General features: G+C 39.7%; 1 protein-coding gene across 4 annotated transcripts; it reads left to right on the top strand.

Annotated features, from left to right (window-relative positions):
* The first annotated feature begins 23,559 nt into the window (after nt 1-23,559).
* Nucleotides 23,560-86,988, top strand: LOC135263015 (protocadherin-19-like). 4 transcript variants are annotated; one of them, XM_064350545.1, is made up of 5 exons: nt 23,560-26,856; nt 31,208-31,322; nt 58,728-58,786; nt 60,236-60,408; nt 84,415-86,988. In XM_064350545.1, exons 1-5 carry the CDS (start codon nt 24,635-24,637, stop codon nt 84,963-84,965), a joined length of 3,120 nt encoding a protein of 1,039 aa, XP_064206615.1. In that variant the 5' UTR covers nt 23,560-24,634; the 3' UTR covers nt 84,966-86,988. The 4 variants fall into 4 exon arrangements, with proteins under 4 accessions (XP_064206615.1, XP_064206613.1, XP_064206614.1 ...); XM_064350543.1 differs by having other exon boundaries at nt 31,208-31,535; XM_064350544.1 differs by having other exon boundaries at nt 31,190-31,322.
* The last annotated feature ends 57,191 nt before the right edge of the window (nt 86,989-144,179 follow it).

Genomic DNA, 144,179 nt, shown 5'->3' with positions numbered 1-144,179 from the left:
GCATAATTTAAAATTAATAATCCAACAGACAACTGTGATTTAATGTTTGTGTTGCCTGCAGCTCCTTCAGTCTCACTGAAGGCAGGTCACTGGAAAAGCCACATGTGTAATTTTATATTGTGATCCTGACTCACAGCGATCAACCTGTAAGAATATACCAGAAAAGGGATATCACATTAAATAAAGAGATCTTTTTTTCCCTCTCTTCTGCACAATGCTTCCCCAGTCTTGTTCAATTTACAATTTCAGAAGAGGGTGATGGACAATTTCTGTGGCAAAGGAATTCAATTTCATTGCCTTAATAGAGATTAAAAAAGGAAGATGAGATACTGGTAGTTTATAAGGAGGGGGATGTGAGATACAGTATAATCATACAGTATGCATTCATAAATCTGTGGATAAAAAGGAAGGACGATGTTATCAATTCTAAGACCTACATTTCCCAAAGAAACCTTCATAGCTGATAATGAAATGAGAATGTGGTGGGGTGTGAAAAAGATAACACATACTGTGTATGGAGGTTTTGCTGAGGTCGGTCATCTGCGATGTTCCTGTATCACAGGTATTGGCATGGGAAGTGCAGCTCTTGTGCAACCTGAACTATGTGTTAAAAGGCACAGATGGACGTTAGGCCGGGGTGAGTTGTTTTCTCTCAGGTTATATTGGTCATTGCAATTTCACACTTAATGAGCTAGGCAGGGGCAAGAGCAGGAGCAGTAATTTTTGTTAGGTTTGACAACACACACACTAGTGTTATTTCTGCTAAACTGAAGGCATGCCAAAGTGGCACCATATAAAATCTAGCTGCTGAAAGCCAAGTGAAAATGTTTTGGTGTTGGTCTACACTCTCAGAAAAAAAGATACAAAAGCTTGTCACTGGGGTGGTACCCTATAGGCATGGGCAGAGTTTGGGGGGGGGGGGGGAATCTATGTAAATTCAACAGTCAGTTAAGTAGCAGGGCTATGGTTAAGTTCTGTCATTGTTTTTAAGACAATGCAATACCTGGCTAAATAGCTGTAAATGCCTGGTTACATTATCACTGAGTTCGCTTAAGCAGTTTGGAGTTTATATGTACAATACTTAAAATTTAAAAAGTATTTTTGGGGTCACTATACCTGTAACTCTGGGAGCAGCCCTTACTGATCCTAGAAATGTTTTCCCAGCAAGGAAAAACTTCCATAAGTACACTTTGCTCTGCCCCTTTGTTCTAACAAGACATTTTACAATATCCTCCATTGGATACGTAGCCATCACCCAGCTTATTTGGCGAACTCCCTGAAGCAATGAATGAATGTCCTCCCCATCATCCTCAGTCCCAGCTTGCTCCTCCAGGGCCTCACCCCCACCACTACAACACTGTCCTCTGCTACGGAAAAACCACCCTCACTCACCTCACCACTCGCCAGAACAGCACCTGCATATGCTGGTTTCACTCCTTTTCCCTTCTTTATATTTGCTTTCTTCTATGTCATTAGCCCTTCATACCGCCTAGACCTCTTAACCGTTTTCTTTTCACCAACCTTGCTAGATCCCGACATTTCCGGAAACTCGTCCATACGCAGCGGCTCTACACGAGCATCAGGTTGAGATGCCGCAACTTAGTGTGATGCCCCCGCCTCTCCCCCCCGATCGGTCCTTGCCTCTGTGGAAGCACTGGGCCCACTTACCTGCTCCTCACCTGAACGAGACAGCTCGGTAGCACCTGCACTATTATCAGCACCCTTCTCCTTTGCTCTTTCATGTCGACAACTTTTTGCGTCCAATATCTCCACATTTGAAAGACCGCAAACTATCTGTGCTTACAAACATTACGTTCAAATTTTCTCCGTGCTTGCCAGAGTCTGTCCGGAGTCTGATTGGTAGAATTAGGAAACATAAATACTTGTCTCCTAAATAAGAACACATGTTTTAGTGTCTTGCTTTTACAACCTATGGGGATCATTTTAATCAAGCTGGCAAATCTCCAAAACTGGGCGAGTTCCCTCTCCAACACTTCATTCTTAATGAACGGTGGTATATTTGAAATCACAACTGTCGTGGCTGGTGCAGAAAGCGGAGCTATCTGCGCTAGATTTCCTTTTATTTACCATTTAACCTTTTCTATCAAACGATTAACCAAAGTCTACTTCTTCAAAAACACAAAATTTGATCATTTCCTACCTCCACCCCAACGACAAGTAGCACCGCTTCCGCTGTCATGTCTCCCTCAGGCACACACCTGAACCCATGATGGAGTGACTATGCTTCCCCGTCGGACTGAGACGCCATTCTGGCCTCAGGGGAGGCCAGAAAGCTCTAGCTAGCCACCCAAAAACTCAAACAATTGCACTAAACGTTTGAAATACTAAATGAACAATTAAATACACAAGTGTGAAAAAAGGGGGGGAAACAAGAAAAGAGAAATAAAGAAAAAAGGAGAAAACTTCACCACCAGCACCCTCACCAGTGCCCTCACCTCAGTGAGAGAGAGAGAAAGAGAGAGAGGAGTAAAAACATGCAATCTGATGAAAAATACTGTATGTGTGGTGTAACGTCCATAGTACTGTTTTTTTCCCCACTACATCCCTTGGATATGCTCTAGGAATGTACATGTTTTCCTTTCCTAGTCTGTGTGAAAAATGCCTTCTGACAATCTTAGTCAGGTTTGGGAATTTGCTGAAGAGCCGGTCTTTTTGCTTCATGCACATCAAAGTCTGGCAAACATTCAACCTCAGAGAAGGTGCACTTGTGCAGGACAAATTAACCCGCTTCTGAAAGAAATAAATGTGAAACAAAGTCTGCCCAACACAAGCCTTTGCCGAATGTGCAATTAGCCCACACTAAACAGCAAGCCATGCCTTTCACATGCCATTTCCTTAATCCTTGCAGGGAGGGAAATTGGTCTCTGAAGGAAAGCCATCTCTCTATATCCCATAGTTTTACACCCTTAGATATCTGCAAAGGGAAATGGCACCTCCGTCCCGCTTCTTAAACCACCTTTAATTGCCAGAGGCACTATAGAAGGCTCATTTCCATTTCTATTCCTTTATTCTCTCCCGTTTACATGACATCCAACATGGTGCATGTTTTAGAAAGTGGCAGTAGGGGAAATACACCTACTTTATCCAATGGTGGAAGCCAAAATTGTATTCTGGGATACGTTGAGGGAATTAAGAGTCAGAGCAGGATGTGGATGTAGACAGCACACCCAGCAGAGACAAATTAATAACTGCCCTTCAGGAAAGAGAAAATTGGACTGTCCACCTTAGCGAAAGGCTGATCACTTGCATTTATTGAAGCAGCGATTGGGTTTCAGCGAAGATGCCAGGGTTTGCCGTTATCGCAAAGACCACACTGGGAATTTAAGACCAAGTTAAGCGCCCTGTGCCAGGATTCCTTATAAATAGTTTTCATGTGTTACATGCCAAGCCAGTTCTACACACACACACACACACACACACAGAGAATAGCACTACTGAAACAGTACAGTTCAGTGTGTGTATATAGTACACTATAGACCCACTCAAAATCACAAGAAGTGGAAATTTGTTGCACAGGGCAATGTGTGTAAGTATCATACACCAATATGATTATGATGGGCATGTATCTTATACAACAGTTATTATGAAACAAATGTACTGTAATGACAGATGATAAATAACTTTACAGATCACACAGCCAAGTTTCAAAGGACAAAAGAAAAAAAAAACATAGGTTCATTACCATAATTGAAGCTTTTTTTTTTTGTTCTTCAGTAACACAAACAAAATGTAAACACATGATGCTAGCAGATATGACAGATGGTATGTTTACTTGTTGCTCTCTTTTGTATGATCATGTCACCATTTCAATGAGGTATTCACTTTCTTGCAGTTTCATGCAGACAACAATGACAAACTCAGGAATGATGCAAATCAACATGCGTTTACACTCCCGCACCTCCCATAAGGAGTCTCTTCACCCACATTAAGAACTAAGACACAATCACGCGTTACATAAATCATGGTGTTCCATACAGTGGCCCTTCTACTAAAAATAAGACATTAAATAGATCCATGTTATCAAATGAAATAAAGATTTATGCAAAGCAAGTTATCCCCCCCCCCCCCCGAAAACACCAAATGGCCAGTGTATACACATTTATAGTATGTGACGGCTGTCTACCTCTCACCGTGAACATGAGTGGTGAGAAAGATGTCACTATGCATTGTCAGCCATCAGAGGCTTCATAATATAGCAGCAATATTCACCTGTCTTATGCTTCCTGTTTATGAAGTAAAAAAATACATCCAAATGAAATTGTTACATTAGACATGAAAGCACACAGTGCACATATTTGATAGTAGGCCTATGAATGGAACACTGAGGCACGTTGATCACGTTGATCACAGCTTGGAACAGCACAGTAATTTCCCTGGAGAATAAGGGCAAATTATCAATGATTGGCTAATTTGTTTTTACAACATGGAGTCTATTCTAGAGCTGAGACAATGATGTGTTGAAGTGTCATTTAGAAAACAAAAAATCCCAGAGATTTCTATCAGAGGGATATGACTAAATATGACTTTTTTCAAAATTAACATACATATGAGAAAATTAGAGGACAAATCGTTCATGATCTTTAATTTCATTTAATTTAAAATGAGTATGAAGTACTCTTTTTGTGAAGTTATTCTTCATTCAGGCTCACTCCAAGTAGGGGGGGAAAGTGTAACCAAGTGTGCTCAGTCAAGAGCTGCCATTTATTCATGTTCAGCTGGCATCTGCTCTACCGCAGTCATTTTATCATTTCACTGAGAAGGGCTCTCTCTCTCTATCTCTCTCTCTCTCTCTCTCTCTCTCTATGTCTTTGTCTCTCTCAATAGGTGGTCTGAATGCAAACACAATTGTTCAGAAGAGATCTGAATAATTACAGGGGATAAAGCATCACTAGCAGCGCATAAAAATATAGACATATTTAGATATTAGATGAGACAAATGAAATCTAACGAAAGAGAAATGAGAGCAATATGTTTCTGTGCTTTAAGTCGCAGCTCTAAATACACATTAGCTCATGAACGCTCACACAATTAATCATGCGGCTAAATATGGATTTATGGCCTTTTCTTCATCAGAGCCTTCTGTTGCTGCTGCTCTCGTTCCCTGTGGTGTTCAGTGTGTGTGGTCTTTGCTTGAATAGTGCTCGAACCCAGCGATCCCGCGTATGTCCTCGACGATGATTTTGGGAGAGGGGAAGAAACAGTCAGGTGTGCAGGTGCGATCTGTCACGGTCTGCTAAAAAAAATGAATGAATAAATAATCTGTATAGTCCTATGCAGGCAAAGCATGCAGGACCTCCATTTCCAGGTTCCTATCTGATTGTGCGACACCCCGCCCTGTCTCCAACATTGTCGCTGTCTCATTCTGCCTGATAACCAATTATGCAGGCGCAGCTCTGAGTAAACACGAGAGCAGAGAGCTAATTAGCCGTACTGCAGGTGAGGCTGTGCTCCAAGCGCATAAGTCTATTAAGTTCCCCCCTTTTTTTGAGGCTAATCAAGCCTTGCATTTTCCTGCTTGATTTTTTTTTTTGCATTTCAGGGAGGCAGGAAGGACCAGATTGCATTACAAAGGCTACTGATTTTGTGTATAGGGGTAATCATATCTAATTCAAATCGGGTGCTCTGCAGTGATTGGGGACATTGTTTAGGTGCAGAGGGAAGGGATGGACTAATCGGAAGCATTAAAGAGGCTTTCAGACAGGCATTCTAGCAATAACTACTGTAAGAGATGTAACAGCGTTTATGTCCTCTTTATTCAGAGTGATGCAAGACCAGGCTTGCACTGCTCGGGAAGCCAGTCTGATATCGCACTGACCCATTCCAATGGATGGATGTGGCTGAGAGCCTAGTATTGCACTGACTTGCTCCAGTGGATTTGGCAGGGCCTGATATCACTCTGACCCATTCAAATCCATGTGGCTGAGACCCTGATATCATACTGACCCATTCCAATAGATGGATGTGGCTGAGAGCCTAGTATCACACTGACTTGCTCCAGTGGATGTGGCAGAGCCTGATATCACTCTGACCCATTCAAATCTATGTGGCTGAGACCCTGATATCACACTGACCCCTTCCAATGGATGTGGCTGAGAGCCTGATGTCAGAATGACCGATTTCAATGTGATGAGTTTGTTCAGAGGCAACGGTGACATTAATATAGTGAGAAAAGGGCATTCTCATTATAATAGTATTTGAAAGGGGCTTATTTAAAAAATATATATATATACTATCAGTAATTTGAAATAACGTATACAAGACAAATGTTCATTAATATTATCCCTTTCTATAATAAATACTACACAAAGAAATATGTTCAAGATGATTATAAAATTTCCATCAGATACATTGACCAATTATGTAGCTCAATTTTGTAGATATGAACTAATTCACATATGAAGGTGTCATGATTATTACTTGTTTAACACAAATGATAGTTAATTCTTCTTTTTTGTCTAATGTTGACGTTTCATTATTCCAAAAAGAGAAGTTTTTAAAAATATTGCATTAGTCGGCAAACTCGTCAAATAGTTTCTAAATGCTGTGTTTTCACACACACACACACACACACACATATATATATATATATATATATACACACACACACACACACAGCCTGTGAGAACTCTTGTCATTAGATGGTGAGATTAATGGCCAGGCTCATAGACAGTGAGCCTCTAAAGAGCTGAAAGAAACTTGTTACAGTCAAATGAATAAGTAATGACTCTTCCATTTCACTCAGTAAACTTTAAATTGCAGGTAATTGCTGAGAAGCTTATTTACTGTTCAGGGGGAGATTTAACAGCCGTTAATTACAGAGAAATGCACATGGAATGAGAAGTACTGGTAGTTAGTAGGAAATTGGCCTGAGGAACATAAAGGACAACATGTGCTAATTGAAATCTATGTGCATGAATACTCAAATTAATCATCCCCAAATAGCTTATGCACACTTTGGAGATACATAGGTTAATAGGTTAAACAGTATTAATTTGCTTCAAGAGATTCCAAAAACTTGAATAATAATTTATTTATTAACAAATACTCAACACTATGCTTTCTGGATCTTAAATAATAACTTCATTGTTTTTTAGACTTTGACCCATTTTTTTTCCACCACGGTGATTGGTAACAATACTTCTGTCACATCTTTCTTTGCAGAGCTTTGGTCACCCCAACAACCGCTCCGCTCTGGTCTGCAATGCAGTTTAACGAGCCTCCAACTGCCCATAAAATAGCCTCCATCAAAATAATAATTACATAGCCAGCTGCATTCATTAATGTAATTTTCCATCAGTTCATTACCCAAGCTTTTGATGTTTCAGTTGACAAACTACCTTTTTTAGCAGAAGCATACATTGTTCTCAATGAGAACTATGGCAAGCAGAGAAGTTTGTGACATGCCGCCAAGGAAGTTTCTGTACTGAACTCTCCCGATACACCCACCTGTGCGCATAAATACAGCCTCACGCAGTGTTGCAGCCATATTGCCATCTGCAATGGACTCAAAAGAGACAGAAATAATAATTCAAGCTACTGCTTTCCGAAGCAACTTTAGTGGTCTGCAACAAACATCCTCTGTATTTAGGCCTGTACGGACTCTTCACCCCACAGGCTTAAAAGGCATGTGACCAGTACACGTCCACTGGCCTGGACCTTCGTCCTCTATTTTGCTTCTAACATTTAATGTGACCATGCGTGGTTGTTCACGTATTGCTTTACATGTCATTCAAATGTGTTGAAGTATAGGAATGTTCCATTTTGAAAGATGTGCAAATCGCAATGTTCAGGTAATTTTGATTGCGTTTACGTAACAGTCGCATTGGCAGGTATCAGACTCATAGGATTTTCTTTCCACATGTGAACGTGGCCCAAAATGGATCTGAAAATATCTGATTCCATGTGAATATTTCCTGTTTACATGTTCATACATATTTCTGATCTGTGCCACGTGTGAGCAAACAAACTGGAATAGAGTCACTTTTCCAGGTGAAGAAAGGTAGCTTTCATGCATGCCTTGGTTCGGTAAAGTACCATTTGTATATATATTTTTATTCATACTAGTAGAAAAAAGTGTTATGTACTATCTTACTGTGTCCATGAAAATTCCCCTGTACTTAACAAAATAATCACATGCCATAGTTTTGCGCTTCATGCCGTACCATTGTGTCAGCACATTCCAGCGCACAGCACATGCGATGCAGGCAAGCTAGAAGCATTCAGACCACTTTTTGTTTCACAGCTGGGTAGCTGTGTTCACGCATGTTAGTTTCACTTTTTTTGGTTTGTTCTCACACTTTGAAATATCTGGAAAGCGTAATTCATAAAAGAAGACTCTGGAGCTCTGTGGTTTCATTTCAGGGTTTTATTGGATGGAAGAGTGCCAGGCTTTGTCATCCTGGCAGAACCTTGATATTCAAACTGCCTCAAAGTGCTGCTGCACAGAATCCCAAGTTTACCAATTTCTCACACAGACTAGTTTGCCCTCCTGTCTGCAAATGCGTTTTTCATTCCAAACTGTTATTCACACTGTCTCTCAGCGAAGCAACAAGAGCAATCTCTTCTTTGATACCCATAATAGTGCCATTAAAAGGGAATGATCTGAACTATAAATTAAAGCCATTCACCTACGCATCACTTTATTTTGTTGGACCAAATGTCTCGTTTTCTAGAGGGAAATAACAGGGTGAGACTATAAGAAAAGTATGACACTTTTTCTCTGGCAACTATTACAGCTTTAAAAAAAAAAAGTAACCCACTGGATAACAAATTCTGATAATATTGTATGCATGCTACATACAGCAGGCCCTCTCATCCTTGGTCCTGGGAACCCACTGTATACTGTTATAGCCAATATCTTAATCAGCTAAAGTTGTTGGAACCTTGGGCACTATTTTCCAGCAGGCACATGACGTGCTGTGAGCCGTCTCACTGGCAAAATGGTACGTTTGTTGTAGATTTTTAAGCATCTGAGTCATTTGGTAATTTTGTGACTCACCACCAAAATGGGAGGGGAGTCACTGATGGGGGCGAGTCAGTCAATATCCCATAGGGCAGTGCAATTTTGATGCAGGTCATCACAATTGTGGGACAGTCAAGTCTACTATTTGCGCCTCTCGGCACCCGCCTTCTCAGAACGCGTCTATGAAATGAAGTGCAAGCCTTTGTAGTAGATCGGGTTGCTACTTTTGGGAATTTCCCATGCAATGCATACTTGATCACAGCCTATTCAACAGCCAATCAATAGTATTCTTGGAGCATATTCTGTACAATTTCACTTTGATATGAACTCCAGTAGTAGGGAAATGGCATGCTTTGGATTTATTGTTCTTTGACTTCTCTTTTTTCATCATTTTAATTCCTATATTTATTTTTATTTTCAATTGTTTATGGCTGCCCTCATCCTGAATTGTGGTCCCTGGGGTACTGTATTTCATTATTATTTTTTTTAACAACCCCTGTAATGAGAAGAATAACAATAAACAAAACTTGAACAATCTTTTCACTTTAATTGACTGTAGTTAAAATGATAGTTACGGTACTGGCACAAGTTACTGGCCTTTATAAACAGAGTTTGATGATTAATGCAATATTTTGCAACAATCTATTTTTGGCATAATAAATGTAATATGTAATATCAATGTAAAATGTAGAAATAATTAATATTTCAATTGAACATGTAATAATCTGTTTTTTAATCCTATATATTAGTTCATACACTGTTTCCCTTAAAATTCTATTTGTGGGTGGTCAGGTCCGGGTATGTATTGGGGGGGAGGTGGATTGTTTGTACTGTTTATTAAATTGTATTGCAGATTATTACATTTTTGCTGCACAGCAGAGTTCACATTTTTGGTTTGGGCACTTTATTTATATTTAACGTTAGGGCAATTTTATTTATTTATTTCTTTTTACTTTGACTATGTTTCCATATAAAAATGAAATATGTACAGCACTTTTCGTGTGAAGTTGTACTGGCGACAGAAAGAATGAATAGAATGCAAAAGTAACTCAAACGAAAACAATTTTTGCAGTAATGGTCTCAGTTACAGACAAATCTTTATTCTATCAGAATAATATGATAATATAATCACATACACATTCTGAACATAAGTTAAGGGCTTTAAAGTCATTGGTGCCTCATATCAAAAATTCCCTTATTTCTAAACACAATGATTTCCTCAATTTCAATTGAAGTAGGGAGAAATGTCAACCGTAACTGTTACTATAACAGTAATGTTATGGCAACCTATCTGTGGCACAGTTTCTCCCTCTTTCTCCTCTAGCCTTTTTTTAAAGAAGAATTTTTCTATACTCATCTCTGTCAAAAGTGAAACGTTACCATTTTCATTAGCTATTGAAGCTAATGTTAGCTGGTAGCTAAAATTAATCCAAATGATGTTGATAACTGCAGTTTTGGTTAGGGAAGAGGGCACATTCTTTTGAAGAAACTACGCATAACAATGGATAGATTTTACCGATTTTGAAAAATGTTAAATATTTTGTTGACTGGCACAGATACGATCACACGACTGTCCTTGTAATTATGCTCTCGTCCAGGCACTGTCCTCCCGGCTCTGCTCTACATGTGCCAGCTACAAGAGGGAGGGAGGAGGGCCAGCTCACGTAACAAGAGTCGGCTGCATGTCACTTTGACATTTTAAAGAAAAAATAACAAATACTTGGGGAGATGCCACTATTTGTATTTGTATCTGTATTTGTTCAACCAACGTAATTATTTGTAATTGTATTTGGATTCAAACCAGAAGCAGGAGTGGTGTAAACCGGACGTGGGCATGGTGTAAACCAGATTTTTACCATTCTAATCACTATCCCTGCGATTGTTGAGATATTGAAGAATTAAAGTTGTGGTTTTACAATTACATACAAAAAACTGGACCATAATAAATGTTTAGGCAATATTTTAATTCTGATGGAAGAAAATTAGAACAAATGCAAACAAATTTCTTATTTATGAGATGCATTCCCACTCAATTTCTTGAAAAAAGTGACAGCCCAACTCCTGCAAAATAATGTCTTGTAAGAAACATCTGATTAGTATATCATTATCCTCATGTTCCATTGCAGCCGCAGACTACCAAAATTGGCAGTACGCTTTGCGCAATGAGCACGGCTCTTCATGGGAATAAAAAAAAGCAAACAAAACATAAATTTCAATTATAGAAATATTTTATTACACTCAGATCAATTTTGGAAAGATTCATTATTGGCACTTCTTAAAAGAACTGATTTTATTTTCATTAAATATAACCCAATAACATAATAAATTACTTTATTATCTCAAAGATATGTGGCCACTAGAAGGCGCTGCCACTGCTGGCCTAAATCCACCGACCGGTGGAGGACCCTGGTGTCAATAGTGCCGAGGGGTGACGTAAAAAAAAAATATTCCTTGACACAATCTCACGTGAAAGTGATCTCTGATGCGCCACAACACCCACCTGGTGAAAATGACAGCGTACTTACGCAGTGCGCAAGTCACGTCAAAAACAACGACTTGGATTAAAGCAACCGTGTATTACAGCAGTGATGATTAAATGGTTCCCTCCCTGCACAGTGGATGCCCAGGAATAAATTCCTTCATCGGTGGGAATGGTAGGCCGACTACAAATATAACATTACAGAGATTAAAAAACAAACATAAAAGAATACGAGTGTAATGAGCAATGCATCGCTTACAAATTGCCTAGCTAGTGCCGTACTTTCAGTCGAGGTCCATAAAACACTAAGCAACCGTCGATATATACAAGCAGGACAATAAATTTAAATGAAAGGAAAGAAAAAACAGCAGCTGTCAATTAATATGCTTCCTTTTCATTTGACAATAGGCCCACCATCAGTTGATCCAGTCAAATGTACAGCTAAAAATATACCATCTCAAACCCTATTGATTGTTTCCTTATGGAATGCAATCCTCTCTGATTGTGAATAAAAATTTGCACCAACCAGCAGCTCTTAACCCTTCCACTCTACCAGCGTACCAGCATGCTATTCAGAGAACAGAGGAAGTTGCCGCTGCTTACAACTTACTGTTTTATATTCATGTCACTTACTGGTGCACCGGACTGCTATGCCAATCATTCAGTCATCTATTAGCAAGTCCTACAGACACACACACACACACACACACATTTCCATCATCTAAATCCATCCATCAATTCTTGAACCGGGTCACAGGGAGGCTGGAGCCTATCCCGATATGCAATGGAAAAGAGGCTGGAACACACCCTGAATGGATCACCAATCCATCGCAGGGTATATGTACCTATGCACGTGTGTATATAGCCTGTCCAGGGTGTATTCCATGACCGCCGTAATATTATCCATAACAGCACATTTTATACATATCCCTCATTTCAGGGTGTCATAATGTTTAAGATCTTATATGCTGTAAATATGAGAGATTTCAGTATCTAGTCTTGATTATCAGCTTTTGATCTCCTTTGAAGTCTGTTATTGCCGTTTGCCAACATAAGGACTAGAGTTGTGCCAATGACGGTCAAGCAAGGCAATATAAAAAAATAAATAAATAAAATAAGTAAGAGACGTTGGCTAAACCTTAGGCTTACCAAAGTCTACCTTTTGGAAGCCAGAAATAGAACACCCCCTAATTGGGTGAGGAATGGCCAGATTTGGCTTCTTCACAAACAGGTTAACAGTTTAAAGTACTATATTTAGTGCTTGGTTGTAAATACTTAGTATTTGATGACTGCCTTAAGTCTGTGACCCATAGACATGCTGGGTATCTTGCCTTGTCATGCTCTGCCAGGCCTGTATTGCAGTCATCTTCAGTTCCTGTTTGTTTCAGGGGCTTTTGTATGCAGTCTTCAGGAAGTTAAATGCTTGTTCAACTGGATTCAGGTCAGGTGATTGGCTTGACCACTCAAAAAAAACAAAAAAAAAAAAAAAACTATTTGGCCCTGAAAAACTAATATGTTTGGATCATTGTTCTGCTGCAAGGTAAAGTGCAGTTCAGTTGAGGCATTTGGTTGGATCTGACCAGATGTTTCTGTAAACTTCAGAATTCATCCTGCTGCTGACATCACCAGTTAAACCATCAATAAAGTCAAGTGAACCAGTTCCAGTGGCAGCAATACATGCCCAAGCCGTAACACTACCTACTGAACACCAAGTTTCACAAATGAGGTGCTATGCTTTGGGCCATGAGCTATTCCCTTCTTTGTCCACACAAAGAGAGAGAGAGTGAGAGAGCGCACCCAAACAAACATGAAATAAAATAATCACCATCTTCACCCTTCCCCCTCATGGGTTCCAGGCAAAAACAATTAACTAAAATAACAAAGATAAAAGAAAGTAAAACAGAGCGACAACTATTTCAGTTCCCCGCTCTGTAGCTGGACTGCTTAACAGCAGACCAGCTTCTCCAACTTTTCAGTGGCGGTTACATTTCTCCGTCTTATTAAAAGAAACAAAACTGAAATTAAACAAAACTCAAATAAAGAAACTCCCTGGTGTTAGCTCCCGGTCTTGGCCCTGAACTGCGGAGAGCAGCACACCTTTAAGCACGTGGGCTGATTAGCTAATGCAGCCCAGGTGCGTGCGCTCTCTCCACCAGTCAGCACAGCTGAAACCAATCCGCCTCTCCGGCGGGCCGAATACCACACAGGGGTTTGCATCTTGTGGTGAACACTCTAAGGTTATGCTGGTGTAGTCTTCTCCTTAGGGTTGTTTTTCACACATCTATGCTTACATTCTTGGAGAATGCGCTTGATCTGTTTGACAGTTGAACCTTTTTCTTCACAATTGAAAGTATTATTTGGTCATCCACTACAGTGGTCTTCTATGGTCTACCAAGTCATTTGCTATTGCTGATATCACCAGTGCATTATATTAAACCAGTGCTTCTTATCGATGTAAAAACAAAATTGATTTTGCACTCTCAAAGTTTTGGCAATTTCTCTTATCGATTTATTTAGATTTTACAACCTCATGATGGCCTACTTTACTGGCGTTAATACTTATTTGGTCCTTGAATTAAGAAACAACAGCAACAGACTCCAAATGCAAATGCCACAACTTTTTAACTTTCTTGTGCCTTAGTTAATGATGCATAGACAAACAGTTGGCCAAGAAAGAGCTGAGCAGCCAATTGATCCCCTTATAATGGGCAAACTATGTATAAAAAGGGCTGCAATTGCAACACGGTTCACCCCAAATGGATGTAAATACTCTCAAATTAAAGCTGACAGTCTGCACTTTCACCCCATTGTTTCATTTCAAATCCAATGTGCTGGAGTCAAAACAACAAAGATTGTCTCACTATCAAAATACTTACAGTATGGGCTGCATTGCATATACTGCTGGAGATTTACCATACCACTTCATCCAAAGCGGACACTTTTCATTCATACTATGATCTCCTAATTCATCAACACTCTGTATTGGGGGTATATTCTAACTGCAGTTTCATAAACATTTCTTCCTCAAGTTGACCAATGATATTTGAACAGATATTTGGAAATTGTGAATAGAATAAGGGCATTAAAGAAAAATGAAACTGTAGCAATACGCCATGATAAAGGAAACAGAAATTTAATGCATTTCTCAACACACTGACAGATGCATTTATGAAATAAGAAATAACCATGCAAGATGAACAGATACAGACCAACACAATGTTCCCACCCCCCACCCCCCACCCCCCTTCAACGGATCATCAGTTCCCCCTCCAAGACAACGTCTCCAGGTTTATTTTTATATCGAGCTCCACTGGCTTGTGGGAACTCACCTACTACTGGGGGCAGTATGCCAGGGAGGTGCAAGTGTGTTCACATATATTTACTAATATCAAGTGTCATACAAATGCATTCAAGATTAACAGGTTAACAGGTTGGTATATTGTATATAGAAGGTCTCAGTAGAATGCTCCTGCACACAGTCTCTTGTCAAATCTCAAATATTATTGCAGACGTTTTTGTCCAAGACCTTCACCTGCTGTTACACTATATTTCTCTCTAAGCATCTGTGCTGCAAATTCGAGACCATACGAGTTATAACATTACGTTTTTACTATGTGCAGTGCCACCAAAAGTATGCAGGCCATTACACAATTTTCACATTGTGTTGCTTTCAAGCTTTCATTCATGACACCTTCATTTAGAAGCTAATATTTGTTATAAATACTATTTACTCCACACGTTAAAAAAAACAAAAAAAAAACAAGTGAAATAAATATTTTCAGTAGGCACTTAAAGTGAAAGGAAAACTGATATATTTTGATTTCATGAGTGTTAATCCCTCTGCTCTGGCAGCTCTAAATGACAGCAGATAATAAAAATCCCTTAACATCTAAAACACTTTTTTAAGAGAGGATCATTGTTCAGCCAGTGGATTTGAAGGAAAGACACAAAAAAGAGTGCTTTTTCAGCAAGTCAGTCAGGAAAAGGTTTGAAAACGGATAAAAAATTAAAAATAAATAAATAAATTTAGATTTTGCCAGTGATTACTGTTTGTTCAATAATCAAGAAGTGGAAGCTGCATAGTATTAAACTGAAATTGCAGTGAAGGTGCACTCGTCAACAATATCAAGAGCCCTGCATAATACTGCTCTACTGTTTGGAAGAGTGGGAAGAAAGAAGCCATTACTGAAAAGAGCATGACAGTGATTAAAATGTGGGAAGTTATAATGTGGGGAAAGTTTTTTTTTTTTTTCCCAGATGAGACCGAAATAAAGCTTTTTGTTCGAATGCGAGAGGCATTATTGCAAAACTAATGCTGCACACATCCTACTTAAGGCCATCCCAGCGATGAAGCATTGTGGTGGCAGCATCATGCTATGGGAATGCCTCACTTCGGAAAGGGAACATTTCAGTCAGTAGGAAAATGCTCCAAAGCACAGAGCCAAACTTACCCTGGAGTGATTCAAGAATAAAAAGTCCAAACCTCAACCCCATGGAAAATCGGTGATTTAAAATTGCAGCCCAGAAGCAATGTACAATTAAGCTGAGAGAGCAGGAGCAAATCTGACAACAAGAACACTGGATGAAAATCACCACCGATATATGAATGTGAGGGTCTTAATATTTGTTTCAGCAACATAATTTGTCTTCATATACACACACACATACACTTTTTAAAAATATGTGTTGATATAAAATTATTTTTTTGTTACATTTTCAGTCTGAGCATGCGAGTTGCGTAAAAAAATAAAAATAAATAATGGATAAAAATGTGAATGTATCATTTGTAATCCAGCAAAATGGGAAAACTGTCCATGCACACATACATGTGAGTGATAACATTTGTCTTTCTGGGTGATGTTGCTAGGAAGAGCATTGTGTCCGGATATTCTACCTCATCATTAGTAAACTCACTCCAGCAAAGGCTGTGAGATCAGAATTCACTTCCCACATCCAGCTCCTCAGAAATCCCCTCCTCACCACCTCTGAGTGACTTCACTTGGTAGAGCTCTGTAGCTCAATGTTCCCTTCATTAAGGGGCCCCTATATCATTTTTTACCTAAAAGCCAAATGAACTACATGATTTTAAACATTATCATTCATCAAATGCATTTTCCAGTCATGTACCTATTATGTGTGATGAGAATATAGTTCAGTGATTGTATAGGTCCATTCCATTTGGATCATCTTCAACTTTTGCTTCAACAAGAAACATGGCTCTCCCATGTGGAATACACTCAAACAAGGAATTTCCAACAAAAGACACTAGGTGTCACCCTTGTAACTTTTAAGTCAGTTTACACTCAGAGAAGCCTGTTCCGCATCCCTTCTTTAAGAAAGCATTTCTGTACTTAATCTGTTCAGTGCCCACAGTGTTTTACTGTGGAGAAAAATGACATCACGTTAACCTGAGGCTTCAGCTGAGTATTTGAGAGAGGAACAGTCCATAGTCGGAACTTGTTGCACTCCATGCAATGAACCCACCATATTCTGTGGACACACCGTGTTTGTTCATCTGAGTCATCATTGGATGATTTACTTGTCATTGACGAGAATTTGTTGAGGTGCACATATGAAATTCAGAATGCATTCATCTGGCTGCTCATAGCATCAAAACTATTGTGGCCACAAATATAAATTTCAATATAGTCAAAGAATGGAACACGTAAAGCTATTGATGCCTAAGCTTTTTTATGATTATGTAGGCAATTTTTATTTATTCATTCATTTTTTGATAATTCTTATATATGATTAAAATAGAATGGCGATCCTTGTGACGCAGAACAGGTCCTGTCTTTTTCTGAAGAAGCTTGTGAGCAGCTAATTTTCATTTCAACTGAGCAAACCTTCTGGTAGTGATAACGGCTCGCTCCGAGCACAATGCACCCCGAGAGCACCAGCGCTGCATGGAGCCTTGCAGAACAGTGTGGCATTGCTGCAAAAAACCTCTGCTGTGCAAACGCAGCAGGACATGGCAGCACAAGGTCAAGCAGATTGTTCTGTCTCACGGCTGCACAGCAAGACATCGCTCTCAAAGCTGTGGCTTTTCAGACTGAACTGAATCACCCGCCCCTCCAGAACTAATGGAGCACGGTAACTGACAGAGACAAGCAGTTACCCTTAAAGCAAATGGTGGAGTCACATCGCAGTCATCTGCCAGTAGACATTGCGTAACAAGGTTGCCAGTGTCATCACCTGTGTGATGCTAGCTTCGGCATGTTCCACAATTATAACAGCCATTTGGGTCCATAATTTTCTTTGATTAATTAAATCATAGAGGCATTTTACTGGCTGTGGAGTCTAATTGTGTGTTTAATTCAATGCGGTGGGCATTTATTACAGATATGCACTGACACAAGTTCATAAATGAAGCTTAAGAGAGTTAAAATAACTAACCACTAATCACTCCATTCATAACAAATGAATCCAGTATTTTTATTTAAACATTAAAAAGGGAGCTTAGAGAGACTTTCCTGAATGGATTGTACATTGATTGTAATTCCATGATGCACAATACCGTTTTATAGTTTGTTGTTTATTGCCTGTGGCCTTTAGTTTGGTAATCATTATAGAGGACAGAAAAAGACTGGCTTTAGCATCAACCAGGGAATCGGGGGGGTGGGGGGGGGGTGGGGGGTGGGATGGCAGTCAGTCAGGGTAATGGCATTCATCAGGCTCCAGTGACCTTCACTGGTTGAGTTGGCACCTGTAAGTTAGCCTGTTAGCCTGCTCATGAAGCGCCTTCAACCAAATTCATGTCTGTGTGAGCCCTACGGGCAAACTTCAGTGGGATAAAAAGTGGTAGCTGACATCACCTGGCTTCATCTATCTCCCAAATTTGGTTGCAGCAATGGATCCTGATATACAGTACTCTCAGGAACCATGGAAACACTACATTTATAAACAGAACTTGACGATGAATGCAGTATTCTTCTCTTTTTGACATAGATTAATGTGTATTTATATGTGTCTATATTTATATGTAATAAATGTAATATCAACAAAACAAAAATGAAGAAAAAATTATAATTTGTGTTAAACAAGTAACAATCATTACACCTTCCTGTATGTATTAGTTCTTACCTACATAATTGAACAGTCAAATGTATCTTTCTGTTGGAAATTTTATAATCAACTTGAACATGTCTCTCGTGGTTAAGAGGACAGCTGTTTCGAATACATTTTTTACAGACAAAAAGTGCTCTAAAAACAACAACATAAGACAGGGCACAGACAAGTTTTACGAGTACTAAACTTCTTTAAGCACAGTGATTCCATTATTTGTGACAGTATGTGTGTGTGTGTGTGTTTGTGTGTGTGCATACAGTTCCATGAAAGAGTGTTTGCCCTGATTTCCTCTATTATTGCATATTTGTCACACTGAGTGGATTCAGATCTTTAGAAAAAATATAATATCAGACACAAAAGCAAAGCACATTTTAAAAATGATTTAACATTCATATCACGGATGTAAAAAAGTAATTGCTCCCGTAAACTTAAACCCCTGAGGTCTACCTCATCATCGGTGATGAAAAAGGGGCGGGGGCACGGTATTTAATGTTTAATAACTTTGCTCTTATATCATGTGGAAACTTATTTTAAATTGCCTGGTGAAACTAAGTTCTGTGGCTACACAAACAGTCCCCTGCTTTGTTGCTAAACCAGTCTGAGATTTCTCTATCGACGAGCCAATTGGAGAGCAGTGTTTCTTGGTTTGTTGCAAGCTATCTTGGTACGAATCATTTACAACACAAAGGATCCGGCTATGTTTGTCTCACACTTTTCATTTTTGCTGGTGGCGGACCTGCTGAGGGACTAGGAAATGCAAGGAATGCCACACAGACACCCAGCTGCATTTTCTCAGTCACCCGCTTAGCCAGGAAATGTGAGATACAGACACACACAAGCAAGCCATTTTGTTTGCTATTCTTTTAGTATTTTATACAAGAAAAAGAAAAAAGTGTCAAGCACACTAAAATTATCGGACCATATTCACTATGAAAAAGTATACTTAGTGTAATAATCACGTTGTAAAAAAAGAAAAAGTGCACATGGGAACGTTTCACACAAAATACTTCCGCTTTTTCTGTTTGCTCAGGAATGACGAAATAAGCATTTGTGTCGTGTTTATATTTTGTTTCAGTGATAATGAGACATCAGGTTGTATTTGAAACATTTTGAGACAGAGTATGTGGGTTGTTCTTGTGCTGCACTTGCTAGTTCAATTGATGGAACAGAAAATAGGCTCTCAATGTTAATTATTTGGTACATCACCTTTAGCAACAAAACAAATTCTTCTTATAATTTGGTATTAGTCTTTCACGATGCTGTGGAGAAATTTTTTTTCCCACTCTTCTTGGCGCAACTGCTTTAATTCAGACAAATTGGTTCGTTTTCTAGCATGAATCGGTCATTTCAGGTTCTGCACAACATCTCTACTGGGATTAAGTCAGGATTTTGACTAGGCCACTGCAAAACTTGTTTCTTTTTAGCCATTCAGATGTAGATTTCCTTTTGTGTTTTGGATCACTGTCTTGTTGCCTAACCCAACTGCAGGACAGATGATCGGACATTCTCCTTAAGAATGTTCTGGTACAGAGCAGAAATCATGGCTCCTTCAATAATTACAGTTGGCAGCAAAGCATCCTGACACCATCATAGTAGCACCGCCACCATTTGATTGCTGGTATGATGCTCTCACTGTGAAATGGTGTATTTGCTTTATGCCAGATCTGTGTCGTCCAAAAAGTTCCACTTTTGACTCTGTCCATTGAACATTATCCTAACAGGCTTGGGGATCGTCCAGCTGCTTTTTGGCAAATGTGAGACAGGCATTGATATTTCTCTTGGTTAGCAGTGGTTTCCGCCTTGCTACTCTGTTTTTCTCGAATCTTTTGTGACTTCCTGGATGTTTTCACTCAGCCTTTGGAGAAATATAGGCAAGCTGGTACATTTTGTCTAAGGATATGTGACAAATATGCAGTAATTGTGGCAATAGGGAAGAGGGCACTATATAATATATATATATATATAAATTACTGCACTTCTTAGGCATAGCCACTCCATTTCAGAAAATCATAATATTTGGGAGAAATTACTTCTCAGGTGTTTCTGATTCTTCAGGTGGGTTTATCTGCTTCCACAGTGCAGGTATAAGAGGGCTTTCAGTATCTAGTCTTGATTTGGTCTTTTCATTGCCTTTGGAGTGTGTTTTTTGCATTTATCAGCATGAGGACCAGAGTTGTGCCAATGGAAGTCAAGGAAGCAATTACGAGGCTGCTAAATAAAACAGTCAGAGACTTAGGCCAAACCCTAGGCTTACTAAAATCAACTGTTTGGTACATCCTTTAGAAGAAACAGAGCACTGTTGAGCTCTGTAATCGCAAAGGGTATGGTAGGCCAAGGAAGACCTCAACAGTTGATGACCAAATAATTCTCACTATGATGAAGAAATACCCCCATTCACCTGTCTGACAAATTTGAAGCACTCTTCAGGAGGCATGGCCTGGATGTGTCCATTACTAATGTCCGCAGAAGAATTCACAAGGGGACAGAGGGGACACTGCAAGATGCAAACCACTGCACCCCTCAAAAAGTACACAAATGAATATTATAGGAAGAATAGGAAATAGTTGCAAAAACAGGATGGCCAGGTTACAGTTTGCAAAGAAGTACCTAAGTGAGCCTGCACAATTCTGGAAAAAGGTCTTGTGGATAGATGAGAACAAGATTCATTTGCATCAGAGTGATGGCAAGAGCAAAGGATGGATGCTTAAAGGAACTGTCGAAGAACTAAAGCGCACCGCCCCCCGCCCCCCCCCACCACCACCACCTCACCACCTCACCACTACCTGTAAAATATGGTGGTGGGCATGTTATGGTTTAGGCATGTGTGGCTGCCACAGGTCCTGGCTCAGTCTTCATTGATTCCATAACTGCTTATAGCAGCAGCAAAATTAATTCTGAACTGTACAAAATCATCATATCTGCTTACGTTCAAGCAAATGCCTCCAAAATCATTCGGCGGCTCACATCATCCTACAGCAAGACATGGTCCCCAACATACTGATAAAGGAACAAAACAGTTTTTCAAAACCAAAAAATGGGAAAATTCTTGACTGGCCAAGTCACTCGATCTGAATCCAATTAAACGTGCATTCCATTTGCTAAAGAGAAAACTTATGGCAACTAGTCCCCAAAATCAGCAGTAGCTGAAGAAGGATGCAGTGCATGCCTGGCAGAGCATCACTAGAGAACATACTCAGCGCCTGTCTATGGATCGCAGACTTCAGGCAGTCATTGTATGCAAAGGACGGTCTGTCAAAGTGAAAAAGATTTCTGCATTTGGCATTAACTCCAGGTGTTTGGTCAATATGCATCTACAAACTCAAAGAAACCTCTTCTGCATGGCTATACTAACATACTAACACCCCTTAAAAAGTACACAAATGAATATTATAAGAAGAATACCTTAATAAATAAACAAACAAATAAATAAATAAAATTGCCTATTGCTGAGTAACGTATTGTGTGTATGATACTTTCACTTGGAGAAGCCCATATGCCATCTGGAAGCTGGTTTAGTCAATTCTGAGATGCCTACATAGTGCGGGGTAGGATTTACTTGAGTGCTTTTTTCACAGTTACACGGCATCACTTCCTTAGCCAAGAGCTCCCACTATGTGATTGGATATACAGTATTAGTACAACAACACCTGTGTGGTCGCATATTTAGGAATGGGGTGTACGATTCTGCCAAATTGTTTATAACAGTGAAAACACAGCAAAGAGAAGAGTCCTAAAAATTCACAATTGGACCATGTCCTTTTCACACCATCTACACCATAGAGGGAGTGAGAAAAAAGTGCTTGGGTTGTGAGATGAAGGCAAACAGATTTAGTCATCTTCAAGATATTATTTTTACATTATGCAGCTTTAATTTTAAACAAGACCAGGTCAAAACGTAGTACATGGCTGGACCTAACACGCGTGATCCGGTCGACCAATGGTGTAACTTCATCACTCACTTAGTCACAGACATTCACGTTTGTAGGGCTGGCCCCGCTGTTGCGATCCAGCCAAAAAAATTTAAATGACTTCTCTGCACTTCAGTTTTTATTTTGAATAACACATAAACAGATTCATTCATTTCTATTTAGCATCTTGTCCTTGTGCTCCATGGAAATGCATTCATGCGCATCTGGGCTGCTACCTTGGTTTTCACAACTTAATTAAAGCATCTGATCTCTCCAGTTAATAATCTTTGGTTCCTGTGAAAAATAAACCAGAAGAACGGCACACAAAAGAAAATAAAATTCTTGTTTGCAGTGCATTATTAACAACAGTCTTTTATTTCTGGAGAATCTTTACGAACAATGAGGATGTGGCTCCAAAACTGTGGGTCAGGACCCAGAGGGGGGCCATGAAAGGGGGCGAAGCAGGTAATGAAAAGTGAATATTGATGCAAAGAACGTTCACCTGACAGTCGGCATATTTTCAATCGTGAACAGCTCCCCAGGAAACAGATTTTCATATGTCAGTGTACATTGTAGTGGTCTAGCAATTGCTCGTGGAAGGCATACATAAGCTTCCTATTTTAAAGCAATAAACGACGGGTATTTGTAAAATATGTATTCAGATTACCAGCTGACTGTCTTATGATGTATTTATTGAGCCCACCCGCTGTTTTTTTACATCACCATTTGAATTTTTTGTGTATGCGCGCATATTGCCTGCAACGCAATCTGGAAATACAAAACCTTGTTTAGTTCAATGGATAAACAAAAGTCCACGCATAAGAACGTTAAAGTGTATCTACGGACGAATGTTTTGTTTGTAACAGACTAAGTGAAATACACAGAGTTGATATTCTATTTTCTGTTCCGTCTCCGACGCCTGTAATGGAGTGAAAATCATCTAGAAATGACTCAAAGGAAGTTGGTTGTTCCGAGTTTCATCTGCAGCAGCAGGTGACCCCGCCCACTAGCCCATTTGTCCCTCGGGTGTAGCCTCCGATTGGCTGAGGGGGCTGCGGGTCCTGAGACGGCGCGGCAGCCGCTGAGCCAGCGCAAAGCTGTATACAGTTCGCGCTGGAAATGCGAGCTGAGTGCACGGTGGAGTCAGCTGCATTGAAGACAAGGGTTTATTTTGCACCTCATCCACAGACTGGATATTTTTTAATGATTTGTTTTTACCCTCTGTTATAAAGGACTGTTTATACTATAGCTTCACAACTAAATTAACGTGCTTACTACAAATGGCCATCAGTCGGAATTGGATTTATTGAAAGTGCACTGGAACGCAAAGGTTCAAATATTTTGATTTTCAACATATGTGAAACAATTAAGAGAAGGGCGTTTTAAAGAATTCTGGAGTCAGAAAAAGAAGCTTACATTCGGGAAATACTGGATAACCGTGGGCAGTAAGCTTTAAGAAACATGTTCCTTCAGCAAGGTCTTGTATGTCTTGTAAGATTTCTGGTTGGATTTTTTTTTCTGGCTTGATACGGTAGTTTCCCCCCTTACTTTTAATGCGGCTTCATCATAGGCTGCCAAATTAAAATTATCTTTTCAAATTGAGAAAATTAATCAATTAAACACCAGTGTGAAACTGGTATAACGGTTGCTTAAAAACTCAGTTGTCGTAGGCTATTTGGTTTATAATGGAATATTGTAATGCAACTAGTAACAACGGAAATATCTAATCGACCGATCGTGTTTAATGTATTTTACAGACTATAGCTTACACTAGATGTAGCGTTCGCCTGCAGTTCACCTGTAATTATTTCAAATTTTTTTTTATTGAACAGCTTTTTTCGCCTTCGTAATGGTCAATGTCTGTCTCCACTGTTTTGCCAATAGGAATTATCTGCGGCTGTTGCACGGGGGATATCGTCTTCGGATTCACACCATGTTTCATCAGCGTTATTTTTGAATTCTAATTTAATCGGTGGAATTTAATTTATAATAATCCCGATGAATTAAATGAATCGGAATTCGACTGTAGCCTAGCCTACAGCAGCCTAAGTGCACCAGTTTACTGTGCGCGCCACTGTTCACTGAAGCTGTATATCAGGCATTTTTGTCTAACGGCACGTTTTGAGCATGTACTCTGTAACTTTTTACATGCTGAATACCCTAGTGCGATTTCCACTGTAATTATGAAAGACATCTATGTGCACACATGTAAACTGTACGCAAAAGTACTGTTGTAAATCAATAAGAGAAGAAAACAAATCAACAAGTATGTCCTCCAAGGAAATGTATTTTATACAACTAAGTCTAATAGCTCTTCTGTTCTGGACTGGGGCGGATGCTGTAATCAATCTGAAATATTCGGTGGACGAGGATCAAATGGCAGGGACAGAAATTGCAAACATAGCGAAGGACGCAAAAGAAGCAGGATTTGTGATTGATCCTCGGCAGCCTGCCTTACGAGTTATCTCCAACACAGCACCGCAGTTAGTGGACATCAACTCAGCGGGGTTTCTCATCAACAAACAAAAAATAGACCGGGATACGTTTTGCCGACAGACACCAAAATGTTTTATTTCGTTGGAAGTGATGTCCAACTCGATGGAAATATGCATGATAAAACTAGAAATCAAGGACCTGAACGACAATGCACCCATTTTCACAAAAGATCACATTGACCTTAACATTTCGGAGACTGCCACTCCCGGCACCAGGATACCCCTAGAGGGGGCAAACGATCCGGATTCTGGAATTTTTGGTGTACAAAAATACGAAATCACCCCAAAAGACATGTTTGGGTTGGACATTAAGACAAGGGGAGACGGATCTAGATTTGCCGAACTCGTTTTGGAAAAGCCACTGGACAGGGAAACACAATCTCACTACAGTTATGTGATCACTGCTTTGGACGGAGGAGACCCACCAAAGTTTGACACAGTAACACTTAATATTAAAGTGATAGATTCAAACGACAACAACCCAGTTTTCGATCAGGCTGTGTACAATGTTAAGGTGTTGGAAAACTCTCCGAATAACACCATGGTCATTGACCTGAATGCCACAGATCCAGATGAAGGCACGAACGGTGAAATATTGTATTCATTTAACAGTTACGTCTCTGAAAAAACACGAGAACTCTTCAAAATTGACCCTCGAACTGGTGTAATATCAGTCAGTGGGGAACTGGATTTTGAGTCGACTAACGTTTATGAAATTGATGTACAAGCTAAAGATCTAGGTCCAAATTCTATCCCGGCTCACTGCAAAATAACAATAAATGTTATGGACGCAAACGATAATGTCCCGGTAATTAAGATGTTGTCTGCAAACAGCGAGATGGTCGAAGTGAGTGAAAACGCGCAGCTGGGATATGTCATAGCCCTCGTGAGGGTTTCAGACAGGGACTCGGGGGCTAATGGGAGGGTGCAACTGCGACTGCAGGGCAACGTACCTTTCCGACTCCAGGAGTATGAGAGCTTTTCCACAATACTCGTCGATGGGAGACTGGATAGAGAACAGAGGGACACGTACAATTTAACAATTCAAGCTGTGGACAGTGGCATTCCACCCTTAAAAACCACAAAATCACTTACTGTTAAAGTGACAGATGAGAATGATAACCCTCCACACTTTACTAAACCACATTATCAAGAAATGATCCTCGAAAACAACACGCCTGGGGCTTACTTGCTTTCTGTGTCGGCGAGGGACCCTGACCTGGGGCTAAATGGCACGGTGACCTACCAAATTGTCCCGTCTCAAGTTAGAGATATGCCGGTGTTCACATATGTGTCGATAAACCCAACTTCTGGTGATATTTATTCACAGCGATCGTTCAACCACGAGCTTACAAGGACTTTCGAATTCAAAGTTTTGGCTAAAGATGGAGGCAACCCATCTCTGACAAGTAATGCAACTGTACGGATTGTTGTTTTAGACGTGAACGACAATACGCCTGTCATGACCACACCGCCTTTAATAAATGGCACGGCTAAAGTGTCTATTCCAAGCAATGCTGGAGTGGGTTATTTAGTAACCCAGGTACAAGCCGACGACTACGATGAGGGTGAAAACGGAAGATTGACTTACTCCATATCAGAGGGAGATAGAGCTTACTTTGAAATAGACCAAGTGAATGGCGAAATTCGTACCACCAGGACGTTTGGAGAGAGCACGAAGTCTGTTTACGAGATAACTGTAGTAGCACACGACCACGGGAAAACGTCTTTAACAGCCTCCGCATTTATTGTGATCTACCTCTCAAAAGACATGAACGAGCAGGAGTCTATTGGACCGGTGAACTTATCTCTCATCTTCATCATTGCCCTGGGCTCTATCGCTGCTATCCTGTTTGTCACAATGATATTTGTGGCAGTCAAATGTAAAAGGGACAACAAAGAAATCCGAACATACAACTGCAGGTAAACAACACTTTGTTTCGCATTATTTACCAGTAGTCTACAATAGCTATATCACAAGGAGTGACTTTTTTATTGGCACGCTTCCATTAAATGGAAATATCTATACAATGCACAGTGCCTGAATTGCTGAAGTAAACTGTCGCAAATTCAAATGTTTTTTTTCCCTTCTCATTTGCCAATTTGGGTATATTACCTTGGGACATAAGACATGTAGCCTGTCATTATATGGAGAAAGTAAATGTTGTTTATTGCGTATTTTAAACGTTGCCCCCTGGTCTCTTCTATAGATATACACTTTGCCAACAGTTGTTCTCGTTTTATGATTATGCTAAGCGACAGAATTGAAATCACTCAACAGTCAATTCCTGAAGACAGCCCTTTTATGAACGATTGTTCAGTTGATCATTTGTTCGTGCAACGGACATCCACGGAGCTAGCTGTTCAGTCTGTTGCAGCTGTTGAATGAATCCGGACTGCACCCACAAGGCGAATGCTCTGACTTTTTAAAACCTCAATTGAATCGCGGACCCCCCTCCCCGTCCCCCTTAAAAAAAAAAAAAAAAAAAAAAACTACCTACATCAGCTTTATTCTGTGGGCCTTGTATAGTTTTTGCATTGAAGGCGTGGTATTTATTAATATGTATGTGCCCTTTTATTGTCTTTACGTAGAACTGAAATATTTTTCTGTAGAATGCGTATATCTGAAATACTCCACAGTAAAATTTCCAGTTTAATTAAATTCTTAACAGATACCATTTGGTCCCACATTCCAGAGTGGGACCAAATGTTATCTGTTAAAAGTTGAATTAACGCCGTTGGAGTTGAATTACACTGGACATTTTACTGCGTACATCGTATAACCTAGCCTATTTTATACGCTCGTTAGGCTATATCTCGACATGACTGAATGGCAGCAGCAGTGTATTGCATGGGCGTCAACTGAGTGTAAAGTCGAAATTTGTAATTATAGATATACTATGTATTTCGGATTAGGAAATTTGATGTGTTTATTTTTACTATATGTCTTAAGTAGAAGAAAGTTCAGCAATCAGTACGACTTAGAGTCAGAATAGCGTTATGATCTGCAGACAGCTGAGCGGGTCGCATGTTAGGAGACCGTGCTTAATTGATATGAATCCGTAGGGCATAAGAGGACTAATTTATTGTTAAATCACCACTAAGACTTGACATACATTAAACCTGGGCACGACATTATTGGACATTACCTCTACCAATACAAAATATTTGTTTCATATTTTTAGTGTAGCTACTGTATTAACACCCCTCTAAAAGTCGGACAGATGCCATTGGATTAAGTCCAGCAACACTTGCACATGGTCACATTTTTAGGCTAGTCATTAATTATAATAGCCGTATGTTATATTTACAGCGGGTTATGTGTTGTGTTTTTTTTTTTTTTTTTTGGGGGGGGGGGGGGGGGGGGGGGTAGGTGGGCCAAGTTGTAGGAAATTATTTAATACCTTGTCATTTCATCTCCAATGCAGTAACATGGTTAAATAATATTTCATCAAAACGTGCTGGAATACAATAAACAAAATGTCCAGTGTTAATTCAACTCATGTTACAGAGTGCATATGAGTCCAATAGGGATCTTATATACTCTGTAACAGTTGATTTAACACTGACCATTTTACTATGTATGTCACAGATGATGGAAGCAGACTAAATATGTCAAATGGGCAGTAGTGTATAATATAATATTGAAGGTAGGTGTGTAAAATAAGTAATGACATTTATGCTCTGCAAATATAAATAACCGTGGCAGCCAAGTGAGGCAGAATATTGTTTTCTTAATCTGTCATCTCCCCACCCCCAAAGGAAAATAAAAATAAAAAAATTCTTCATTAATCTGTAACATAGGCTTCTGGGATGAGTTTCCTCAGCTACATTAACACTCACCATTTCCATATAAATTGCATTTGTGACTTTAACTTGAAACCATTTCCATATTTCAGTCCAGACATAACTTTTGTTGACATTCCTGGGATATGACATTATAATTGAACGCTTAAGCTGTGCAGAGGGCACACATTTGTCAACCTCTATGCGGGGCTGTGTGTGGGGGAGGAGGGGGGGGGGTGGTTGGGTGAATACCTTAAACACTAAAATACAATAGATTTGACATTAAGGTTTACGTTCATTCATTTTTTTTTCACACAAGTTGTGTGTATTTGGGAAAGCTGAGGAGACATATGAAGTGGGTGGAATTCACGTCGCCATTTCCTGTTGTATATCTTCGTTATGATCACTGCTCTTTGAGCCAGTGGGCATACCTACTACATTTTATATTGAAACTTATGCTGCCCAGAAACAGTGCTACAGTAATAAGAGATGTTACACTGGCATTTGGGTTATGTTGGTATTCAGTCCTCATATGCTTTTACATTAGCATACAGTATGTCTCATGTCACATGGCCTTTGAATAGGGAAGCCAGAATTGATGAACCTTGAATTAACGTGCTGCACAGCGACTGTATTAAAATCTTAACAATTTGACTACGAAACCAAAAGCACAATCAACAGCTACTGCAAATGAGTTTCCTTAAAAAAAAAAAAAATCAATAAAAAAAAAAGAATATCAGCAAAGGTGTGAATAGAATCTAGACAGATATAACATTAGCACACCCCCACTCGTAAATGCAAACCCTCATTTATGATGAGTATTTTGGCTGGTGGTTTGAATCGACTGTCCAGTCAGCATGACGAGAGCTTGCTCTGCCGTGCCATTTTTCTGCAGCTTCTGCCTAACAGGCCGTGTGGGTTAACGCGTTCTAGTGCCTCTTTGCTGTAAGCTGCCTTGAGGCATTCAATGAACGATACTCTGAGCCCACTATTATTTGCCTGCCAGTTCCGAAACCTGGCTCTCCGACCGAGGAGGTATTCCCACAGTTCCCTGGGGGGAATGAAACGGGCTTTGTGGGTCACCTCGGTAGTCTATTGTCTTTGCGGGGAGTGCCATTTTGCCCTTCGGTAGAGGCCCACCTAATGTGCAACAGAGAGGGCATTCCCAGATGTGCAGTGTATGTTTCTCTGAGACATGCAGCTAGGTACACTGACGTGCAGTGATCCCACTAAATCATCTTCATTGAGGTGAGAAATCACACTCACCAGTTGTTTAATCGCAGTTATTTAAGCAGATATCGGGCGCCGCGTCCATCAGCCGGAAAAGACGACAGATGAAGCAAACAAAACGAAGCCAGATTCTTTAGCTCCCTAATCCTTTTTCAAACAAACACGTTTGTTCCTTATAAAAAGCTTTACCTGCTGAGTGCTTTAATCTATATTGATGTACAGAGCACTTTCAGGTAGTAACCTCCTCAAACCCGCTTTACAATTTACTGTTTGCTGTCGGTTCCACTTAGGATTTTCCATGCCTGCTTTTGACTCAATCACCAAAGTAGGGAGAACAGAGCAGTAGCGGGTGTCTTCCCCTTTTGAACAAGGAAAGCAAAACTATTTAGGGATATGCTTAAAAAAGGTCTGAACTGTTATTAGCAAGCACCTTTTTCTATTCCTTCACTGGAAAAAAGGGGGAGAAACAGCACACGCAGGCAGCATCCGGATGAACAGTGTTGTCTGGAGTGAGAGGAATGGATACTTCTGGGATTAAGGGTGTTACTTCTGCAGGGCACGAGTTTTTTTAGATGCATATATTAATTCAAGCGGGTAGGATTGCTTCTTTACTCTGGGGCAGAAAAGAAAACAAGCAGACCTTAACTGCACGTTGTGTATGGCTATGTAAATAGATGGCACTTAAAAAACTGGGGTCAGTTCAGATCGGAAAAAATGGTCCTTGCTTCCATTTGCAGCTCGTAGACCATTTTGGAAAGCACGGCTTCATTTCTCTCGCGCTCAAGTAGAAGCATCCGCCCATAAAGAACCAAGATGTTTTTCATTTACAGGAACGAGAGCCAAAATGCAAAGTGCAAGTCGGAAGAAGCCACTGGGGGTGGTGAAATGAATTTGAATTTGTACTCTCCTTGCACTCACCCGAAGCCGGTGGTCTCTCATGCAGTGGGAGTAGAGGAAGGAGCAAATTTTGTGTGGGCCGCACTTTAAATATGATTGGATGTGTTGCTGACAGTTGCTTCGCATTGTTTGTGAACGTCTCGTGTTTCTTCATGGCATGGCTTGTTTGCATTGTGCTGGCTTGTACGTGGCGTGCAGAGTGAGGGGCATGCGGGGTGGGGGAGGGAAGCATAGGATGGAGTGTCGTCATTGGCGGCTGGAGGTCACCTGACCGCAGCGACCCTCCAATGCCCCCAATGACCAGTGGGAGCTGGCAGAGTGCTGCTATATTGAGTCTGTTCAGTTTCTTCTACTTGCGTAGGGTGGCAGAGTATTCCTATGGCAACCAGAAGAAATCCAGCAAGAAGAAGAAACTGAACAAGAATGACATCCGACTGGTGCCACGCGACACAGAGGAGACGCACAAGATGAACGTGGTGAGTTGCTCGTCGCTCACCTCCTCGCTCAACTACTTCGACTACCACCAGCAGAGCCTGCCGCTGGGCTGTCGGCGCTCCGAGAGCACCTTCCTCAACGTGGAGAACCAGAACGCCCGCAACGCCGCCCCTAACCATGGCTACCATCACACTTTCACCGGCCAGGGCCCGCAACAGCCCGACCTCATCATCAACGGCATGCCCCTTCCAGAGGTAAGCACCGACTCTGTTCGACCACAAGGGGGCATGGGTGGACGGGTTAGTGTGTGAGCGAGTTAGTTAGCAGGAATTTACCAAGCCTGTCATTGCTTACTACACAGTGTTGCATCAGCACGTCCAACATAAATATGATGGGTCCTTCCATGTTGCTGTGGCATCTGGGACACTCCCAGTCACTGTGAAAAGCATTGAGTTCTGACACCTCATGTCCCTGTGCTAGGTAGTACTGTGTCATGAGCAGCTTCAGTGATGTCGGCTTTCCGCTGACAAATATTGAAATTATTTGAGCCCCCTGTTGGAAACATTTCTTGTGAGTTTCTTTCTTCACTTTTTGAGATTCAGTGTCTTCAAGATATCACATCTTTTTAGCTGTGGAGGTTTGATGCAGGATCTGTGGTTACAGCTTAAAAAAAGCACTGGCAGGTTTATGGTGGAGGTATGACAAAATATATCATTTTGATTGCACTGTCTCACCCATTTTTGCATGTCAAGTGTCAGCAAGCGTGCTGGCGACACCTGCCAGATACCTCAACCCAGCCACAGCTGGCTCCACGTCAGATCAGGAGCGTACATTAAAAATAATCATCACTCAAACACCCAACGTGCAAACAAGCTAAAATAAGGTCTATTTTAGGCAGGCAAGAATTTTCCCTCATAGAGCGGTAGCCAACTGTTATGCGTGTCAGGTATATTTTTGAACGTAGGCCTCGAGGGCTGGTGAGAAGATGCTTCAGTTAAACGGCTATCAGAGCTGCTGCACTGTTCCATCAGAGTCCCTGGTCAGCCCGCTTCCCACTTCCTCAGTCCGATGTGGGTGGGTGCTTTTAGTGCCAAATGCACCATTTAGCAGGAACCACACAGATCCGATGCAATTGCATAAATCACAGAGCCAAGACAACGGAAATGTGAGCTGCCTATCAATCCATTGATTGGCTAATCCAGTAGTTCTCCTGCCCTTTTCGATCAGGTTGATCAATGAGATGCACTTTAAGCAGTGTTGATTTATTTTAGCTGGATGGGGACGTGTGTGTGTGTGTGTGTGTGTATTTGCAAGCACATTTCCTGTGTTTGTGTGTCTGTCTGTGAAACTGTCTCTCTGAATGTGTATATGTGTGTGTGCACGTGTGTGTGTCATTTCTCTATTGGCTGACACTAGACTGACCAGTTGTGATGTCAGTGTGTGCCATATCCTTTGCTTATTTTGTCTTCAGGTAGAACACAGGTTGAGCTATGCACTTTGAGGTGAACAGAAGGATACTCTGTGGACAGGGAGACAAAGCAATTACAGCATATGTTGTTAAACTGAAAAACTGAACGTTGCAGCCAGGCATGCCGGCCTAAACATCCAATAAAGAGGCCTTTGTTGTGGGATTAGAGGGCGTTTATTTGCCTCAGTTAATGAAAAAAATGGAAGAAAAAAAACAAATAAGGTAGCAGATTGATTTTGATTATCTCATATGTGAAGCTTAAGCTGTGGAATGGAGCACTGTGCCTTGAGTCCTCATATCTGGGTCCTGGCTTATGTTTGCGTGCCTAATCGTGGCTGTCGGAAATGTGAGGGGCTGCTTTGCATGCTGGCGCTGTCTCTCCACTCGCTGCGTGACGATGACAAACGCCCCTTTGACCACGGTCCCTGGGCCCAGGCAGCAGGCGGGCTGAGAGTGAGCGAGTGGGTGAGGGACATGTTCGAACGTCCCCCTAACAAAGGCTGAGCCTAGCCTGTGTCCATGGAGACAACAATGGGACTAGCTAAAGGAAGTCAGCAGTCAGTGCTGCTTCGGTAACATTTTGCCAGTTTTTTTTTTTTTTTTACCCTTCCCCCTCTTCTTTCTGAACATTTATTTTCAAACAAAACGTTGCCCTGGTAATTGCACAGCTATTTATGTTTAGCAAAAACAACAGATAATTGTGCAGCCACACAGAGCATGCACAGGCTTGAAACAGTGGACTCCAAAGCTCCTCTGCTGATTGGTTATTAGAACTACTGGTATATCTCCCATACCAAGGGCACTTTCACAATTATACCCATGTTTAAATAAGGCTTTTAAGATCGGAGCAAAGTACTCAAAACATTAATATTCATAGATCTGAATTTCATGTTTTACATGGTAATTGTTACAGTGGATTAAACAAAGTAAGATTTATGCACTCTAGGTGAGCATATGGCATTGACTAAGATGCTGCCATTTATTATTAGAATTCTTTTAAAGAGATGTATTATTGTTTTAAGAAGGCAGGATTCACCATTCAGACATTTTTTAAACAATTCTTTCCCCAAAAGTATATGAAGAAAATGTGTGTTGTACAAATAGATATCCCTGGCAGTGGTTCTGGAGCAGAGACTTTTCCCTGGCAATGTCTAGGCAGTAGTGTTTAGCTCACTCTAATTATAGCACTGTTAAATTATCAGTTGGGGAGGCACTCAATTAAACAGTTAAGGAGACCTCTGGTTATATTGTTTTCTGTGTTTTTCATGTAAGCTTTTTAGACTACAAACTGATTCAAGGAATATATTTCTAGATAGAAATAACACATTTAGCTTTTCTGAATAGCATATTGTGCTACATATGTATTGTTCTATGCTCAATCATATATGTAAAAAGTCTTTTTTCTCTTGAGATACAGATTCTGAGGAGTTTTCAGTGTTAATTGGTGTCCACCTGTTCCAGATGCTTCCATGATGCAACACAAAAAAGGCGGAAACTCCACTGTAAACATATGGCACTTGTTTAATCCTGTTTAATTTGCATTTTCACTGCAGAATGAGAAGGTGTAGTTTGGTCTCTATTGCAAAAATAATAATAATAAAAATTTCTGCCATCATTTACTGAATAACTGCATAGGCGAACATACTGTTGCTTGAGCTTGTCTTTAAATAACCGAGCTTGTCTGTAAATAAAAGACTTCAGAAATCCTGAAGCCTATTCAAATCCATAGTTGCACCATATCAGAAATTATTTGTTAATGAGTGCACATTTCAAATGGGAAATTTTGTATGTGGGTGTAATGGCGTAAAAATGTGCAGATCCCAAACTGTATTTGTACCAGGATGTGAGAAACAAATTCTTCAGTGTTTCCAATGCAGCCTAGATTTGGCTGTACAAATTACACTGATAGATGCAGGTGCAATAATGCCTTGTACCTCTGCATGCTGTGTTAAGAGACATCGATTGTGGCTGTCAAAACTTTGGCGCCATGCTAAGAAAAGCTTTTCTGTCCTGCCACACAGTGTCCCATGGACTCAATTAAAAGTCATCTCAAGGGAAAAACAAAGAGCAATACATAAAAACATGTGCTTGGAAAAACATTAGGACAGATTAACTTATCTTTTTTATTATGAATGCAATTTTGATTGAATCTAGGTATGTTCTGAAAGAGTCAGATCATACCTGGCTAAGCTGTATCGTATGAACTTCTGTGGAAGGGAAATTCCAAATGATGTTGACACCTGTGGTAATTTTATAACAAGGGCAGAATCTTCTACTGATGTGACCTGCATGCTGTAAACATGCCACGACTTAATCAGTGTGCTAATTGTGCTCAGAGCTTTGTCTCTGATTAGACAAATTATTCGTCTGTGTCTTAAGAGTTTTTTTTCTTTCTTGACCTTCTGACAGCACATAACAAAGACAAGTCTAAACTGTGGCAGTGCTTTTCATCTTTAGAAAATTTGTTTGATGACATGCGTGTCTGTTCTGTCCTTTATAACCACTTACGTACTGTATAGCACATAATGCAGAAAATGTAAATAAGTATGTGACTTGAGTTGCCTTCACAAGTTTATCTTTATTTAATATACTTGGCTTTACCTTTTTCTTGTTTAAACTTTCACCAACAAATTGCATGGTATTCAATGTAGACAGAGGAATCTGTGGCTCACCCATTTGTGTGAAAAGTGCTTTTTCGGAGTCACATATATTTGTTGGACTGAATGTTGATATTTTTTTTAGTAATGAATCAATAAAAGTGGTATTTTTTTAGAGAGGTGTCATAGGCATTTGTTCACTGTTGTAATGTATTCTGCAAGGAGTATGTCACCAAAATACGTCCAAATTTGAAAATGATTAGACATCTTTTTTTCCATGGAGAGCACAGCTTACTATGTCCTTATTCTGTTGATATATGCAGGGCAAGCTGAAGTGTCGTAACCTAAAGTTCTGACACAAACTGACGAAAGGATGTCACCCACATCCCATCTGTAACGAGCTGCGATATCTGCCAACCCTGTGCAAGACCAAGGCAGGCAGAGAGAGAGAGAGAGAGAGAGAGAGAGATATTGTTTAGATTTACTGCTGTTTAAAGCCAATTTTCACTTTATTTACCATCTATTTACTATGGAGGGTGGAAAAGCAAGAAATATTAACAGCATTCCTAAGCATAGGTACGCATTCAATACAGATGCTGAACAGGAACAGCAGATTTTAGCATTCTTTTTTAAAAATATTTTTGAGCATTAAAATGATTTTAGACTTCAGATTTTTAATGATAGCATCACAGCTATGGCTAATTATACCCATTGATAACTTAAATGCATGTTTATATCCAGATACGAATCAGATATGTTGCACTTTGGAATAATAGGAGTGCAATAAAAGGAATTGTGCAATGCATGGTTCGCTCACCATGGCAACAACTGCAACAATATTATTTTCTTGCAGTACATTCCCTGCTTTTACTTGAGATAATGTAGCACATGAATAATTCATCCTCTGCCTGCCGCCCATGCCATACTAGGTTTTCAAGGTTTCAAGTAATGCACTTGTTAATAAAATAGGCATTTATAAGGTTAGCTCTGTAACAATGACAAGTAACTGCAAAATCATAATAAGTGCAATAACGTGTGTGTAAAATGACTAATATGATTATATTTGTAATAATGAGGATGATTGTAATGATGTTGGCAATCCAACTCCGGTCCTAGACTGCCGCAGGGCTGCTGACTTTTATTTTCACCGTAGAACCATTTCAGACCTAGGAAATCAGGTGAGGTGAGTTAATTGTGTAATCAGTTGTGTCATTAATTGATTAACAATGCTGAGTTTAACCCGTGCAAATCCAGGGCTTTTCGTACTGTGTTTAGTGTTGATTTCTAATCTGGTGCCACTATGAGGCGACTGACTTTTTTGTCTGTATCATAGGGCTGTGGTTGCTTTTGCTGCTATGGTTCATTTGCTGTCTGAGCAGAGCCTGGGGGTTGGGGGGGGGGGGGGGGGGCGTCAAGGGGAAGATTATATTGTGGGCTGGGATGTAGTAATAAAAAAGGTGGAAAAGTAACCATGTATGAAACACTGTAAGAAAATCTTTAAAATGACATCTTCAATATATTCCATTATTTTTGGCAAAATGCGATACAAGATGTCAATTGGATGTTTTTATTTGCATTAATATACATTTTGGGAATTCAAATAAGCCAGTAATGTCGTATGCCATGCTCCAGAGCTGACCTATACAGCTGAAACTACACCACTGTATGTCACATACGCACAGGTTGGGTATTTGAACTGTGTCTGAGGGGTGTGGTGGTGTCATATATGAAAGAAGGTCACATAAAACTGTACTCTCAGGAAACCTGATGCCGGAGGCTGTAAGAGAGAGAAAATAACTTGATTAAATGTTATTTTTTTCCCTCTCTTAGCCTCATCTCTCATTAGCACAGATTTAGCTGTCAGCTTTCAAAAACGCCCGCAGTTAAATTAATAGGATAGGAAAGGTCGGCCTAGATTCTTAAACAGAAGCTGGACCAGTTACCACTGCCACGGGGTATGAGAATTAAGGGTTCAGCTGCACTTGTCTTTTTCATCAATATTTAAGAAATTTCTTCTAGAGTGGCCACAGAGACACTGTGGATGGGACAGTCAATGTCACTCAGGTTGTCCGGCAGTGATGGAACCAATACTTGAGGGACATGCAATGCTTAACCTCACCATAATGTGCTTTGCGCTCAGCTCTGAGTCAAAATATAGGCTATTATCATGTCACCTTTTGCCCAAAATCTGTGTTCATTTCACCTACCAGCAGACTGCAAACAGAAAATGGACACCCTGAAAAAATAGAATAAGCTTTAATTTTGTGACTGTATGGACAGTACATTTCAGTTCTAATATATTGGGCCTCAAGTGTTTTCTAGAAGCAATAATGTGCTTTTCACTTTTCCCCCAAGGTGCTGTGTGCATCGGATATCATAATCTAATTTTCATTAAAACATTTTTTCCTTTTAAATTCTAGAGAGTGTCTGCTTAATGCACACACACACACGCACACACACACCATTCTATGGGCTTCATAGTACTGGACATGCCGTTCCTAGGTGCTTTGGCTTGGGTTGTGCAGGCAGGAGGTTGCCTTTTGGGAAATTAACAATAAGAAAGACATTTTATATCCAACATGTGAAGGGAAAAAAAAAAAAACTAAAAAAAAAAAGCCTCACCATCCCTTGAAACTGGTAGAAAAAAAAAAATCTAATTATAGCTTTGAATTAGCATCATTATTTGAACGCACTTGGTAATAAAGCAGCAGAATTTAATTTTGCCCAAACGTAAGAGTAGAAGAGTTATTAATTAAAATTCATGAACAAAAACCGCGGGGAGGGCGGAGAACACACACAGTCCGTGATTAATTCTGCAGTCGCTCCACTTATGTTCACGATAAAGGAAAGAGCATGCCTTTGGCCACTCTGAAAATGCCCTTTGGCCTTTGCAAAGAAACCAGTGGCCATCGGATTAGGCAGCTGTGGATTAGTGAGAGACAACAGTGACGCCCATCATCTTGAAATTTCAGCGGTTTATGGGATATGGATGCGTGGCAGGAATATATATTTAATATTGAAATGCTAAACGAAGCATAAATTGGTGTGAAGCAAAGTAATATAAAGACATTTATCTGAATAATTCAATTTAATTAATGTGTCTCGTAAAACATAGCGGAAAATCTGTTTTCATAGTAACGTGTGCTTGTTTATATGGGAATTTGTAGCATAAACATTAGCTTGGAGAGCTCTGAATATGATTGTGAGTTTCAAAAGCAAGACCGAGCTGGTTTGGGGAGGAGGAGGAGGCTCCACCACCCCCCATCCCCCATCCCCCTTGAATACATGTGTTTTGGAAATTGTTTTCAGCATTCGGGGGCTGTCACAAATAAGCACGCTGACTATTATCTTTCTCCATTCAACGGCGTGCAGCTGGCAGTGTCACGCAGATAGTTGAGGATGCAGCACAGAATACTGTGTACCTTTCAGATTTGCTTGTTTCATCGGGATAGTGGTGAACTGGAACCCCTCTTTTCATTTTATTTGTGCTCTTCCTGCAAGCCCGAATGGCTTTGCTTTATAAGACAGGCAGCCAGTATTTATGGTGTGAGGGCCTGCTGAGGTAAACAAGGCTGTATCACAATTTATGCCTCCTGTGATCACACATGCTCCAAAGCTGAAAAATGTCATCACATTGTTTTCTTTTACTGCTAAAACATTTTCTTTCCCTGCGCTCAAAATTCCTATTTGAAGCGAATGGGAAATAATTTATACGCAGACAGTTTTTTGATTGCCCATTGTTTGTAAATCTCAAAGAAAAGAATGAGGAACATTCATTTTGAACAGCTGTTGAGGTCAGAAGTTCCCTGTCAGTTATTAAAACAGTCTGTTATTAAAACATGCTGAAACCTCTTGCACATGCTCATTTTAACAAAAAACTGCTATGGCCAGACAGCAGCTTTGTTATTGCTTAAAAGTGTCAACACAGCCCATCCAGTCTGAATGTGTATGCCATGGCAAGCACATGCGTGCAGTATGTTGAACGGCAACACTTTAACTCCAGCCTTTTACTTCATTGTATCCTGGAGAAGTTCAAAAGGTTCATGCACTCCGGGGGGAATGTGAACATTAGTCTTGCCCAGTATATTTCCAGCTGGAGTATAGTTCAGCCCTTGTATTTTCCGCTGCTTTACATACCACACCACAGTGAGTATCATTATGCCTTGCGTATTGCAGGTTGTCACATACAAATAATACCAGTCCACAATCTACCTGTTTTTCTTGTGGTTGGACACAATGGGCCCCATTTTCCTCCCTGCGCATGGCGTGTTACAAGCTGTTGCATTTGCAAAATGATATTTTCATCTTGGTTTGAGCCGCACCTGGGCCGTTTCATTTCCTGACTCGCCGTGCACTAAAGTGGGAGTGAGAGTCACATGACTAATCTTTTCATTTTAATTGACTGTAGTTAAAATGGTAGCTACAGTGCTGGTACAACTCATGGATATACTGCATTTAAAAACGAGTTTGATGATTAATGCAGTGTTTTGCACCAATCTCTCTTTTTGGCATAATAAATGTTTAAATAATTAAATAATTAAATAATAATAATAATAAATGATAATTAAATACATATTGCAATAATTAGCATTCAAGTTAAACAAGTAATAATCATTACAAGTTCCTGTATGTATTAGTTCATACCAACATAATTCAGGAGTCTAATATATCTTAATGGTGGAAATTTCATAATCAGCTTGAACATGTATTGCTTTGGGCAATATTGTTCTTCAGAAAATGATAATATTTCTGCAAAGAAAAAATAATGATTTGTTGACTTGGATGAGTTGTGGCTTAATCGTGTTTTAAATACACTTATTTTGTCTATGTAGTCATGTCAATGAGTTGTACTCTTCTATATGCATGTTGTTTTTGCATTCTATATGTAAAAGTCACAACCATGCTGGGAATAGTCTGGCTGTTTTGTTGCTCAGCAATGTTTATGTAGAGCAATACAAGTCAAACCTATTCCTATTGGGAACCGGGAGATAAATGACCAAAACAAGTGCATTTAAAACATGACGAAACCACAACCCACCCAGTCCAGTTCAGTTAAGCCATGGCATTGTCGTGAATTAATGATGGACTCGTGCGTTATAATTTTTCTTTCTTTCGTTTGAGCAACACCAAGTCATTTTACTGCTGTGAACAGGATCACTGGCATTGTATAATCTTCCCTGGTTTTATTTTATTTAATAAAACTTCAAGAGACTGCTGACATTATTTCTTAGTTATAGTAAAGTGTGTTTAAGCTATTTAGCTTCAAGCTTAATTAAAACTGGCCCATAATAAACATTTAGGCAATGTTTTGTTTAATTTCTGATGGAAGAAAATTTGAACAGATTTGCATGAATTTCTCTTACAAGATTCATGCAAATGCAATTTTTTAAAAAGGTGACAGCCCAACTCTACACCTCCCACGAACAGACATCTTGTGAGAAACATATGATGAGTATATCCTTATTCTCGTCTTCCATGGCAGTCATAGACGTGCAGGAATTTGCAGTATGCCATGCACAATGCGCACGGCTTTTAAAGGGAACGAAAGAGGTCATTTGATTGCCTATTAATGAATGTGGTTGCGCCGCACCCACTGATAATATATTCAGTATAATCCAGCCCATGTTCCAGGTGTGGCGTGTGCTTTGATCTGTCCGCTTCTCGCCTGTGATCACAAAAATACACTATATGACCAAAAAGTATCTGGACATCCCTTGTTTTTCATGGTTTGCGTTAGGCCTCTTAGTTCCAGCGAAGGCAAATCTTAATGCATACAATTACATTCTATACAATTTTGTGCTTCCCCAACAGTTTGGGGAAGGTCTTTTCCTGTTTCAGCATGACAATGCCCCCGAGGTCCACATAGAAATGATTACACACAGCGAGGTCCACATAGAAATGGTTTTGTCGAGAACGGTGTGGAATAACTTGAATGGCCTGCACAGAGCACTGATCTCAACCCCCTCCAGCACCTTTGAGATCAATTGGAAAGCCAACTGCAAGTCAGGCCTAATCACCCAATTGGCGCCAAACCTCACAACCACACTAATGCTGGCTGAGTGGAAATAAATCTCATTTTTAGTATAAAGACTTCCCAGAAGAGTGGAGGTTGTTATAGCAGCAGTGGGTGGACCAGCTCCATATTAGTGCCCAAAATATTGGATGAGATGTTGGATGTCAGGTGTCCACATACTTTTGGCCATGTAGTGTACTAACATTAACTGGCCTTTCATGCCCACGTGACACCATTGACTGCGCCCATGCACCAGTATTGATTTCCGGATAATAGTGCCCAGTGACTTTATTTCTTCTTTTGATTAAGTAGGTTCTGTTTAATTCATAAAATTGTTAATCAACTGCTGTTGAGGTCAAAGGGAACATGAAAAAGCAATAATTGGGAATGTCTGTACATTCCCCAACTAGTGAGCAGTGCTGGCGAATAGCTTAACTGCATGCACTTTGCTGGTAGTTTAACTACATTCAAATGTGTGTAATGGTTGTAGTTAATTACTTTTTTGTTTTGCGGTGTAGTTACCTACAAGAACTACAAACTACTTTTGGCCCTATTTTTAAATTTTTTTTTTCAAACCCCTTTGATCAAGTACCATCTCTCTCTTTACACTCTTATCCTGGTTGGTGACAAGTACTCTGCTCCACTGTAATTGCCAACTGCCAATCGCCACAGGTTGCTGGTTCTCCCCACTGAGCTGTATAGTGGCTCTCCTCGCATGCAAAATGAAGGCATTTCTCACACGCACGTAATGTCTGGGGAACACGGTAATGACCATTTTTTTTATTATTGTTTTACAAAGTAGTTTGAAATACATTTTCTGAGTAATTAAATTAGTAGTTTTGCAAGCTACATTTCTCTTTAAGGTAGCTTTGCTGTAGTTGTGAGCTGCTTTCAGTGTGAAGTAATTGGTAATTTGTATACAGTAGCTACGCTTTCAGAGTTGATTCCCCAACACAGCTAAGTTTATACAGAAGCAAAATCAATATATATATATTTTTAATGCCAATGTTTGTCAAGGGATTTCTGTTAGGAGCTCGGCTTTTGTCTTGTTTTTAATCCTGTTTTGCATTTTGATTGTTTCAGCCTTAAACAAAAAAAGAAAATAAAACATTTGGTATTTCACTCCAATTTGTTTAGGATTAATGGTTTGAAAGTGGACCCAGGCATCTGTTTTGGACTTGCGTCTGATTTCCTGGAAGGTCACAACACTGACAATATTAGGAGCAGCATCATGAGTACATATCTTGTTTTGCCAGACAGGAGCAACTGCCCTTACAAATACTGGCTGAGGGAAGTGGTAACAATAATATGTGCCACTACTTTCAAAACACAGGCCGTTTCCATACTGACACCTTTGCTTCATAAACAAGTGGCATATCTGAAAATCTGTTTGGAGAGCCTGTCTGTTTTGGGTCCTTCAGCAGTCAGGCAGCCTTGCCTTGATCCAGGCGATGTCTGGTGGTGAAAATAGCTGGTGAGCACAGAAAGATGGAGAAGACAAGAGCGATCTTTCTGTGAGAAGGCAGCCATTTGCTATGTGGTCTCAAGCGACAAGAGAGCTGAGCAGTTTGATGCATTCTGTGGAGATCTCTGCATGCTCTTGGCCTGTACTGATGTAGATTTGACGCTTCCTTCAGTCGGGCAGGGATTAAGCATTGGCAGAGTCTGCACTCTGGTGTTTTAACGACACAGAAGTGCTGGGAGATGATTAACCCTGTACTCAGCTGACAGCACCATTAATAATAATGATACAGGATCATATCCAGCCCCCTGCCTCCGACCATATTCACACGTGCACCCCCGGTGACGTGAGGCCTTGCACAACGGCTTTGCACTTCCTGGTATTTTCGTAAGAGTGTATGAGGTAGTAAAATGAGAGCTGTCTCAAGAGGGAGTCCTCGCTGGCTTCGCTACCAGGTTTCCTTTTTAGAAAACTTCACCAAGGGAGATGAGTAATTTAAATTGCTTTCTGCTTCCTTTTTGACAGTTCACCCTGATACAGGCTGAAACATAGCAGGAAACCTGGACGACATTCATGAGTCTCAACGTAATGCGTCTGATTTTTCTCTTTGTTCTTCTCTTCATCTCTCTCCCCTCTGCAGCTAACATCACGACAGCCAGAACAAACTCTGGTACTGGCACAGTCCCCCTGCCCTCATGTTCGGGAGGAGCTCTTTGCGGCTATTCGTATGTTTGCTGTGGAATGAAAATTGTGATTTTGCGACGTAACCCCGGCCTTTGGCCTGGAAAATCGTGGAACTAGGGACCAGAGCGGCGCCACAGTCTCTGGCTGGAAACCCTGTGCGGGGGGGAGAGGGTGCCAGCTGCTGACTGTCCAAGTCAACAGACTGACAGCTGGATGAGGCCAGATTTAGAGGGGGTCGGGCAGGGTGAGCAGGGTTGGGTTTGGTTTGCCTTTTACCTGAACGTCTCAGGCCTGAACTATAGGGCTAGGGACTGGGATCGTTTCCAAAAATAGCTACCCATCGCCTTTTTCATGACGATCTGTGCAAAGCCCCAGCTTGCATGAACAACAACACGAAGATGATTTTTGGTTTAATTTGGAGGCCTAGCAATAATCCAAACTAAGTCTCTTAAAGCTGCAGCCTTCCTCTCCACCAGATTATGAGAGCATCTTTAAAAATATCATCTTTAAAAATGTCCTGCTTATCAGCTCTCTGTCCACACACCTCAGCGGATTATGCCCATTGGACATGGCAGGTTATTACATTCATTATCACAACATGATCTTGTATTATTATGTTAATCTGTGTGTGTGTGTGTGTGGGTCTGTGTGTGTGTGTGTGTGCATGCATGTTTGTTTTTTTAAAAAAAACAAACAAGCATATGTTTTTTTATTGAAATAATCTGTTTTTGTGGATTCGAGAATTAAGCACTTAAAATTTTGCGCAATCAGGTATAGAATCAGGGCCAGATCTTGGGGAGATTTGCTGCCCCCTTTAACCTTTGACTTTGAATTATCAATTCTTTTAATAAAGATTTAAGTTAATATTTTTTACCTTTTCTAATTTCCCACAATTTGTCTGCTCAGGAGGTTTAGCCAATCATAAAAATGCTCTGTTCAAAATAACAAATAAATAGTTTTACTAGATTCAAAACATACTAGGGAAAACATTAAAAAAAGAAAACCTTTTAGATATTACCTTGGTTTGTAAAGTGCTTGTTGCTTACTTTCTTGCTGAAGACCTGAGGTTCAGTGTGGTAGCTTTCAATGATTAACCGCGTTTCCACCGCAGGAACTAGGAATCTTTTGAGGAACTCAGTGCATTTCCACCGCAGGGACCAGGTTCTGAATTAAGTTCCGGGGACATTATTTTACCCCCCAAAATGTCCCTGCTCGGGGGGTAGTACTTTCCAAAAGTACAGGAACTTTGGGGGTGCGGCTTGCAGCGCTGAACATTTCTGATTGGTCGAGCACTCGCAGCATTTTATTTCAACCGCCATTTTTAAAAATCTGTAGCCGCAAACCAGCGGAAGAACTTAATTAATTTCTCAGTTATTTGGAGTCGGCATTACTACGGTGTGTCACTGTGTACACGATTTCTGCTCCTCTGTTGAGAAGGTACTCATGGCAGAAGTTATTCAGTGCCCAAACAGTGAAAAGTTAAAGGAAATGGCGACATATTTTGAGCGCAGATAGGGGTTGCAACAGTGTGTAGGTGCAATTGATGGATCACACATCCCCAGTCTTGAACCAGAGGAATACCACACAGAGTATTTCAACTGCAAGGGCTGGCATTCGATCATCCTGCAGGCTGTTGTGGATGGAAAGGGTCTCTTTTGGAATGTTTTTATTGTTCTTTGTGAGCGGAGGCGCAAGTCCGTCTCAGTCATCTCACGGTCTCCACAATAGGTCGTTAAGGCTAGCATTTCGGGCGTTTTGAATCTTTGCTACTACTGCTCGTCTGTTTTCCAGTGTTGACTCTGTGACCCCATTTGCAAAGCAGTAAATCACAATCAACAGCAGCACGACTTGAACCTCCTCCATGTTCACTGTTGTTGCAGTGTCGCACAAAAAATTATGCCTGTCCGTCGCTTTATATGGCGTCGTCGTTGTTGGATAGTCACGCGCAAAAATGACGTGTAAAACAGCCGTCAGGTCAGCGTACTAATTTACCTAATCTTTACGGGTCTTTAGACCACGGTGAAAACTCAGACAACAATGGGCTGAAGGAACCTTTTAGTTCCTTGAAAAGTAGTTCCTGGGACAAAAAGTTCCGGGTACTTTGGGTGGAAACGCAGCTATTGATAGTGATGTACATCCAGTCCCTTTTATAGACAGCCATTCCACTGTGCTGCCATCTTGCACACACTCAGCCATACTTGAAAGTTTGAACATGTGGAGAAATACTTGCAAATATTGATTTTTGTTGTTATTTACCTGCAATAGGAAGTTGTGTTCCATGGTTCTTGTTATCTTTTTGAGAGGATAGGGTGGCGTTATAAATACTGTTACTTTATTATACATTCAGCAGCAAGAGAGTGTCCTGCACCTGCCTCCAAATACTTGGAATTGTCTACTTTTGCTAGTATTTACCAATAATATAAATTGTTTTCTATAGTTTCATGCTATCATTTGTGCTTTTGAGAGTAGATAATTGCTGGAAATTAGTCATGTTACAAGTGTATAATAAAGATGATACCATTGTTTAGCTAAGATGTGCTGTAGTGACTGTACATTGCTGCAGGAAACCCTGTATGCGGTTGCATTCTGTATATAGTTAGTTCATAATTAGGATATGATATAGTTATTGATGTGCATATAATGTAGCTCATCATTAACAGTAATAACCAAAGAGAGGAGGAGGTGGTAGGGTAAATCTCACTGAAAAAATGGAGCAAAATACAGTAGTGGCAGCAGTGTGATATTAACCTCTTGACCACAAGCATATAACTAGGCATGTACATAAATGGGAAAAGATTGAGTCAATAAACTTGAGTTAAAAAATAAAAATAAAAATCAATAAGCAATGCTGGCCTATACAGTTAGTTCAACATTGAGATAAAGTTGAGAAAAGAGAAAAATGAAAATGTGGGACTAAAAGGCTGTAATTCCTGCATGGATCACCAAAGATGGATGTTAATACCCTCACATTAGAGCTGACAGTGCACTTTAACACCATATTCATAGTTTCATTTCAGATCTAGTTTGTTGGTGTTCAGAGCCATAACAAGAAAATGTGTCACTGCCCAGATATTTATGGACCACATATAATATATATGTATATAATAGTATGTAATATCCTGAATATCCTTATTCAGAATATCCTATATCCTGAATGAAATCTTGTCCCCCAAAAAATCTGTGAACCGGGACTGTATAGAATTTAGATTTGGATAGGAGAAGAAGATTTCAGAGCTCATTTTTTATATACATGCATGTTCACATTGCTCAAAAACATGCATGTCAGCCCTTCAGCTAGAGTCATGAATAATGCAGCCAGGTTCTTGCCATACAGTTAAATGTCAAAGGAGACATTATAAAATGCATGAACTCGAATTAGTGCATCAGCATTATTTCATTTGAAAAATATGTATGTTTTGAACCCGCATTCAAATTCAGTAATCATCGCTTTAGCCTTCCTACTTTTAAAGGAATAATGCATATCAGTATGATTATTCTTGGAAATAACGTGCCTTGAGAGTTTCTCTCAAATGGCTTACATTTGAAATAGGCGCAGTGAATATTATTTAGTGAGCATCCTTGCAGTAATCTGTATTTCTGGAGGATATGAGAAATCCGATGTACAGTAAGCAAAGGCATTTTAGCAATATATGCATAGAAGAAACAATTTTAAGGCTCATTTTAGTCACTGCTTACTAACTGTTCTGCAGGCAGGTTCTTAGGGGGTTTTTAGGGTTGCCATCTCTTTCTAATGATTGTTTTAAACAGTGAGAAAGCAAGAGAAAGCCCCTTGTTTCTTTGAGACAGAGAGAGAGAGAGAGAGAGAGAGAGAGAGAGAGAGACCTCGGTGAAATTTTAAAATTCAGATCAGTCCATATTTTATTGCACTCGCATGCTTTTCCCTCTTGATTCATCCGTGGATTTACTTTGGTTCTCTCTTGTTGGATCAAACTACATTTTCTTAATTTAGGACTCATTCATAGCAATCAATGTAATTTTGGAATTAAGCCCAACTCTTAACAGGATGAAAGAAACAGAAATCAATAATCATCATAACAGTTGTGAGCCAGATGTCCTCTGCATAAAGAGTATTTGAAGTGTACAAGAGCTAAATGTAGCTCTTTCACAATGTGGCCCCAGTGTTATATTGGAATTCTCATTACATTACATTAGGAGCCACCAAAGCATGTTTGCAGTCTGGAAGCGGCGCATTAAATCTCTGGGGACCAAGCGACTACTTGAGTGTGTTATACAAGAGAGAATGAATATGATCTTGAACTTGTGGGAATAAGCGTCTCGTAGGACAATGCACTGCATTGCAGTGCTCTCCACAGTTCCACTCGTGCCTGTGGTTTATGAATGTCATTAATAATGGATACAGCCACACGTATCCATTCATGAGCTCATTGCCTCCTTCAGGAAAACATGTCACACGGCAATTTGTCGATCCCAGCGGGGTTTGCCACCCCGTCCATTATAAACATGTGACTTTAATTGCATTTCTGTTTTTTTTTTTTTTTTCCTGACAAAAAAAGGAGGAAATGAAAAGAAAGGGCATACGTAGTGCGAGGTTCACCGTTCCCTGGCTGGTCTGAGCATCTCGTTCTCTTCCCCTCCTCTAGAATTTCTGATGCAGCCTGCATCCTCTCGTAATTGTTTAGCCCGACCTTTGCTACTGTACCACTAATTATCAGTCGTGGAGGCGCTGTAAACCAGGCTGGTAATTATCTCTGACTTATTTGAAGAGACTGTTGCGGCATTCCTGGCAGGCTGGTCAAAGCAGCCATCAGCACGGGCGATCTGAAGCTATTTTCACGGAGGCCAGGTTAATTATGGTGATCAGTGACTTTTCTTCCCGGCCTCATTTCGCGAGGAGAGCAACAGGTGGCAGTCAAATGCATGACCCCTGGCGAGCCCTATCAATGCCACTAATGCCACATAAAAGAGTCTCTGACTCATATACCAGTCAACCGGCACCGTCGACTTGAACGATATGTGTTTCTCCTGTGACTAGATGAGGTCTGGGGCTGTGTGGTAGCAGATTTTCTGATGCTGGTTATCGTGAACAACAATGCTGTCATCTCTGGCGCAGTTTCACATGTGTAACCCGATGTTTCATGCATCAGGATGCAGCGAAGATTGTTTGCACATCACATTTAGCATAACGTTGAAGACGAAGTGAAAAGGCGTGTGTACAAAAAGCTGTCTGTCACAGTACAATTGCTGTAATTTTTGTTTTGTCAATACATGGACATTTACCCTGAAACAATATAAAATATTGCATAATAAGTGCATGTTTGTTTAGTGTCTGATGTCTTACATTTGACATTGCCTTAAAGTTATAATAGGAAAGGATGTTTTTCAAAGCCCACACATGAATTACTACAGTGGCAACCAACCCTGTTCCCAGAGAACTACCTTGTCGGTTTTCATTTCAACCCTAATTTGGCACACCTGACTCTAATTAGAAGCACAACAAAATCGCTATCTGTTGAATGAGGTGTGCTTTGTTAGTTTTGGAATGAAAACCTGCAGGACGGTAGATCTTGAGGAACGGGTTGGTTACCATTGAATTAGTAGGTAGGGGTGGATGTCGAAGAACTGTTTTGGCAGCCATGTTATACAAATACAGCCTCTTTTTTGCTTTTGACCGGCATATCTTCAGAAAGGTTTGTAGAAGTAGATCGTATTAAGTAAGTTTTAGCAATTTGATACCGTATGTTATTGTGTGGTTTGTAATAGGTGGTGCAATTACAGCTCTAAGATCTTCTTCTTTTTTTTAGGGCTTATGATGAAGAGCTTTTATTTGGGCAAAAGTATTACGAGAAGATTAAGTAAACAGACTCCCAACACCACCATCATCCATGCTTTATTACTGAAATAGTCTGATGCACTGAATTCAGTTAGGTCAGTGCCCACGCTGGACATGCATCAGTGTTACTGCCTGCAAGAAAAACCCAGATGACTTTGTTGAGCAACATATTTCAGGGTCTGATTTCAAGAGCAACAAGGTGGGCGGACTGCTGCGCCACAAGTGATTTTAGTATTATTATTATTTTTATTTTGTGAATGCGAATGCCTCAACTGAATACCGTAGGAAACACAGCTTGTGACAACATCATTAGTGTCTGTTGGGGTTTGACTTGACTTTGCCCCACATCTTTCATTGCTTCAGAGGCCTAGGTTTCCCTTTAGCAAAAAAATAAAATAAATAAATACCTGTTTGCCCCTAAAGATGCACTAATGCAAATTAAATGAAGGTTGGGCGGATAATCCCTGTGTATTTCAGCTGCTCTAGTCCCAGATGAAAGGGAGGGTCAAGCCTATTGCATCTGGCTCAGCTCATCTCAAGCTGCTTCTGTTTCCCTGTGCAGTGGAGCATACATTATGTGTGTGTGTGTGTGTGCGCGTGTGTGTGGGTCTGTGTGTCCAGGTTTTCGGAACAGTTTGTGCGCATACTTGTGTGTGTGTGACTAACTAGCTTTAGTGTAAGTATCACTTCACTAAAGTTGAGGGTGTTTTGATTTGGTTGATGAAAACAATAATTACTGGTCTTTTTGATCCTGCGGATGTGCCCATGATTTACTAGGCAGTAATCCGCTAAAGCCAATCCTGGTTTTGACAGCTGCTTAAAAAGACTGTCTAGTATTTATTGAGGACAGATGTGCCTCGCATTTTTAAATCAGCATGTTCATAGCTAACTAGATCGACTTTACTGGATCATGATTTACACCGACTGGCTAACCTCATTGAGGTCATAAGGAGGTTAGAGTCACCATCTGTTCATTACGTTGTATGTAATTTTACAGGACGCCTAAATAACACATACATAATGATTATCCTCAATTTGTGCTACTTGTACTACCTTTAACAGTATTTATCTTTAAGAACAAAGTCCATAGTAGGTCTTGAAGACAGAAGGCAGCTGCTTCTTGATTCAGATGTAGGGCTCAAACCGTGCTACTGTAGCTGTGGTTTCCAGCCATGGAGTGTAATAAACACTGTTCAGATCAGTGGTGCTGGTGTCTGATGAGACACGATGAGGTTCTACCGCAATCCTCCTTGTTCTGGCATTGTGCTGCTAAAGTGGAGCCTCATCTGTTGCCAGTTGTCAGAAGCAGGGGATGTCAGTAACAAGGCAGACTTAATCCATCTCCCCCCTGGTGAGACCATTTTGATCCGGTTTGGGAAGCTGGTAGGGACATCCGCACAGAATCTGCAATCAAGTGCCTACAGCCTGGTAAGGTGGCGCAGCACCATGATGGGTTGGTCTGGATGGGGTCCAGGCCACACTCGCAACTATTTTGACAGATTGCCATTCAGTAGAAGACTGAACCTATTAGCACTCAACCCTCTGAAGGTGATGAATGAGTGACGTGGCTGTTTGTTTTTAGAATTTTTAACAATTTATGTATAATAAATACTGTGATGTTTAACACTTTCTTCTAGATTCAATCTGCCTTTGTTCTTAACTCTTAAAGTAGAAACCAGTACTGCTTTGTCAATGCAAAGGCTTGTATTTTTTAGTGATTCATTTCAAATACTGAGTTGAACCCAGACCTTTATCTGATTCTTTTGGGCTTGACGCTGCACATTTAATGGAATCTGAAATGAATCTGGACTTAATGGATTTTATCACATTTGTTTTCATTTATTAACAGCTTCTGGTTCTTGCTACAAGATCAGTGAAAAAGATCAGCCTGTACTGAAGCCTAATGTTCTTGCTGTTAATTCACTCAGAAGGAGGTCTCTGATTATAGCTCTGCTTTGTAAAGCTTATTTGTGGGAGACTCATCTGCATGCTAATCTGCCTGTATTGATAAATCCGACTGCTTTTCCACCAGCCTTGGGCCATGTGGACTATTGGCAGTTGCTGTCCAACCACCTCAGGTGATACCATGGGGATGTCAATGATTTTGGGTGAATACTGAATAATGGAATGGTATTTTTTCTGATGGCTGAATTAGGATGAAACCCTTTGGGAATGCCCAGGAAAGTAACTGCTCTTTGTTTTTTTTTGTTTTTTTTTTTTCAGAGGCTTCTAGGCAATAATATGATTGATCTTCTGGAAATTCTATACATGTGTGGCCTCTCTCTCTCTCTCCCTCTAAATGTAAATTAACTGAAATGTAATGCCATTGCATTATTTGGAATTTCTCTGAAACAGGGAAGCAGATACTGTAAGCTGTAAAATGTAAAATTTTAAAGTACAAACTATGTGTAGCCAATTTGTCTGTGGTTGTTGGCATTCGACCTCTCCCTGTTTGATTGATGTCTGAGTTCTTTACCGAGCCGCAGCAGCCATATGTAGATAACCTGTGGTTCTCAGTGGATACAAGTGATTTCCATGCACCACAAAGACCAGTGGACAAAAAGGTGTTAGTTTTGTACATTCTTGGCTGACACAGAATTATTAGGTGGCTCAGTGATAATCCAGAAGCAAACACAGCAAGGACTAGCTGGAAGTGCTGGACTTAATATACACACTCTGACTCCTTTGATTAAAAGCCCACCCTTCATCTTGAAAGTAGCAGGTATCCCTTGCATTGATAACCTAATTTAATACCTATTTAATTTGCATTATCATATGCATAATTAATTACATCCTTGCCGAATGCTTGGTCGCAGGGGTGGATGATGTGCTGGAAGAAAACATATCCCAGTGTTTCTGGACCTTTTGTTGGAAAGCACAATATGTGCACGACAATGTTTTCTATTTAACAGCTTTAATTGTACTTATGTATGCAATAAAATGGTCTGTGTTAATCAGCTCTTACAGGCTACATATGGTCCCTGTTGGACTTATATGTACTCTGTTTGAGCTGAATTAACATTGGACATTTTATTGCGTTAGTACAATTATAGCAGTGTACGTGCCTTAAATGAAAGTGGGTAGATCTTACGTGGCATTTCTTATAATCTATGGCCAAAATCCTATTGATGTTCAGTGGAAGTGGGAATTGAATTGATTTTGTGGTTCCCCACAGGATGTGAGACATTAAAAAACAAAAGAGGAATCATAGCTATAAAAGCGTAATTTATGCTTTTTACCAGGTTGTGCATTTTTGACCTCAGGATAATTCAATCCAAGGCCTGGCAAGCCATCCCAGCTGTTGAAATAATTCACTGCAGTTCTACAATTGATTCACATTTCATCAAATTGTGTTTGCGGGGGCCTGCCAGGTGATGCAGTGTTAGAATGTGGAGAATGCGGCGTGCTATTTGTCATTTAGAACCCACCGTGATTGATCGCTTGTAATTTGTGTTTGTTTGCAACCAGTTGACATAAAATGTTAACACTGTTACCATTTCCACCGTCATTTTCCTAGTGGGACAGAAATAGAAACCTCAACCTTTTGCACAACTGAGGGCAGGCCTGAGGGACTCTTACCCATTTCATTCTTCGGGCCACTTCAGACCATATTTCTCGAAAGTAAAGTGAATCTATTACTTGGAAGGATCCATGCATATTCAGTAATCTACCGACCTTACTAGAATGAAAAAACTGTTTTCAGTCTTCTGAAGTGGTATTTATGCAGTGCCACAGAGGAACTTTCAGTGGTCTGTGTCGTTGCTTGAATATCCAGCACTAGAATGGAAAACATAAAGTAACAGCCCGAAAAAGGAGACATGCGTGGGGATGCAGACAGCACAGGAAGCGCATGGACAAGTGCATTTCCCCCAGATGCAGGTCAAGCAGAGCGGCTTATCCACCACATACGGGAGTGGCACACACAGGAGCTCTCCCACATCCTGACTGCCCGATTTATTAGCCTTTCACTTTGCAAGGGAAATCCTGAGATTCGAGTGACAGCGCTCCCTGTCCTGGCTGGAACCATGCACGAATTCTGATTTGAAAGATTCACATGGGAAAGGCTTGGCTCTTCAATTCCCCTCATCTCAAAATATTTTCCCCTATTCTCATACTGTACTGGCTTCTAACTGGCTTTGGATTGAAAGAGCATGATTTGTCCTTATTATTTTTTACATTGCCTTCTGAACTCAAGGGACCCCATGAATAAGACTTAAGATGACAATAACCAGACTGAAATGATGACATGACCAGAAACAATCTCTCATATGCAAAGGACTGTAATTCAAAATACATCCTCTATTTCATAAATCTACATCTCTCTTCAAACTTACCGTGTGATGAGAGTTCTTCCCACACTTAATGAATGTCACTGTGACAGCTGTTGCGCATAAGTGGCTTGCCAATGGCTGAATTAGGAAGAGCAAAATAGCTTGAAGTGCTCCTTTCAAAATGCATTTTTATGGCAAACACGCTATTCCAAGCCAACGTGAATTGCTCGATTTGCCTTTGTTGTCAAATTAACTTTTAGGCTGTTTAAAATAAATGAAGAGGAGAATTAAAAGGCCCTTTATCTCTGGTGCAGAAAAAATAAGAATACTTCAGTTTTGTAATTAATAATTCACTATTGTAGCGTGCTGATTAAATTATTTTTTTAATTTAATGCGTCCCACCATGTGTAATTGTATCGGTTTAATTGTATCAGTTGGTACATCTCTCTCTGCATAGCTTCTCCACAAATCACCACAGCGTTGGCACCTTCAGCTTGTGATTCACACTTGAGCAGACTGCTGCCTTCCTGCTCACATTACCTGCGCAATGAATACACTTGCGACTGGGACTGCAGAACCAATTTTCGTGCTGGGAGGAAGGCAATTCAAATCACTCGGGCAAGTACAGTAAATGAGGCAACAGCTCTTCCTCCTTCAGCCACTGTGCTTTTGAGAGTACAACTGCACAGGGGCCCTCGTCAGCCCCCACACCCGTGTTCGTTGCAAACCCATCGTGTGTACAATGTGAGGATCTGCGTGTGTGCTCAAGGGAGGTAGGTTGGAGGCAAGGTGCCACTTAATGAGTTTATGCCGTTTTTGTGGCTCACTCCTTACAATGCAGCCCTGCATACATTTAAATTTTGTGACTCACTCCTTACAATGCAGGCCCAGTGTCAAAACACAATGGCGTGCAGTGAAGAGCAATTATTTTTATGTAAAATATATGATGTCATGTCTGTCTTATGATCCGCCTTTCACAAGCCACACTTTAGGAAACGCTGCCTTAAAAATTCTTCTCCTTCCTTCCTTTCACAATGAAATGCCAAAGCAATCACTGGGAGTGCGGGGCCCGATTAAGCCACCGTATATGGTAATTCAAGCAATGGCCACACCTAGTCTTGAAATGGCATGCATGCGTACTCTGATTGGGGAACAGAATGGGGGACTGTGATACTTTTTCCAGAGTCCGCTGCCCTTTTGAGGCAAAATCCTTAAATGGTAGCAGTCCTACTGTGCATGTGCAAAGGGTCCTATCTTCTTTCTACTTGAAATCAGCTGTTCCTGTTTCTTTGAATATTGACTGGGGGCAAATGCATGTAGAGATCGGCCTTTGATCGAGCAGGGAAATGGAGTCTCGCGGCCAGTTGTGCTCTGAGAAGTCTTGCTGCGCGCCCCAGCCCCTACACACTATGGTAATGAAGCCTTTTCCCTCTAAACTAAGTACAGCTGGATTCAGAGTGGAATTCAGGGCGCATTTGTTCCCTGTCTCTTTAATCAAGTTTTTCCCTCCTGTTCCCTCGCTATGCCCATTCATTAAGCTCTTTCTGGCCGCCAGTGTGTAGCAAAGGAAGCGCCATAATGAGTCCTCATAGGGACCAAATTGAGGCGCAGGTGTCATGTTCAATGAAAAAAGGACATATATATTTCTATTTATATATCCTGTAGGAGTGCAGAAATAATTGCCAACACCAGTTACTTTTGATATTTACGGAGTCAGGTCGGTGGAGAACAAAGGAATGGGCTGCTACATCGAGAGGCACGGGCAGAAGAAGCATTGCCATGGAAAGGGTGCTACGTGTTAATTAGAAGTGATTTCCTTGAGCTTTCTACCTTCACAACAAGTGAGTTACGGCTTAATTAGTGCGGGGTGAAACCTTTGGCATTAACCTGCAGCATGCTCGGACTGCACCATTGCACTGGAAAAGGGTGGCCCTCCCTGCTTTCACACTTAATGAACGGAAATAGCAAGTAATTTTGACATGATGATAATTAATGAATGGTTTAGGGTAAATGCTAAAAGTTGCCTTCTAAGCGTAATAGAAAAATTGTTTTTTTGTCCATGTACCGAACAGGATATTTTGACAAGAGTATGTCAGATATGCCTTATTTCCTTTGTATTAACAGGCCAGACCCTGGGACATGAAACAACTGTTGTCTGAAAAAAAGGGGGTGGGGGAACATTGTGTAATACTGTGGAATTATCTTCTAAGAGGCCTAAAACAAATTGCAGAGTGGGAAACGGAATGCTGGTGTTCATTTTCAAAGCATTAGCTACATTTTTTTTTTCCACAGTGGGTTGTTGGTAATAATTTTCAAGTGATAAAGATCAATCCACCACTGTCACATAAATGGTAAATGCACTTATTGCCCTGGCTTTAAGGGAGATGAGAGTACACAGGAAGTCATATCCCAGAGCACTTAAACGACCACAGGTTTTCCTGCCAGTGTAGAGGTTGTTGTTACATTCAAGGTCATGTGGACAGGTTGTCCGTTGGTGGAATACAGAGTGATCTCACTTGAAGTTAAATGAAGGAACATATGAAATATATTTAGTGAGCTCCATTATATTATATATTTGGCTCTGCCCTCCACAAGATTTGTAATCAAACTATTTGCATGCGATTAAAGTGCAGATTCTCAGCTTGTGCAGTATTCCTACACATTTTGGTATGGAAATCGTCGTACATCACTAGTCGTCTGTCTGAACGACTGTCACTAGCGCAAACATAATGACATCAAACGGGGTTAGATGAAACAGAATAGGTGACCTGGGGATGTTCTAATCACTACACGTCAAAATTTGATTGGCTGATGCATTTTCACTCGTTTTTTTAAATCCAGTATGAAATTGAGTGTAGCAGGCAAATCGTTGCTAGCCCTCAAGGGGCTGGAACAGCAAGAATCACTCAGAGTGGAAATTCCTTGCCAGGCATCTTTGGAAATCGCACAGTTATGAAATATGCTCCAATAACATGACAAGGAATCAATTCAAAATTTCCTAATAAACTGGCTATTTATGAACTCAAAGGTAGATAATTATTTCATTTATAAACACAGATTTAATCCTAGAAATTATATTTCTGCTATTTTTGTTGGGTTAACACAGCCCTGACGATCTGCCAGTGCGTATACTGTATATGTGTATGTATAAACCTATATACACACTCTGTACTCCAGCACATTATATTTGAAATTAAACAATGGCTAGGAGGTTAAAACGCTGTGACTGTCAGCTTAAATTTGGGCATTTACATCCATACCGGGTGATCCGTGTAGGAATTGCAGGCTTTTTATACATAGTTCCTCCCATTGTTAGTTTGCATACCTGAAGCCACAGTCATATCACTCGGCAGAATAGCTGGTTATATATGTGAAGTTGAAGTTGTAGCATTTTCGAGACTTTTTGGATCAAAAAAAAAAAAAAATAGATGGCCTATGGGAGAAATGAATGGCATTTTCCTAATTCCTTCAAAACTATGTATAACATTTGGATGTTTGTATGTTAAAAAGGAATTCTTTTCACCAGTTTTTACTATATAAAACTTTATGGCCGATACAATAATTGCAATAATTTCTGCAAATCACCTAACTTCTGCGTGCAATGGTAGAGCTAAAACAGGTGTATCATGACTTTGAACTAACTTACATTTCTGCAGTAGGCTTTGGTAGTATATGCATACCTATATGGTATGTGTACTTGATAAAGTGGGGCATAAACATCACTAATTAAATATGCCTTGAAGTGCGTGCTTGATGCTAGTCAGTTATCGGTGTGTTTAATAGCACGATTAATAGAACACAACCATGCTCTCATCCTGTCTGGACTTTCCTTCTCAGACGGGATTCTCCTGTTAATGCATCCGAGAGCACAACAACAGTCTGGCATTTTGTAAGAAGATATGGTGTGATAACGATATGGTACGTTGTCATTAGCCAGCAATAGTAATAAGCTTCGTTTTGCCTGCCAGGTGGGCGTTCCCATGACTGAGTGATGTCGTGTGGAGACTATGAATAGGAAGACAGAGCTCTTTTTGGCTGGCAGCTGATTGGACAACCCTTATGTATAACATTAGCTTTAAAGTATTTCCCCAGCAATGAGAATCCACATCAGTCCGCATTCATTTTAAATTACTTTTTATATGAACTCTGGCTAATAGGGATGCCTTCTGTGCAATACTCTGACAATTCATTTTGATGCATTTATACTTGATAAAACTTATTGGTGGTTTTGTCGTTTGCGTTTTTGATCATTGCAAGTGTCCCTTCAGTAATGTGTACAGTAAGTCCCTGCAGCAAGTGTCTCTACATTGTTTATTGCCTCTACAGCAATGGAGAAAGAGAAGTTGTTTGGAATAAAATTATTTTCTTTCTTTTCCTGGCCTTCCTGGCCAGCAGTATGGCAGAAGAGAATCAGACAGTTGCATGGGACAATAGGCAGGGGTTTCCCTGACCACATATTACCTTTCTTATCATTTGTAGAACTCTTTTGTCAATGATAGGATGATGTAAACCCCACATCGGCCAATTTACTCCGTTTCGGAAAAGACAAATATGCAGTGAGCAAAAAGGGTCATCTAAGTTTTCACTTATGAATCTGACAAGGTACTGCCGCCTACTTTCTCCCCTGTTTAATTTTGTTCTATACTTTTCTTTCCACTCCCACATCCTTTATCAGTGTTGTAAAAGAGACAGTTTAAAAGTTGACTGCGGTATGCCTTTGAACAGATCAGACGGATCTGTGGTATGCAGATCGCTTTTTTTTATCTGAAATTGTGAAGTTAAAAATTCCCTGCCGTGTCAGCCCTTTTTGGCTCACCATCGTTCAGTTTCTCTTATGCATATTAAAACATCCTGAAATTAATAAATCGGTATATTTTTACACAATTTCAACCTTACACTGTGTATGATTTTCTGACCTCCCTGATTTTGAAGGCTTAGGTCTGACGGCGTTGTTTATTTCTGGGTGGTGGTGGGGTCGGGGGGTTGAATTGAAGGTTAAAATCAGTGCTGTGCATGTGCTTTAATGCAAATTCTTCTTTTGTGCCTTTTGTGTAGAATGATATTTCCATTGCAAAAGCAACATGATTTTCCTTTCCGCCTAATTAAATGCCACTCTCTCTCTCTTTCTCTCCCACTCAGACGGAAAATTATTCCATTGACTCCAGCTACATGAACAGTAGAGCACACCTCATTAAAAGGTATGTCTTGATTAGAAAATCTGAATTGTTCATTTGTTGCAGCACAAAAATCTCCTCTATGCCGGCAGGCAGGTGAACCCACGCATTATGTAAAATAACTGCTTGGGACGTATTTGTCATACAATATGTGCACGACTAATCAGTTCTTTTTTGCACAACATAAACATTTTATTATATATCAAATACAATCAATTACGTTTAGTTTTTTACGACATCCTATTAAAAGATCAATCGGGACGGAATGAACATTTCAATACCAGTATGCCAGAGTGCACCTGGAGCCTTTGCAAGGACAAACGCATTAATGTCCGCCTTCATCGGTGCAGATATGGTATCTGGGCTGTGTTTGCAAAGCTGGAGGACTAGTCCAGATTCCTCTGTTTGAGCTGGAGATGGGGAGCGGTGGAGGAGCCGGCCTGAACGTGCTCGCCGGGCCACCCGCAGTTTTCCGCTGCTGATGAGACCTGCTGGAGGGCTGTAATTTGTGGCACAGCTGCAGCGAAACGTGCCGGCCTTCCTTTGCGCCAGGCAGACGTGTGCTTTTTAAAAGCCCGTTCCTGCAATTTTCCTTCCGAAAAAAACAAGATTGCCCGTGTTTATGTAAACAGCCCTGAGCCGCCTCTGAAAACAGCTTTCCCCCGCCGAGGCCCGGGCCCGGGCCCGTGTTTTGGGACAGGTGCAATTTTATTGATAACATCAGAAAGCTGGCATTGCCTCTGCCTCGGTCCTAGCCATCGTATGGCCAAATAAAGGCAAGGCAGTGAAATCTGTTCTTGTTCGGCATGTGGTCTGCAAAGCAACATGCTCGTGCTCACATTTATATTGTATTGTATTTCTCCACTCCTTTGAGAAAGAGGTTGTATTTGGGTAGGCGGCGGTGGTGGCAGGGGTTTGGGTTGAGGGAGTTGCATTCAAATTAAAGGAACGGCTTTTTTATTGCCTGTTGGTGCTGAGCAAGACATTAGTGCAGTCCAACGCTTTGCTCCCCAGATTTACTTCTGTAGCTGTCAGCACATGCAGAGCATTACACTGGAATGGCGACTGTGGCCGTCCCTGTACAGAATGCACCCAATCGCAAGCTGTCCTTCTTACACGGTTAACATGTTCCTCCTCCAATCACAGATGGTGGCATTTTGGTCCAGACTGTAAAACGAGCTACATAGCTGAATCTCCAAGTCAGGAGTCGCTCATGTTCCCCGGGTTTGATCAAGGGGTGGTGGAGAGCATGCAGTCAGTCAGGGCGTTGCTTTAGCTGCATTACTCCAACCTGTAATCAATCAGACGGCCGTGGCAACCCTGGCTGGGCAGGGGAGGAGTTAAAGTAAAGGGTCCAGGGATGGGAGGGAAAAGGACAGGGAAAGACAGAAGCAGCGGACATTATCTGATAGAACCTGATGTGACAGTAAATCAGCGTTTCTCCCCTTCCTTCCCCTCTCCCGAACGCTCCAGCACGTCGACGTTCAAGGACTTGGAGGGGAACAGCCTCAAGGACAGCGGCCACGAGGAGAGCGACCAGACCGACAGCGAGCACGACGTCCAGCGAGCCCTGTACGCTGACACCGCTGTCAACGACGTGCTGAATATGAGCGTGCAGCCCAACGCCAGCCAGGTGCCAGATCAAGGTAAGATGACCTTTCCTGTTCACGCACACAATAAGAAAATCGCAGCTGCCTGTTCAGCCATCTTACGCCACCCCCCGATTCTGCATCTGCGCCCTGTGAGATATTAATCATAACAGGGCCAACAGGTCTGTCCAAATAACTTCCAAATATGATTGGACAACTTCAGGAAGGAAAAGAAAAATGACAATGTATAATCATTATCTGTGATTTCCAAATATGGTACTCGCGTTTGGATACAGCCCTGCTTTATGCTGTTTCAGCTAAACAGAGATTGCTGTATGCTTGTTTGTGTCAGCAAACACAAACAATATGGAATTTTTTGGCATTTTGCAAATGCTTTTATCCAGAGCAACTTAGACTGTTTTACATTATATCCATTTATACAGTTGGATATGTGCTGAAGCAATTCAGGTTAAGTACCTTGCTCAAGGGAACAATGGCACTGCCTGAGGATCAAACCTTTATTTTCCAGTTTAGTTGGTACCAAACTGCTGCCATAATAGCAAGTATTTTAAGCAGATGCAGTAGGACACTGCTTTATTCTGTTAAAGAAGCACATTATGGGTCCAAACACTGACTTCTAGTTTCAGCTCATTTTATTGGGATTCTGCTTACACAAGCTTTTGAATTCTATGGGAAATCTATATTCCATACTGCTTCCCCTTACCTTTTTTTTTCACTGTCTACATTTTAATCCTCCGGCTCCTAAGAAAGAGAAGCTTAATGAGCGCAGGTAAAGAAGAAAATTAATTTTCACTTTTTTCCCTTCTAACTCTGCCCCCCGGCTAAGAAACACTTTATCAAATTCATTTCTAAAATAATTTATGAAAACAAATGCCACACTCTTGAAAGTGTGTATTGGCTTGAAAACCAATTAGGCACTTGGATCATGTGCCCCTGTGGCAAATCTAGCTGTCTAATTACCTGGTCATTTTTTTTCTCCAAGACATATCACTACAAAGTGGGAAAAAGTTTCTAAAAGAGCATTTGGCTCCCTTCTCACAGCTACTGTTCAAAACTTCAAGCACATGAATTACCATGCATTGCTGAAGAGCGATACAATCTTTATTTGAACTACTGTTTTGAAGTTATGTTTAATGCGTAAACCTGCAAGGCTCAGGCAAGGAGGTTTTCTGTGAGATACAAGCATGATTTCATACTGGGGTTTCCCAAATGTTGAATTTCAGAATCTGTCAGAAATTATTTAAACAGCTGCATTTTTAAAAATCTGACAATGAGACCCAGGCAAATATACACAACACAAGAAACAAAATTCTATCGAAGTAAAATACAGTAAATAAAAAAAAAAACATTTAAAAATTTCATAACAAAGACTTTTGGGTCTGGTAGGTTTATGCAATGTCTGTGGACAGCCCCACTCCCATTCCAGCCTCTACTTTTTACCTACTGCTGTATCAAAGGGAGGAGCAATTTATTTTCAAAGGGAGGAGCAATTTTATTTTTGAATGGAAGAGATTGGCTTTTGGCCATAGCTGTAGTGAGAGTTGTTTGTATATATGAAACTAATTTGTAAAAGACAAATTAGTTTCATAGCCATTACAGAGTGACCAGACTGATTATGTGTGAGAAGTGCAAGATGAAATGATCAGAGTTGGATGGAAATGACCTCCCGCCCTGGGCTCAGTGATTGCTTTAGTCTTTAGAAGTAACACACTAATAAAACACTTGCAATGCCTTTAACTCCAATGCATCCATCCATCCATCATTTTTCTAAACCACTCGTTGCTGGTCAGGGTCATGGGGGCGTGCTAGAGTCTATCCCAGCATGCAGTGGGCGAGAGGCAGGAATACACCCTGGAGAGGTTGCATATCCATAGCAGTGCCCACACACCATTCACTCTCACATTCATTACTACCAAGAATTTTTCGAGTCTCCAGTTAGCCCACTGCATGTCTTTTGACTGTGGGAGGAAGCCAGAATAGCCGATGGAAACCCACACAGACACAGGGAGAACATGCATACTCTATACAAACTCCTATTCCCTGCACCACCGTGCTGGCCCCTTCAACTCAATTTGAAAATACGTTTCAGGCAGCAGATGTTGAATACTAACAATGAAAAAAATGGTGCGTGATGTGAATTACTGTGTGTGTGTGTGTGTGTGTGTGTGTATTTTCAGAGGCGTGCACATCTGATACATCGGGGCATATGATATGGCATATGATGATTGTAGGGTCTGCTGTCAGAATTACTGTCCATTCAAAAACGGAAAATGAGACAATGCAGCTGATGTGCATTAATTATTATAAATCAGCAGGCATTCATCATTAGCATCATTCGCTGTCTGCTGGGGATACTTCAGAACCGAGGTTTGCTTCTCTGGAAACAGCAGCAGATTTTTAAACGGAGCAGTTGCCAAAGGACATGAAAACAAGCTGCTGTTATAAGGTCTTCCTTCTGCTGCTATTTGCAGTTTTTGTGCGTGTAAGGAAACAAACAATCAGGAGAAGCAGGTAATACCCCCTCTCATCCGTGCCCCAGGGCCTCTTTACAATGTAAATGTTGTTCTGACAGAGTCATGCAGAAGTGCTGTGTGCACAGAGGACATTTTGTTGCCTCTACTTGTAGAAGCCTCCTCCCATCATTAAACCCATCATTAAACATTCAGAGCAGTTCACATCTCGGAAGCCCTCTCATGTTTTGTTCCTTCGTAAGAAGCAGACATGTTTGCTTGCTATTTTCTCCATGCTTCCCTTTTTATTTTGACCATGTCCTGTACATTTTTTTCCCCACTCTGTCTTCAATATCACAAATCTAGCTCTGCAGCATAGCGTGAGTCATACCACCTGCCCATTAGATATGTCAAATCACAGTCCTTGTGGATGATTGTCGAGAAGCCTGTGACTTTCTGGCCTTGGAGTGCTTTGCTGTGAAGATGTGACACTAATGCAAGGGGTGGGAGAGGCTGACAGAATGAATCACATATCCATTGTATGTTAGTGCCCTGACAGATTTTTGACGGTGGACTGTAGAAAGGGGTACCAATAGCATTTCTCATTTCCACTGATTGCCCCACATCCTCCCATGTCCAGAAGATTAGTTGTGCTCATAGCCTCTTCAGAAATGGGAAGAAACAAGTTATTGAGGATGAGTTGAATTACATAAGATAGATATATAAGACATAATGTTTCAACAGCAGTGAAGTGATTCATAAAATTAAGTAAAGTTTTTTTCTTCTTTTTTGTAGTGAAGTGATATTCCATTTGTGAGAATGTGAAATCAGATTAATTTCACAAAAGCCGAAAGGATAAGTTACTCACTGTATCTCATCTTCCTGTTATGGGATTCATGCCAATAAAAGCTTGTTAGCTAAATCCTTGAGATAATGGTTAGAATGTTCAACACACTAGCTTAAGCACTGTGAAAGCCCATTACTGCTGTTGGAGACCATGGTGTCAGGAGCCATGGGGTGTTTTAACAAATGGGCTCCCATCTGTTGAGCAGCGTAGCTAGCTCAGGGTCGGGTTCTAGTACAGTATGTGCGGTTTGCCAAATCTCAAGTCTCAAGACGCATGTGCTCGGATGTCTCTCCTATGCCTTATTTGCATTTGATTTGCTGTACTTTTTTTGGGTTCAGCTTCGGGGGGCCCATTCTAAGTGGTGATTTTTTTTGGAGATGGGTCGTCAGTAGAGCACAAGAGTCGAAAGCCATCGTAGAGGACACAGAGAAGCTCGATTAACATCAGCTGGGTAGGAGCTTTGCTAGACCCTCCCCAACCACCATCCCCCCCCCCCTCCACCCCCACCGTTCCCTCGCTGCCTCTTTAATCAGCGGCCCCAGTCCTTCCCTTATTCCCTGCGCATATCGGGCTGCGTCTCCCGCGCTTCTGCCGCCCGGCGCACCGCGCCCCATTACAGCTCATAATCGCTGGGGCCTCGCTGCCCTTAATTGATTCCGAGTGCCTTCCATTTCCTCTCCCATGGCTGAATATCTAATCCATAAATACACACTTCTGAACGCCGCGCGATTCGCGCCGCCACTTCTCATCTGGAATTAGGGAGCCGATAAGGCGGCTTGGCGCGTCGGCGCCACAAACGCGCCCCAGATTCCACGTGGCGGCGTCTTCGGTCTGAAGCCCTTGTGATCTGCTAATGAAAATGCTGACAGGTGTCAACAGCAGGAGAGCGAGAGGAAGGAGGCTGCAATGACAGTCCTTCAGACAGCGCGGTTGAAGTCTCATAAACAAATCGAAAGGTCAAAAAGAAAAAAAAAGTACAGGAAATGAAATGATCGTCTTTCTGACAGATGTCTTGTTTATATACTTATTTATTTTTTTATGCTCTCTCCAGCTTTTAAAGGTGTCCCTGGCAGCTCTTGGTGCTCATGCTTGGCTGCGGTTGAGGCTGAAATAAATGTGAAAATGTTAATCACTGAACTTGGTCACAGCATTGCCGCATAAATAAACCTCTCTCCTCTGATCTGCTAGAAATGACACTTTCCCCAGTATCATTTTTGTGTATTGATTTGCTGTGTGTGATCTGATACCTGATCTAAAAGTGGAACACAATATGCATCCTGCATTTAAGTTATAGATTAAAATTAATATGCTTATTCCCTGATAATGAAGTGAAGGCAACTTACTATATCCTTGCGAATGCAATAATGCCATCACTCACTTATTAAAGAGGTCAATAGGAGACCTCTGTTGGTGCACTTCTTGATTAAATCTAATTCTTGTCTGAGGATATTTTTCCAGGCTCACGGCTCTGTAAAAATGCTGATATACGGTATTTGATTGGCACTCTTTGAGATGGGGTCAGCATGAAAATGACGTGTGCAGTAGGGAATTTCATTAAAAATGATTTATTTAACTCAGACATTTTCCCACGTCTGCACAAGTGTCGTCAGCTTGATAGTTTATCTTCAGTTTATGTGCGGCTATTTATCCATTATTAGAAGTGTTTGATTTAGGGTGGGTGTATGGTTCTGTCGTCAAAATCCACACACTTAAAATCTGCCTTTCCATTTTTGTTGAAAAACTCAGGGTTATCAATCTTTTATTACCTTTCACTTTATTTCTCATGGCTCATGCCTATATATTGTTTCATTTTCCAACCCTTCTAATTCATAATGCTTTAGTATCAGATAAAATTACTTTAGATATTTAGTGGTACTGATGGAAGGAATATAGGGACCCTCCTTTCTTTTATTTTTTTAGATAGATACTCTGCCCCCTTTATATATTTTCCCTGTTGTATTCAGACAGGGAAAGCAGAGAGGGTTACTGACAGGGATGGAATCACTCTCACAGTACAGAACTTTCCATGGCCGGGATTCGAACCCCCAGCCAAACAGGAGGATTCGTATATCGGCTGTGAGTCCAAAACCCTACGGGCTGCCCACACTTCTACCTTGACCCACACATTCTACGCAAACAAGTGCAGCCAGTGCCCACGTGTTTGACTGAGATGGTAATGCACAGTTATGCAGCATTGCCATTTCACTTCACCAAAAGGGCATCAGCCCTCCTACATCCACTTGAAGGGCCAACTGCAAATAACCATTTAGAAGGGATTTAAACCTCTAGAGCTTGAGACCACTGAACTCTATTAGTACTGTAATAGCAGCCTTTCCAGTTCTACCATAGTTCATTGCATTTACTGTGTATGATGTCTGAAATATATCAGAGGGGAAGTACAGAGAAACAGGTTATTGGGCTGGCAATGGGTCCTCCATTTTGGCTCTCTCCTGATAAATATATTTTGAAGAAGTCAAAATCTCGTTGGTCCAAATCAGCAGGTACAAGTAGTTCATTTATGAACACGACAAATTGTTAGATTTGTAGATTCTTTTTTGCTTCATGTTCAGCAGGAATGCTGCAAGGTCAAGCCCCTCCAAACACCATGAAAGATAGAAGAGAGATGGGTGGAATAAAGGCTTAAATGAAGGAATAAAGAAGTCCCCTTGTCTGGGGAAAAATAATGGATTAATGCTTTAACCCTCCTGTTGTTTTTGGATCAATATGACCTGAAAGTGAAAAAAGGCAGAACTCAAAGGTTTACCACTTTGATCTTCAATGACTTTTCCAAAAAATCTATCAATGATCTTCTGATTTGCCTGCACAAAAAATGTTACACATAGGTGCTTTGGGTCAGTATGGCCCATGTAAGACTTTGAAGGAAGTGTTTGGGTCAGTGCACTCACATTACATTTTTTTCTCAATGCTACACACACACACACACACACACACACACATATATATAATGGACAAGCCCCTTTGTGCCTGCAGAGGATGCTATGTTAGGGCAAGTATCTGAGATATCATGTGTTACTCACAAACAGTTTTTGGCTTGTGAGTGGCACTATTTTGAACCAATCAACTGTCTGAGCAACCTTCTGAGCAAAGTGTCAAGTATGTGAAAATAGGCCAAAGAGCTGATGTTCGGACCTCTACCCCACAGAATATCGTCTACTTTACATTTTACTACACATGTGACTGAACCTAAAGCCTGTTGGTGGCTCTAGAAGCACCAATAATGTGTTTGCATAGTTGCAAAATTTTGTTTGGCATATCAAAAATGTCATTTGATATCTTTTGATAAAAAGTGCCAGACTTGTTTTAAATTTACTTGTGAATTTACTGACTGTTCACAGCACACTTTGGTTGTAGATGGCCCTATACATCAAAATAATGTCTGTCTTTTGGAATTGAGTATTTGGCTATATACATTACAGGTGGATGAACAAGCATGTTATTTTTTTAGGCTCTACACCCAATAGCCTGCCTCCTGTGGCAGAATAAACAAAGACAAAATAGGCCCGATGAGATTCTAGGTTTAATTTTTTAGTCAAAGCCAGAAGTTGGGCACAACTGACTTATCGTAATGAGCTACGATAAATCAGCAATACTAGTGTAATGATCAAAATAATTGTATGATTGTCAGGTGAATGTCATAAGCTACTGTACATTAGATTGGGGTGATGTTTGCTTGATAGCAAGCCACATTTTCAAGCCACCTGCGTATTTGCGTGTGTATAATATGAGCAACAACAAAAAAAAAACATCTATCAAAACGGTTGCGTAAACATTTGAACTATAATTATTTTGGAATGTTCAGCCATATTGTTGATTGGCTGAGTGTACATCAGTCAGAGACAGTAAATGATTCTGTGACCAAATAACATTGAATCCCATTGCTTCTAGTCTGTAGATTTCACATGAATGCAGTTGATTTTCTTGTAAAATGATGTGGTTAGTCCCTGGTGGCACCAGGCTGTTCTGGCCCTGATCAACTGTGCAGACTGCTTAGGGTCAAAAGGGCACCCTGAACCATATGCATTCAGCTCTCAAACATGGGCAGACTCCATCATGGAGAAGCCTTGACTGCAGTCTGGCATATTCAGCAATGTGACAATTATGTGTGAATTTAAATTTAATTCAATATTACTCCATATTAAAAGTTATAGTTTGGCACAGAAAAATGGCATTGTTTAGTAAGTGCTGTTTTGCAGTTTATTAATCCCCAAATGGAAATAATTTTATTTTCATCAGCAGCTAACAACACATGAAAAAACACTGAAATGAGCCAAAACAAACAAAAAAAAGTAGTCTGTACAGATATGCCAGATGATGCTATGTAATCATTTAATCCATACCCTGCATGTTCTGGCTGCCTACGGTCTTGAAAACGACAAAAGACATGAATATGATGCTGACTTAGAATCATTAAAAATCCTTATTGCCACAAATCCCTTAGAGGGGAAAGAAATGACTCCCTAAAGTGTTAATTTGCTCTGCTGCGACCGAGTACCGAAATGGATGTCATTTTACTGTGGCTGACTGTGGAAAAGACTGAATTGCCTGTTAGAAGGTTGTGATGGAATATTGTGTCCATTGGCTGAGCGACCATGGCTGACATTGCCTTGCGTGTGCCTTCTCCCGAGACTGTCCTATCATGGGGATGCAGGACAGTGTTTGTAATTTGCCAGAATTCTCCACTGAACTAATTTGCTCAGAATACTCGAATGCAGGTCAGTGTAATAGTATGGAGGTTTCCTCACACTGACATGCCGACTCTCTGGACGGCCAGTGTCAGGGTCCCAAGCCCCTGCCTGTCTGCAAGCACTCTGCATGTCCCAAGCAACCCTGTTCACCATACTCCCATGACAGCAGTTCTCTACCCCCTCCCATTCCCTCCCCCCACCCCACCCCCTAGACTTCAGAGTCTGGCAGCTTTCCGACAGCGAGCGACAGCAAAACACCTTTCGCTTCAGCACTCTCTGAGGATATTTACTCTCTTAAGCTTGTACTTGTATTTACTCTCTTAAGCTTGGAAAGCACTTTGAGCTGCATTTTAATGTATGAAAGGTATTATATAAATAAAGCTATTATTATTATTATTATTATTATTATTATTATTACTACTACTACATAGCATTTATTGAACAATGACACATCCTTGGCCAAGCTGTTATTTTTAATAGTCATCATATATGCATGTAATTTTACTTCACTGGAAATGCAATAGATGCGTTACATGCATCATACAAACGTTCAGGCTCACGCAGTGGAGTCACGGAGAGCTTTCCTGAATGTGGCGTTTCATGGCAATATTCAATTGCTCTTCCTTTGAAGGGGAAGATTAAGCCCGCACGCCGCGCTGTTTAAGGAAAATCAGCCGCCTTCTGACAAGTACATTGTAGTCTGCAGTTTTCTGCCCAGAATACAAACAGGCATTTGTCACTGCAGCTGGGGAGGGAGCGAGGCTCCCTCACTGCGGCAAAGTGCGCGCGTTTATTTTCCCGAACCCTACCCACGGACCGTACGCAGGGTGTGAACCGAGACACAGACTGAGACGAGCTTGTGTACCTCATGATCGAATCCCGCGAGTAACAACATCTTTTTTGCATTTTTATTTATTTATTTTTTGCTGCATTTAGATTTTTTTTTTTGTTCTGTCACCTCTGCCCTGGGGCTTCATGCCTTATTTGTTACGAATTGCAGCGCTACCAATTAAAATTTGCTACATTAAATTCAACTCAAACTTTAATGTCCTGTCTCTGAGCTGTAATTACAGCGGCAACAAAAGGTTACCACCCTGGGTAGCTGGCATTTTCATATCCAGCTTCACTCATGTATATTCATACGGAATTATTTCTTTAAAGCCAATTTATTCGAAGTAGGGGACTTTTATTTGCATGGAAAGTGTTCCGTGACCTGCAGAAGATGGCAGACATTTTCTCTGCGGGATGAGCTGAGAGGTGGTGACGGTACTATGTACGGAGCCCTCTAGGAGCACGGCACCTGCCTTATCAGTGCCCCCTATGCCTCCAGTCTCTGCTGTATTCAGACATGCTCTCCATTTTGAATGTGGAAGCAGATTCCTTTGTCCGCTCACCACATATTATATGGTTGCGCTTGCGCTGAAATAAAGGTACAGTGGTACTTTTTTGTTCTTCACAGAACAAAATCTACCTTGAAAGTGCAATAATGTTCTACTTGGGTACAAACGAAAAAAGGTACAAATTAATTATGCATTTCTGGCTAGGGGGATAATTTTATGTACCGTAGGGTACCACCCCAGTCACAAGCGTTTGCTCCTTTATAGGCACTCTTTTATACATTTTTTTCTGAGTGAAAGGAATGGATGTAGGCAGATCATTAAACGTTGATGAAAGATTCAAATCAAAAATGAGGGCTATCAAGAAATTCCTTCGGACCGCTGAGACTTAGGAGGCTCCCTGGGTCATTAATGGTAGATCAGGCTCCAACTCCCCCAACTCCGCGCCGCACCTCCCTCTTTTTACCTCTCCTAGGCAGAAAGGAACATTTTGTCCTGGTTTTATGCAAGCACGAAGAAAGCATAAGGCGTTCTCTGCATTGTGCTTGGCAATGCCCCCCTCCCCCCTTCTCTCTTTCCTTTAGTTTCCTATTTGCTCCCTATGACTTCCTGCTTGTTGCAGACAACAGAAACTCATCTACTTCACCCAGGGCAGCCAATTAACCTTTATGTTTTCGACCCGTCCCCCAACCCCCATGAAAAAAAAAAGATTTTTAAAAATAACAGAAGACTGGGGCTGTAAAGTTTAATGGTGGACAGGAAAGCTTCAAAAGGAAAGCATTAATGATAGTGGTTGTCTCATACATTACTCTTTAAGCCAAAGACAAGACTACAAAACATGGAAGGGAGCAAACCAATTGTCCCAAAAACACAAGACCCTGCCTTCTGCAGTCGACGGCAGCCATACTGCTGTTAATCATTAATGATAAAAATCTGTTGTCTTGTTTGTGCACATCCACTGCTATTGTTTAACACCAACCAAAGTACCAAAGTAAATTAACTTCATAAATAGCCTGAAATAAGCCCTGTTCGATCCGGACCTTAAATGTCCCGTAGCACCAGGATATTTTTATACTAAATACGATTTTCCTTGGGGTGGTTTCCATCCAAATCCCCCTCAATATGAACCCTGCTGCTAACAAACCATTCAGCAGCATCTAATTGACACAAACCCCCAGAGCCTGCAGTGGCCCCTGCCTGACCTGCAGAGGGGGGTCTTTCCTGGCTTGTGCAGAGTGTTGATGGGTGCCGGGAAAAGAGCACCACCCCCACCTCCGATCCTAGTTCCACCTCCTGCTTCCACAGCTGATCTGCAAGCGGGGGGTGGCGCTAAGCTTCGGCTGGCTTCTGTCACTTTCTCTCCAGTCTGCCACGCTCCAAGGTTGGCCAGTTAAGGGCAATTAATGTCACACGTCCCTGGCTAGGAGATCCAGTCGCAAAGGGCACACGCCGGGGGACGCGATCCTGGGTCAGAACATTTTACAATGATTAGTGTTAAAACTCCAGGCTGGGTGAGATGATCTGATCTTAGGTCTGTTCCAGAGGGCAGAAAGCACCTGTGGGAGTGCTCAGGGCTCGGCATGTCCATCTCAATAGCACAAGGTCAGCGTCCCCAGAGAGTTTGATCCCTTCGGGGTAGCGTGTTCCCAGTCAGGTGTGATGCCAGGCCTTATGCGAGACAGCAAAAAAAAAAAAAAAAAAAGTCTGGGTGCCACAGTTACATCCCCACTGCTGTGATGGATTCTACATGCATGGATGACTGCCTGCATTTCAACAGCCTTCATTGTCCTATTTCCACAGATAGATTGTCGAAGGCATAAGAAATGAAATAGAGAAGGAAACGAGTGAAATGAGGAAAAGGGAATGTGTCTACCTTAGCATCATGATAAAACAGAATATGGAGCACTGGAGCCAAGGCTGACACAGAATGTACTGTACATGTCTGAATGACAAGGCACAGTACATTAATTATGTAGTGGTTCTGTATGAGCTGTCAGGAGCATTTCAGAGGGAGATGTGGTCTATTCGGTGCTGCACTTGTACTTCTCTTCACCCAAAGTAGTCATCTGTAAAGATTTTAAACTACGCATTTAAATATTTTGTGCTCATGCAGGACAGCGACCCATGTGAATCGTAAAATTTTAAATAGTGTGTAATTTTTAATTTTATAGATTTTGTTGTGAACTAACAAATGTATTCTATTATTATTATTGAAAAGTCATATATATATATATATATATATATATTAGGTGTCTAAGCCATGTTATAGATAACTTGCTGTTGTCTTTGTCACTTTGTCACAGTGCTCTGTGATGAAACATATGCATATAATACTGTTTTAAACATTCAAGTTTCACTGTAATGGAAAATGGTCTCTTGAAGGCTAATCACAAACTACCTATACCTTATGTGATGTTTGTTTGCATTTTAAGGACTAACAAATATCATAGTACAGTTTAATAGTACAACCCCATCCATCCTTACTGCTGAACAGTGTCACAGAGGGGCTAGAGCCTATCCCAGCATACATTTGGTGAAAGGCAAGGAAACAGTCTGGACATGGGAAGAACATGAAAAAGGTCCTCGGCCAGGATTTGAACTTGGTACTTTTTGCTGTGAGGTGACGGCACAGCTCACTGCACCACCGTGCTGCCAAAGTCCAGACCACACATAACATTATTTGACAAGCTTTCTTGCTTATAGGTTGCTACATTGCTATATTGCAAATAAGTTGTGGGACCAAAGTTCCAGGATTGGTTCCTCTTCGGCTGAACAAAATTACGCTGTGGTTTACAATGATACATTGGTGAAACAAGCCTCGCTACAGTATTGCAGTTTAAATTGGATTATTTTTCCCTTTTTTTTGGTAGGCTTTAAAGCACTTTGTTTTTGTTTGGTGCCCAGCTGCTGGAACAAGAGGCATTGATTCGTTGAGCTCAGGTTACAATACATCCGGAAGGTTCCTATCAGACTAGCAGATGTATTGAAATTATTTTTTAAAGATAAAACACAGGATACATTCAACATTAAAAACAAAACAAAGAAAACATAATAGTAGAATAATAGCAGTATAATGAGAAACTAAAATGAGTTTCAGTCCAGGGCATATTGTAGTATATCTCTTGGCTCATTTATGTAGCATATAGTGTACATGCATTGATACATTGATACAGTACATACACATGCACACACATCAGGCAGGGATGTATATGTAGCTGTGCCTCCTTCATAATTCTCTCGTGGTTTAATATGAGTGTGTGTCAGGTGAAATTTGCTAAGAATTCTGTAAAAAAAGAGTCTCTCACTTTTTTTACAGACCTCAGTAAAGCTTCACTCCCACTTTGCACTTTTATCGTTCTGAGATTGCTTCATCAGCACATTGCTTCATCAGCACAAATTCAAAAATATTTAGTATAAAAGTATTAATCTGGCTAAATACAAATGGTTGCTGACATTAGTGAATATCTTTCCTACAATAATGGGTTTTAGAGCCAGGAAGACTGGTCTTGGGGTTTCACATGTGGGAGATTCTTATTGCTTGTTGTCAGTGAAAGATAACTAATAACTACACATTAGAGTGTCATATTATTGGTCAACCTGAAGTAAAACTGCTGGCCAGGAGATTAGAGAGAGTATATGTATGTGTACAGCAATGTCCCAAACACAACTATTTTCTTCCCTGAAACTATTTAAGGTCTGTTTTGTCCCCCTACTTCTCATAGATTCGAGGCATTAGCTGTGAATTAGGTAGATTGCTCAGTCAAGCTTAAATACAGATTGTTTTTGTTAGAGCATACTAAGATTTCCTCAACAATGAAAGGCTTCGATGAAGCACATCACCTTCAAAGCATGCAGATGACATCCACTGATTGCGTTTGTGTGTGTGTGTGTGTGTGTGTGTGTGTGTGAGAGAGAGAGAGAGAGAGAGAGAGAGAGAGAGAGAATTAGTAGCCTTGCAAGGACTTATACAGTTAGCTCGAAAATTTTTGGGACAAAAACATATTTTTTCTTGATTGTACTCCACAATTTTGTCAAACTATTCATGTGTGATTATACTACATTGTCAGTTTTAATTCAATTCAATGGCATTTTCATACATTGTGGTTTCACCATAGAGAAATTACAGCAATTGTATACATAGCCCCCCATTCCAGGGCACCATAATATTTGGGACAAATTGCTTCACAGGTCTTTCTGGTTAGTCAGGTGTGTTCAATTGCTTCCTTTATGCAGGCATAAGAGAGCTTTCAGTATCTAGTCTTCATTAAAGGATTTTGATTGCCTTTGGGGTCTGTTGCTGGCTTTTATCAACATGAGGGTCAGAGTCGTGCCAATGAAAGTCGAGGAAGCCATTATGTGGTTGAGAAAAAAACAGTCAGAGACATATGCCAAACCATTGGCTTTCTAAAACCAACTGTTTGGAACATCATTAAGTAGAGAGCACGGGTGAGCTCAGTAATTGCATATGACCTAGTGGACCAAGGAAGGTCTCTTCAGTTGATGACTGAAGAATTCTCACCATAATGAAGAAATACTCTCAAACACCTGTCCAAAAGATTAGAAACTCTCTTCAGGTGGCAGGCGTGAATGTGTCACTGACTACTGTCCACAGAAGACTTCACAAGCAGTACTACAGAGGCTACACTGCAAGATACAAACCACTAGGTAACCACAAAAACAGGATGGACAGGTTTCTGCTTGATAAAAAGTATGTACCTTAAAGAGCCTGTGGAGTTCTGGAAAAAGGACTTGTGGACCGATAAGACCAAGAGTGATGGCAAGAGAAAAGTGTGGAGGCCAAAAGAAACTGCCTAAGATCCAAAGCACCCCACGGCTGCCACAGGTACTGGCTCACTTGTCTTCATTGATGATGTAACTGCTGATAGCAGCAGCAGAATAAATTCATCCAAAGTCTTGGGCGGCACTTCATCCTACAGCAAAACAATGATTCTGAGCATACTGCTAAAGCAACAAAGGAGTGTTTAAAAGCCAAAAACTGGAAAATTCTTGACTAGCTAGGTCATTCACTTGATGAATCTAATTGAACATGTGTTTCATATGTTGAAGAGAAAACTTAAAGCAACATGCCACTAAAACAAGCAGGAGCTGAAGATGGGTGTACAGGTCTGGCAAAGCATCACCAGAGAAGGGGTGGTTGGAGGGGAGCTATGTATAAAAAGTGCTGTAATGTCTATATGGTGAAACCAGAGTGTATAAATATACCCATAAAAAGGCTGAGAATGTGCATTTCAATCACGTGAACTGTATGATTACAAATCTAAAATTGGGGAATACAGAGCCAAATCTAGAAAAAAAAGTAATTGTCCCAAACATGGAAGTCACTGTAAATGTATATGCATGTGTATGTGTTCTTGGTTGTATGACTGAGTTTGTCTGCACATGGGTGTGCTCCTGGGTGAGTGTGCATCCATCCATGTGTGTACATGGGTGTGTGTGTGTGTGTGTGTGTGTGAATGCAAGCGTGCATGTATGTGAATGTGTTATTTGTGCAAGTGTGAATAAATCTGCATGTTTGTGTTTCTGTCTTGTGAATCTGTGTGTGTGTGTGTGTGTGTGTGTGTGTGTTATGTGTGTAAGTGTGAAGAAGTATGCATGTTTGTGTTTCTGTCTTGTGAATCTATGATTGTGTGTGTGTGAGTGAGTGTGTGTGTAAGTGTGAAGAAATATGCATGTTTATGTTTCTGTCTTGTGAATCAATGCTTTTGTGCGTGTGTGTGTGTAATCCCATCTAAGCAGAGAATGGGCAGTGGGTCAGGTTACGGTTGGATCTCTCCCCAAGATGCCGGGTGGGCGCGGGGGAAAACATACCTCTCTTCCAGCTCCCTCTGTTTTCTTCCATGCTTAATGAGAGCGTCTGGGATTTCCAAGACCCAGGAAAGGGAGAATAAATCACAAGTCTCCAGAGCTCTACGAGCTTGGCCTGACCCGCACGGCATGCCCTGCCAAGTCGGCCTTCTGCAGTCAAAGCAGCCCCCACAATACGGTGTCCATCTGCGACATCTTTGCCGTTTCCCCTCTGCTGAGCCTGGCTCCTCCTGCATTGCTGCCATGCATCAAAGTCACCCGTCCCGCCTGCGAAATGCCCAGGCTGGATGCTCATTGCTCACGCTGCTGCATAGCATGCTAATTGCCAGATAACTCTACCTGCTGGAACAGGCCTCAGTGGGTGGACTAATGTTCACTCATGACAGCTGTTTTTTTTTTTTTTTTCAGGTCAGTAAGTTTGACTTTGATGGATTTCCGCTTACTAGCTACAGCATGGAGCCTACCTAAAAGCGCAAGTCCCTGTATTTTTTTTTTTTGTATTTATGGTGGTAGTGCAACAAATGGCACCATTTTAAGACATTGACCTTAGCAAAGGATAGGCTAAATTTATGGGGTTGTTTGGAAAACACTGTGGTTAGAATTATGTTTTATGTGAACAGTTTATCAACATCTGATGCATGAGTTGACGTAATGTCTTATTTTGTTTACATTACGTAAATATTTTTAATGTTATAGAACAATAGCACTTTGGGATTCATCATTCCTGGTCTTAGCCCTTAGACAAGAAAGATATGCCTGTAGCTATTTTGCCGTCTTTGCTGAGAAACCTTCTGCGTGGCTCACGGTTTCCGTATTAACGGTAAAAATTGAGTTCTGATCTAATGCGGGAAAAGCTCCAGCCCCTGATAGCAGCACTTTGGATACGCAGAATTCACCTTCATCATCATGACAACAGGGTATATTCATTACCAGCATATCAAGTAGGCTGTGGGATTGTATTGACTCTGCATGAACTAAATTGTTCTCGCTGATGACAGGGTGATTTATAACACAACATCATGAACATGTTTGCCTCTGTGGTAAGTCATTAAACAGACGCTGGTTGTGCCAATTTAAAAGCGGCAGCAATGTTTATTACCACCAATTCCAGAATTCATGCTTTAACTGGAACCCTCGGCATACCAGTAGGAGGTGAAGGTTCACTAAAAGTGACATGATTTACAGTCTGGCTTTTACTGTAATTAAGGAATGCAGTGCCTGTCAGGGAAAAATTGGCTCGCTGTTGACCGGTGATTTGAGTTAGATTGTCGGACTGCGTTAGGAAGCTAAACACCATGACGCGCTTTCACTGGAGCGAGGTCCTGTCAGACACCACCCTTCCGCACATCCTCACCGTGAATCACTTCCTGATAAAGTGACCGGTACTAATGCTACCAAATGGAAGCTGTCTGCTGGCAGCTCATTCACCATCCGTAAGACTTTGTTCGCGAGGTTGTCTGGTTACACTAATTTCCTCTAAAATTAATAACTGTGAGAGGCCCGTCTTACACTATCAAGTCAGTATAAAAAATTAAATGGATGGAAATGATTTCGGGTAAGAGATGCTTTTTAAAGAAAAGGTCAGATAGATGAGAAGATGGGATTAAGGAAGAGGGAGTGAGGGATGGAGTTGGAGTTGGGGGTGGGGGGGTTGGGCGAACACGTCAGTGGGGATTGATTGTCCATCCGGCTGGTCTGGGATGCTTCTATGGTGTTTGTAGAAACGAGACCATCACACTCCATCTTGCAGCCCTTGAGGACTCTGAGCCCCGGGCTGATTTATGGGGCGGGAGTGGGGTGACTTGCCTGCCTGGGCTGACGGCCTATTCCACGCCTGCTCCCAGGCTTGTAGTGCCCCAGAACATGGCTGCTGCTCCTGTCCAGTAGGAGATATGGGGCACATCACGTGCGCTCCTCCCCTCGGGAGCAAAGTGCCTCATTTCTTCAGCAGCCTCCGGGTCTTGTCTGGTTCCATTCAGAGAAGCCTATCAGGTCCCAATGCCACAGTGAAGATATGATTTATCAGGACATCGCTGCACAATGAGGGTGGCTTTAAGGAACCCTCAATAATCACACAGCAGAGCTGATAAAGTGAAAATAGATATTGGGTGCAATGAGAAAACAATCTGAACTTTGGTAGTGAGGAACTTTCTGACGCCTTGCAGTGGTGCACCAGGGCGTCATCTTTACACCAAATTCTTACCAAAAATCAACATTCTTAATTGAAATTACTGTAATGAAAATGCAGCATGGTGATGGTTTACAGCAAATGCCTCTGCCACCAGCTTTAAAGATGTGAAATCACTGCAGTATCGTGAGACACATTGGATGTGCTGCCCCTAGGACAGAAACTGGGGGAAAACCTGGGCTGTTTGATCATTTTATTCCCCCTTGCAGGCTGCCACACAGTCTTTTATCAACTACTTACAGAGTCATGGACATAAAACAACAAACAGGCAACAAAGAAAAATGATGCTCTGGGTAAACTCATTAGATATTGAGTAAATAAACATTTCTGAATTTACCACTCCAATGTTGAATTATCCGCCTCCCTCTTTCTCTCCTATATATCTGCTTATGCTTTTTCCTTTTTCTCTTAGGTTCTCTTTGATTGACCCCCTATTCTTAAAGAATGTCATTTTTATTTAATTGCAGCAGACCATTCGTACGGGATAACATAATCCCTTATTATTATTATTATTATTATTAGAGGGAAGTATTCTTTAATTCAGTCCACTAGAACTCAATACCATATTTGAGAGTTTTATGGGCCTAGGACTCACTGTTTTCACACAATCCTTGTCCATCCTTGTGCAATCTAACGAAAAAGGGGTCAGAATAGGCTCCAACATCTCATGTCTTGAGGCAAAACTTTTATGTGAGTGTATTTCAGGCAATAAAGGAAATAGACCAAGGGCTGAATATAATCAGTTGACAATAGGCTGGTGATATGCTTGATTGATCGCCTGATATCACCAGAATGGAAGCGGCCTGGCTGAGACCAGTGTGAACTCAGCCGGAATGCTTGCACTCACACGATATCAGCTGATCAGTCAAGCATATCGCCAGCATATTGCAAAGTGATTAAATCCAGTCCAAAGAAAACTAGACACACAGGATGTTTTTTTTTTTCTTTTTTCTTTTTTTTCAGTTCAGAGATTAATAAAGGCACACGTGGGCATGTTAGTACATTCCTACTTTTATATGTGCATGCAGATTGGAGAGACCCCTCATTGAACATGATATGATCTTGCTGCAGTGTTTGAAAACAACCTTGAAGTTTCCTTCAGCATAATGAAGTGCTGCACAATCTTGGATCTTGTGCGTGCCACGGTATCGTGGGGTCAGGTGTGGGTCAGGAGCCAGGGAAGATTTTCAAACAAGCAGTGGTCGGGAGACAGGGAAGATTCTTGGAAACAAGTAGGGTCAAAACACAAGCAACTTCCAGTAACAACTCCAGTAACAACTGAAATGTGATTGGAGCAAACCAAATACCATGTTCTACCTCTCTTCCTAATATGGGCATTTTGTTAACAAGTTTCTTGTGTAAATGCGAGAGCTCAAGATATGACCTGGTGCACGACTAATAAAAATGGATGCGGTGGTTCTGTAACAAAAACATAGTGACTTGCTTTGCTCATGTCGAAGAAGATTCTTCCCATGAAGAGGACATCGCTAATGATCAAGAGGAAGATATGCAGCCTGTGAGTTCAACTGCTCTGGATGAAGCTTACTTTCTCCAGTATGAAAGGTGTTTCACTTATACATTGCCGCTTTCCATTAAAGATGGTCTGAAATCAACCGATCACCCCAACAAAGCCATCTCTGAAGCCTTAAACATCGTTTCCCACAACTGTAAATTATATTTTACACAGAATTTCTTGAAGGGTAGAGCCTTCAGCCAACTAAAAATGCTTCCCTCTGTTCTCAATGCTGATCGTGAGAAGTTGGATGAGTTTACCATCACAAAGCTTTCTACCTCGGAAAAATTGTTACAGATGCTGTGGTTATCGTAACACCCTTTGAAATAGCTACTGATTGTGTTCAAGGATTGGTTGTTGTCACTTCCAGCTACATTATTCTATGGGTCAGTGGACTCAATAACCACCTCAGTCATTGGTCCACCTGTTACAATGGAAAGCTTATCAAAGTTCTCAAGGAGGCAACTGTGAAGTGCCTGGCTGTGTGTGAGCAGAAACATCTCCAACACGTTGCCTCAGTCCTTGACCCACGCTTCAAAGTTGCATGGTGCAGTGAAACAGAAAAGCACTCTGAAATCAGAGGTCAAAGATGCTGCTGTAGAATTCATCACAGCAGAGGATGTCCTTCCTACTGACCAAGCTGTGCAGAAATGTCCCACAAACAGGCTGTTTGGTTTCATGGATCTGCCAAGCACATCCCAAGCAGACTTTCCTCCCATGACTACAGAAATGGAACAGTACCTCAGCTCCCCACATCTCCCACCATCCAGCTATTCAGCTATTCTGGAAAGCACACAGTAGTGAATTTCCAGTACTGAGCACACTTACATCTGAATATGTGGATGTTGACTGATGACCTTTTTGAAACGCTGATGTTTTCAAAATTTTATAAACAAAGTGAGCCCCCTCAATGATGAGCAAATGACATATCAGCTGAATAATGGTCACATTTTGTTGTGAAAGTTTACTGCGAATTGAATCCTATTTTAAAAAGGTAAATGAGATCAGTAAACTTTGTTGATTGTTTTTCATATTGCAGCAATTAAAGGCATAGAAACTATTTAAAAATGCATTAAGTAATTTTAAATCCTTTAGATACAAATTCTGTGTTTTATATATTTGTAACATGATCTTTCTGTAGTCATTTCAAAAATATTTGCAAATTCATTCTAATATTCAAAAGCAGTTTTTTTTTTTCCAATTGACCGTTTTCTATTTACCTTTATATACTACTTTGACTAAAAGTAATTGAAATATTTGAAATAGTATTTTGACACAGGTCTGTTATATCCAGAGTCGTCTATTATGAATATTATTAATGAAATATCCAATGCAAGGCAAGGCTGTGGTTTTTTCTGCTTTATCAGGAATTCCAGATTTTTCATGCCAGAGTGGTTGCGAATATGGCATTTAAAAAATATATATATCAGATCTCTCTGGCAGAGTCTCTGCAACAGCTTCCATGTTCCCGACAAGGACAAATTAGCAACGAGATAGAACAAATTGCATTTACAGAGATATTGATATGGGATAAGTATTATCTAAGGACCTCTGAGTTTGACTAAAAACCAGTAGGTGGGCCTAATGCTGACTGGAATTTTTTACTCTCCCGATCTGTAAAGTTTATGGGCAAGGATGATTCTTATGGGATTAAAATTACAAGAGTAATAGATAATAAATACAATTGCAGGGCCCCCCTGGTGTACAACTAGTCTTCTGCGAATAGAGCATACATCTCTGGGGATTTTTAAGACGGGAAATATACTACCATATTGACAGAACAGCCTAGTGCTACTTGGTTTTCAGAATATATAACATACATATTGTATAACCTTATAACCCACCAACCAACCCACTTGTTTTGCAAAGAGCCTAGTGTCAAGTTCTAAATTTTTCCATCTAAACCTACATATTCTGGTAGGCTCTTATCCCTGCAGGATAGCAGGAACATTTGAACCAGTTTTATCATTGTACTTTTTTGTTTTTCTTTTTTGTGAAGAAGCACATCTGTTTTTCAGGGATAACAAGGCCAAACATAATGTCTGCCAAAAGGGACCAGTAGTCTAGCAGAGGCTCAGTGGACTTTGGGATCGGTCTGGTGAAATAAACAATCCACCCTGTCCTGTTCAGGGACTCCTCTTCTTTATTCGCTGTGTTATTAACACAAAACCATTAAACACTCACCACAGAGGAATTGTGGAAGATGGCACACATCTGAAAGCATGGCTTTGTGGGTGTCAATGACAGTGACAGGTAATTCTCAGAATGGTAACTATGACTTGGCACCTTACTTTGATAAAATGATTAAAGCTGGTTACAGCCGATATACTTTAGTTTTGGTGACTTCCGTTTTCTACGGAGATAGAGGGGAGCAGAACAGGGGGACCTTACTGCTGGCCAATTTGCAATGATGTTATTCCTGGCAACTATAATCATTGAGAGTGGTGGATCATCAGGGGAAGTCCCTGCATCCAGAGCAGTGATATATAATGTGCAAACCCAGGGCATGTCTGACTGTACATATTAATAGTGTTCCCCAAAGAAGTGAAATTCCCTGAAACCCCTTGGATTTCATGTATATTGAATGTTGACAGGCTTGGATCCTCATTTACAGTGTTTTATGTTGTTTAATTTGAATTTAAAACAGAAGGAAAACATATCATCCGAGTCTTGTTTTTGAAGAACGTGGAACTGTAATTAGTAATGGTAATTACATGGAATGGGAATAAAATCCTGGATAAACAATGTTTGATGGAAAGTGTAATGTTTTGTACTGAAATTCATGATTGACTCGACTAACATGTTTATTTCATTTATGGCTTTCAGTTTTCAGGTAATACATACAATCTGTCATAAACAGAGACAATGTTGTGTGAAACTAATGACAATTTTGATGTCAGTTACAGCTCAGTTGTTGCCCCAGGAGAACTGTGACAGATTTCCACTCAACCTTCAGAAGCGCACATCCTCACATATTCCTCTCGGTGTAAATAAAGATTTAAGATTTTTGGAATTGAGTATTATATCTTCTCAGACAAGCCCAGATTTAATTTTCGATAGGGTTTTATTTAGCAGGCTCATATTGAACGACTGGATGCTGATAAATCCATCTTATGTGACATCCTGTGCGTCTTAATTAGACTGAAGAATTCTTCAAGGGCTTCTATGTGACTCTAGGTGTGCTACCTTCTGTGCGGATTACATATGTTGCCATGGTGATATAATTGACATGTACTGAAGAAAGGTCTTTGTGATACTTATTTGATGTAGGGGTCTGGCAATTTGTGACATTTACTGCAGTATTTTCAGTGGCTTTTATTTTATTTATAATTCTACATTAATTCTGTTTCCACTTTCTTGAGTCACTCTGTCAGATACATCTTTTGTGAATGTTTCCTTGTGTGTCTGTGGTGTGTGTGTGTGGCACTGATCTGTCTTGCAGAGAGCAAAGTAAGCTGACAGTTCATCCTAACTGCCACCACCCATATAAAAATATGAGAAATTCACAGCACATCATATCACAAAAGAAAAAATTAATCATATCTCTTGGCCTAAGAACCACTACTGTAGTGTATCCTGGATACAGAGCATCATGCCCTGGTCATATGTCTGTCATCACCTCCTGCAATGATATATGATGGATTGGCGAGACTGGCTCACATGCCTGCAGTCTCATCAGTCATACTCATCATACTGATTGAATCGGTTTGAGCTGGGTGTTGCTGGCAGCCACACCCCTGAAATGGACGCCTTCAATCTCTAATCAATATCAATCCAACGACATGACAAATCATGCCCCTCAGAATTCGGAGAGTGTAAGAAGAGGATAAAAAAAGGAAAGGGAAAAAATTATTAATTTTAATTGGGTGATATAACAAGGCCAGAATACCAGAAGCACATTGGGGTCACTGGGGTCAGTACTGCTTTTCCCATAAGCCATTTTTGCCATCATTAGCATATTGTGTCGAGCGGCCCACCACAAAACATGGGGTGCAGAATTTTCCTCCACATACCACAGCTGTGTGCGTTTTCAAGGGACAGAAGCGAAAAGTAGCAGCTTTCTTATAGTTCTCCTCACAGTCCTTGCCTACATGTAAACAATGCTTGTATAGCACAATGTCTACTATCTTAATTTGGTCCTTTGTTAATTCACCTCATTTGAAACAATGCCTGTTTGGGGACAGCTGTGCTTGCTTTGAATGCTGCGCATTATAATTAATGTCTAAAACCACGTATGACCACTCTGTGATCGTCTCTGACTTGGTTAGGAGTGCACTGTCGACACAGCTGTGTAGAAATGCATCTCTTTTGTCCTTGTTTAGAGGTTGTTTGTCCAGATGGCCAGAAATAAAATATTTATGGAATCAAAAGTCTCTTTGAAAAAAGTTGTTTTGGAAATGGTGTCGAAGGAGAAGTACAAAATGTAGGTCTTGAAAGTAATGGTGAAGGGGAGGAAATATGACAGCCCTATGCTTGGCACTGAAGTGTTTTTGCTGTTACAGTGATGCTGAAATCAGTTTTAAACTGTCTACCATGACACAAACTGGAAAAAAGGACAGTTGTATGTAGTAATGGATTGAGACAAATTTTGTTTTCATAACAATGTTAAACATCATTATGCATTTATAACTGCCATACAGCAGTGAGCCAGGCAGCAATCCCCATATTTTTCTTGTGTCTTTCATTCTGAAATATCCAGATTCGCTATTTAAGCCATCTTTCTATCTCCGTAAAAAAAAAAAAAAAAGTCCAGGTCACTTAAAAATACAAACGTTTGAGCTAGAAATTGGCTTTTAGTATTTCACAACACTACCTTTAATTGCTATACTTGGTTATTTTTGTTTTATTTATTTATTTTACTGTTCACAAGTAACAAGGCATGATTAGGCGTCAGAATGTTCCGTGTCGCGACGGACACTTTAAACTTGATAAATAGAAAGAAAATTGGTTTACCAGAATGAAGAGGGCCTGTTCACACTGTTCACACTTTCAACTTCCAACACATTTTTCAAATTCCAAGAAAGCAGTGTTGGACACGAGATAGAGCATTTGTTCAGTTGAAATAAGTAACAGCTGCCGTTTGTTTTATTTGTGAGCAGGACTGTTAAGGTTTCTCAGTATTTTCTTCCCCTTGGTTTTGAACAAACCCCATTTGTGTCCCCGTTTCCCCTGCAGACTCCGGTGAGACCTTCCACTGCCAGGAGGAGTGCCGCATCCTCGGTCACTCCGACCGGTGCTGGATGCCTCGGGTGCCTGTCCGGGTCAAGTCCCCGGAACACGGCCGCAACGTCATCGCCCTGCCCATCGAGCCCCCCACCGTGGACGTCCCGCACTACGAGGACTGCGGCGGCAAAAGGACTTTTGCCACCTTCGGCAAGGACGGGCCCGAGGAGGCGGAGCGGAATGAGGGCAAGTGCAGGAGGACAGCCGAGCCCCAGGCGTGCAGCCCCAAGGCCAACGGGACGGTCCGGGAAGCGGGCAACGGGCGGGAGGCGGTGAGCCCCGTCAAGTCTCCCGTGCACTTAAAGAGCCCCCTCTCCAAGCCCACCTCCGCCTACGGCACCCTGAAGCGGCGAGACGCCGAGAGGATGGCCAAGCATGCCCTGATGCGGCAACCCGAGGGGAAGGACAGCGAGCCGGCCAATCGGGAGGTCAGCCAGAGCCTGCACGACTGCCCGGGAAAGGAGTCGCCTGCCACCCGCCGCCTGAAGGACATTGTGCTGTAAGCCAGGCCCGGGGGTCAGGGAGTGCTAGCGGGGCAACAGCCGGAGGGGGGAGGGGCGTGTGTATAAAACAACAGACTTACTCCGATTTCGAATATGTGATGTGCAACTGCATGAGAGAGCACATCGGGAGCACAGCACATATAAGGAAGGATTTTTATCAGTGAACGAAATGTGTTTTGCTGGACATCTGTGGAAGAGGGGAAAAAAAAAACAGTTTCTCATCCACCGAACTAAGTGACGGGACAGCAGGGCCACTGGTTACTATGTAACATGCCAATCAGACAATCTGCAGTAGGAAACAAAAACGGATATAAGTAGAGTCATGCCTGTTTTTATTTTTCTATCTTTTTTTTCATATGGGCTTTTTTTGTGGTTACATTCAGCAGCCGGATTATTCTACAGTTTTTTGAATGCACTATCCCTCCTGTGACCCTCCACTACGTAGTGGGCAACTGAATCTGTACAGACATTTCTCCGGATCTTGTGGGCCAATTTCCTGTGTATGCCTCCACGAAAAGAAGGGAAAACAAATTGTTCTGCTGCCATTTTGTTCTCCTTTTTCCTATTCTCCTTTTGTCTGAATCTCCCTCCATGTACTTGAATATATTATAGCATTCCATAAGTGTGAGGTCGAAAATGACAGGATATTTTTCTTTGTTTAACTACTGGTGAAACCGATGGAACATTAAGCATCAATTGATGTCTTCTCAAAACAGCAAGTGGCAAAGTGGTCTTTCTAACTAAACTGAAATTATAAGACTGAATCCTGCTTTCAAATCTCCTGTGCCCATTCCTGATTGTAGGCAGTGCGGCAGAGTTTCCTATACTGTCATTATATGGTGTTGTACTTTCTTTTGGAAATCTGAGTATGGGGGCTAGGATATAGAAGGGACAGTCACTCACAGACATGTCTTGCTGTGTGGAGCTCGTTTAAGTTTTCATGATTATGATTTATAATAACCTGTTGTTATGTGACAATCCCTTTAATGTTTCTTTTCAAGAGAAAAATAAAGCATAGATATTTGTGTTCTACTGAAGGTGAAGTAGCATTTGTTACACAAACACGTAAAAGAATAAAAATACATATGCCAAAATCTATTTTATACATAATTTAAAATGTATTATGAGAAAATGTGATGCTGTCTGGTTAATTTGTCAGTAAGTTATACTTGAAATTAACAGGCTATTTGATTTGTTATTTTTGTATCTTGATTTACCTTTTGCAGACTGAACTTGGACATTTTGTTTAATATGTTACCCCTGGCAACTGTTGACTTGCAGTCTATCTTGTTGTAAAAGAGTTTTTTATTGGTCAGTTCTTGTGCCATCGATTTTCTGTGAGCTGTGTGGGCAAATAGAAAAAAAAAAAAAAAAATCAGCACCAACAGTAGTGTCAGTTAAAAGAGCTTAGAGTGAGATCAGAAGAAACCAAAAAATGCAAACAAACAAAAACAAGAAAATAAAAAAAAAATAAAAAAAATAAAAATACAAAAACAACAGTTGACATCATGATAACAGAGGTGATTGTTTAGTCTTAATATTTAAGTGGAAAAAATGGTTCAAACCAGCTTTGTAAGCTGGGGAGATGGTTCCATAGAACTCTGAAAGTCTGTTTTTGGCAGGATTTATTCTTGGTTGAGCAATGTGGCATGGATATACAAAATGATTGTTAGCCAAGATCAACAGCTTACCTGGAATGCAAAATAATTCAAATTAATTTTAGTTGAAAAAAGTTGAATCCATCCTATGGAAGTTGATGATGCCAAAGCAGATGTTACAGATTCTTGTTTTGGAAAGGTCTGGCTTAAATCCTAAATACATCCTATGAAATTATACAACAAAACCGCACCTGATTGTTTGATATGGTTGCTTTTGCAGTGTACCATATCTATGAAAAGGACAGTTCATAGGATGGAACTTAACTTGAATGTTTGCAGGTCTCACAGACAACTTCTGGTAACATTACAATCTGAACAATCACTGAATGTATGCAGCAGCTTATTATTAAACTAAATGTTCTCCACTTTTGTCTTCTTTTACTTCTTGTGTCTGTCAATGCCGGCTGTCTTCATCACATAGTGACCTGTATCATATTAACCTTTGGTATGCAAAAGGAAAAAGCTAAATGTGTGAGAGACTAGAGTCTGGTAGAAAAGCAAGTACTGTGAAATGTTGTAATAACATTTTAAACCGCCAAAAAAGAATAAATAAATAAATTGAAGTTAGTTCATGGAAGGGAGGCCATTGTTAATATCGATGCAGAAGACTGAAATTTTTCTGTGATAAATTTATCAGGCATCTTCTCCATTACATTTTTTTTTTTCATGGACATTTTTTATCCATGATAAATATTCTATGACATCACTTTTTGATCACCAAGTAAATACATTCTCTGAATTAAATGGAAACTCCATGAAACAGAAAACAGGATTACATATATTATGGGCTGTCAAAGAGGCCTCTCTAGCCAAATAACTTCATTAATTTGAAATGTCAAAAGATGTTTTCACGCTGTGTGGCGTACACACTGTTCAAGTGTAATGAAGTATCATTGATGTCTTTGTCTATCACATTTAACCTGTTACTATTGGCCTTACAAATGCAAAAGTGAATAATTCATGATCTAACCCCACTTTGTTTTCTTTGAATGTTACTGACCTTGCACATGAATAAATAGCAGGTGAATGAATAAGCACATTTGCAGAACATTGAAAAAGAAGTGCCTTCAAATTTCACAGTTCAGCCAGACTCTGGGCAACGACGACTCTTGTTGCATTATTATTCCTGCAATTAGGTGTCTGAAGGTGGAGAGGGGGAGTTCTACTTTCGAACACAGGAGAAATTATTCTCAAACAAAGAGCCCTGTAAGTGCTAGGATGTTTTGCCAATGCTTGTTCGCTCAATACCCCCAAGTTCTCCCACGAGTCACAGGCAGCGGAATGAGCCACACTAATGGGGAAATGTGGGTCTCTGAGGAAATTCATTGGAGCCACTGGTCCTAGAAAAAAGTAAAGAAAAAAAATGAAAAGTGAAACCCATAAGCAGCTGCCACACAGCTGCCCTTTCTGATATGCAGAGGGGACCTCTTTTTTATTTTATTTTTTCTTTTCAAATTAATTTTTCAGCTCTTACGCCTTCTGGTTGAGAAAACATGAAAGTTTGCCCGTCTGTACACACACTCTGTCAATCTATAAAGAGGATCTTGTTTCCTCCAGCCAGGGCTGCACACATAATCTATAGTGCACTGACTCCAATGACATTGGAAGGGTGAGTCATTTAGCTAGAACAGTATTTGTATCCTGCAGATTGAGAATGCAGGCTCTTCTCAGCCCCAAGGCTGAGCACCAGTCCCCAAGGTTATTGTGAAATGAGAATTTCAGAAAGGAATACAGAAATATTGAAATAAACAGTATTTTTTTTTTTTTTCATTTTCAGCCTACTACAATCATATATATATATATATATATATATATACAGAATAGCCAGGTTACAGCTTGCTAAAAACATACTTAAGAGTCTGAAGAATTCTGCGAAAAGATTCACTTGTATCAAAGTGATGGTAAGAGTATGGAGGCCAAACGTGGTGGGCGTGTTGTGGTTTGGGCATTAATTGCTGATACAGGGACTGACTTACTTGTCTTCGTTGAGCAGAATGAATTCTGAAGTGCATAGAAGCATTAGGCATCTAGCCCCCAAAATGAGCAGGAGTTGAAGATGGGCACAGAATTTAAGCAGCCATTGCATGCATATATATTTGTGGAATTGATGGAGGCTTGCACCATGACTTCCTTTAGTGGAGAGTTGAACCTCTTGTCATTTAAAACTGTAGTTTTATCGTGAACTGAGTTTTAAAATTTACTGCCCTGTGCCCTCTGCCATCTTTGGTGGGAAGGAGAAGTGTTATGTAAGTACAGACCCTTACGTAAGAAGTGTGGCCTTCCTTAAGAAAACCGAGATTGACCCCTCAATAATTTCCAGTTTGCTCGCATCCATGCTGACGTTGACTAACAAAATTAGGTTGTGACAATGCAGTGATTCTATGGGCCTCTTAGGAAGGTAGTGTGGCACCACAACAATGACCTATGCAACTTCCCTTGGGAAAGTTTTATTCCAGGTTTACTTCTATCGGAAATGAAAATGATATACAGTAGCAGATATTGTGCAAATGGTGCAGTTTCCATCAAACTCCATTGTACAGGAGTCCTTAAATATAAAGCAGTAATTTTGGCCAGGCCTCGATACAGATTCCATGTGTGCGAACTGTGATCATCTTTCCAGATTTGAATTTTTATGAGACTGTTTTTTGAAATATGTCAGGCAAACAAGAAAGTATAATTCACAGAGAAATGACAAAGCTCTTAAAAAAGAAGTCCTTGCAAATAATTTCTGCTCTTATACATTTTGGGAGTTAGAGAAAATGATGCAAAAGGGCTTCAGAAGGGTCATGATGCTCATTCCTGTTTGCCATTATATTTTTATGTGGGTCAAGGGTGTGAAGGTTTATGAGCCAGACTGGATTGGTTGTTGCATTACCCCTGTGAAATGGCACCCTATCCCTTAATTGTGAGTGACACAAAGCATCCACATAACCCGCTAACCGCTCGGTTAGCAAACCACTCCTAACAGGATTGATTTGGAGCTGAGACTGTGTCAGTGTCACAATCTGATTTGAGGAATGACAACACAGTTCAACCCTGTTCTGTTCTCTTGAGATCTTGGCCTTTTACGTCCAGATTAAAATCAAACTTTTCTGTTTCTGAGTGTATGCGAAAACAAACTAAAATCCAGGGTAATTCTCTGTCTGTTAATCTGTTAATCTTGACGCTCCACAGTAAAGCCAAGCGAGCAACGCTTATTTTAGTCCACACCTTTCCATCTCAGATCTTGAGGCAATACCTTTGCATTAAGATTGTGATCTCCATGCTTGCAATATTATATCATCCAATGACAATTCAAGGTACAACGGGGCTATATTAGGTGGTGTTTCAGTGCAATTCAGTCCAAATGTGTGGATTTGGAAGAATGCTTTGGATCACTGTCCTGTTGGAAGATCCAACCATGACCCAGTTTTAGCCTCCGGACAGAGGCATCCAGATTTTTGTCAAAATCCTCTGGCACCTGGCAAAGTTCATGATGCCATGTGTCCTAATAAGGTCTTGGGAACAAGAAAAGTCTCATAACATCGCATACCCATCACCACTTCACAGTGGAGTTAGGTCCTTTTCTGCATGACCATTCTTCCTTTATACCAAACCCACCTCTATTGTTTTTGGCCAAAAAGCACTATTGCTGCATATCCAACAGAACCTGATTCCAGTCAAAGCCCTCCAAATAGCTTGTTAGCAGGCACCACAGGTCCAGTTGTTTTGAACTTTTAAATCATTGCCTTAGTAGTGGAGCAGGGTATTTTCTGGCATATAGCTATTATTTATAGCCAATCCAGGATTATTAAAGTCAAAACCTTTAATTTTTCAAATTGTTTTTGAGGATTCTCTGACATTCCTCATGTTCATGGATGACTAACGGAATTTGGCATGAGTGTTACCTCATATTTATACCCCAGTAAAACAGGAAGTAACCAGCTCCTAAAGACTCAGATGAACCTAAAAAAGTACAATATAACTGGAAATACATTTTGTTTATACGTATTGCTAGGGGTGCCAATAATCGTTACAAGTTTATGAAAAAAAAAAAAAAACATTTCTTGAACTAATTTTTTCTTTGAACAACTTTGCTTTAATTAAAAGTTAGACTTCTCTTATATTATGAATGCAAGATCAAGCAGAAAAATAACAATGACATTTTTGCTTAACTTCACCAAGCATGCCAACAATTCTGGAGGGCACTCTATATTATTTATTATTCATACTTGTACTTGACATTTTTTTCATTTTATTCCTTTGCCTTAGTTTCACCTACTGTTAATGCAATATAAAAATTTACGTTAGGGTGTTCCTGTTTTATACTGAGTATCAATAAAGCTCAACAGTGACAGATCCCTGATGAATTTTTATTGAGTGAGTACACCCAAAGTATTAAGGGGTGGAGAAGGTGGAAGGGGTCAGAGAGCAATGTGACAGGAAAGCAAGACTGGAAGATGCTGTTATTCTCCTCCAAACAGTAAATGCTTTGAGAGCAGAGAAACCCCCATAACAAATATGAAATGGCCCATGGCTTTTCAGCACCTCCCATATATTCTGTGGACATACAGAGCCACATTTCTTTCATCCATCTGAAGGATATGAATTATTGAATGGCTGATTGGGACAACTAAACTCTGTCAAATGGGTCTGTCTCAGGTGAGTGTTGGAGGGAAAGAAAAAGTGCAGCAATCAAGCAATCACACAGGTCTGAATAGCGCACCAGCAGAAAAGAGTTCTTTGCACGACCAAGAAGCGAAATGTGTGAAAACCCTCCCTTCCCTTCCTTTGCAGAGTTTATTTTAAGAACGGCACCAGTGATGTCTGGAGAAATGACCAGCAGCGCTTCCTCCCATGTAACAGTAATTCAAAGGGATGGGTCGTGGTCCACTGCATGATCAAGAATTTGCAAATAACTAAAATTATGATTGCATGTCAATTCAAAGCCAGTTCATAGCATTTCTCAAGTGAGAACAGAGGCAGGACTCACACACAATTAGGTCGTTGACAATATTTTATTTTAAACTGTTTTATCCCTTTTTACATCACTGAAAATAATTAATGGGGCTGCATTTCTTAGTTCTTCTTCTGTTTTAAACCACAGATCACCAGTGAGCTGGCACAGTGCTCAGCTTCTTTAATTGGGGTGAGAAACTGAGGTACTTTAATCACTGAATCCTTGACAGATATGTTGAGATGACCAATTAGCACCTGGGAACATATTAACACCTTGGCATATATTTAAGCACCTCTTTGCAGACCTCTGTCATATGTTTGCTTGTGAAAATAATGTGCAATATTATCACTTTGTGTATTCCATTTTCCCATCTTTATTGAGTAAATTGTCGTTGAAGTTCAAATATGTACCAACATTACATTCTCTTCAATAACGCTGCCAGTTGCAAGACTAAGATTCTGAAATGCCGACTCTTGTCATGAGCAGTGTTTAAACACAGGATATGAAGACACTGGCATCTGAGAGCGGTGATTCAGCTGTTAATATAAATACAATCCACCTCCAACTTAGCTACAGCATCACAGATGATTGATGTCATATCAACTTAAATATTGAAACAGCAGCATTCTCAACATTGTTTCCCCTTGTCTGTTATCATGTCATCTAAGCTCATTTCAACCAGAAGTGCTATTTGGTGTTGAGTGCATGAAAATCCATAAAAATACCTGGAAAACTGTATGTGTTGCTAAATGTCAGGATGCCCCACATATTGTTCTGAAAACATACCAGAATGCTAATTTCAGAGCTTTGAAGGACTGCCTGTCAGAACAATATCACATTTGACACATATATTGAAAATAATGGGATCCCCGGGTGGCCACTCTTGAGTGAATAGAAAAATAAATAAATGAATAAGCATTGCACTGTTGATCCCAAGTTTGGAGATAATTGCATGGCATTTAAATTCACATCTGATTTTTTCAAATATTGTTGCATTATTTAAATGCCTCATTATTTGTGAAGCGCATTAATCACTTGAGCTTAGGTTTATTTTATGTTACAGTTTTGTGGTACTCCCAGGGGTTTGCATGGGAATATTTCTGGACACAAGCATAACAATCGACTGAATTTACTGTGGCATTTCTTCTTGTTAATTAACAACCTCATTATCTACAAGAAAGGGTTTTTAGGCAGTCATGTTTATTGTGCAGCCAATAATATTGTCTGTATGGAAGAACAGAATTTATTTTGACTGACAGAAATGCTAGATGTGTGCGCTATTTGGTTTCCCACTCTAGTAACTGTATATAATCCAACCAGACCTCAAGTACACATGACAGGAACACTCACGGTGATCATTCACAAAACCATAACCTCAATCTATCCCTATGTGCTGAGCAGAGAGGTCAAACACAAATCTAATTTCCTTTAAGCTAAAGTTAATTGTGTTCTGCCACTGTTCTCACAGTTGGTTAATGGCATAGCCCTAATTACTGATGATTCAACCACAGAACTCAGCCTGTGTTTAAAGAAAGTACTTTTACAGACTGCACCGTTTGAGAAATTCACCTCACTGGAATGCTTATTCACATAACACATTGCATAAAATAATTGTCCCCAATGGACATTTTGCTAAATCTGCCAATAACATCTGATCAAAGCACTCTGATGAAAGTAGCCAGCTGCAGGATACTTGGATACACAGTCAAAATTGACATATCAAGACGTGTGCATGTGATGCTAGTTCAGTCAATAGAACACATTTTTTAACACTTAGTGATCACTGTTTTGTGTGATAGCTAGTGTGATATAAGTAATAATTCAGACAGTTCCGCTTTTGGCAATTTCACTGTTGAACATTGCCTAGCTTGCTAATGGTACCAGTGTCACAGACTGAGTCAAGAGAAAGTGTAACATTAGTGAAGACTGCACCAAAATTTGTATTGCGATTTGGTGCAGTAGGTACCGGTCGTAGCAGAACCATCGAGCCAGGGTGCTACAGAGTTTTGGTACCCAATCCTATGCATGACTCAATATAACAAAAGTTCTTGTATATTTGCAACTTAAAATACAGATTGTAAACTAGATAGGGTAGATAGATAGATACACTGATAGATAGAATACTTCATTATCCCCATTGGAAATTTTTTTCTAGCAGTAAACAACATTCACATTTACAAACTTTTATACCAACTAACATACACATTATTTACACTACAGAATGGGGGAAATGGATGACTAAATACATATAAAAATGACAAATATTTAGGCCCTATCTATATGTCTGCCCCACTACTGTACTCTAGGTGTGTCGGTCAGATAAGGTTTAGCCAAATAAGTACTGTCATGGAGTGAAACCATGACCTGTGAACATTTACAGTTTTGAGCATGCGCACATGGTCGAATGCATTTAAACCCCTGTTCATGTCCTTTTTAATTGCGGGAAACTTAACAACCATATAAAGTAACGTGAATGAAGGAGGGAAAAATGTACTTACCATTGTCTGTGTGTGTTCTGAAAGTGAATTGTAAATGAATGAGAACGAGAAAATATGGCAAAAACAGAAAAGAAACAATGTTCGTTTTACCGCGAATTTAAAATACTTTAAAAAAAAAAAAAAACGACCGCAATAGTAGCGGTTCCGTTGTTTGTCGTAAATTTGTGGGGGGGGGAAGTTAAATTATTGAAGGTAAAATGTAACATTCATGTTAAACATTGTTTTATTTTGCATTATATTAAAAGTTAGCAAACACCAACCAAACATACAGCCGGTTTTTCTGGAAGCCTTCCAAGGAAGCGCGGGCCATACCATAGGGCTTTTTCATGGGGGCGTTTGGGACACGTCATGTGTGAAATCCCAAGGGGGGAAGATGTATGCATTTGCTTTTGTTTTCTGTAATGGGCAATTCATTATTCACATTCATTTGTTTATGCATAGTAATTATTTATTGTTTGTTCTTCAAATGTAAATGTAAAATAAGACATTATGATAAAGGGAATAAACTTTTTTTTTTTTTTGTAATACGATTGCCGGGGGAGGGGCTTGGGCTATAAGCCAGAGGAGAAGTCCTCCTGGGGCGGAATTTTTATTTTCTGTGTGCTGAATGGTCTAGACACGCAGCTTATTTCAACAAGTAGGGCCTACTAGGCATAGCCTACTGTGTTTTGTTTACTCGTTTTTGTTTTGTTTGTGGTATTTGTTGTATATATATTTTGTTGTGTCATCACCTGTACATATTTTCCACCGGTTCTGGGTTTGAAGCACGTCTCCTGTAAATAAACCTGGGTGAACAGAAGTTGTCTCCTGCCACTCTTTTGCTGCTCCAACCACCGCCGGACTCCCTCAGAAGTATAATAGTATAATTTAATTTAAAATGTAAAATAACAGAAAATCTTCTTTGTGAAAACAATTTCCTGAACATAATAATAATAATAATAATAATAATAATAAATGTATTTATGATATGTTTTTCTTACAGCAAATGTTGTGTAGTCATCAAAATGTTTTTATGTGTAATACTATTTCCATTATAAATGGTTGGCATTTCATACTTTCATGTGACACAAACGTCAAAGGACATTTTTCTAAAATGAGAAAACACATGGCTAAGTTACATGAAACAATTTAGGAAACATTGGGTAGCATTGCTCTGGAATAGAGCTCGTTCAATTTGTATGAGCTAAGATAATCAATACTGTTTTAAATAACTTGGCCTCATTTTGGTATCAATACTTCTAACAGCAAGCCTAGACTTTGTAAGTTTTATCGAATTACTTATAGACAGTGTTTTGTATGTGTGGCACTTGGCACTTTTGAATGTTGAAAATGTTTTTTGTTGAGATTAATTATTCACTGTATTTATTATAATGAAGTAAAAGTATTTTCATTCAGTGTGGCAGACAGTGAAACCCCACGTTTACATGTCTGAGTGAGTCTTACACTCATCAATATCTGATCAAAGAAATATTGGACATGCCCCACGAGAGAGCAATCACAGATCCTCATCAATTAAACCCAGAGAAGTTCAGGAAAATGGCAGATCAATGCTTCTGACAGATATCTCCATGACAATGTTGGCAGAATATTTTTTTAGAAGTGAAATGCATTCAATCAGGACTATATCTTTGAAAATGAGGAAAACACCAAGTGAAATGCCTGTTTTGCAATGTTTGTCTCTTTATTTTTAGGCCAGTAACCTCACTTCACAATTATGAGCAATTGCCTGAGCTAGACAGCCAGCAGAGCACAAGTATGACAAAAGGGTAAATAGACCAATGCTAGATTCATATTATACCATTTATTCAACATAAATATTAATTTTCATATTGTGCCAGTACTTATTTCCTTGAGTACAGTGGTCTCATGTTGCATGTGTCATAGAAAAATATTTACAAGCAAAAAATAACACTGCACAAATTTTGGTTTAACATTGAAAACATTATTCTACCCTATTTGGTCCTCCAAACAGTGAATAATGTGGCTGCAACTCAATATAAATAGAATGCAGACATGGTGAAGACATTTACTTGTTGTTTGACCAAATATTAGAATGGCAAGACACATGATCTGAGTGGCAGTTCTGTGGGTGACAACACCTTGTCAATCAGAGAGGTCAGAAGAAAATGGGCCGAGTCCTTCAAGATAACAGAAAGCCCATGAATACTAAAAACCTCTGTTGTAAACAGAGGTCTGCAGAAGGGCACCTCTTTATGCAACATGCATCAAACCTTGAAACAGATGGGCTGCAGCAGCAGAAGACCGAAGCAAGTTCAGCCACGAACAGGAAGATGAGGCTACAGTGGGCATATGGTCACCAAAACTGGACGACTGAAAATTGGAAAACCGTCATCTGGTCAGACACGTTTCGATTTCTGCTTTCGAGTCAGATTTTGGCATAACCAGAATGAATCAATCTATGGATCCATTCAGTTGTGTCAACAGTGCAGGCTGGTGATTGTGGTGGTGTAATGGTGTGAGGAATGTTTTCTTGCCATGCTACACATTAGGTCCCTTAATACCAACTGAGCATCTTTTGAATGCCATAGCATTGGTGCTGACTATGTGCATCCCTTTATGGCCAGTCTACCCTTTTTCCTAATGGATACTTCCAGCAGGACACTGTGCCATGTCACAAAGCAGGCATCGTGTCCAGATGTTTCCATAAATATGACAGTGATTTCTGTTTACTCAAATTGCCTTTGCATTCCCCAGGACTCAATATAATAAAGTACCTTTGAGACAAGGAGGAATGGAAGGTTTGCAGCATGAATGTGGGGCTGAAAAATCCACAGGAACTGCATGATGCTATTAGTTCTACCTGGTACTAGATAGGTGTACCTCATAAAATGGCCTACAGAGTATATTGCCTAGAGTGAGTGTGTGTATGCATGAAGGGAGTGCGTTTGTGTGTGTGTGTGCTCCAAACAAGCTGTATGTAAAACTAATTTTCTACCCTTAATCCCAACATTTCACTACCACTAAAACCTGTTTCTGTAGTCCACTGCCTTCAAGTTCACTGCCATCACTATCTGAGGGAACAGTCCTAAACAGCCCAATTGGCCTCCTATCTTCCAGAGAAAAATTGTGTCCACTTTTTGTGAATAACAGTTGATATGTGGACAAAACTGACCAAGACTGTCATTTTACATTAAATTACATATCCTACAAGGAGCATGATGTTACCCTGAAAGGTAACCCTTGCAGCACAACATAGCCTGGAGGCAACAAAAAGAAAACTTCCTTTTTCCAGTATACAGCTAAACAAATAATATGAAAAATCTGTCATGCATCTTTAAAGGTTCATACACAAGAACATATTTAATATTGTAAAGTTATTTTCATCTAAACTGACTACATACTGAACATTAACCCACCATTTCACCAGACCATGTGCTCCTTCCTCAAAAAAGTCTCTCCCTCAGTTGTTCCATCAGGCCCATTTTAGCATCTATTTGGCAGATTGATTGTAGACATGTCATCTAACACTATGATGTATAAAAATAAAACACTTGGGGGAGGTGTTAGGAGCAAATGGTTTTTCTGTTTTTTTTGAGGGCAACGCTGTGCAGTAGAGGCATGATATTAATAATTTTATGAAAAATAATCAGGTAATATACACACATATAATCCCTGAAGGCACAACATTGCTATACAAGCTTCCTTGGTGCTATCTGAAGTATATTTTCTTAAATAGAATGAGCCTGGGGATTGCTACACTTCATAATTTAAAAAAAAACCTGAATACCTGTTTTCTGTGTCAGTTCCTGAACAGTGTCTGGAACCTTGGTTGGTTGTTAAAAAAAATAAATAAAAATAAACGTTCCCCATGCCTGCTGTGCATTGTGCACTGTCGGTAAGCAGGTCAAGCTGCCTGTCTTAAGGAGCAAAAGGTTATTGTAGTTAGGTTCTCACATGAGCTAGCCTCTGACTTTATTCAGAATAAATGTCCCAGAATACTGGCCATTGATATATCATATTTAATCTTATGTTGCGTTAATTATTGCACGTCAATTATTGCATGGTGTCTTCCCCCACTCTTTGGTTACAACATATACTGTAACCTCAAACCACATACATTTTCTTTCGGTTTCTGTTCAGCCTTTTTATCACCTTTACTGTGATGAGTAATACCATTCCCATTCTCTGTAGTATGCATGCTATAAATGTCTAGGGACTGTACCATACAATTTGACAAATGAAACTTCAAAGGATGCGTTTCATGTTTTTGCATTACCCCAGTTATCTGGGTTATGAAACGGTTACTGTCTTATTTTTCTTTTACACAACAGAAATATATTGCTCAATTGTTCATACTTGTTATTCTGATTTTGATTACATTACTGAACAAACGCCTGGTGCCTGTAGGGTGTTTTGTGAGAACATTCATATTTGTCACTACATAAAGTGGAGTGAACTCTGTTTCATATCTCCTGAGAGATTTTGCAAGACTGCCGGACAGCTTAGCCAAAGGAACAAACTTCAATATTAGCCTACAAGAATAATTCTAGATATTTTGGAGAGAATACAGATGAAGCTGCTAACCTAATCTCAGGGTTATTGGACAGCAGTGTTCAATGCATTCTCATCACCAGCTTTGAGAGGCTTTACAAACTCAAATGAAAGAGGTCTTATAACAGTAACATGCTGTTGGGAGTGTTTGCAGAGAGTTTTGTTTCTTGAAACTGGAGATCAGTGCAAAAACTCAGAACTGCAAATAATAAATCAAACCTCTATCAGAACATGACAAATTGCTAAATGAATCACTCACTTGGAAGGTTGCATAATGGGTTGAATTAATAAGAAAACTGCTTTGATTAATCTGGAGCAAAAAGTAAAAAAGTGAAAAAAAAACTAAACAAAAATCAGCATAGAGGATTAATATGCATGACGTAATTATTCTGATTATCCCTGCCATAAGAATACAATGAAAAGGAGACTGGGGTTCAGCTTTTGCAATTATGCATGCAGCATTAATGCAACCTGTGCCCTGCACTGAACCCAGATCCTCCACCTCTGTCTGCAAAGCAATGCAAAGCTCCTGTATTCTGGTACAGGGAGAGATGGTTTCCCTCAGCAGGGTAACCTCAGCCTCTTTGCTCAAGCTGTGATTCCACTGCTTGACCACAATCTGCTTGGATGTGGTCCTTCCTGCTGCAGTTCATCAGCTGAGAGACAATTCAAGAAGCGGTCAGCTGACATCATGAATTTTGGATAGCACACATGCTAGCCTTCAGTTGCTCCAAATTGATGGAGAATGTTTCCCATTAGGGGGAAGGGGGATTTTTCCTGATTTTAATAATGTTGACAGACATTCAAGTGCACTGGGAACCCAACCTATAAATATTTTCAAGGTGAACTGTGAATATTTCAAGAACACTAACAGATTTCATGTGAAAAAATGATTTAAATTGACGGTGGCTTCAGGCAAAGGGAATGTGGACATGATGGGGACAGAGTGAGTGAATGTGGCACAGAATGATTTAACTGCCCCAACCCCGTCATTTCACATTACTGACCATTCCAATGCACAGAGTGAAAACAGACAAATATATTGATATGCATACTTTAAACAGGCATATAACATGGAATGTACAGTTCAGTTATTTACAAGAGAATGTATGCATTTTGGATATGCATGAGTTTAAGGCACAGTAGAAAGGTGAGGGCCAGGTGAGAACAATGCATCTCATTGAATAACAGTGCGCATGCATGAATATTTTGTACAGCGTGCATATAATCTTGACACAAATATTAGAATTCATCCATTTCTTTTTATTTAGAATTGTTCCTACAATGCAAACAAATTTAGAGCTGCCTCAGACCAGTCATACACAAAATATATATACAGAAAATGATACAACCTGCTAATAACTCAATCATTACAAATCTAGGTTAAATAATATTCATATGAGAACAGAAAAGACCAATAATTTGGTATACAGTAATGGATTTTTATACATTTAACACGTCTTTCCCCCCTGATAGATTTTTTTTTTTTTTAACTGTGTTTAATAGGCTCTTTGTCCTATTTAATAGAAAAAGCATGCGTTTTAAGGGCTGAACCTTAACCTATATGTACTGTAGGCTACACAACAACTACAAAGTGCCTATTTAATTGGCAGGTAATGTTACAAATAATAAGTCATATATATATATATATATATATATATATATATATATATATGTCTGTGTGTGTGTGTTTATGAGATATACGAGATAAGTTTTGCAAGGGAATCCAAAAGTAATTTCTTTTTTTCTCACCCATGTCCCTTTAGGAAAAGAGGACTGAGACATGTTTGCAGAAAGTGATCAATCAGTTCTGCTTACTTTATGTAATTCATTGGAGCCACAGCTGAGGGGTCATACAAACTAATCACATCCCATTCCACCCCATATTCAGGTCCTCTCCACCACTGGCTTCCTAGCTACTGGGATGTTTCAGAGGGAAAGAGAAAGGATGACCTGGAGTATCCCAACCGTCCACCAGCCATGCCATACCGTAAATGCTGAATGGTATCTTTCAGCTGATGCCTGAACACATTACATTTCCATACAGCATAGAGCAGCATAAATCAGTTAAGAGGGGGTTCCAAGGCATTGCCGGAATGCCCAACACAACTGGAGCTATAGGCTGCACCCATATGCACATCAAAGCACCATCGTTGCATTCCATTCCCTATATAAATTTTAAAAAACTATATTCCATCAACTGAACTGCGATGCTCATTGAAATATACTGAACATCATTGTCTACTGACTAAGGTGTACCCATGACATCATTTTGCAGAACAGAACAGTGGGAATGTGCTTAGTTGCAGGAGCTGTTGGAAGAGGCTGACTTCTTGGTAAGCATTTTTTTCTTTTCTTCAATATATCAGCATTATTCATTTGGCTTTGAAACCTTTTCGTCTTTTCAGGTGACAGAGGTTACTGCTTGAAACTCTGATGACCCCACTAGCCAACCCAGACAGCAGCGCAATAACAGCATCCATGCCTGCACCCGGGCTGTGATTGAGCGTACCAATGGTCTGCTGAAAAGCTGTTGGATGTGTTTGTACACAGTGAGCAGTATTTAGAATGATCCGAATACATAAACACACACACGTGGGCAAGAATGAATTTGGCTGGCATGCACAGTCAATAAATCGCTTTGTAATTTTGCCTGAGAACTTATTCTGCACAAAGTAAGATCATTTCTACCAACATTAGTGAATGAGACCCAATGACTTTTTAAGCACTGTGACTACTGGCTGCCAAACACAGGCTGCCCGAGTGACAGAAAAAATTAGGCTGACAAGGAAAAGGGTCAAGGACAGGATTTTCACAGGGAAAATGTGAAAATGTGGGGACACACATTGCCTGCCACCCCCCCCCCCCCAACCCCCCAACCCCCCACAAAAAGAAAGTGATGACCTTCCCCAAACACTCAGAAAGGCAGCTTCACTGACTTTCATGAAAATAACAAAGAACGCATCTTTCCAGACACCTCGATGTTTCTATGGAGGAAAAAAAAAAAAAAAAAAAAAAACAGAGATACTGATCGATTGTAACTCTGCATATCTGGCAGTGTGGGCTACATCTTCGCCTATGTTACAAACTGGCTCTTACCATATCTTAGACTGCACACAAAATCAAAGATAAAAAACAAGTCAAAACAATAAAAAGTATAATGCATTTGCATAGTCTGTAAATAAGATATACCAGGGGTGTAAAGCTCTGTACAAATGAATGTTGGAAATGTGGAAAGTGTGGTGTAGGGATGAGTGAAAAAAGAAACCACACAATAAAAAAGAAAATTGCTAAATCTGACTGCAGGCCAGACGCAAGAAGAAATGTGGGTCAAAAAGAAGCCCTCTTATACCCCAAAACAGCGACACCCACAGGTGTAGCTAATTTTCACCGAGGAACCACTCAACTCTCACTACCAGCACCTGCAAAGAGTAAACCAAAGTCCAACAGGCAGCCAGACGGTCTGTCACACCATGTTAAATTAACCTGAGTAAGTTGCTTTGGCTAAAATGGTCTGCTAAATGAATAAATTGTATGGGAGAGGGAGAAAGGGAAGGTTTCATTGCCAATCTTGATAATCTGTGAAGCATGTTGACTAGAAGGCAGAAATTTGGATTCAGAAGCAGAAGGATAATGAAGAGGGTAATTCAAATGCAAACATTCATTTCATGTATTCATTTTCAATGCAATTTCATTAGATGTAATTGCTTTTGTTTGCACAGATCAGTTTTTAGGAGCATTAACAGCAGTACCTTGAGGGATTTCTGTAACATAAAAGAACAATGCCACACATAAGAATTTTGTTCCCTGAAACTCCGAATCACAGTTTGGGGAATGCTGGCTGTGACATCATGTTGGGCAGTTTCAATTATCTGAGGATGATTATCTCACCTGTGGCCCAGCATTTTAAATGAATATAGATGAATATAGGCATTCTGATTTGAAAGAAAACAGTCAGTATTTTCCCTGGAGCTTTTATATCTGATTATTCCATCATTTCAAGGCAACATTTTAAATTGAGTGGTACTTTCTCCAAGCCTTTAGTTTTATGCTGGGTGATACTATTCAATAGAAAGTTTATCAATCAGTCAATGGGCATGCTAGCTTGAAAGCCATGGCAAATGGAAGGAGACCACATGTTGAGTTTTATCAAAAAAGGAATATGAAATTAATGTATTAATGAAATAAACATACCTGAGTGGAGTGGGGAAGTCTATGTTGTCAATGGTGTGCGCAGACGTATGGAAGTAAGTGAGTGTATACATGTGAAGTGCTGTAGATATAACAAACTAGGGAGAAAATGTGCCCAAGGCTCCAACACAGGCATGGAACAAAGAGAGAGTGAGAGAGCCCTGACAATGGGGTAGATGGAGTTCCTATCACTTATCATAACTGCTCCGCCTACTGATCAGGCAACATTACAAAATCAGGGTCTCCCATTCCCCAAATAACTGGTCACATTTTAACAAAACTAAAGCTAAAAAATATAGCTTCTCCAACGACAGGACACTGCTGCAAGTTCTCCCTGGAGCTTGACCATTGTCTCACCACAACCCCCAGCAACTCTGGCACCCTATTCCATCTCCAGTCCTCCCGCCTATATCCAGTGAGCTCCTTCCTTACCTGTCCACCATCGTTAATGCCTCCCTTGCCTGTATCCATGTTCCCTCTCACTTTAAGATGGCTCATAAGGTTACCCCAATTCTTAAGAAACCTACCTTACACCTCTTTGATGTCAAGAACTATTGGCCCGTATCGCTTCTACTTCTTTTGTCACAAACCCTTGACCATCAGAACAACCTGGTTGACCCTCTCTAGTCTGGCTTTTGAAACAGGCACTCAACCGGGACTGCCCTCCAGGCTGTGACGAAGCCTCATCCTTCTCTGTCCTGATCCTCCTAGACCTGTCTGCAGCATTTGACATGATCAACTACCTACTACTGTGCTCCACACTGGCTTGAGATGGGAATTTCTGGGACTGCTCTCTCTTAGTTCGCTTCCTATCTTGCAGATGGGTCCTATCAGGTCACCTGGATGGGGTCTGTCTCTGCACCTCATCCCATTGTTACAGGAGTTCCACAGGGATCTGTACTGGGGCCTCTGCTGTTTTTCCATTTACATAAAAACTCTTGGTTCAGTCAATAATTCAACCTCAACACAACTGAACTGCTGTTCATCCCTCAGAAGACCTTCCTACACCGGGAGCTTTCCTGTCGATGGTACCACAGTGACTGCCTATCACTCTGCAAAGAGTCTGGGAGTGTTCCTGGATAACCACCTGGACTTTAAGGAGGACATCACATCCACATCAAGGTCCTGCAGATTCCTCCGATACAACATAAGGAGGATGCGACCATACCTGAACTACCATACACCCAGCCACTCATCCAGGCTATGGTAATCTCCAATATAGATTACTGCATCTTCATGGGATTATTTCAAAAACACTGATAAATATTTTGTAAAAATACTGAAAGGTTTGATGAATTACTGTACCGATTCTTACAAAATGTTTCCTACTAGTACAAGCTTCGCAGTTGTACAAATATACCAGGATGATTGGACCAAGTCTGTCTAATGCATGCTAAATTCTAATTGGGTGATGCCAGCCATGTTTTTTGCAGAGTCACATATGTTTTGTCTGTAACTTTAAACAAGACAAGTTATTTGGCCATTTGGTACATGAGTTATGGGCATGTTCACATTGACCACATTGAACAGAACAAAATTTTGCAAGCATCCTGGGTTTGACGTGAAAAATATGTCTCAAGTTCTGTAATGATAGCACTGTGTGCTTTAACCCCTAATTAAAAGAGAAGACATATCTGTGAATATGTAAGTGTCAAACTGGCACCCATGTTAGCAAACATGATTTTCTAAAGGTTCTAGAAACTGGATTTAAATTTTATTATTATTGTCAAGACAAACATTTTAAATGTTCCAAAACAAAAATTAAGCCTTTTTTTCCTCACCTCTCACAGTCACCTCCTCTGCTGAGCCCACTCACAAAATAGTATGTGAAGGAGGAAAAACACTGATAGGAGAGCAGACTGGCTGGGATGTAGTTTTGGAGCCAGAAATACAATCATTGTTCCCTGCCCCAGGCTGTTGCCCTCTGTCTATTTTTCTTATTTTTAATTTTTATTTTTTTTAAGATGACAATTACAAAACAAAGCACAGCATTGCAACCAAAACCAAATGAGAGTTTTATTTCATTTAGTGTTCTACACATTTTAGCTTTTTCACCCAAATGGATATTCCCATTGAGATCTGTGAGAGACCATTTTAGTGATGATCATGACTTCTGAGCTTCTGTCAATTGGACATATCCAAAAGCATTCTCATTCTGCCACAAAATGGAAGAAAGCCCAGTTTCTCATTCAAAAGAGAACACCTTGTAAAAATGAGTATTGTTGCTCTTGGAAATTAATCTCCCCATTTATGGTTTAACCTCTTCCGACCTAGGACATAATAGGCCAATTCTCACCTGTTTTTACTAGTGTCAAACAAAGCTCTATCTCTCAAAACTAATAAGGGTACAAATATGGTTCACCACTTTTATTAAGCCAGAGAACTGCACCGCTTTTGTCTAAGCAGTCAGAATTCACATAAATTCAGTTTCTGATAATTGCAGCAATTTATGTGCCGAAAATGTAAAAAAAAAAAAAAAAAACACATTCACTGCATGTTGTTTTATATGTCATGTCATAGTTTGGAATGAGATGGTGTGAGTTTCATTAAGAAATTGAAAGAAATATTAAGAATGCAATCAATTGTCATAAGCACAATTTGAATTCAGTTTCCCCAAGCTAAGCTTTTAATGGCTAAAGACTAGACTAATTTGAAGTAGTTACCTAAAATTTGGCATTTGAAAACAGCATTCAGCTAATGTCAGTGAGCTAACTAACTAGTCAGCTAACTACAGCTGTTCACTGAATGGCAATAGCTGAAAGAAACAAATACCTTTTTACTACGTAACATTTTATTTAAATCATAGGACAAAATACAACCACATTCAGCCAGTATTGGATCATAGTTAGCTAGTTAATAATGAAGGCAAACTACATAATGGCAGTTAGATAATTGTCCTGAGAGAGTGCAAAACCAAAAAAAAAGACTGCAAAGAAAATTAAAAGACTGAATTGGCTAACAAGCTAGAATGCTACGAAACTTGGGAATTTCTGTCTCTGTCCCCTAATGGTAACAAAGATTTTCAATAGGAGTAAATCCAATCCGATCGAAATCCAATCTTGTCATTGGCAGATGTAGCTAAATATCCAATGGGGAGACTTATTGATAGTGGTACTAGAGCAAGAAATCGACAGGAATACGAAGCAAAAAAATGCTGAATCATCCACATTTGTTGTTTTATTGTGTGGTCATGTGTTTTGTGAATTCTGTCTGTTTGTATGCGGTCAGACTGTACAGATGTTAATGTCTTAACGGCTAAGAGTTTAGGTTCATTCTGGTTACTTCTGTTTAGCCCATTTTTGGAACTAGAACTACCATGGATTTTATTTGTGGGGCCATTACTGTGATAAGAGCACCACTTTACCATGATTCATGTCATCTCTGGATTTCCAATATGCATAGATGGCAAGAGACCCCCCAAGCATGTTTTGCCTCCCCACATTACAAAATAAGGAACCATTGTCACCAAAACATTGGCATCATGAAATCATAAATTGACATTATAAATGTTTACAGAGATAGAACTGTGAGTTTCAACACATTCAAACGGTACTAGACGGTATTATGTGACTAGATTAAAAATTTCATTGTAAAAAAAAAAAAATGGAATGAATGCAAATGAACCCATGCACATGCATATAATTTTTGCCACACCAGTTAACTGAAGATTAATTTTGTGCACATTGCCCAATCACATTACAATGTGTCATGCCAAGAAAGGGCTCTTCCAAAAAGCTATACAGACATACGTCTGTTACATATGAGCTCTACAGACCAATGCTCCTCTTTAAATGTTCCTTCACTGATATCTTTTATGACAAGCTTGCTTTGACCTTGAAGTCAGACAGACACACACACACATGCACACACACACACACACACACACACACACACACGGATAACAATAAAATTATTATCATTTTAAAAACCAGTACAAAAATACATTCAATTAAATAAATGAAATAATATAGCAGTGTGCAAATGATGTACATGCTCCACTGCCTGAATTTCTTTACCTTCCCAGAGTCTAATGAGGTCAATAGTGGAAGAATCTCGGAAAGAGAACGAGACTAGCAGTTGATCATTGGTGCTCTGGCAGGCTGGTAGCTAATGATAATATCTAACCTATTGTTCGGCTTGTAAGTGTAAAGGTGGCTCCAGGCTCTATAATATAAATTAATCTAGAAATCCGATAAGTCTACACAAGCAAAAATAATAAACAAAAAAATAGATGGTACTGGATGACCGTATAAGAGTGATAAGAATTGAGATAGTAAAGACATATATATATATATATTCAGCAATATCATTCAACCCCTCCTCATGATTTGAATATCTAGAGTAATTACTATGTTAATCATTTAGATATAAATTCACAGAATGACACTTGTCTTTTCAGCATGACTATCCACAGACCATGGAAAATAAAAAGGTGGATCTGAAGGCTTGTATTAAATTTGATATTTGGCAGACTTGCTGGAAATAAGGGAGAAAAAAAATAGGAGGTTTCTGACTATTTACTGGCATTTGGTTAAGAAATTATTCATCTGTTTTCTCTTTTATGTGGTCATTTTCCCATTTGCCAAGCAAACATTTCATGTGAGCTAATTCATCTCCACCCGCTTAATGAAAGGGAAATGTTGTAATCCTTCATCAAAATAAACCTGCCTAATGATAGCTTTTCTCAAAGCCAGGGAATTGGTGAATGAAAACAATTCGGCTCTGGGAAAGATTTTGGCAAAGGGCCAGGATCTATGATATACTCAGGGGCTGTAAGCATTTTTATTTGGTAGAGGAGGGGGTGTATTTTGGCTAGCTTACCTCATTCTTAAAATGTGTTGCTCATTGGAGCCGTGACTTGATGCACTCAGGATTTATTGGCCTTGAGGATATTGCTTCTTTTGAGGGATTAAAAAGTCACTTATTGCCACGGGTGGAGAACCGGTGAGGTGTGAAAATCATCGATAGGCCATCTCACCATGGACACTCCCTTTCTTTCATTTGATAATTTATTTGTCAATTCCCATTTCAGCCATTATCAAAAGTCCAGCCCATTCATTGCTAATTGTCAAAAGACACATTCCATTTTTCCAGAAAACCTACATTTAAAAAAACCTCTGACTGACTCATGTCCATCACTACATACCTGGGCTGCTCTAATCCCTTTTTTGAAGGGTTTATTGTTGGAATCGCACGCTCAAAGCACCTAGACACAAGTAAATTATTCTGTCCTTTGCCTTTCTGTGTGAATAACTGCACATTTTTGACTGGGCTACAATGCACAAAGTGTTTTTGATTTCTGAGCTGGACTTTCACTGAAAAGTGACAAAAAAAAAACAAAAAAACTCAGTGTCATTCAGACAACTGCTTTCATTGCTCGCGGTGAAGAAAGGAATAGTTCACACTCGTAACAAGGGCCGGGGGCCAGATCAGATCCCTGCACTCTGATAACTTGAGTTTACTTTTACAGGCTTTGCATCTGCATTAACACAGAGTTATTCTGCTCAGGATGACATGTGGACGGTTGCCAGGAGCAAATAAATCAAGCTTATGCCGGTCTTCAAAGTGTCAGTTCCGATTCTGTACTGTGCATTGCATATCAATGAGTAAGGATTCTTCAGCCATGTTTAACTGGCTTCCTTCTTAGGACAACGAAAGGCTTGGGCCCTGACCCTGCATGGGAGAACTCATTTTCAAAAAATGCATCTTAAATACAAGTTCAACACTAACAAGATTCTGATTTTTCAATACTCCCTTGATTGCTGAGCCTGGCTACTTGTGATCTACAGGGCAATGCAGTGGGGATGAGATGTGGAAAGAGAGAAGTTTTAGAGAATTTTGCAGTGTTCAGAATAATGCACTGCTGCCTTACCTTATGAACAGACATCTGATTAAGAACATATGGAACAGATGAACGTTGTAATGTGGCAAAAGGAGTGCCACGTGTGTGGTGTGGATGATACTTCAGTATCATTTATCATTGTTTTTAAAGCACAAAATACATATTATGGAACTGAAATTAGTGTTCTATCAATAGCAGATGTTCAATTCCAAGTCAGCAACATTTCACACTCCCTGACATTAAATTTATTATAGCCAGCTCTCTCCCAGCTGTATCATAGCCCCTAAAAGTGTTTCAGTTGTATGACTTAATACTCACAGAACAAACCACAAAATCAATGTGAAAATTAATAACACTGCAGGTGAAGTTTTAGTTTTTGGAAGTGTGATGTCAACACTTCAACAAACTTTGTTTCCTCACTAATATTTAATTAGCACATATCAAAATGAATGTTCTGTTAACAAGTTTTGCTAATATAATTGCTTGTTTTATAATAAGTAACCTTAGTAGCGGGGTCAACTATGAGCATTATCATCCTGTTTCAACACTGAGAAGCAGTGCAAGGGAAAGCATTAATGACTTATGTTCTTCTAATAAAAAAAATATGTTCTGGGTCAAACGATAAAAATGTTTCTAAAATGTTTGATAGAGAGAAAGAGAGAGAGAGAGAGAGAAATTAAATCAATCTTGTCATGTCCTGAGCAAACAGAATCAATATGTTGTTATTGTGCTGAAAACCGTCCGTCAGCCTGCATTGCGACTGAGGTCTTGACAATCTGAGCTCCCTTTCTAAGGGAGCAGCACTAGCTTTACTTTAATGGGGAAAAAATAACAAAAAAGGGAAGACAAACAAAAAAGGAGCAAAAAGCCAATTAAAGTGTAAGATACCTCGGTTTCATCCACTCAGTGAGTTCATTTCCTTCAATCAAATGTATTTGCTTATATTCCTCTATTAAGCTTTTATGAAAGCACAGAGTTTCTCAGAGCTTCTGGATGAAAAAACAAGTGCCATTTCACAAGCAGGTTTTTTTATTTATTTATATTTCTCTATCTCTCATCTACAAAGCTATAAGTGGAAGGCAGGGTGACTGAGTGAGAACCACAGCATAACTATATGGGAGATTATTACTCTGTGTGTAGGACCTGGACATCCATGTTGGTCATACAGTATGAATATATGGGAGACCTGGAAATCCAGGTTGGCCTTCAGAAGCTGCCTGCCGTTGTCCTTGCAGTGACATATTGCGTCTGATTTCATTTAAAGGGGCCAGGTCATCTCGGTGAACTTCCATTCAGACGGACAGTGGGAAAAAAAAGTGGACTGCTGCTGGGCCATTTCAATGAAAAAGGGATCTAAGTGGATGTATGCTGACAAGGAAGAAGGCAGAAAAGGACAGAATAATGAAAGACGGACAAATGATCCGAGGAAGGATTATATGCACGGCTATAAAATGCACAAAAATAAAAGTTAGTTCATACGATGATTAAAGCGCCAGAGCAGAGATTCTCTCCTTCCTGGGGCAAGTGCTCTGAAAGGCTTTTCTGATGTCGCGCTGGCTTTTATGAGAAACGGGCTGGCCCTTGCTGCATTTGGCGGTCTTTGAAGCGGCTGTGGCGGGCTGCGAGGGACAATGCCGAGAGTCTGTTCCCTCATTAGAGGCTGGAATTTGGGGAGAGAACAATGGGCCGCTCAACCTGTTCCCTTTTTTTACTGTCAATCAGAAAAGCCGCCCTTTCACGAGGGGGGTTTGTATCAATTAAAAGGCTCTCTCGGAGCTTCGCTCCTTTAAATGGGACTGAATAATTTAAACATCTGGGATCAGTTCCCATTATCAGGGCTGACATCATGGCTGCGGTCAGAGAAGAGGCTGCCTTTTTGTGCTCATGTCCTTTTCAAACCAGCGCCATGGTCAGTTCAAGCACTGATGAGAGGGAGGTCAAGGGTGATGTGGATGACATGGATTAGGTCCATCAGTGAATAACGCTTGAACAAAAGCTGAAAGGAGGTTAAAAAAAAAAAAAAGTATTTCTGAAAAAAAAGCAGGATTACAAAAGAGTCCCTTTAATAAACTTTACACAGTAAAGCGAAGAACATTACAATCCACTGACAACCTAGATATTACTATTCCTCAAATGTTTGCAGTCTAACTGCACCACAGAGAATATCAGTAACAGCATAATCGCTTCAGACAAATGATAAATGTATCATTTGTGATAATTGAGTTTGGGTCAGCCAGAAGCACACAGAAAAACACTGGAGTGTTGAAATGAGGACAGAAAACAAACAATGAAACACCATACAGGCACCTCTCACAGCATTTGTATACCCAGTCGTCCATGGGTTGAAAAAGGAAAAAAGGCAGTGCTCTTGTGTATAGCAGTGAGAGGATTTGGAGAGCACCTCTAACCTTGCAATTACTACTGGGCCCACTTATGGACTTCCGATGATTAATTGAAGACTTATTAACTTTGCTCAGAGACAAACAAAGACAATGATAATTTGACTGGAGAGTCTACAAGGGTACTTTACATCTGGAGTTTTAAAGCAATTATGGCTAATTTCCAGTTCTCTTTTTTTAAAATAGTTTTCGGAAACCAGATTTAATTTGACCTTGACCTTCCCTCAGCAATTCTTTTCAAAGGACTCAGCACATTCCTCTAGGGTATTCCATAAAAAATTAATCAATTAATTAATTAATAATCCATCACAAACTAATAGGAAGCTTCTGGTGAGCAGGCTTTAGAGTGATAGCCTTTTTTTAACAAAGCACCTGCTTCCCTGAACCCCATTAGATTTGTTTTCGCATAGCTTACAAAAGGAAGACTCACTATTTGATATATTTAGACATTTTTCAAAACTGACTGCTGTACCAGAGGTAATTAGTAAAGATATTCAGATTACAATTTCCACTAACATTTTGAAATGTACAAAGTTCATGTATACAAATTAGGAATTGTGCTTTTATGTGCTATACGTTCATGTATGCTATGAATGTACATATAATATGTAGGTATTGTTACGTCCTAGTGTTTTTTGTGCTTCGTGCTTTGTTGTTGCCACATTTGTTTCAGTCTCCTCTACGGGCGAAGATAATGACGTCACAGTCCTGTCGCCGAGATGCGGATTCGAAGATGCGCCTGAGGGAGGACCACGCCATCGCTTGGCAACCAGTCTAAAGGATGCCTTTCGTGAGGACACTGGGACCAGCGTGGAACAGTGTTACAAAAAAAATGCCAGACTATATACTGATTATGTGCATCTTTTTTAGTCTTGGTCTACAGCTCGGAGTTACTGCCTACAGTCCACTTTGTCTGCAATTTGCTAATCTTGACAACACAATCTTTGCTTAATAAATTTTCCATAACTTGTTAAGTTGCTAATAGTAGCCTTCATGTTCCCTTTTAGTGATACTAGTTTACACAGAAATCAGACCCGGCTCTGCTCCACCTATACCCTGGCTTTATTCCAATCATTATAATATATTGATGAACCTGATGGCAATGTAAATAACGGTAACATTAAGGCCAGTTCAGATCAATGATTCGCAACGAGACAAAACGGTTTTAAAATGTTGCAGAGAAAATTTCAGCGGTGTGAACTGGTTAGTTGCAGAGCGTCTGAAGCCGTTGCTTGGGGTCTCAAAAGACCCACCTTGTCAAATCGCCAAGTGCAGTTTTAGAACGTTTACAATCATACGTCTTGGAATTTTGCAAGTTGCATCCAGTCTCGTTGCGAATCATTGATCTGAACTAGCCTTTAGATAGCTACATTGCAAGGTAGCATTGTATTCGAGAGACGGTTTGCGAGGTCGGTACTGGTCGGTAGCATTAGCTAGCATTTTTTCTAATTGTTAGCTGACATTAGATTATGTTAATTACATTAACTAGCTAACTAATGCAACGTTACCTGATATGAGAGATGGATACTGTGCGCAACATTGTCTAAACTAATGTTGCCATTCTTGACCGGTAGCTAGCGTTAGCTGTGCAAATAGCTATGTAATTTAGTAACGTTACATTGTCATCAAATGTAATACGAAATCTACATCAACAAATAATATGACCTCTCATGTTACACAAAAACTTTTTAGGGTTCCATAACCCCCCCTTCTCTGTTATTGTAACGCTAGCAGACACCGGAAAAAACAGTACGCTGCTCACACACAAGTGAGTTGAAGAGTGAGGCGAGCCTGTTGTGTTAGCTCCGTCTACCCTCTCTGGTGGACCAACCACTGATGGGTGATGTAAAACGCATCACTAACTATGCGCCGCTTGTGATTCTATCCCGGGAATGTCGCCACAGACACCCAGTTCTTTAATCATAAATTATTATAATAATATGAATATAAATTTATATAATAATAGGCTCAATCACCACTGTGTTGCCTAATTTGGCGATAGATAGTGACTTAACAGATATTTATTTTAATGAAAATCTTCAAGATTATTACTTTAAGCAGAAGTACATGTGTTATGTATTACATATTGTGTTATGCTTTGGCAATACAAATATCACATTTGTCATGCCAATAAAGATACATTATATTGGAGAGAGCGGGGGGGGGGGGGGGGGGGGAGAGAGAGAGAGAGATGATATCAATCTTGTCATGTCCTAAGAGAGAGATTTAGTACAGATCAGCTTCAGCTTTGTGAAGCTTCATCTATATTAAATCACTTGCCTTCCTCCACCTTCATGCAGCAGCTGTCAACAGGGTATAGACATTGCTTTCAAGTTTTACTTTGTACAATGCCTGTCAACTTTGAGAAGGGGTGTGCTTGCTCAGTTATGCTATTCATTTTCTTAAAAAGCGTATTGCTAACCTGGATTCATTCAACCAGTTTGGTGCTAAAAATAAAATATTTTCTGAAGCTGTCTCCAGTGTTTTCTATTTCCTAAGCTATTTAATAATAAAGAGATTTCTTCTTACTTTTTAAGGAAAGGATGAATTAATCCTGCAAGCAAACCAATTAGGCAATCATCTTTTTTTTCTTTTTCTGACAGGTCTTCGAATAAAGTAAACATAACAATAAAGTATTCAAAAGCACTGATAATCTATTCATATAATTTTAATTTCCCCTGCAATTAAAATCATAGCATGCATATCCCACAGACTGAGAAGATTATAGTTCCTTAACTCTGTGCTGTTTATTTTGGTACTGGTATGCTATGCATATGCAGTATCTCCAAATACCAACTTTACATATTTCCTCAAATTTAAAGCTATAAAATAATGTAGTAATGACACATACTAAATGCTAATAAATCAGAGAGGTCTTCTGAATCTCTTTAAGCGCACTCATTAAGCACACAGGAGGCCAGCCTCTGTGAGGATATTTCAGTAAATAAGTTGCTGAAACTTATATAACTGAAACCAGGGATTGAACGTGACTCGTGCTTGACTCTCAATCATACAGTAATACATAAGAACAATTTCCCTCTAAAATGAAAGTGCTTTGCTGCAGGGGTGAGGTGACCCTTAACATCATGGACTGTGTTGAGAGTCTGAGCTCATAAGAAAAACCTGCAACTACAAATTTGAAATATCTAAACAGAGCTTCCTCACACTCCTATTCCTATTCTTATTTTGATATTAATGTGACATTTTCCTTATATTAATGAAGCAGGCAACATGCCTGGGGCAGAGAGGATGCTCAGTGTTTAGCATCAATGGAGACACAGTCAAACACAGGGGAGGATGCTGGCGACTTCTTTCCCCAGGGCTCAGGATTAATGAGACAGCACCACGCAGCAGCCAGTTGCAGCCACTTCCAGACAGCAGCCTTTGGTCTACTTAAACCCCCCCCCCACTTCACCCAGGAACATCCATGCACCATCTCTTCTCCATAAATCTTCATTCGTATTTTCCGCATTAGAAAACAGACCACCATGCACACATAGACCCACATCCAGACACACGCTTTTAAGGAGAGTTTGATGATTTGGGAAACATTAATTGACTTTTTCATCAACTGGACTAAGGATGGGCCTGTCAGCTTGGAGAAGATCAGCTTCTGACAAGCTTTGCACTACATCATGTTTCTGCTTAGCAGTTCCCCAGACCCAAGGAGACTTGCACACAGACTGGCATTTTTTTGACATACTGTAAGTCATTATAAATTCATGCAGTTGGTTATTTTAGGAAGCAATTCAGACCAATTGCTCTGCACACTGGTGCTGTACAATAGCCATGACCATGACCCACAGAATCCACAATCCACACACCCCCCCCCCCCACTTCCCTAGCTACTGCTCTATACAACCCGCCAAATACAAAGGGCAGTCAACAACCCAGTGTGCCAATCCCACCATTAATCAAGAGGCCAATGAACCCTATCCAAAAGCTGTTTGTTTCATTATTTTAGTTTTTCTTTAAAGTAAGGGAACCCAGTAGGCTTGCTGTTGACTCAAACTCAAAGTTGCTGAAGCAGACCTCTCTCCTGGAAATGCATTACAACACAATTGAATTTTCAGTTCATACCCTCGACCTGCGTTCAGCACACTAATATTCTTAACGATGAGCCTTTCTGCTCTGTGACTGAAAACAGTTTCACTAACCCACTGACATCTAGATCCATGTTGGAGTTCAGTGAGAGAGGACCTTGGGAAAACAGGCATGGAATTAAGGGGAGTAACATCGTTATTATGGCGGCTACATGCCGCTGCTGGTGCTACTTTCATGGTCCACAAATCACTGTATTCCTCAGTGTACCTCAAGCACACTACAGAACTAAAGGAAGCCACTGCTTTGCACTTTCCTTTTTTTAACACTTCTTTTTCTTGAAGAGGGAGGAGGATCAATGAATTACAACAAGGGTATGCTTATTGATTAAATGAAAAAAACAAACACAAAACACAGTGGCTTGATTTGCACGTTCTGTATTTGATTTTCAAAAAAGCTAAAGAGAACATAGTGAATTGACTTGCTTGTGTGAGTGTGTGGGTTTAAACATCAGTCTTCTTCAGACATCATTGAGAGTGAAATGTTTTGCAGATGCAGCTGGATGTTTTGTGCTTTTTTTTTTGCACCTGTTAAAAATCAATAAGCCTTCACTTGTTGCAGATTTCCCCTTCATTTTTGGCTTGTGATTTTCCTTCTGAGCACCTTTCATGCTTTTTCAACCATCATTTTCTTTCTTTTACTCCATTTGATGGTTGCACTCATCACTGTGAGTGAACCAGTGATTAATTTCCACATAGTACAAGAGTATGTGACTATTTTCCATACTGTAGTGCACACCAGGGGTTCTCAGCCCTGTTCCTGGTAGGCCCCAGTGTCTGCTCATTTCTGTTTTCACCTTATAAATCAATAACCAGTTCAGAACAAAGAAACCAGGTGAGGTGAGTTAACTGTAACAAATGGCTTTTTTCTAATCTAATTGTTGAGAGACCCTAGTCCACACAGTACTACAGGGAAGCTTGTGCTGAAAGAGAATCTCTAGTGGCATATCTCATTGATGGCAACTGATTTCTTGGCACTTCATTGAAAAGAGATAATGCAGCATTAACCCACAGAACCCTGGCTGACTCAAACATGCCCTTTAATTTGGGGAGTCATTTGTGTTTGGCCACCAAGGATTTTCAGCGATAGTTGATGAACAGTATAGACCAAGTCAAGGGCAGGCACAGCCTGGACTTACCAAGAGGATATTTATTGACTTAGTATCTTACAAATTTCCTAATTTTGAAGTGCTCTCATATAATTATGTGCAAGGCCAAATTGCACTTGTGATGTACTGTTTATCTTTTTAATGCATTCAATATGTCATCAGGAAAAATGATATCATTCCCATAAATAGGATGCATTTATACATTACTTTATTCAGTTTTGTAGAGCTATACTTTTTAGATCTCATTGTCATTGCCCAGATATATGAATTCAACATTTCTTAAAATAAATTATGGTCCTAAATATTGCTTTATTTATAACCCCAGCCACCTAAATTCTGCCTGCCATCAACATTCCCCAGAAAGCAGGAATACTGTTATGATAGACGGCCAGATACATCTGCTTTGGCATACTGCCTTGCTACCTGTCTTGCACCGGTGTTGATTCCAAATTAAAAGGGCCTGGGCACAAAGGTGCAGTGTATATCCATTGCATCATGGTTGAAATGTGGTTGATAATTTTCTCTGTCACCTTTGCTCCTCCCAAAGAAAAGAATAGTCTGTCCTTACTAAACGAGTTGCATTTGAAGAACACACACCTGAACGGTCATCTACAGAAATGCAGGAATCTTCCCCTGACCACTGAGGTTCGATTTCACTCAGGTCTGTGATCTGAAATGATTATTATAACACTTTGATGTGACACAAAGTTTGAACAACCACACTTTCTTCTGATGTTATGATGAAAAAAACACAGAGCCAAGTTACGTGAAATAATTTTGGAAACATTGGGTATGATTGCTTTGGAATAGGGCTTGTTTAATTTGTGTTAGCTAAGATAGCCAATATTGTTTTTGTAACTGGGCCTCTTTTAACAGCAAGCCTAGATTTTGCAAGTTTTAATTAATGATTTATAGACAGTGTTTGGTATGTATGAGTAACTTAGTATTTGTACATTGAAAATGTGTTTTAGTTTTTTGTTGATTATTTTGTTTTTTTTACTTAGTTTGGTATGAGTAACTCATACCAAACACAAATAATGCAATAAATGTATGAACCATATGGTAATTACATGTAGAGAGAGACATGCATACACATACATGCATGCAAACACACATGCAATCTAGCTTTAAGAAACACAAAATAATGGATTAATGAAGTAATTTTACTTATGCCATAAATTACAAATAAATGAAAGTGTCTGTAATTTTTTTAAAAAGGATTATGAATGTTGGTGGATGATCTATAGGTCTATCTAATATGAATTTTAAAATGTGGCATTTGCAAGGTAACAAAACTATTGTATTTGCAAGTAAAAGTTAAAGAGTATCTAACACTAGAAACACCACAGTGATACATTTGACCGTTGTCACTTTAAGAAATTCAATAAATCTGTTGTCAGAAAATCCATATGCCCCCCCCCATGAATTTTCATAGACATAAGTATTGAACATTCTAATATAATTTGAATATCAATATTGCATAACAAAATAAAGTTAGAAACTCTTACTTAAATGACCATGGATGGTCAAATTGACCATTATTCATGCCTGTATACTAAAGCATTTTTCATTGCTGCGTATAACATTGCTGCAAAAGGACTGTTGCAAAATTGACAGGGTCCAGATGACATTTTCAACCACGTGACTTTTGCTAGTGGATGGCAAAAAACTACTTGGGGACATTCGTTGTGAACAGCATGCAGTGGAAAAGTCGAGCAACAAACAAGTCGAGAACCTGAAAAATAATTCAGAAAATAATAATACAGCTTAATAATACTTCTCAACATCATGGTGATTTCCTGTTGTGCATTTGTTTGTAACATCATTATGATAAATGTGCTTTCTCAGTGGGGTAGGCTACTTCAGGGTTAACATTTATCATGTTGGAAAACATTCACACACCAGTCATATGTCCCATTCTGTCTGTCTGATTACCAAAAGCTGGAAGTGTAAACATAGATCCAGCTCTCTGAATCACACACTTCTACCATTTTCCAAGTTCCATAAATATTTCAAAGCAAGTTGCTTGCAGTTTAATCAAGGATAAACCAATTTTAGCAATAAGTCGGCTAATATCTTGTTAGTTTGTTAGCTTCTTAGCTATAAATGAAGGCTGTAGTTGCATTTGTTTATGTTGTTTCAGCTAATAGATGTTTTATCTAAAGAGTTAATACGTAAAACCAGTTGAGATGTCAGTGATCAATCGTAAGGCTTAGGTTAATTATTGGTAAGGAAGCATTGGTACAAATATGAATGAATAATAAAGCTGTAACATTAGTTAATGATTTCAGTTGAGAAATGATGGCTGTGAAGTCTGTTATTTTAAAGAAAGCGTTGTAACAGATATTAATAAATGATCAAGTTGTTTTATTTTTGTTGATAAGCAAGTGTTGGTGCAGAAATGATTGAGCTGTAGTGTAGTTTTCCTTTACGCCCTTGGACTTTGGTAAAACATGTTTTTCTCTTCAATGCAGATAAGTCTTATTGAGGGTATTGACCCGATTGGGAAAGTGACAGATCAATAAAATGGCCCTAACCAATCTAGTTTCCCCGAGCCAGCAGAAAGTCCTTATTGTCGAGCCCTGTACATGACTCAATTCCTTACCACCTGAACTGAATTATAGCCTATTACAACAGTTAAAGGGAAAACGTGGGCAACTCAGTGGGCTGAATCTAGCTAAGGCTCTTGAAATGTTGCTAGCTAGCCAAAGTACAACTCACTTTGGACCACATGAAAAACAAAGACTTGTTGGGCATCTTCCACAGCCCAAACCTGGTCACCCAACCATCAGCAAAGTATATAAGCCTCAAAAACTTTAAATGCATTAGCCTTTCCAGTGAAATATGACTGCTGATTAATGAAGCAGTTATACAAATCATGGTTTGCTATGTTAGGAATTTTGTCTGCCTGACAGTTCTACATCAAATAAAACATAGCTGACTCCTAATACCAAACTTTTTGTGACATACCGTGCCTTCTGTTCAACCAGTTAGCAACTGTTCAGCACCAGTGAACTGAATAAAATTTGGGACAAAGACATTTTTTTTCTTGATTTGGCTCCGTATTCCATAATTTTAAAATTGTAGTCTAACTATGTGCGGTTAAAGTGCATTTCTTTCAGCTTTTATCAAAGGGTATTTCCTATACATTTTGGTTTCACCATGTAGAAACTACAGCACTTTTTATACAGAGTCCCCATTTCAGTGCACTTGATTCATTTGTATCAGGTTGATGGCAAGAGCAACTACCTAAGCTCCAAAGCATCCCCCCCGCCACCCCCACCCCCCCCCCCCGACCCCCAACCCTCATCCGTGAAACACGGTGTGCCTGTGCATGTGTGTGTTCTTAACAGGCCAAGATGGACAGGAAACAGCACAGAAAGAAAGAACTGGATAAAAACCTCAAGACCTGGCAAACACAGCTCTGGCAGAAAAAGAGGGTGAAGCTCAGGGCTGGCAGACAGAATCCACTGTGAGCCAGGGGCTGGGGGAACCGAGTGCGCTTGACTAGTTTCACGCTGTGAAGCAGGACGTGGGATGAAGTGGTACACTACTGCAGGAACGCTGCTGGAATTAATAGGCGAGAGTTGGACCGACCGCCAGGGTTAATGCCGGGAAGAAAACTAGAACGTTGCAGGAAGTGTCTGGTTCAGAGCACATGCTCACGAGACTCTTCTTGGCCAGGCTGAGGGCACAGCCAGTGGCACTAGGCCTAGTGTAAATGGGGAATAGTGGGACTTTACACACGCGAGGGTGGGTGTGCATATGTGTGTATGTGTGTGAGAGCAGCAGCGCCATGTAGCACATCACAATGATGTCTGATTTTCTCAATAGTGAGTACTGTTCAGTTTCTTATAATACAATTCTCAACAGAATCTAAATAAAAATGAATCTAAATTCATCTTTAGTAATGAATTGAATTGCTAATAGAAAAAATAAACAACGTGTGACAGTATTAATTGTTTTCAGTTGTGAAACAAACCTCTGCATTCCAATTGTTTGGACACAAACAGAAAACCACAAGAGACATGACACTAATAAACATTATTAGAGATTATTATACTCAATGATGCTTGTACCTTTGCCCTATTAAGCTGCTAACATGTAAAGCATAATGCAAAGAGAAGCAGAGAACACCATCACGAAACATCTCAAACAACTTGCTTGATTTCATTGATTCGATTTGCAAATGGTAGAGTAATGGATCACTTTTTCAGAACCTTTTCCGTGAGTGACACTTGTTCACACATCTCTACTGGAGCCAGGCTATTGACCTCACAAAAACTGACAAATGGCTGCTCATTAACAATGTTCCTAAAGAGGGTATTCAGTCATGTCCTCAGTGATCACTTTGTAATGCTTTGTGGCAAGAGTGGGCATTGTTTGGAAAACATGGCCAAATTGTTCCTGAAGTGGTATCTGTGGTTACATATTATCATAAATCTCTCCGTCCCTAAGTCGCAGTCACACAGCCATTTGAGGCTATTCTTTCCGTGGTGGCCAGTTCCATCTGCAGTGATGCAAATAAGCATTTTAATAGTTGAAATGCTGTTTTATCTAGTGATCTAGCAATACATTTCCACCCACTAAATCCATGAAAAATATATATTTCTTATTTTGTTATCTGTAAATTCCAGTTTTCAAAGATAAAGTTGTTGATAGGAGAGCTGATATATTAATCATTACGCCATCAATGCCTAAGTTTCAATAGTAGAATGTTCCATATAGAAAGGGTTATATTAGAGAAGAGGGATGGATTTACAGATTTCTACCTGACTGCACACTAACCTGCTGAGCAAACTCAACACTAATCTTGCACTAATAATGTCTCCCCTAACTAGGCTATGAACTGGGTAGAGTGCTCCAATATTATGACTGACGTTTACATTTACAGGAATCCCCATGCTTCATCACAAAAGTGAAACCTCTTACCCAATGCAATTTTACACTGTTTGATCCAATAAAAAACAATATTTTTCGCCGAAGACCAAGTGTATTGAAAAGATGTACCATCTCATAATTCCCCAGTTGATGCCGGTGACCAAGTTAAGGCTTCTTACTAGATAACTGCCAGTGGTCCTATTGCACCCCTGGTGTCTCACTGCAGAGTGACAGAAGTTCCAGGATTAGTAATGGTGCAGCTCTTTCCAGATGCAGTTTTTTTCAGTGACCACCATATTGCTTCCATCCTGTAAACTGAGGAACAAGTGTCTAGCCTCTGCCAAATAATCAATCCACAACATCTGTCAAGTGCATTAAAAACCTGTCCACCATTCCTTTCAGAGAGAAAAGAAGTATAGAATAAACAGGGTAGCATTAAAACAAGCATGCATATTATTGTAGACCAGTGGTAACCAACACGTTTTTCTGGAGATCTACCGCCCTGTATGTTTTTGCTCAAACCCTAACAAAGCACCCTTCATTCAACAGCTAGGGATCTTTGCTGAGTTGCTAATTAGTTGTGTGCCAAATTAGGTTTGAAATGAAAATGATTTATCACCAGGAACATGGTTGGTTACCAATGTTCTAGACTGACCTCAATATAAAATGTTCATAACCTAAAGCTTTAAAAATATTTCTTTATTTTCATTTCCACTTGTTTATACGTGTGTTTACCTATAGATGCAAAATGAATTTCCATGGGAATGCACTTGAGAAGTCTCAATCCGGAGAAGTCACTTATGTCCTTTTCAGTTTCTCTTGGATTTCTGCAATGACAGTGGTGGCATATCTTCAAATAATTATAATAATGTATAACACGTACAGCAGAGTTGATGCTCTTCGTCTTCCATAAAATTCAAACTGACCATTGCTGACCATATCATAAAATGGCCAGTCCACACAGTGGATTTTCACACAATTTCCAAAGGAATCAGCTGGGCATAGAAGCCTTTTCTCTCTTGCTCTCAAAGTCAGCACTGACAATTGCTTTGAGTGACACTGGTATGATAATGCCTACCTGGGGGGGGGGGGCTCAAATGATTTCAACCGAGGTACAGGTACTGACTTGCACAGTAGCAATCTGATCAAAGGCGCTGTCCAGTTTTGATGAAACACTCTGTCGTCTCCTGCAGATGGACACTGGGACTCTGATTGAGTTGATGGATCATTGTGATGTCCCATGGCCAAGCTGCCAGAGAAAACCTCCCTCCTTCCACTTCTTTAAGACCAGCTTGGCATGTGTGATTATGTGTGTGTTACTGGCTGTTCCACAGAGCCCCTTCTGCCTTCTTTTATTTAACAACAAAAGTACAAACAGACCACAGAAAATGGCATGGACCTAAAACACACAAAATTAAAATGGTGAGCAGGTATGCAAGAGTGGTTCTGTTTTTGCAGTCCATGAAAATTAAATAATATAATTTATAAAAAGTGTAACTTTTTTTTTTTTTTTTAAGTAACTCTGATTTTAAAGTCTTGCTATTTTGAAAAATAGGCTTGTGAGCAAAAATATAAGCCTTACTGCAGTGCTACGGGTTGCTTTGAGGGACATCTTTCAAAACAGCTGCACACTAAACTGTTATTGATAAATTAAAATCTGAATCCAATCCACCTTTTTCAAACCTGGTATGTGTTCGCTTGTTCAGGCACCCGCCCTTAACCCCTGACTGAGACAAAGATTTCAAGGGTACAACTTTGGCAGACATGATTTTTAGGGGCCTCAGGCGTAGATGAATGATCATCATTCAAGATACAGCTCTAGTACTGAAGAGTTTTTTTTTTTTGTCTGAAAGAGAACAGAGAGGGGAGATGGGATTGAGAGGGGGGGGGGGACCTGTCAGTGGGTGATAAACTGCAGCATGCCTCATATCTCCTATTAGTGTCAATTTCTCAATATATTTCAACTGAGTGCCTGTACAATCTGCCTCGAGATAGAACTCTTCATAATCCCAAGTCCTCCCAAGAGCAATGAAATATCCACCAACGTTCATGCACAAACTAGAGAACTGCTAGTGTGCTCTGTGAGATCTGCGAACCGTTTGTGCAGTTTATCTCTGATGTTCCTCTAAGGCAGTAATGGTTTTAGCGGTTCACAATTATTGCTGTAGTGCTCTTTGTGTGCCTCCGTAACAAGGCAAAGGCTCTTATGTCTTCTCAAAACTGCTCATTTGGAAATAAAGTGAAAATGACTTGCAGCAAAAAGGTTGCTGATCACAAGCACTGCTCAGTAATTGCTCCATCTTGCTGCACTTGCTGCACCTTAACCATTTTTAATTGACCGTGCTCAGCTTGGGGCTTTATGCATTCATGTCATGAGCAAACCTAAGACATGAAAATCACTTCACGAACATACTTATTTAAAACTAAACGTGCCAGCTGGTGAGAAGCGAGGTGACAGTGACAACAATGGAGAAAAAAATCAAGGTAGATCCAGGTGGTTTGCAAATTTAATGTGTCGGGACTGTGGTTCATTTGCAGGCTGATGCATCATTCCCACTCCACGAGTAACAAGCAAGGTCACCTTGTCTTCTTGGGTTAGACTGAGATAATCATTTTACTTATATTATTTATTTACTTATTTTTCTTTGAGGTAACATAACTGAGTGAAAACTGCCCATGTGTAGAAAATGAATATGGCTATGTTGTGCCTAGAAGGGCCTTTCCTGTACATTGGGCATACATAATCCTGCATAATCAGAGCTCCAACAGTACAACTAAATATTGTTGATGATTTGGTTGAATCTCTGGGCACACACAATCTTAGGGTTCTCACTCACTGAAAATAAATGTTCAGCTATTTAACTGTCAGTCATCCTTTATCACTCTGCATAGTGAAAAGTTTCAGTCTTCTTTGTCCTCGCTATTTTTTTTTGGGTGGGTGTGTGTGTGTGTGGGGGGGGGGGCAGGGGGAGTGGCGGAGAGGAAGCAGAGAGAAAGGCCTAACTGTCATGTAGAAGTAAGTGTGTATGTTTGTGGGGGGCTTGCTGTTGGTCAGATCGTCAGGCTTGTACAGGAGGTCAGGCCACTCTCACTACAGATTAGGAGGGGGGAAGATGGCAGAAACATGCCTTTGTTCTGTGGCAACCGCCTCGCTCTCTCTCCCCTGGGTGCTCTGTCTATTATTCTGCGGGTCTTTAGAGGTCAGGGGAAGGAGGTGTATGGGGAGATGAAGAGAGGGGAGGGGGTTGGTGATTTCACAGAGTTTCGTGAAGCCAGAGGCTATGCCCCCTCCCCAACCCCCCAGATAAGATCATTCAGCGGTGTTGTGTTCTCTGTGGGTACCAAGGGGGAGCCGGGGGTGATTGGTAGGTAGCTGTTGCAGAGCTATCACAATGCAATGATATTAAAGCTATTTATCTTGCCGCGTGCAGGGACAGCTTGGATGGGCTCTGATGTGTGCTTAATACACTAATCAACCGCTCCCCCTTAGATCACATCCCTATTGTGCCTCTGTGCGGCCCTTAAAGCAGGAGCTTTGTACAGTTGCACTGATGTTTTTGTTCAAACTGAAATGGCCACATCAATGACACAGTCTTGGGCTCCAGTACCCTTTCAGGAATACTCAAATTTGGTCCTTGTGGCCAGCATGACTGTTAGTTTTCATCATTTCCTTCTAATCAGGGAGTAATTTAGACCAAGGGCACCAGGTAAGTAGGATCTATGGCTAATCAGTGACAATCAATTATTTAATAAAAATCAATTAAATAACCATGACTAGCTTCAAGGGCCAAATTTGAGTATCTAGGCCTCACAGATCATTCAAAATCACTGAGTAGTGTCAGGCATGTATATCTATTAACATTATAGTTTAATTATGTACAGAGAGTTATAGCCCTGGATTTTGATGTACATGCATTCATATTGTGTATTTCACATTATATAATGTATTGCAACAAAGGCCTCATTTACACTTTTTTATGCAAAATATTAAATAAAACATATGTCGTATTCAAGGGGCGTAACGTATGGGAGGATACATGGGTGGTAACCCCATCAATAATCACAACTGGGCAGTACAACCCCCCTAACTCCTAATAATGAGAAATAAAGGCTGTGGAGTTGACTGTAATATTAATATACATGAAATACGAAAAATTGGTCATTGAGAGAGGAGTGTTGATTCTCTATGTTTCACCAACTATTAAAAGTAATGCAGACTATTATTAGGTTGGTGATATACAGTCCAAGATCAGTATGTTTTTGGATATTTCCTTCTTAAAACTAAGCAGAAAAGGATCTTTATGCAAAAAAAAATTATCTGGGCGGGGGATGCCCCCAGACCCTGGAGGGGTGTTCGCATCGACCCCACCAATGTTTAACCCAAAGTTACGCCCTCATTTGCATTTGAGTAACTGTAGTCTAAACAAAATAAATCAGATATGGAACGGATTTGTGCGGGTCCAATTTGAGTCGCATCTGGAATTAGTCAGACTCTTCTGTTATCAGATGAATAAAAACACTCCAGCATGTATCTTCTTCAGTAGCAAACAATTTGCATGACATTCCATAACAAGCACGCCACAAGACACCCCATTGTACAGCTGGCCAGTATAAATACAATCTCAGTCAACAACTAAAAAATAGATATGCAGCACATTAAAAAACCAAGTGTAAACAGATGGCCGCATATATTGGAAATACTGTAATCTGCTACGCCAACTTTCAGATGAGTGCCAACGGGGCCTTACTGAGCACCATTCTGACATCAAGCTTTCTATGCAGACAGTAATATCAAAGTTCTATTGTACACTTTTCTCCTGAATATAAAAATGTTTTTTCAATTAGGCTAATTTACTCTGGAGATGAAAACACAAAAAAAGTATTTTATAAGCAAAGCCATGGTTCATTTGTTTGTATGCTTGTTATTTTTGTATGCAATATAAAAGTGAGTTACTACAACACAGTTTTGCTCTGGTATGAAAATAGCTCTAGTTAGTAAATTATTACAATACAGAAATAAAGTAGAAATACATTGGAATTATATCCAATTGTTATATTTAAACTGTAAATAGATTCCCTCGCTAAACAGTTCACTATACTTTTCAGTTTGCATTATATTCGTTCACGCGCACACTAATGAAGTATATTTATAGAAAATAGAATATTTGTAACTGTGAGGAAAAATACAAGCTTTCTTTTAATTGTTTGTCCGGCGTGTCAAACTGAGTTAAAGAAGGAAAATTAATGCATTTACTTGCAAGTCAGTGTCAAGGGCAAATGTTAATTTAATATTGACAATAATTTAATTCAGAAATGTATATATAGATGTATATTTCCTATTTCAAATGGTGCTATGTGTGGTTATAATAACTGCTCTTAAAATGTCTTTACAATGAAGAGAACACTTATTATACAGAAGTAATCCAACAATTTACAACCCCATTCAGTTATTCAGTTAATTTACTTATTTTTCTTAATGCTGATGCCAAGGCCTACTGGAGCACCATTGATGCTTTCTAGGACAACATAATATCATATTTAATTTTGTACAATTTTCTCTGAATATAAAAATGTTAACATTTTCAATTAGCAATTTATTCATGAGATAAATAAAAAAAATTTTTGATGTCTGCAGCCAGGTTCATTGTTAAGATGTTGTTATGATATGAAATAGTGAATAAAATGTGATTATTGTTGGAACCCAGGTGTACACAAACTTAGTACCTACTACTTTTCAATACAGGGAATTGTGCTCTTCAATGGTGCTTCCTGCATAATTGCCCAGTCCAGGCTTTCTGTTGCTTTATTTGAATAATATGTTTGCTAGTAAGCGGAATAATAGTGTTGCCCTTTCTCTCAATTATATCTTGTGGTAAGATATGTTTCATGTCATTCAAGTAAGAGCATTTCAAATATGAATTTAATTCATTAACATTAAATTTGTGTTTACAAAGACAAGAATTTGAACTTGGGAGGTAAACAGACCTTTATCTGTATATCACAGTGGCTTTAGGGGTCAAAAGTTTAACAAAAGCTAGCAAACTACTAAACATGTTCACTACCATCAAAATGTCCTGCTAGTGGACAAAAACAGCAGTGAGGTCTGGATGTGTTGATTCCACTATGTGGTTTGGCCTGCATTGCTATTGATTTAAGGAGAGGTTGATATTCATTCCTTCAAGTGCTAATGAGTGCTATGCCTTTAAAACCAATCAGTGCTGAAAGATGTATTTGAGATTGTGACATGGAATAGCCTGCCAAGTAGATCTGTTTTCAAACATTTACTACTTATTTTTGAAAAAAAAAAAAAAAAAAACTAATATGAGCTCCATCTATGTTGATTTAGAATCTGCTTGTGTTTAATTGCATGATTTCAGAATGAATATCACCAACTTGGCGTGGACTCACAGTCAAACAGCAGATTAATCACACTGTCATGAAAACAAAGGAAATGCCCATGGAACTTTGAGATGGATTTAGTAAGTAAAAATCTGAAGAATGTAAGACAAAGATTGGCAAGTTTTGAACCTTCTGAGGAGCACAGTTAAGTTCACCCAGACACTACCAAAATCAAGCTGTCCTTCTACAACTTGGCGAGAAGGGCAACGGGAAGTGACCAAGCGGTAAAATAAATAAGAAACAGGAATTTCATTAATGAAAATAAATGTTGAATAAAATGTATTTTCTTGCACTGTAAATGTGTTGAATGGGTGCAGGGAAAGTAGGGAAAATGTGTGTGTGTGCACGTGTGAGCATGTGTGCCACCTTTATCTGAAAAAGTAACTGAATGTCCACACTGTCATGCTCCCCTGAAAACTATTATAGTTACAGTATGTAGCGATTACAACTAATGCAAATAATTTAAAAAAATGATGCATTGACAAAGAACTATGATCCCTGTTCGATCTTCAAAGATCAAAGGAATGACATTTAGCCTTTTGTCTCCAATTAGTTTTCTTGGCAGCATGACTGTTTAAGGATGCTTCAACACATTTTTCATCATGCAATTCTGTCTGATAGCTCACTAATCGAGATGAGCATACATTTCTTCATTCATTACTTTTATCTGAAAATACTGTCAAAGTGAATGTTAGTGCGAAACTGTTAGGAAACCCTGATATTATGAGAGCATTATGCCCAGACAAGCACACATTAAACCAATAACAGCAGATGTATAGATAATTTAATCCACTAGATTTTTATGTATTTATTTATTTATTTATTTATTTATTTATGCATCCAAAAATGAGCTACAGTGGATTCATTTTCGCATGACAGATATCTTTGGCAGTTATACTAATCAAATGATTTTCACACAAACATACAAATATACCTTGATATCAAAGAGCAGTTTTTCATCAAATGTTTAGAAAGACAGGTGTCAGATTAAGGAAGCTTAAATTGCATAATCCATCAAAACATTATCATCACCATGTGTGTATGATAGAAAAGAGGCTAACACCAATACACCTTTTAATATAAGCTCTGTTTATATGTACTTGCTACGCAGAATAAAAATATCCCTTCCTTGTCCCTAACGGAAAATATGTTCGTATTTTCTATAAAGTGAAATATCAACTCAGCAACTGCGTATATAATACTGTCGATCTATAGTGGGTTTGTCATCAGCACGACTGTCTTTCTTGGCTGTCACTAATGGCTGGAAGAGACATAGTACATGGCCCATATGTACTGTAGGCACACGTTACATCCTTATATATAAACGAGTAGAATAACATCTAGAACAACACCAATGCAACTGCTGCAATGCACAGAAAGCCTGCATGAAGGAGCCCCCAAGTGACTGTCCACATGTCAAATAAACAATGGATGTGGATGTTGTGAAATAAAGACTAGCACTTTGATTTGATTGAGGGATTGATTTTCAGAGGAAATTAGCAGCCACCTGGTGTAGATTAGTCAGATAATTACTAATTAAGCAATACAAACAAACAAACCTTGCAACAAATATTCAGTTTAAGGGGGAAAAAAAAGTGCTTTGCCTATTTAAAGCTCACCAACTGTTTGTGTTACCACAAATGATGTCAATTTTTAAATCACCGCACATTGTAGTAAGTTGGCTCCATTATAATGTATTATAGTTTGGGAATTCCTATTCCACGAGAGATTTAGGACATACAGGATAGCAAACTTTAGCTACCATTTCCAAATATCAAGACCTTGCACTAAGTACTATTTAATGATCAACAGTCATTCTGGCTCAGTGAATGCTGGCGCTAGGCTGACTGTTACCAGTGTCAGTTGGGTTATTTTTCATGTTATTGTGCAAGATAAAATGGCTTTGGGTGGTTTGTTATAATTTGGGCTATTTTTTGTTATATTGTGTGGGTGTGTATCTTCCTCTTTCAGCTAATGATTTACATTCATTAATGCAGTTTGAGCCTCTGCTTATTCCGTGATTGGTATTCTACACAAAGTCTGTCAACTGAACTCTAGCAAATGAATGGTTAACACTGCAGCCCACCGATTCCTGCTTAGAAACAGTTGCTATGCACGTTTTCCTCCGACATATAGCTCTAATACTGACTGCAGCAGTATAGCTGATTGCAGAAAAAAGAAAAGAAAAAAAAACATTAGCTACATGTTACAAAGCTTCTGTTGGTGGTTAAAAGCGGCTATTGGGGAACTTGCAAACATGACCTGAACTAAACATGGATTTGATTTAATCACTCAGATAACTCCAGTTAATAGACTAGACAATATAGCTTACCTTAGAGAAAATGTAGCTACAGTAGATTTATGTCAGCGGTATTGAAAGCAAGTATCACATAGTTTCATGTAGAACAGACACTTTTCCAAGTTTGTCTTCAAATATACCTGATTGTGTCCCCAATTGTCTCCTGGTAGCTGACACCTGCCTTGCTTCCTGCAGCCCTTTCCACCTCAATTGAGGCGCTAGCAATCGCTATCTTATCAGGTTTGTGGGCCGCCAGCATTCAGCTCGGTGAGTAAAGTCCTACTGTCCTTGCTTGCTGGTTGTTATGTAGTACTAGATTGGGGTTGCTCTGTCTCAGTGTTCTTCGGGGCACAGGGTATGGGTTCCACAGTACGAGCTCTACAGTGATCTCTTACAGCCATCCTACAGCCAAGATGTACACTAATCAGAGGTTTTGGATCCGCCTAAGTGTTACCACAACCACCAGCAGGGCACTAAAATACTCCATTACCACGCCTCACATTGGAACTGCCTATTTCAAAACAAACATTCCTTCCCTCTGGGCTACCACCCACTCCTCGTGACCCAATGCTGTTAAACGTAGGGTTGACTCCAGTGTACTTCGCCCGGTGCCTGATCCTGAGAATGTATTTTTAAAATTTGCTCTGTTCAACGTATGGTCTTTCAACAATAACGCACCATTAATAAACTGATCAAAAAGTAGATATTATGTGCTTAACGGAGACATGGCAATAATTTTTAAACAAGGTGACACCCCCAGGTTACTCATTTACTGGAATACCTTTCTCATCTGGCCATGAAGATGGCGTAGTAGTTTTACAATGGTAATATCAAAATTAATGCTGTTACCATACCTAATCCCTCATCTTTTGAATGTCTTGTAAAATTATCTGGTCCCAAACTTCTGTTTGTTGCAATAATCTATCACCCCCCAAAATCTTCAGCCCCATATGGTACTCATAGACCATTAGTGTATTTCATACCATGGCCTGTGTGTGCAGTGTTTTGTCTTTTTTTCCTTAACTGTTTTAATACCATGTAAGATGACCTTGAGTATTCAGAAAGGCACCTGATAAATTAATAAATTGTTTTTATTATGTGATACAAATAAATCAATCACTTTAGTTCCACCATGAACAGAAATCCATCACAGACCAATAAGTGTGCTCCCCTGTCATGTCATTACACAGAGCCCTCCGCAGTGGTGAATTAAAGGTGCAGTATGCAAGTTTGGAGAGACGTGAGAGATAAAGCTAGATTTTGGAAAATAAAATAAATAAATTCAACCCCCTCCCCTTAGCTCTCCCTCCACAAACACATGCATGCATACTGACTCTCATCTGAGTACAGTAGAGAGGACAAGAGCATTGAAAATGTTACGTCCCAAATGTGCCCACAATACAATAACAATGACAACACGAATGGGAATGCAACACCAAGTCCCTTATGCCCAAAACAAAACAAAGCTCAAAAGACATTTCTCCAACATACTGTAAACAAACACATTTATTATAAAGACACACACGAAAACTAAACCCAAAAACCACAAAATATGTATAGACACTGTCGTAGGTGTTGGACAAAACAGGTCAGGCCAAAACAGGGCCTACAGAAGACTACTACTCCTAGGCTACAGCAAGTTGTCAGCTTTCTTCCGATGGAAACAAGAAATGGTGAGTATTCCGCAGGTTTTCTACTCTGACCTAAAAATAAAAATGTGCGCATAAAGGAAAAAAGAACATTCCCTGTCCAACAGCACACACAAATGCAAAGAAATAACCAAACAAAGCCACAAGTCTGCATCATGGTGCAGGGTCCAGCCACAAAACTGCTCAGCAAAAGAATCTCTTTTTCCAGCTGCAGCAGGGCTTATGTAGAGCCACAGGCAGGTGAAACCAATCAGTCAATCAGCAGGTCCTTAAGGTGGAGCTCCAAGTTAACAAGTAGAGGACAGAAGCAGATCATCTGCTGGGGGGGTCTAATCACCAGCACATAACAGAAAAGGAAAGTAGGGTGAGTGAAGCATATCATGCCTCATTGGTATAAATTAAAATGCATAACACAGACATCATAATGAATGTAAACAATGAACATAGTTCATAGCTATAGTTTTTATTTACAGCTATGTGCTAACGGCAGTCGATAAATGAAGACCCAATGCTTGCATGAGACCCAGACGAAGTTACAGGTGAAACCTCGGTCAGATAAACATTACTGGATGCATCTGGAACTAATGTACAGAATAGCTGTAACAGTGGGCTAAATACATCAGCTAACTGGCTAAAATTTTCTATAGATGTCAGCTATACAATTCGGGGTGATTTCAACAGAAATAGAACAAGCAAGATAATTAGCTGTCCCACAGAAATACTGCAGGTTCTGTGTCACTTTTGAAGTCCTTCAAGTCCCTGAGCTCTTGCTGAAAAAAAACAAAAACAAATTGATGTTCACTCGTGACTTGGATCAATTGCTTTTTGGTCATAAAATTTTCTTCGACAGTCTTTCTTTTCTTTTTATATCAGTATGCCATTGTAGTCAAAAGCAGAACCTGTAATTTTGGCAGATTTTTATCTGCCATTCTTACTTTGTGTTCTAGGCAACTAGAAAGCTTTAGGACCATCTCTGCAGTATCTGTGCTCTGACAGTGCTGTGAACATGCAACATGATTGACAGGCAGACAGCTGTCCGGACCGGCCTCCTTGCAGAGAGCTGTTTGGCTCTCAAGATTCAGGCATGGTGAAATTAAAAGTGGCTGATTTCAGAGCAGTCAGAGGGACAGATTTTTTTTTTTAAAGCTTATAATTTATTGATATCTGTTGGGATGTGAAGGAAATTTAACAAAATATGAACAAAAGTGTTCTAAAAAACTTACATACTGCATCTTAAAGTGACTCAGTTGATTCAGAACCCATTTAGGATTGCATGACTTTTGTGTTTCAGCTCTTAATTTGGAAGATTCCTTTATCTTAAAACTAGGGCTGTCTGTATCAATGTGGTGACATATATAATACATTTTTGACATGATTTGTATCATGTTACTAGAATATTTAATGAAAAAAGACCCTTCCATTGCCCTTTATTTTGTATTGGCAATGCTGTTTTAAACAGTGCAAATGAGAAATTCCCTTGTGAAAGGCAAGTTAACTCTTCCTGACCATCACTGTATCATCAATTTCAAAGACAGAGGACATGCATTTTAAATGGGACTTTTAATAGAGACAGTATATGCAGCTTTTCCCCCCATTTTAGTTCTGAATTTCAATACCATCAAACATTATCAATCCTGGAGTTAAAGTTTTTGGCTGAAAGTCAAAATTAAACTTAAACTGACAACTCTTCTCTTATTAGTTCAAACAAGGAATGAGAGTAAGTGCTTGCCCTCGAGTCACATGGCATATTGTCAGTTTCTTTCTAAATCAAGCACAAAGGCTTATTTGTTAAAAAGAATAGGATTCTAGCACTTGATTCTTGTTCTAGTATTCTAATATCAGTTGTATTTCACTGTAATTTTAATAATTACAGTGAAAAAGCAGCCTAAATTAAATGTTTTAAAGTATTGTGTTGAGTACAATGAATGCATGATTAAAAATAAAAAAAAATAAAAAAACATGACCGTAAAAAATATTATTAGTCCTGCCTGTATAGCCCACCTCATAGCATTAGTTCCTGCCTTTAAAACAGTGTACAAACATGTTCAGAAAATAAGCAAAACATGTGCTACTATGTTCAAAATTCTGTAACAGTTCTCCTTTAATTAAACTGAACACTGAAAATGTTTCTTGCAGATCAATACAGCATTAATAATTCACTGGAGTAGGAGATGCCAGGTGGAGTTTTAATGAGCGATCCTAGTCTTAGTGCCTATGCTTCTCATCAGTAATGACATGATTTACAATGTGGCATGGTTCAATAGCTTTGGAGATGCGAGTATTCCTCATTTCTAAGACTGGATGCTAAAAATGGTTTAAGTAACCAACAGCCAGGTCTAATCTGACCAGAGACTACTAGGACTTTCATGAAAAAATCATTGTGTGTGCTTTTAAGAAAACACTTGACAAATTTTGTTCAAAAAGATTTCAGTGACTGCCAAATTCCCGAATTGTTATTTTACTTATTTTGTTTAAGTAAAAGTATCTTATGTAAAATTCTGACTCACAGTTAGGAACAAACGTCATTGTTCTCAGATTGAATCTGGGCCTAAACATGAATTGACAAAAAGGTATATGTTTCCTTTGTACAGTAGGACATTCACAATTCATGTTTGATTGAAAATACAAATGTACTATCGGCATCACCATAAAATTGCCTGCATTTAAATTCAGCATCATGAATACATGCATGCTGAGTATTTGAACAACTCTAGCATGCATAGATGGCTTGAGGCAGCCGAGTGGAGGTAAACTGAACATGAGTAGGCTGCCTTATTACAAAGACATTCTGTAAAACAGAATTGGATGGAAGAAAGTGAAAAGGAAGTGGTATGAGGCGTCCAGCAAGGCAGGGGTACACTGGTGAGGTTCTCATGTTGTCACAAGCCTCCCCATGCAGTGCAATATCGTCATTTCTCTGTTCTGTGCTTATTTATAACTGATGGCTCTAGCTTTGAGCAGTCTCAGCCTGATTTTACTCAAAGAAAGTAATGGGATTTTACTTCTAATATTTTTAAAGTGTCATGATGAAGATAATATATATTTTTTAAGATGTGTTTTTCGTTAGAACAGGATTAAACTTATTTATTGTTGTGTAGTTTGCTTGTTGTTGTTAATCGTTGTATATATGTGGTTATAATTTGCCTATCCGTATTCATCACACAGCATATGATACTTTAAATACAATCAAACATTTTATTAACAATGAATGAAACTAACAGAACCAGGTAATCTTCAAAGTTCTGAGTCGATGACCAATTAACATCTGACACCTGATATTTACCAACATTCCCTCACATAGGCTAGTGTTTTCATGAGGGTGTGTAGTGTGAAATACTAAGAAAAGTCTTTTTAAACCATAGGTAATAGGTGTAATTTATCAATGCAATTAGTGATAATTGGTAGATGTGAACTCAAAGGTACCTTATCGGACCTGTGTTTTGGAGTTGTTAGAATGAATTTCAGTATGCACTTATTTGTATGTCGCTCTGGATAAAAGTGTGCCAAATAAATGTAATGTAAAGGTAAAATGATTAGTAGTTAAAAAGACAATGGATGATGGTTCACAAACAACATGGTGCTGTTTTGATGACTAGTAATCTAGAGAGTAAGAGAGTTTCAAATGGTAAACGCTTTGATTATTTCAGCAATATTTCAGCAAAGTTTATATCACGCATATTGGTTTTTATAAAAATGGGCAAACAACGAAGCACATGGACTTATAAAAAAAGACTGGAGGTCAAAATCCACATTTAATCCATCAGGAGTCCCCATTTAAAACTCTTTTAAACCACATAAGGGCTTGCCAAGTGATACCAACTGAGACTATGGAGGCTATGGTATCAAAGGCAACACCTAGATCAAACAGGACAAGAGCAGAGATACAGCCACAATCAAGGGAGAGAAAAAGATCAATATTTAGGCATGGGCTGTCTCAGTACTATGGTGCTTCCTAAAACCAGCCTGAAACCTCTCATACACATTGCTATCCTGCAAGGAAGAAGAAGTTGTTGTGTTACACATTTTTCAAGGATCTTTGATAGAAATGAGAGGTTTGAAATAAGTCTATAGTCAGCCAGTCTGTAGGATTCAAATTTGATTTCTTGAGCAGTGGCTTGATCTCTACCTTCATAAAGGATATGGGGGCACAGCCAGATAAAAATGAGGAGTTAATTATATGAATAATTGGTATGTCAAGAACAGGAAATGGCTCCTTCAGTAGCTTTGTGGGTATGGGGTCAAGAGTACAGGTGAATGATTTGGAAGAAAAAAATAATTTGACTAGTTTGCTCAGAGTTATGTAAAAAAAAAAAAAAAAAAAAAAAAAAAAAGCCCTCACAGACACAGGCAAGACCTTAAGGCCAGTTTATAGTCCAGCTACAGAGTGTCCCACAACTGTTCAAGAATGTTCTATTGTCACCTGACATTCACTATGGTTGAAAAGTTGTCATTGGCGAAAAGTACAAACACACTCAAGCGACATTCAAACAAAAGTGGACACTCGGAAGACAACAGAGGAAGAATCAGCTTTAATATATGTCATTATGTCTGTTACTCCTCAAAAGGAGAAAGCAAACAAATACAAGGGGCGACATAGCTCAGGAGACCGATTGTCTGGCAGTCGGAGGGTTGCCGGTTCAAACCCCACCCTGGGCATGTCGAAGTGTCCTTGAGCAAGACACCTAACCCCTAACTGCTCTGGTGAATGAGAGGCATCAATTGTAAAGCGCTTTGGATAAAAGCGCTATATAAATGCAGTCCATTTACCATTTACCACTCAGAGTACAATTCTAGTTAGAGAAATGCTCGAGGTTCAAGGATGTGGACTATTTGACTTGCTACAGCAGAATGCCACCAAACTTATTTGATCAGATGGTGTAAATAAGTTGCATCAAATCGGCAATACAGGCTAACGCACAAGCCAATATCGCCCACTGAAAGACTAACCCTAATCCTATACAGTAATGTATGTAGGCTACATTTTAATAGGTTACTGTTAATAATATAGGAAAGCTAACTTTAAAGCAAATAACTTTAAAAACATTTGCATGAGTAGCCTACATTGCTTGCTATCTAGTTTGGACTACATATAAAAAGTGCTGCAATTTGTACATTGTGCTGTCAGTTATGTACAAATAAATCAACTCAACAAATCACAAATGCATATGTGTTTGTTAAAAACATCTTAGTGAAGTAAAAAAAAAAGAAAAGAAAAAAAAGACTACCCCTCTCCTCCTCTAATTTACATTCTTCTGATTGGACAATATAAGGGATGAGTATCATTTAGATTTTGCTGATAGCAATACTTTTGTAATGGTACTGATGCTTAAACAGTGCCTGAACTGACACCTTCTTTAAAATAAAGATCAAATGATGACATAAAGAACCACTTTTTCATTGCAAAGGCAAATAAATCAAACAATTTAGTTGGCTATTTTATTGTTTAAATTATACTTTATAAGGTAACACTTCATTTGACTGTGGTCGTCATCACATGGAGTTCACAGTGTCATACCTGTCATTAAGTGTCTATTCATCATTGTTATGACACAATCTGCAGTTTGTGACATAACTGATATAACAACCTGCATAGAAGGGTCACAGGGGTGTCATACTACTGATTAACCATGACATTTGAAAAGGAATATGTCAATTATTAGTTCAAACCTATGTCACTATATGCCAGCCTGCAATATAGTGATGCTTAATACAAAAACACCTTGTCATGAATTTATATTCTTTTCTGTGTAAGTGTGGATTAGGTATGGTGATTTTCAATGATTTCGCAGATCAAGTGATCACATATGTGCACAATTCAAAATTGATTCCTAGCATGGGGAAACACACCTTGGCTGGGCATCACCACTCGTTGTATAGAAAATGCATGCACACATAACAATTCACATCAGTACCCAAGTTTCTCCATCGTTGTAAAATCTTCACGCTTAATTGCATCAATAAACACAGGCAGTGTTCTGACTGGCTAGGACGTGAGCATTAATTTTCCATATAGGCTATGCCCAGGTATGAAAAAGCACCTGCAGAAGTTCAATCACCATTCTAAATGAATGCGCATCAGTCTGACTCAATAAATAAAGTGGAAATTTGTAAGAAATAAACAGCTACAATATTGTAACAGTGTCAGTTTGATGTCCATGAACGACTGTATAAAGCAACTAGTCTAATTATAGCTTGACTGAAGATGGCTGCAGTACAGGCCTGGCAGAGCATCACAAGGGAAGGTACCCAGTGTTTGGTTATGTGTGTGGGTCACAGACTTCAGGCTGTCATCAAATGCAAAAGATTTGCAACCAAGTGCTATATGATTATATTATTTAAGAATATATGAATTTGTCCAATTTTTGATCCTATAAAATGAGGGGATAAAAAGTGCTTTAATTCATACACAGATCACCTGATAAGGATATCAATAACTGAAATTCAATACAACAGTTTGCACTTTAACCGCCTAGTTTTATTTCAAATGTGCTGGTGTACAGAGCCAAAACAACAAAAATCGTGTCACTGACCATATACTTATGGACTGCACTATATAGACAGTATGCTCCATAATGTTTTGGAAAAATACATATTTTCTAGCTTTGGCTCTGTATGCCACAATTTTTGATTTTGCATATTCTCAGCTTTTATTAAAGGTATTGGTTTCACCACATGGAAATTACAGAAGTTTGTATACATGGTCAACCCATTTCAGGGCACCGTGTTTGTGACTAATGGCTTCACAGGTTTCAGATAAGTCAGATGTGTTCAATTCCTTCCTAAATGCAGGTATATCAAAGCTTTCATTATCTAGTTTTGATTATTGGCTTTCCATTGCCTTTGGAGTCTGTTATTGGTGTTGGTCAACATGAAGACCAGAGTTGTAACAATAAAAGTCAAGGAAGCCATTATGAGGCTGAGAAATAAGAAAAAGAAATAGACAATATACTAAGCCTTATGCTTATCAAAATCAACTACTTGGAACATCATTTCTCGTTTGTGTTAGTGTTAATCAGTTTAACCTTCAGGGTCCAAGTTGAACTATGCGGTTGTTCCCTACACTTGGACTGGTACTTCTCTCTAGGGTTTTCGACATACTTGTTCCTGGTTATGGTTATACACTTTGTTGTACGTCGCTCTGGATAAGAGCGTCTACCAAATGCCTGTAATGTAATGTAATGTAATCATTAAGAAAAAGAGAGCCCTGGTAAGCTAAGCTAAGCTAAGCTGTCTAATCCCAAAGGGCCTGGTAGGGCAAGGAAGACCTCTACAGTTGATGATTAACATATTATCACCATAATGAAGAAAAACCCCCAAACACCTGTCCGACATTCCAGAAACACTCTTCAGGAGGCAGGCGGGGATGTGTCTGTGTCCACAAATTATTTCACAAACAGAATTGCAGAGGCTACAGTACAAGATGCAAACCACTAATTAGCTGCTAAAACAGGATGGCCAGGTTACAGTTTGCTAATAAGTGCCAAAAAAAGCCTGCAACCTTTTTCTGAGTTCTGGAAAAAGGTCTTGTGGACAAATGAGATTCACTTGTAGTGCATGGCCAAAAAGGAACTGCCCAAAATCCAAAACACTTCCCCCCCTCATCTCTGAAACATATGGTTGCCACTGCTGAAGAAAAAAAGGAAAAAAGAAAAAAAAAAAAAAGAAGGAAAATTCTTGACTGGCTAAATTATTCACCCGATCGGAATCCAACTGAGCATGCATTTCATATGCTGAAGACAGAACTTAAGACAGCTAGCCCCCAAAACAAACAGGAGCTGAAGATAGCTGTTGTGCAGGCCTGGCAGAGCACCAGCAATGAAGATACACAGAGCCTGGTGATGTCTATGGGTCACAGGCTTCAAGCAGTCATTACATGCAAAGGATGTGCGACTAAGTGCTGAAGACGACGACTTTAATTTACATTAATCTGTCCAAAATGCCATGTTGCCCTGTAATGTGGAACTATGTATAAAAAGTGCTGTAATTTCTACATGGTGAAACTGAAACGATATAAAAATACCATTTAATAAAAACAGAAAGTCTGTACTTCAACCACATATGAATTGCTTGGTTACACACACACAAAAAAAAAAAAAAAAATGTGGAGTACAAAGCCAAATCAAGAAAAAAATTCTCATAGGAAGGAAAGCTTATCCATTGCACTGAGTAGATACACAGCAATACGTTAAGTGAATAATCAAGTCTGGTATAGAAGTTTAAACTCTCTGAGTATATTTGGTCCTTATATTTGGTCCCTTATGAGTGCATTTATCAAATATTAGATGCCCAGGTTGGAGGTGGGACCTTCTTTTAAAGGACAAGTGAATTTCTGGCTTTGGAATCTGTTCATGTCTCTTTACAATTATTTTAACAAATACTATGGTTTTACTTTTGTTTTCTATGTTCTCAAATTGGGCACCACTTACATGGGAGAAGCAGTATGACCACACAATTAAAAATCAGTCTTATAATACTACAATATCTAACCAGACATTTGGAATGTCAATTAATCAAAATTACAAATATGAATGGTCAAATACTTAAATCAAAGATTTAATAGCTAACCTGAAGGGTATTGTTCCAGACTATTTTGACTCAGTACTTAAGTACTACTCATATTTATGCCATGCATTGTCTGTTGAATTATGAATTTATGGCATCTTGATTTTACCTAATATGGATTGTTGTCCTCATTTATGTGTATAATTAAAGCAAAGCATGTATACAACATAATGACCTTGGACTGTGAACCACTATAATGTTGATATATACTGTAGTTTAATGTTCATTTCCTAGTTATACTGGAACAATAGGACATTCTGAAAACACAGTTTTTATTGCGTTTGTTGTTCTCTTGTCCCTGCATGCAGATTCATTTACAAAAAGCAATAGTTCAAAGCAGTAGCTACTGTATTAGAATAAAACATAATAATAATTGAAACAAATTGTCTATAAAGTGCTTTTGTATTCCATATTCAATTCTATATCTCAAACCTTACTAATGGATCCATGAGTCAGCAAGATAAACAACAATAGAAATAAAGCCACAGTATAACTGCATGAGCTGCAGCAATTAAAATAAAATGCACTGAGCAATATAATACAAATGTAACATTCCATTTGTAATGAACACAAAGAATCTAGTTCTACTGGCTCTGTTGAAATGTATCTGAAGAAAAACATGTTTTCAACGCACTAAAATGGCAAGTTACTCACACATGCAAAGTTCTGTCTATAAGTCATTAATTTAAACTTGCAAAACCTAGGCCTGCCATTAAAAGTAATGATATCACAGCTACGCCAAGTTGCCAGAAACAATATTGGCTCATGCAATATTGGATTCATCCAGAATGATTTTTTTTTTTTTTTTAAGTTAACAATTGTATATGCCCTCACAGAGACAATCTAATGTAGACTGAATCATGCCCTACTGTGGAGGAGGAAACTCTCATACAGTATACAGAATATAAATATATATAATATATAAAATGGTGGGTGAAGCCCTCACTCCCTCACACTGTCCCCAGATGAACACTCAGGGTACAAAGAAGCATCATGTAGTTTTATTAATTGACATGGGGTGTGTTCTAGTTGCCGTGAAATAAATGGTACTTAATGCTTCACTTAATATTGATTGAGCCTTCTTCGCAAGACTGAGGGCACAGCCACCATTTCGTAATGGCCCAAGGAATTCAAGAAGTGCTTCAGTCGTAGTGTAGATTTGTAAAACACCTTTTCAAATCCACGGCCATTAGCCGCCTATAGGCTGCTCAACTGAGGATGAAAGAGAGATCCAAGTGATTGGCCAAGGTCTCCCTGCTCATCCTGCATTTACATTTATGCACAAACTTGACCAAGATTCTAACCTGGTTTCAATCAATATTTGTCATTGTATTTATTTGTTCAACAAGTAAAAGTGTGTGTTCAACCTCCTCTCTCCAATTTAGTGTTTATGCATACAAAGATCAAACTTGCATTATATTATGCATCACCATTAAGGATACATTTTTATTAGATCCACTTTTCAGTCTGACTGCAGTAGACTTTTTACTTAGCTGAGCAATACATTTCCTACAAATTGGAATTCAATATCAATAAGAGAATGTGTCATTAAATTAATTCCTGGAAGGTAAGTACAATACACATTACAATGAAACTGAATTTGGGTTTGAAGCTATCACTATATATTTTAACTTGTAATTATTTTAACTTGAATTATTTGGAAAAGCAACACATGATTGCGTTGTCTGACAAATGTATTTTACAACTGTAGGCATTTTTAATTTGATTTATTTATGAGTATCCATAGACTAAAACTATTCTTATGCTGATAAAACAATTTGAACCACAAATGAGTGCATGCATATTTTAAGTATTAAAATACCCCTTTAAGGCAGTGTTTATCTTATTTTTTTTTTATGGTCCTGGCCCACAGACAAAGCCATGTGAAACAAATCCAACAGTCAGAAAACATATTATACCAATAAGTGAGACAGCAAGACTATTATTAAAGTAGTACAAAGAAGTTCAAAAGTAGGACGCCTGCTAAAGTCAGAGACCCAGGGCCGAATCTTTATGGTGTAGCCTAACAAAAGGGGTGGTGTTGTGTTATTATCTATGTATTATATAGATGGGTGAAATTGAATAAATGAATAAATGAGTAGAGAAAAAAAAAACGAGGAGTGCAGATGCTTCCATATAGGTGTACTGCATGATTAACATCCTCTGTGGCATGTATAAAAATGCTGAGCAGGCCCAGTGGACCTCGATTTTTGGATCAAGATGGCAAGAGGAAAAGATCTAAGTGACTTTGAAAATGGCTTTATTATTGGGGTGTGGGTGGCAGTAGCTTCATTCACAAAGTCTGCTCAATTGGCTAGTGTTTCAATAGGGACAGTGAATAAAGTGACATCTGCATTTAGATTTATGGGAAAAAATATTAGTAAATAGAGTCAGAAATTGTGGTTGAAAGCGTACATTCGATGACCGTGATGATCATGCATTAGTGCGATATTTAAGGAAAAAATGGAAGGGCAACTCTTCCTCAGCTGATTGGGAATGTCAATGCTGGACATGATCAGACTGTGTCAGCAAGAACGTTGACAACTACATAGTGAGGGATATTATAGTAGGGTTGCAGTGCGTAAACCCCTCATTACAAAGACGAATGCACATTTGAGAGTTTAGTGGGTAAAAAACCATAGGCACTTTTCTACAGAGATGCTGAATAAAGTTATATGGTCAGATGAGTCAACATAATCTTGACAAGTGGGCGAGTGAAGGTGTGGCGTACACCGAGAGAACAACTCAGGCCTCAATGCTTTCTCCTTACAGAGAGGGAGTTTGGTGCCTGTGTTATGCAGTGGGGGGCATTTTCCTGGCATGGATTGGTCAACTTTTCCCTATGGTTATGGAAATGAAATTAGTCATGTTTAGTACTTTGTTGCATATCCTTTGTATGCAATGACTGTCTGAGGTCTGTGACCCATAGACATTACCAGGTGCTGAGTATCTTCTCTGGTGGGGCTCTGCCTGGCTTGTACTATAGCCATCTTCAGCTTCTGCTTGTTTCGGGGGCTAGTTGTCTTAAGTTTTCTCTTCAACATGTGAAACACATGTTTGACAAACTCCTTTGTTTCTTTACCAGTATGTTTGGGATCATTGTCTTGCTGTAGGGTGAAGCACAATCCAATGGGTTTGGAGGCATTTGGTTGAACTTGAGCAGGTAAGCGTCTTCAGGATTCATTCTGCTGAAGGTATCAGCAATTACATCATCAATGAAGATAAGTGAGCCAGGACCTGTGGCAGCCATACATGCCTAAACCATAACACCCCCACCACCATGTTTCACAAAAGAGGGGGGGTGCTTTGGTTCTTGGGAAGTTTCTTTTGGCCTTCATACTTTGCTGTTGCCATCACTATGATCCAAGTGAATCTTCATCTACTATATCTACAAGACCTTTTTACAGAACTCTGCAGGCTCTTTTTAGAAAAATGTAACCAGGCCATCCTGTTTGTGTTGCTAGTAGCTTGCATCTTGCAGTGTAGTGTCTGTAGTTCTGTCCCTGAAGTCTTCAGTGAAACATCCATGTATGCCTCCTGAAGAATGTTTCTGATCTATCGGACAGGTGTTCAAGGGTTTATCTTCATTATGGTGATACTTATTCGATCATCAAGTGTAGTCGTCTTCCTTAGCTTACTACTGAGCTCACCGGGGCTCTCTTCCTTCTTAATGTTATTCCAAACAGTTGATTTTGGTAAGGTTGACCTATTTCTTTGAGAGTTCTTATTTCTCAGCCTCATAATGGCTGCCTTGACTTTCATTGGTGCAACTCTGGTCCTCCTAGCAATAACAGACTACACAGATAGTCAAAAGCCAGAAGTTCTGTTCTTGAAGTCTTCTGTGGACAATAGTCACTGATACATCCACGCCTGCCTCCTGAAAAGTGTTTTTGATCTGCCGGAAAGGTGTTTGCGGGTCTTTTTTTTACTATGGTGAGAATTGTTCGGTCATCAACTGTATAGGTCTTCCTTGGCCTACCAGCAATTACTGAGCTCACCTGTGCTTTCATTCTTCTTAATGATGTTCCAAACAGTTGATTTGGCCTATGTCTATGTTTTTTTTCTCAGCCTCATAATGGCTTTCTTGACTTTCATTGGCACAACTCTGGTCCTTATCTTGACAAAAGCCAGTAACAGAATCCAAAGGCAAACAAAAGCCTATAATAAAGACAATAT

Source organism: Anguilla rostrata, chromosome 9, assembly GCF_018555375.3.
Source record: "Anguilla rostrata isolate EN2019 chromosome 9, ASM1855537v3, whole genome shotgun sequence".
Classification (NCBI taxonomy): domain Eukaryota; kingdom Metazoa; phylum Chordata; class Actinopteri; order Anguilliformes; family Anguillidae; genus Anguilla; species Anguilla rostrata.
This window is presented reverse-complemented; position numbering and strand designations above follow the sequence as displayed.

Coding starts and splice junctions, on each gene's coding strand:
- LOC135263015 (XM_064350542.1), top strand. CDS start 24,635: ATGTGCACACATGTAAACTGTACGCAAAAGTACTGTTGTAAATCAATA. Junction 31,536..58,727: donor ACGGCATGCCCCTTCCAGAG/GTAAGCACCGAC, acceptor TCTCCCACTCAG/ACGGAAAATTATTCCATTGA. Junction 60,409..84,414: donor CAGCCAGGTGCCAGATCAAG/GTAAGATGACCT, acceptor TTTCCCCTGCAG/ACTCCGGTGAGACCTTCCAC.